The 144,179-nt window shown below is 40.6% G+C and overlaps 2 protein-coding genes across 2 annotated transcripts; both read right to left on the minus strand.

Moving 5' to 3' along the window:
• Positions 1-14,278: 14,278 nt before the first annotated feature.
• On the minus strand, positions 14,279-19,862 carry LOC148026127 (uncharacterized). The gene is made up of 5 exons (XM_087693397.1): positions 19,240-19,862; positions 18,956-19,073; positions 18,365-18,879; positions 18,044-18,266; positions 14,279-17,957 (listed from the first exon to the last, which is right to left on the minus strand). The coding sequence occupies exons 1-5, from the start codon at positions 19,323-19,325 to the stop codon at positions 16,116-16,118; spliced, it is 2,784 nt and encodes a 927-aa protein (XP_087549523.1). The 5' UTR covers positions 19,326-19,862; the 3' UTR covers positions 14,279-16,115.
• A 19,455-nt stretch (positions 19,863-39,317) lies between these two features.
• LOC148026128 (chromatin modification-like protein) lies at positions 39,318-95,403 on the minus strand. The gene is made up of 6 exons (XM_087693398.1): positions 95,275-95,403; positions 95,073-95,191; positions 81,034-81,094; positions 40,090-40,141; positions 39,932-40,001; positions 39,318-39,840 (listed from the first exon to the last, which is right to left on the minus strand). The coding sequence occupies exons 2-6, from the start codon at positions 95,151-95,153 to the stop codon at positions 39,742-39,744; spliced, it is 363 nt and encodes a 120-aa protein (XP_087549524.1). The 5' UTR covers positions 95,154-95,191; positions 95,275-95,403; the 3' UTR covers positions 39,318-39,741.
• Between the last annotated feature and the right edge of the window lie 48,776 nt (positions 95,404-144,179).

Here is a 144,179-nt window from a genome sequence, read left to right on the forward strand (position 1 = left end):
GTCGATAATCCATGAGGACCGCGTTACCCTCGTCATCGTGTGAGACGTAAGGGTATATGTAGGTCTCTTCATCATTCGACTCCTCCACATAGTGTACTGGAGCGTCGCTCGGTGGGTGGGTCACGTAAGGACCAGGCGGTCTAGGAATGCCTGTAGGATTTATGTCCATTCTAGGGATGGCTGGTTTCATATCGTTAGGCACGGGAAGAGCCAATAGGGCTCCCCTTCCGAAGAATGGTTGCGGCCTGTTCGCTAGATAAGGCTGGCCGGAGGGTTGCGAGTATGGAAGTCTTCTTGGTAATCTACAATGCACGACATCATGACCGAACCTACCCTAATTAGCGCAAGGTCTTGACCTAGGGTCTTGACACTCGACCGGCAAGTGGTTTCTGCCACAGTACACACAATGGACGTGCGGGCGCGTTGGTCGTCTCAACATGTCTTGTAACTTGCCTAATTCCATCTTGACCTCAGCCAAGCCTTGGTCTGTCTCGGTGGCCTTCCCCTTATCTTGGGATGATGGGATTGACCGCTCACTAGAGGCTGACGTTCTCTCTGAGCTTTGCGAGTTGGGTTCTTCTAGATTTGAGCTCCTAGAGCTCCGCTCTTTCAGCTAGTCATCGACTCTGATGGCTTCCTCAAACACTCTAGCTACCAGTCCCGCTGCAAGCTTGAATTGCCTGCCAAAGCCTTATATAACTCCTCGTCTCGAATTTCGCTGATGAATACATTCAAAACTGCTCTGTCAATCGGTTGCTTGCCTAGAGGGATTCTCTTAAAGAGACTCCTCACATGGGTCATGTAGTCGCGGATGTCCTCCTTCTCTTTCTGCTTGACGTCCATCAAGCATACTAGCAAGTTATCGGAGTATCCGGGCTCGACGAATCTCTTGACAAAGAGATCCTTGAGATTATTGAAGTTGGGTCGCTCTGCAGCATCTAGGCTCGTATACCACGTCCTACCCTTGTCGCCTAGGCAAAGCCCGAATGCTTGCGAGCGTTGAGTTTGGTTGTTGAGGCCGTTGGATTCGCAGACTTTCTCAAACTGCTCAACGAAGCTATATGGGTCGTCCTGAGGTTGGTACTTATCGAGTTGCTTGGTAACAATGGGTATTTTGGCCTGGCTCTTTGAGCCTTGGTTCGCCCCTAATCCTACGAGCAGTGATGTCGCTAGTGCGGTGGCACTCTGATCTACTGCTATATTATCGAGCAATCGTTTCATGAGGAGCTCACTCAACGTCAAGTCTCCCTCCAGTGCTCTCTCGTGCTCCGTTCAGTTTCGGCCAGCCAAGTTCAGCACTCGTTGCACCTCATGCAGCTCCATGCTTTTCCTTTGGCTCCTAGCCTGATGATCCCTACTGTACTCCGTCATTCCCTACAATGCCTTGCGGGCTAGCCTTCTCTCCTTCTCTAGATCTACAATGATTGCGTCCATTGTCCTGTCGCGGTGCTCGTACCAGGCATGTGTGTCATAACTGCTCACTAGTATTGAATAGCATCTGGGAATACGTTCAAATCGAGGTCCTCATTAGACCAATGGTCTGAGCTCTCTTCCGTCATGGTCGAGTTCTCGCACTCCACTACGCTGTCGATCAGGTTGGATGGACTTGACAGATCCTCGTCATTGGCGCTCCGTGCTTGGTCCTATTCTGCGCTTTGATGGTTTGTCTATATCTTGGGTCCTCTCCTATTGGTGGGTTCCTTGAGTGGTTTATCTGAGTGAGTTCCTTTGGTTATTGAATACAAACCTCAATTTATGGTCACTCGGCGAGTGTGTCGTTTCTCATGCACTTGTGCCCAATCAGGCTTTCAGCTTTCTTATGCGTACTTCAAATGTGGAATTCACTATGAGTGCAGCAGCAATCTCTATATGCTTATGCCCTCTTGTCTCGTCTCGGGCCTGATAAGCTTTGTCGCTCAAGTCCTGGCCGTTCTAGCGGGTTCTAGGGTTTGCGCTGCTTCTTGCTGTTCACCAGAGGTTGATCATAGGTCCTCCGATTGGATTTCCATTCTCAACGTGTTAGGTCGCTGGGGAGTGCTCCAGCACTGTCCCCCTGTCGCTTGGTCTTGACTCCTACGTCGGGAACTGCCTACAAGGCGTTCGCCATGTTGTCTTGGAGCAGGTTGCGCTTCGAGTCGATCGTGGGGGTCAATTTTTGATGTTTTTTATTTTCTTTTTTTTTAACCTAAGGGTGTGTCCGATTCTGAGAATCGGACGTCTGATTTACCAATGATCCGATTCTAGGAATCGGACTAGGTGGGTCCGAGTTTGAGCCGTCCGAGTCTCAGAATCGGACGGGGGTTAAGTGTCCGAGTTTTGAAAATCGGACAAGTGGTCCAATCGGACCAGGCGTGTGGTTCGATTGCTGACGTGTCCTAATTCATGAGTCCGATTTCCTCGATCGGACGATTGGGCTAAGCATCCGATCGGACGGGGTTGGTCCGAGTGTCCGAGTGGTCCGAGTCCCTAAATCGGACAAGTTGGTCCGATCGGACAGTTGTCTGAACGTCCGATTCTCAGAATCGGACATTGAATCGGGTGTCCGATTCCACCAACCGAAACTCACTTTCAGGCATAAATTCGTCCATCTTAAGATATCGATTATTATAGACTGCAAGATTCAACAGGAGTGATGTTGGAGTGATGGGGAAGAGATCTATATACCTAGGGATTGCCGATAGCAACGTCACTCCTTGCATGATCGATTGAACGGGTCGCCCAAGCTCTCTCTCTCTCTCTCTCTCTCTCTCTCTCTCTCTCTCTCTCTCTCTCTCTCTCTCTCTCTCTCTCTCTCTCTCTCTCTCTCTCAGCTGGTTGCAAATGAGGGTTCCCTTGCCCTTCAAGAACTTATAACCCTACTAGACCTTACCCGGATATTACCGATCACTCTCCTTGTGATTTCTACACATTCAAATGAGCATTTCCTCCATTTTCCACCTGTTTTCCCCGATTATCTCTCTGTTTTCCCCGATTATCTCTCTGTTTTACAGCAGCAAATCCTATGCCTCTCGGGTGCGATTTCCTACTGTTAACCTACTCTAAATGCAACAAAAATCGAAAGCAAAACACTAAACTAGTTTCTCCATATTTTCCAATCATCAAACAACCAAAATATCCCAAAATACTCACCTATTTTGAAGATCAAAAACACCCAAACTTCCTACCTATCTCAAGCTCCGTTTCGGGGATAAATACCCTACTTCGATGCTCGATGTGAGGCGTGCAAGTGCTCAAGCTTGAATCCGTTGGTCCCGGCAATGGAACCAAAATGTGGGAGCTTTCGCTCAACTGCCAAGACCCACGGACCGCTTATTGCTTCAAGCGTTCCAAGCGAGCGCTAATGGCTATCTCTCACCTAGCCGACACGCCGTCGATCCTACGAGTGTAGTAAGCTTACCTTGATGCTTGATCGAATACCCTCCTCTCTCTTGCACTTCGGTTGCTCCACAATTCTTGATGCTAGCTCAAGCCTCCTCCATCTCCAAGCTCCATCCTCCATAACTGTGCACGCAAGAGAAGAGAAGAGAAGAGAAGAGAAGAGGAGAAGAGGAGATGGTGAAGAACTTCACCCTCTTGATCCCTCACCCCCACACACACTCACTCCCTCACACTCTCACACTCCCTCTCTCAAGAGCACACACAAGCAAGAAGGAGAGAAGAAGAGAGGAAGAAGAAGACTCTTTTTGCCACACACCAAAAGAATGAGCTTCTCATTCACTTTTCAACTTTATATACAAAGCCCTAAATCCTTTTTAGGCGGTCATCCCCTTTTCCCTTTTTTACATGGCCGGCCATAGCCTAGGCCTTTTTTCCCATTTCCCACCATTCTAATTTATCCTATTCCCAACTAATGCGTACACTTTGCACAGGAGCGAGCGTAGCGCTCTTTTACAAGGATTCGGGGGCGCTTCCACATTTTAATAGTGCGCCTTTTACTCTTTTGTTGTCTCGGGGTGACACTGAGACTTTCTGAGGGTCGTGCCCGAACATTTAAATTTGCAGGACCTGGTTACCGATCAAGGCGCCTTTTTCTGCTTTCATCCTGCGCCTTTTTTGCTATTTCCTTTTTTTCCATTTTCCGCTCCTCTCTACTGCAGGAAACACGGTAACAAGCCTCATGGTCATATTGTATCCCACGAAGAGAAGCTTCTGCAACTTCGATTCAAGCTTCGTCTCTCACTTCTTCTTGTCCACAAGGACATATGCCTCACACCCGAAGATGCGAAAATGGGATGCATAAGGCTTCTTCCCAAAGAAAGCCTCGTAGGTTGTCATTTCTACCAAAGCAAAAATCGGAGAGTAATTGTGGATGTGAACCTCTATAGCCACAACCTCAACCCAAAGGGAATGTAGAAGCCCCCTATGATCCAACATGGATCGCCAGCATGGTCCGATTCTCCCACTCTACCACACCATTCTCAAATGGTGTGTTTGGATGTGAGTAATCCACTAGAATCTCATGATCCCTACAAAACTCAAAAAAGAGCCTAGAAGTAAACTCGCAGTCATGATCTCCTCATACAACTCGGACCTTGGAAGTTGTTTGTGTCTCCACAAACACCTTTCACTCATAGAAGCCACACAATCTTGTACTCCAAAAAATAAGGCCACACATAACAACTAAAGTCATCAACAATCAACATCAAATAATTGGCCTTCCTAAGGGAGGCCATGCCCATAAGGCCATAAAGGTTGATATAAACCAAATCAAATAGAGAATAAGCCCACCATGTGGAAACCTAGGAATGTTGCTACCAATGTTGCTTGCCCCTCAAGTAGCTAGGGAAAAGGGTGTAAATGGGTGGGAAATCAAGAAGGCATGCCACCATCTTTCTCCTATAAGCCCATCAGATTGCATCCATATTTAGATGACCATAACGAGCATGCCTAAGCAGCTCAAGCTCATGGGAAGACCTCGCGGCAAAGGCTGTGAGCGTGTAAAGACCACCTTAATGTGTACAAGTCCAAAGAGCCACTCTTGTAGACTCATCCTCCATAATCACTACATCTCTAATGAAGACCACCCAAGTACCTAGCTAGGTAAGACCATAAACAAATAAGAGGTTGAAGTTGAGCTTTGAAACAAAAAGAACTTTGGCAGAAGAAGATTGTATGTCTGGTAATAGAGGAATGGTCCCCACTCCACAAACTGGAACTGTAGAGTTGTCACTAATGGTGACAATGCCCACTCTAGATCGCAAATCCTAAAGCCAATCTTGTTTGTAGGTCATATGAGAAGAAGCGCCACTATCCACAGGCCAAGTCTTCTTCTGGGAAGAAGAAGTAAGAGCCATATCCTCCTCAACAAGTATATGCACAAAGACAAACTCTATCATAGCGGGCATCACCTTTGAATCCTTCTTCTTTGGCTTCAAATAGGGGTACTTCTACTCAAGATGAGTGCCCTTCCCACAGTGTGGGCACTTGGGCTTCTCCTTCAAATCCTTTTTGTCCTCTTCCTTCTTCTCCTTGGACTTCTTCTTCTTCCCTTCTCCTGCATCTATTGTAAATGCCTTGGTGGAGCCAGAATCACTCAATGCCACCTCTCTGAGTCGCTTTTTATGCTCCAAGACAAGCCATAAAAGCTCCTCCCATAAAAGTCTCTCGTGGGTCCTCAAGGTGACAAGGCTGGTGCAGAAGACATTGAATCAGGGAGAGAGCAACTAAGTCAAAAGAATCATAGCCATATCCTTAGAAGAGATCTTCCATCTGAGAGAGCCAAGCTCACATCTCATATCCTCCATTTTTGTGATGTACTCCTCCATAGAAGAAGACTCATCAAGTTTGAGCATCCACAACTCCTTCTCAAGGGAGATCTTGTGGGCAAATAGCTTGTGCTAATACAAAGATGCAAGCTTGCTCCACACTTTCGCCGCAGTCTTCATCCTGCGAACATGCATAAGAATAGAGTCCTGCAAACTCATAAAGAGAAGAGATCTGGCTCAAGAATTGAGTCGATCCTATAAGGTAGCATGGTCCATAGAACGCCCATCAACTAGATCCTCTCTCTTCCATTAGGGCTATGTTTGATGTCGCCTCCTCCTGCAGGGTTGTTGCCTCCTCTTGTACAATTGTGTTTGCAGCAAAACGCAAATTTTGGCACCCAAAAATTGATGCCTTCTCCAATGAATGCTACAATTGTAGTAAACGCAAAGGTTAAAAAATTGTCCTTGATGGGTTAGGGTCCTCTCTTCAAAGGAGTTTGCCTCAATGCTCTTGGTTAGGCTCTGATACCATGTGAGAGTGTGCAACAAAAGAAGAAACACAAGCAGAGAGACAGAGAGAGACAGAGAAGGAAACAAAAGATGAAAGAAGAAATACTGCACTGAATGAAGAGGAATGCTAAACACAATGATGAGGACTGATCAATCCTTGCACAAACCTAGAGCATCAGTGAAGTACAAGATCAAGCTAAGATGATGAAGGCAACACCAATGACAAAGAGTGTTGGAGAGGAGTGTGCTAAAGATAACCTACATAAGAAGTGAGAGAGTGATCAATGAGGTGGCTATAAATAGCCAACACCCTCCAAATCTAGCGACTGTTGTGCCGCAAGAGGCCCTAAATCTAGCCGACTACAATAAATGCCCAAAAATAACTGCATTTAATGCAATTTGACTACTATAAAAAATGGGAAAAATAATGACAAAAATAACTAGCAATCGTTGAGTAGTCTAACACTAACCAGAGGTAGAAACCTCCTGATAAACTAGGGAAATGCACAAGAAATGTGCCTAAAATGGGAGAGATGCACACTAAACTGTCAGAGCTCCCATGTCTCCATCAAAATCTGACAAGAGCTCACAATCAGGAGATGATAGACGACATGACTAAAGCAAGCCTGCTAACAGAACCATCATCAAGCCTTCATGCTTTAAGTCTACAATGTGGAAAAATAAGTTGGTGAGTTCACTACATCTCAAAGCTAGTCATGTGTTCTTTCTTCCATGGGTTGTAAAGAAGAATATATTTAACAAAGCAAAACTTCATGTGCATTCACTTCCTAGTGGAAATTGCTAATTTTCTACCTTGTGTACCAAACATATGATGTTTTTGATTTGGGAGATGGGTCAAACTCTAGTCAAAAGCCTAAAGTGTTGTTTTATATTTGAGGACTCGAAACCATGAATAGATTATGTTGCAAATATTATGTAAGTGTGCATGCTTACATATGCTTATATTTAATTAGAAGACTACTTCATGGATGATGAATATTGAAATAACACAACTTGAACTTGATGAAGATGGAAATTTTTATTGTTGATTAGGGAAAAGGGAGTTGTTGAAGAAGATCATAGGGAGAAATGGAAAGGTAGGGTGGACTAAAACTAGAATCCAATCTAATAAGCTCATGAAGTGCATGGTTCTCATTGGAATCAACCACATGTGGCACTTGATGTAAGTGATCCCTTTCTATAGAAGCACCTTCTATGATTTTCTTCAAAGTGTATTTTCTCACACTGAGATGAATGAAGTGGAAAGTAAAAAAGTGGAAGTGACTTAGGGAGAAAAATCTAACCAATGCAAGCTGAGACTCCCTAAGTATGTCCTAACCTTGGTATGCCTTAAGTGAATGTGAGGGAAAATGCAAAAAGGGATAGGGGATTAGAGATAGAGCCAATCACCTAGGGTCACCAGATGCTTCTAGCTTGAGGATCCCTAGGTGCCATGTAGTGCATGTGAGTGAATTTTTTTTCTCTCTTTCTTTATTTTATTGTTTCTTTTTTTCTTTCTTTTTCTTTTTCACTCTCCTTCTTGGAATAAGAATAGTGCCATACAACTTGTCTTGTAGCCTTACAAAGGTGAGATGGGAAGTGTGAGAGATCATAAGGTTGACTATTGTTAGTAATCGTAGCTTAAATAATGGAACTATGCATTAGGGTGCGCACAATGAAGATTGAATACTAACTCTAGATATTAAAAGCACAATGCATGATTGATACTAATGTTATTGTTGAAAAAGAACCAAACTATTGATGAAGACTTGGGTACTCCTAGATGGAGTAGTTTGCAACTCCTCCATAGTGATTCATCTTAGTGATGGGTTCCAAAATAGCAAGATTGAGATATTTGTGAGCTAGCAATGGTGGGAGAAAAAGGCTTGATGAATCGAATGATGGTCTAGACTTTCATATGGCAACTTTGTGGCATGAGCTTGAGAATGCATCAAATGATGCATTGATGCAAAATACTTATTTAAATCTACAATTTGATGGTGGGCAAGGTGGTGTATGAAGCCATTAAGCCATCTTTCAACACTCTCTTTCTCTTTCTCTCCATTGTTGTCATCCATAGGACATTCTCTTCAAAACACACCACCAACCACTTGACATACCTTAAACCTTTGATTAAAATCAACTATAAAGGCTTTTTCATATGGTGCATTGGTCTCCCACTCACCCTTTCTTCTTCTTACCTTTCAAACCATAAATGTAACCTCCATGATGAGATTCCTCTTAAAGGCCCATCACACTAATAAGCAAGCTTTGATTCAAGTATACTTGGAAATGGAGAATCACATAAGGCATAAAGGCTAGAGTCCATATGTTTTTCTTGGTGTTATGTTATGCGGACTTTGGTTTCTCACTTACTTTTTTATTGAAGATCAAGAATATCAAAAGGGGAAAAGGCCGATTACACCATCATAAGATATTAAAACTTGATCCCAAGGCTCATTCTAGCCCTATAAAAGGAGGAACTTTATGTTTTATATCATGTATTTGGAACTATGGATAAAAAGTGTCCATGTACTTGATAGTCCTTTTGATTGTTGTATGAAATAAGTATACCCTTTGAGAGATTCATTGTATTAGAACTTTCATCCATATTCAAATTCCTCCCAATCTTCCCAAGGGTGTTGTTGATATCCACTCTTAACCAAAGCCTACCTAAAATTTCATCCCTTGTATCATTGTATCTATTATGTTTGCAACACTATTCCTAGTCTTGTCTCTTTCATCCATGGTTTCAACCATGATCATGTGAGGCTATTCATGAATGGAAGTGATCTCTTGACCATTGTCGAATGTGTGCACACATTCTAGAATTTCCTCCTTGTGTGGAAAGTATAAGAATCTTGGAGGACTTTTTGGATGTTGTATATGGAGTGGATGTTGTGTCTAAAGATGAACTTACTCTTTTAGTTTCGTATAAGGTCATCTTGATGTAAAAAGGCTTTTCTATCCAATTTTCTTGTATCTATCTACAATGAAATAAGGAGTTTGTAAAACATGACTTTTCTCCCTTATATAATACAACTGAAATTCTAGTATATTACAAGCTTGGATTTTTGTATATGTTTCCTCCCCCTATATGGGTGTATAGCAATAGGGTTTTGAGATATTCTATATTGGTGTTACATTTTATGCTATTCAAAATATACATTTTACACAAGCAATGGCTGAGATTTACATTAGCCCCAAAATTTTGGTTGTATTATTCAGTGGCATCTCAATATTTCAAGAAACATTTGAATAACTTTTACATTTCAATGGAAAGCTTTTCAATCAAAAATCTTTTTGATGAAAAATACTTCTTTTAATAAAAAAGAATTTGATCAAAACACAAAAGCTTATAATAACTAGAATTCCCCTCTTGTGTTATATTAGGCTTTTAGATCTAAAGCTTTTAGATTGAAAAGCTTTCGATCAAAAGAGTTTTAGATTTAAAAATTTTCAATCTCAAGACTATGTATTCATATTTATGTGCATTATTCAAAAAAACCCAAGTAATATCATATTATCAACTGAGAAACAATTATTTAAACCAAATAATACTACTTAGACTTGTGTGTCTATCAATTCCCATCCTCTGATCTTACTTCAGACAAGGTTGCAACTTGCACCTTCAATTTATGTGCCTTGTCTTCCGGTTTGCTTTTGGTAGCATATTCTATTGTGGCTATTGGAATGGAGAGGAGTGTGGCCATGGTTGGTGACAATGCAGCTTTCAATGGTGTCTTATCCTCACAAATTATCAAGGACCCAAGGATTTTGCCATGTGTAACTTATGGAATCACATAAGTGCAAGGGAGAGGTAGGAGTGGGTCCCCATTTATTTTCCCCTCCAACCATAAGAGTAAGAAGGGGTGGGGTGGGGGGAGGAGGCAAGAGAAATATAATTTATTTGTTACATTTTTTAAATACTATCTTTTTTATATTCAAGATAATACATCATAGTCTAATAAGTGCTAGTTGTTTGTTCCATAGATCTCTTATTAGGAAAGCATGGTTTGTGCAAAATTGCCTGTGGTATGTGGTTTTAAGAGCTATAGTGCATCCTCTAATTCCTACTCTTCCAAATGATTAGGACCACACAACTATGGGGAAGAAGTTCTCATTTGGGATACAGATGATGCCCGTGTGTATTTAGCTCTTCTCAAGTGCATTTCTAAAGAGGCCATTCCAATGGTTACCTCCTATAAGATAGCTTCAAAGGTGTGGGAGAAGCTATAGATGTTGTACGATGCTCCATAGACCATGCAAGTTGTGACCCCCTATGGTCAACTCTAGCAAATGAAGTCCAAAAGCTAACCATGCAAGTTGTGACCCTTTATGGTCAACTCTAGCTAATGAAGTTTGAGCCAAAGGACATCATCTAGTCATTCCTACTTCATGTTAGATAGACAAGTGCTTTAGCACATGCAGTCTGCTCTTCCAAAGGCTCATCTAGTGGGGACTATACTTTATAAGCTCCCTTGGGAGCTTGATGCAATAGCCAATGCTCTTCGGGCCCAAATCTCATTGACACTAGTAAACTTTATACATATTTCATCCATGCTTCTTAAGCATGAGGCATCCTTGAGGTTATAAAGGAGGCTTTTATCTCGGTATGGTGGCCATGATGAGCATTTTCAGCTTCACAAAGGGGCAATAGGAAAAAGAAGATGAAATCCCAATGCTATCACACTTGGAAGAAGGGCAACCTATGCAAGGATTGTGAGGAGCTAGCATTATCATAGAAGAAGAAGAAGAAGAAGCAATAGCATCAGGATAGAGACACATCCCATAAGTCATCACCCTCCTTCAACTCCAACTCGATTCAGATCCTTAGACGAAGGCACGGAAGGGCTTATCCTCGGCCAAGAAGGGAAGGGCATGGTTGCACCTCCTTCTACTACTTTATAATGCTACTAATGCAATCATCTCTCATGACTCTCTAGTGCCAAAAAGAGAGTGCGAGAGGGTGGTGAGGTGGGGCAGATACACCTCATCTATACAAGTATACAAATGCACATGATGCAGAGAGAAGGGCATGGTCGCACCTCCTTCTACTACTTTATAATGCTACTGATGCAATCATCTCTCATGAATCTCTAGTGCCAAAAAGAGAGTGTGAGAGGGTGGTGAGGTGGGGCAGATACACCTCATCTATACAAGTATACAAATGCACATGATGCAGAGAGAAGGGCATGGTCACACCTCCTTCTACTACTTTATAATGCTACTGATGCAATCATCTCTCATGACTCTCTAGTGCCAAAAAGAGAGTGTGAGAGGGTGGTGAGGTGGGGCAGATACATCTCATCTATACAAGTATACAAATGCACATGATGCAGAGAGGGGTATCCCCTAGCATATTGACCGGCATTTGGCAATTCAAAATCCTAAATCGAGGACTGACATCCAAGTTCATGATGGGATATTTTTTTACAAGGAGTGGGATTGGATCCTAATCCAAGCCTATATGATGGGACAATTTGGTGATCTAGCCAAAGGCAGAAAAACAAGCCCATGGTCATTTATGTACTGCAGTAGCATTGGTGATAGGATGGTCACATGTGCTACTTTAGAGGCATTGTTCATAAACATAGAGAGTTGCTTGAATTCCTTTCTATTTTCAAAAGCTGGTATGATTGACATCAACATTACATTCTCTCTAGGTCACCTTGGTGATGGGCTGGCCACCCATTGCTTGGGTATCCATGGTACATTCTAATTGACATTGTTATACATACTATGATGAATTGTTATCATTGTATATTGTATTGTACCGAATCACCCATGATCTGAGGGGGGTTGTTAGTAGATTAGTCAATTCATGTGTGAGTTTGTGCATGAGTAGTCGGTTACATTTTATGTTAGTCATGTTTTTGGGCTGCATTATTTTTGCTAGATTTAGTGGCATTTATGGTTGGCCAACCAACTTGATTATTTCATGATTATTTGGGCCAATCAACTTTTTCTTAATTATTGGTTATTTATAGCCCGGGGTCCCTCATCAAACACATAATCATCATCAACATACTCTCGCATCTTCAGGTCCTATTGAAGAGAGGGAGCTAGTGCTAATTCCCACTCAATTCTCTTTGTAGTGTTCTTCTCTTCTTTGCAATCTCCCTTTTCTTTCGTGTTGTGTCATAAATTACTGCAGATTCTCATGCTTCCATTATTGCACCCACTTCTAACATTAAGATCACGCATGGCTTCTCATCATACTATGGGCCTTACATCTTTGAGCACCATGGATCATTGGTGGCGCCTTACACTCACTTTTGGGCCCTTAGAGGTCAATAGCTAATGCTAGTAAAGTACCAAAGAGATGCCAAGTAGGGTGTTTTATATGGGTGTACTACAAAAGTTACTATAGCTCTGTATAATTTCATCTGCTTATATAGTTAAGGAAAACCTTTTTCAAAAGGTTATTAATACCACATTTAGAGATAAAGAAAGCAAAGGGTGTGTGGTAAGTGGGTTTATAAACTACAAACTTTCTTTTGATGGCACAAGAGGGCTTCTACACATTGATGAGTTTCATGAGTACGCCCTAAATGTTTGCATCTATGTGGCATCATAGTAATGGAAACTTACATTTTTTCTATTTGAACAAATTTGTAGAAACACCACAGTTATATACTTGGTCATGATCAAGGAGGAAGTAGGCCTTTCTTGGATGGAAACCAACATTTTGGATTTTGGCTCCTCTAGTATTTCACTATTTAGTGCCTACAGATCTTTGTGAGCCTATGTAGACTCTATCAATTTATTCTCTCTTAAAAATAGTTTGGGGATTTTTTAGGACATAAAGTGGCCTCTTAAGGTTTGGGAGAAACTTATGTCATCTTTTGAAATGAATTAGTGCAAACATTTGAGTTGTAATTGATACTACATTCTTGTATTTGAGCCTCAAAATAAGGCCATTGGCATGTTATATGAATTAAACGATATCATATCTTCAAAAGTATCAGAAAGATGTTGCAAGTAGGGATTCTAGTCATTATGCTTCTATTTTGGGAAAGTAGCTTGAATATTTGGTGAGATTTTGACCTTAAAACTATTGCTAAAAATCAAAATTAAATGTGTGACACGTATCCAAAACTTGCAAGTATTCTTCTCCATGATAGAAGCATATGACAACCATCAAATTTTGTATTCCACAACCAAATCATGATGTGATAAAAGGATTCTATGGAGTTGGTGGGGTAATAGGATAAAAGAGTGTATGAGGATTGAAAAGTTTCATGAAAGAGTAAGCCTAGCCTCACATCCTACAATGATTAAATGAGCTTAGCCTTGTAGTCTACAATGATTAAATACCATAATTAAAGCTATAATTTGTACTGTCCTTGAATATGGGTATCATAGTAAGGCAATTGGCCATAATCAAAGTTACAGGTGTGGCCTATGTATCAAAAACTTCCATGTTATGTTCTAGGACATTGGTGGGTTAACAAAATGTCCAAGGATAGATTTATGTCCCATTGCCAAACTAGGGTTAGTTTTGATTATGTCTAGAAGTTGTGGGTTTTTTAGTGAAGCACAAGGCAACCAAGCTTGCTTTGGTTGAGACTATGGTAGTAGACATGGCACATAAGAAATAATAATGGTGCGAATTAGTTTGGTTGAGACAAAGATGCAAACATCTTAGGAGGTCAAATTTACTAATGGTGAGGAGCTTGTCGATTGTAGGTTTGAGTCACTTTGCATAAACAAAGGGATTTGACACACATTTGCATTTTTTATAGCCCCTACAAATTGCAAATGTTGAGGAAACAATGAGAAAATACCTAGAAGGCTTGGGCTATGTTGTGTGGCAAACTAATGGACCAAAAATGCCAAGCAAAACATGATGCTATACTAATGGACCAAAGACACCTAGCACAAGATGATACTATTACCATATACATCATCCACGAAGATCCTACTTGAGCATTGATTTGCCACATAGCTATTCAAGTATTCAAGTATATGGCCTTCCATTTCTTTCATTATTTTTGGTTGTGATATATATCCAAGCATGATAAATTCATCTAGTATAGCACGGCTTTCTTAATGGCTTTTCTAATAACAATAATATGATGCGAATCAAGGTCCCAATGTTCACAAGTAGCTCACCAACACTCTTTATCTTTCACCCTTCCTTTGGAAGAGATGGTGCCCCTCCCTTGCATGACATCCAATCTCACTAGGCATGGCCATCTTCCCAACACCGACACCACTTCATAAGGTTTCCCTACGCATCAACTACCACTCACTAGCACTCTTTAACTTTTCATTCTTGCTTTGGAAGAGATGGTACCCTTCCCTTTCATGACATCCAATCTTGCCTAAGCATGGCCATCTTCCCAACCCTTAGCATTTGCATACATCTTTTCATATAGTTTTCTAGGGTTTATAAGCATCAGCAACCAATGTCCTTGTCGTAACATTGCCAATTAGAGCTACTTTCATCTTAAACATGCTTTGAGTGTTCCCATTGCGTAGACATATAGATGCCACATATAGATGCCAATAGAATGTTGCTTCTTGGTGAAATTTCTGTGCTGACGGACACACCAGTACTCCCTTCATCCATCATCTCCCCAATCTTCTTCATAATTGGGAAGGTGTATTGGTCATTACAAAGGCCAAGTATCTTTATTTCTTAGAACTGAAAAATTAGGTCCCCAAGGAGAGGCAATAATGAGGTCATGCTGTTTCCCTTTTTTAGCCATCGTTTTCATAAATCGAAGCATCCACACAACAAGCAATGTAAGGAACCACAAGAGGCGCACTCTTTACCCTCGGCTAGATAATGTTATTTTTTCCTTCTTTTGCAATTGCATAGATATGTTTGCCTTATTGCAGAAATGCTCTAAGCCACATCTTTGACAAAGAATTTGCTAGAGTAAGAGCAGCTAACATACCAAATACACTCTAGTTGAACTCATGGCTTTCTGACCAATCAGCAGCTTGATCTGAGCAGCACACATCCTGTGTTTTGCCACCAACCTGCGCACAAATCATCCCCTCATCTGTTGAGCAAGAGAAACTTTGAAACAACATTTCCACTCATGGTCTGAAGATGGAGCCTAGGAAGGGGAATGCCTTCAGAGAGACCTGGACACCTCTTGGTTCTACCCACAGGCCTAAACCTCTATGCTACCATCTTGGAGGCTTCTGTTCTATTCTTCACAGAAAACTAAAGAGTCTTAGGTTGCAACTTCTTCAGGAGTACAGTTGGCATGACAACAACATTTTACCACAAAATAAATACAGGCAGCCAAGTCCACCCATTGGACACCCATTTTCTTGAACTGCAAAACAAAAACATTTGCAAGCATACCCTTACAAAATACCAAAATGAAAAGTGAATATCTGCTGGGAGCATGGAAACATCTCCTTAGGTTTCAGAAGGGCCTCTTGCTGCACAACTCCATAAAGATATGGCTCATCAACCCATCAAATGTCCTGCTAACAATTTCAATTACAGCTCATGGCCAACACACTGATAAAATGAATATTAGCATGCCTCCTTACAATCGGTTTAGCATTCACATTAGAGAAGCATTAATCATGCAGTAGATAAATTCTTGCCCAAAATTGGAATATAGCTCAAGTATGATCTCAGTGAGTTACTGGATTTTATTCTTACAGTTGATTTAGAGATTTATTTAACCAACATGCCTTTGCTTCCTAATGGTACTTCTCAATGTCATAAAAGAATGTGTAATGTTGTGAATACTGCTACATACAACAATACAGAACCAATACTCTTACAAGTGCTGCCTCACAATCGTGCAAAGAGAAGCTATTAGAAGATATCCTTACTCTTCTGTCATGGTAGACTGCATCATGATAATTAAAGTCCACATAGCCAGTGGTAACATGCCTGATTCAAACTGTCAAAGAGAAAAATTATCTTCTCTCTCTTGGAGGCTGAAGATAGCCATCAGGTGCACCTTGCGATGGCCAAAAATTTTGAGGTGCAGCTATCCTTGAAGTATGGGCACCATAAGCCACTGTTGAGGGGGCCTGCCTTGGCAAGCCCCTTGCATAACTTGCTCCTCCACTTCGTGCTCCAACATCTGGCACAAAAGGCCTTAACCCTCTGGAGGAAAAGGGTGCTGTATGACCCAAGGGAGGTGGGTTTAGATACCCAATTGAAAAAGGAGGCTCCATGTAGTATGCATCCCTACCATCATGGCCACTCCTGAAGGTCACATTCGCACCTGCCACTTCGTCAGTAGAGTTCTGAACTTGATGCTTTGCAATCTCTAAAACCCTCAAGACCTCTGCTACTCGCTCAAAGCTCCCATCTAGAGACTTGCCAGGTTGCACAAAGGATGCACCTTCATAAGGGCTTGGATGCAGAGGATTTGCAAAGTAATCTGGCCTGCTGGCCAGAGGAGGCATATTGTCCCTGTTTACTGGACCATAGTGTGTGTGTCGCATGTAAGGATCTGAGTGCAGTGCGTGAGGTGGCAGGTCAAACATTTGTCTGGGTCTGCCAAAGCTCTGTGGCTGACCCATATCTTCAGACTTTGATCTTCTTCTGAGCATCTCTTCTTCAGAAACATCCCTGGAGAGGTGCTCTGAGGACCCGTGGCTAGAATCTCTATCCGGAGGGCAGCTTTCACCTCCCCATGATGATCGTGACCTAGATCTTTGGGTTGAACCTTGCTGTACATCCAACATCGGATTTTGTTCTACACCATTTGATGAGATGCCAATACCAGAAGAATTAGAGCTAATGCCTACAGCCTGCTCTTCTACTGGTGTCTTCAAAGCGCTTTCTTCTTTGAAATGCTCATAGGTTGTCATTTTGTCTGTAGCTTGAGTATCTGATTCTCTGACCACATATGCATTCAGAACATCTTTGGAAGTAATGGCACTAACTTCAATTTCAAACATCTCTTTTCTGCAAGCTGCTTCAGACTGTACCAAACTGCCTAAGGAGTTCTGATTCTCAACTTGTTCACTTCCATTATTGGTCACCCGTTCTGGAGGATGACTCTCAATCTGTCTTGATTCTGAGAGAGCCTTGTGATTTGAATCTACTCCGACCACCACGAGAGAGTGATCTGTCCAAACTTCTTGTTCTTTCGAAGTCTCTACAGGCTGCAGGATATTCTTTACATCATCAGCATGAACCTGAAGAGAAGATCCAATTTCAGTGTCAGCATTAACCTCAAGTTGGAGACGTGAGAGCACATGCTTATCATCAAGTCTCAGATTGTCACCACTGACAGAGTCAGTGGCACAGGATTCATCTCTAATGATGCTTCCTGTTGAGGCACAGCCCTCTTTTACTTTTCCAGGTGCACCTTGCACCCATCCCTGACTTGCAGATCCATCCCCAGCGAGTGTTTGATCCATGTGACCACATTCAGAGTTGACTCTTCCATCCACATCAACCATCTTCTTGTTCTCACAAATGTCGTTTGGTATTGATGATTCTTGATAAACATTTATTTCACTCCTTAGTTGACCATCATTTTCACCATCTTCTTTGGCCTTTATTCCTGAGACATGAATGCAAGAGTCAATTTGATGAACATGTGACTTTAAATCATCCTGGGGCAGTGCATTGAGAGTTGATTCATCCTGCTCCTGTAGCTCTTGGGCATCATTTTGATGGAAGCTTGACATTAAGTCATCCTGTGGCAGTGCATTGACAGTAGATTCATCCTGCTTCTGCTGCTCTTCCACACTCTTCATCATAACAGAACCTTCTTTCAAGCCTTCGAGTAAAGAAGCCTGCCATGACCAATAAATCATAAAAACTCAAAAGGGAGCAAATAAAGGAGAAGCTGTCCAGACAGCCAAAAAAAAGAAAGAATTACCTTGCCTTCATTAGATGCAGCGTTCTGCTCCCTGAATTTTTCCTCCCATGCCCTTTGTGCATTCTCTTCTGCTTCAAACTGCTCTATAAGCTCCGCTTGGCGTTCAAGAACCCTCTGCACCTCTGCATCTCTCTCATCCTCCATACCTTTTGATAGGCTCTCCATGACTTGAAGGTCCTGTGCTCGTCCAAAATCCTCTTCAGAATATGTGTCTGCTGGTACTCTGCAAATATTATGACGGAGGATTGCTAGTAACATAAACTAAGAAACCATTCTCCTAAAACAAGCAACAATAAAACTAACATTCTCCACACAGTTTACCTGTTTTCCTTTTTCCTTGGCTGCCGAACAGATTTTCCAGCCCATCGTTTCTGGGGGGATTCTCCATCAGTTGATACAGGCGACCTTAATGCAGAACTTCTGACAAGCAACTCTGGCCCATATCCCCACTCCCTCTCTGGTTGCTTCTTTGCTCCTTTTCGTCTTCCCCATGCTAAACCTCCTTTTTCTCTCCCATTTTCATCATCGCCAATCGTGTCCATACCTTCAAAAAGGCTGCTCTTCCTTGAATCCCTTCTTTCTATGCCATCAACCATCATGTCCTCATCTTCTTCAGCTTGAATTGCTTGTGAGAAGCCCTCATCAAAAGTTTTCTTATGCTCCATGAATGTAGAAGAAGCTTCCTCATCAGCATCCCCTTCAGTTTCTGCAACAAAAAGGTTACCATACTGTGTAAGAAGTTCTGCCGGGTACTTGGACAAGAGCTCCATTCTGGAGGCTTCCAGCCATATCCGGAGCTGGACCTCAGATTCTAATTGACGTTCAAGCTCCATAACCTGAAATAGCCATCCAGCTTGAGTTTAAGTTACAGATTCACCATCAAAACAGCAATCAGGATTTCAACGCACAAACCTTCTGTGCCAGAAGTTGAGCTTGCTCGCGTGCAGCTTTTGACACAGCACGTTCAGATAGCAAGCGTGCGCGAAGAAATTCAATAGTCATTGCTGCCGCATCCTCAGCCAAGGCAGGCCTGCAAAGCATATTTAGTTAGCAACTTATTTACAGCAAACTGCATCTCTGTGAATCGCAGTAGCCCAGCACAAATAACTACTCGCAAAGAAGGGCTACACTAGCATTGAAATGACCTGAGGATGGCAATTGAGTATGAAAGCAGCACAGAGGCATTTTAGATGTACCGGTCAAGGGAGGACGTGCTGAGGCTGCGGTCCATAGTTGCATTCTGTGATTCAGTACCATTCAATGCTTCGGGACGCTCATCCATGGCTCGGATCAAGTGTATTTATTACGAAGCATCTAGCAGGTGAGTGATACTATGGCAGTCGTATGGAGAATCTTCCAGAAGGGGCATTGAACGGATAGGAGCGATTTGACATGGCACTTCTTCCCCCCTCCTCCTCGTCTTCTTCTTCTTCTTTCATGAACGCCACTAATCGAGATCCAGGACAGCGATACAGAGAGAGCGGGTAACGCTCATTCAATAAACCATTAATAAAGCCTTCAGATCAAATTGACCTTTAACAGCCAAACAGAGAAGCATTTCCTGTTCTGAAGGGGCGTCTTCCGAGCCGAGTCTTCGTTTGCTGTACAGCCGGCGGTCCCGTCTCTCGGATGATAGAGAGCTCTCTCGCTCAGCCTCTCTCTCTCTCGCGTATGCTGCGTTCTTTTCCTTGGAAGCCCTTCGAGCTGGACCCAGCCTCTAGCTCCGCTATTCTTTCACTGCTTCTGTTCTCCGTTCCCTTGTGGCCCTGTGCGTGCGTGTGTGTGTTTTTGTGTGTGAAAGTGGACGAGAGAGAGAGAGACTAGTGGCTAGAGTAGTTCTCTTGTGTAGAGAGAGTGGCCCTTCATGACTTATACTTGCGAGAACGTGCCCTTCCTCGCACATCTCAATCCACATGCCAATGAGAGAGGGGGTGTTCTCGTGCGACCTCCATCCCGCCACTACGATTCGCAAACCAAGTTATGGCCTGTTCACACCAGTCGATGCTGGGTACTGAGACCCTACCGACTTTCCCGATCACATGGTTTTGTTGATTCTTACAGTTTTTTTTCTTTTACATATTTCAAAATAAAACATGACTCTATAAAGAAAGTCAATTCCATGATTTCCAATGCAACCAGACTCACCATGTGACCATCTCCATGCATGCCAACCATTGATTTGTGTTGTTGGTGAGATTGGCTAAGCCCTCAAAGGTGAGTCTATCTCACCACTTACATTCACCTACCTGCATGTGCATCTAATCGCCCACCAAAATTGGCAAAGATTATAAATTGGATGAGATAATGACGTAATCGTTTGCTGTAACCATCTCGACCATGTTATTATTAAGTTTTTGATTATTAAAGAGAACTTTCCTAATGACAAAGTGTATTTCTATCTAGAATGTTTCCAAGAACTTAGTGCATTAAAAGGGATTAATTCAAGAGGGACAAAGCATTACACTACCTTATTATCGATCAACAAAAATTGGTCTTCTTATCTAAATGTGTGCATACATGGGTGCAAAAGAAGTCTATGTATATGTGCACATGTGTATATGTGCGTGGCTAGGTGCATGCATGCTTTTGTGTGTGTGTGTGTGTGTGTGTGTGTGTTACCAAAAGAAATGAACAAATCGAAAGTAAAAGGCATATTAACATTATATATCCATATCATGATTAGTAATAGTTAAGACCGTTTATTTTTAACCATCCAGCAAAAGAGAACAAAAGGGGGTGACATGAATTTCATAACAATATTCTTTGCAAATTATACTGTTTTATCAATCATAGACAACAAAGAGCCAAGATCCACAAAACGCACGCGAAGATACGGATAAGGGAGCGAATCAATACCTTTATTGAGAACTAACAAGTGCCTCAGGTGTCATAGTCCACCCTCGGTTGCTATCCCCTTTAATCCTTATACAAGTTTACCTTTGTAGATTCCATGTTTTAGGTTTGCTATGGTAGATTGAGAGCTCATCCTCATGTGGATGCTAGCCATCATGCAAGAGTTGGATGGTGCTAGTATTAGGATGGTTACAAAGAGGGAAGTCAGTTACAAGAGTAGGAATGTGTTGGTGATTGAGAGGCTATACAAAAACAAGCTAGTTGTAGATAAAGATGAGTGAGGTTGGTAAAAGGGTCCCTTTCTTAATATACAAGAGGAGGGTTCTACACATCATGGTACATAGTAACATAGTGGATGCATTAAACCACCTAAGGTTTTTATAAGACATATAAGCCATGTGTAATGAGCCAAGACATGGGTTTCTGGAATCCAAGAGTATTCTATGAGAATACCCTATAGGAATTAGTATGCAATGCTTATCAATTGTTTTGGTTACATTTGTCAAACTCCATGTTGACTGCATATGATGCATTATCAAGAAGTCATCCTTTTTTCAAGATATGTTCGTGGGTTATTAGGAGAGTGATTCTCGTGCATAGAAATGGAACATAAGCAATAGGTATATGTTACGATATACAATTCATTCATAGAGAGTCAATTACATAAAGACATGCATATGTATCTCATATGATGAATATCAATAGCACCTCTGTACTCGATAAAGCAACCATTGGTTGCTTTTTGCTGCTCCAAGTAACCACTACACTACTAAGAGAAAACATGAATTTGCTAGTAGATCTTCTATCAGACATCTACTAGCCCAATTTGCATCTGTGTACCCAAATACCTATAGATCCTTACTACTAAAGCAATTAAACATCTAACAATTGTCATCCTAGCAACTAGACTAAATGTCTCTTCATAGTCTTTGCCATATGTTTGTGCATAGTTTTTTGCAACCAACCTTGCCTTATACCTGCTAATAGAACCATTTGCATTATGTTTCATTCATAAACCTACTTATAATTGATAGCTTTCTTGCTCTTGGGCAATATATCCATCTCCTCATACATTGTTGTATCTTAATGAGCATGACCAATAGCCTCCTCAAAATAAGTGGGCTCAACATTCTCAACAATTGACTTTAGTATGTAAGCATAAGGGTGAGCTACATAACCCTCAAAATCAAATATTCTAACAAGGTATCTCTACTAGACCTACATACCACTAGATTAACCAATGGAACCTTTACATTAGCATGTGCTCTTTGTACACTTGATGTCTTGACTATAAAGGAATACCAAGCTTATTATCCAAACTACGTAACCCATTAGAGTCTCCATCAATAATTGAATGGCTACTAGATGTATCATTACCATTATCTAACACTTTCTTATTCCCTTTGTTATCACTTGTGCAACACTAATAGATACACTTGAAGGTATGGGGTAGCTCCTTAGTCTCATGGACCAAGGATTGATTGTAGATCTACTACTAGATTTTGTATTTGTTCCACTAAGGATCTGTGATTCTTGCTTTTCTATTTGTACATGACTATCATGATCATCGATATCATATAATGCATCTCCACTAGATGTATACCAACTACTCATCTCATTAAAAATAACATCCCTACTCACTCCAAACTCACCACCAAAAAGGTTATAACAATGATATCATTTTCGCTCAATAGAGTATCCAATAAAGATACATTTTTTAGACTTTGGATCCAATTGCTTCCTCAATTCATGAGGCATATGAGCATATAGAATATAACCAAACACTTTAAAGTGTGACATGTTTTCTTATGTGTAAAACATTTTCCAAGGGATGAAAATCTATTCATAATCTAGATAGTAATATGAACATCCTTAGACAAGAAATAATTGGGCATATTTTTTTTAGCCATCAATGCCCATGCAACCTTTGTAATATGTTGTTTTTCCTGTTTGTAACCCCTTTTGTTGTGGGGTATACTTGCATGTAAAATGTTGCTTTATCCCACAAGATGTCAAAAAATCATTAAACTCATTAGAGAGGTCCTCTCCCCCTCCATCTAACCTCAAGCACTTAACTTTCAAGCATGTTTCTATTTCAACAATAGCCTTGAAAGTTTTGAAGTGCTCAAACACTTTACTCTTATCCTTCATGAAATATACCCACAACTTTCTAAAATATTCGTCAACAAACGTAGCAAAATGCTTGATGCCATTAAGAGATACATACACTCTACATGGGCCCCTAAACATCTATCTATAGAATATCAAGTATATTTCTACTTATATCTTTGACATACCAAAAAGATTGTCTTGTTGCCTGCTTCCCAAACTGGCATGCTTCACATACCGTATGTAACTGTGCAACTCTAGATGTTGGCAAACTTGTAGCCACCCCTTTGTGCCATATTTCAATGTCTGCAACAACTGCACCTTTGCCTTTAGCATACATAGCAACATTTATAGTAGGAATTCCACTATCCAAAGTAAACAATGGTCAACTTTGCTTCCATTTGCAATTAGCCTATACTTATTATTAAAATCTTCAATAGAACAACCCTTTGCATTAAATCTCCCTATTTCAAAACAAAAAAATGTATTTTTAGAGAACTAAAATTCCAGAGATACTCTTTTGTAAATTGTAAAAGAGGAAGCTGGGTCAATTTTTAGGAAGAGTATAGGATTGGACACATTGATAATTAGTAGGTCATCATAATATTTTTGAACTGTCATGCATTTTCATACTAACTAACAACCCTTAGTACCACATCTATTAGGTAAGATTTTGTATGCTTGGTTGTTTGTGTGACTGTTTGTTTTGTTGCTTTCCAGCTAAAATTTTTGTATTTTCTTAGACTAGGAATATTTTTGTCATCATTTTGGATTTGTGGTACTTGAGTACTTGATTCTCTTGGTGAAGAATGGTGTTTGCTTGGACATATTAATTCTAGACTTTGACTGTAGTTGCTGGACATCTTGAATTAGGTATACCTTCTTACAAATATCTTTTCATATTACTAGGACTATGGATTCATGAGCATCTCATATTGCACTTATCAAAAACATTGCACTCGAGGGTCATCTACTGCTATGTTTCATCTACAGCCATGCCATAGTATGGGTTAATGCACTTATTGGACCAGTATTGAGCACTTGCATGGTATGAGGCCCGCTGTAATTATATGCTATAAATTCTAGTTGCAAGTGCACTCGAGAGATCACCTGTCATTGAGCACACATTGTTCCTTATACGCACAAGATTGTGATATTTTATCACCAAGTTAGGAACCTTGGAATGAGAGGAAAAGGTGGTTGGGTGAGTTTGAGGATAGTGTAGGACTCAATCAGTTGTGACATGGGTTATTTTTCTTTGTCAACATCAAAAGGACTATCTTTTTCTTGGGTAATTACAAGTTTGGGTTGGTGGAGTAGAGTGCAACTATATTGTTTTTTTCAGTGTGAGTGATGAGGGGTGAGGTTAAGGATCCTAACATACTTAAGAAATTGTCTTTGCATATTGCATGATACACATGCAATCTAGTCAAACTTGGCACATACTTTTTTTAATGCATCCATTCTTTTTGTGTGTAGTATCAAATGGTTGATTGCACAAGATTGTTTGGTCTTGCATTTTTTGTGAAAGCATAATTGTTTGAGAACATTGTCCATCAACATAGCATTCTTCTAGTAGGAAACACCACATAGATAGATACAAAAAAAACTAAGATGTTAATGAAGCCACAAATGAAAGCTAGAACACACTTGTGCCCTTCTTGGTATTCATTTTCTTGAGATCGACATTGATAATATGTTAGGCATGGTATGAGACTTCATTGTCTTTGATTTCAACTTCTTCATGCAGAGAGTGAAGCCTTTAAAAAATTGAATGAGGTTTGGTAGTGAAACTTGGAAGACTCAAATTTAACAACATCATGCCTCCTCAAGGATTCTTTAATTGAACGATGTGAAAATACACCTATGTTCTTGCATGTGAAAAAGAGGATTAAAAACATTGGCTTAAAGTGACTATTGTATATGTATCTATAAAAAAAAGAAGTCAAGCGGGTTTGTTATGTGGAAAGAAAGGTTTGAGAAAAGGTTAAGGCTGAGCCTTTTAAAGCTCACGTTTTATAAAAAGAAGGGGGTTGACACTACTTTTGGGGTGGTGCCATTTTTGAAGGGGGACGGAACTGTGTTGAGGGAGGCTGCAGCATGTGTTTTGGGGGAGGTTGTCATCATGAATGCTTGAGGGGCAAGCTTTTTTGCAAAGGTGGTTGTCCTATTTACTAGAGGTTGTCTGTGCATTCAATGGAAGGCCGAATGTTTTATGGAAGAGCTCTTGGCAAGTTTTAGGAGCCCATTGATTGAGGGTGGAATACTAGTATCTTTCCAACATGGTATTAGGGAGGTGTGTTTTTGGCATGTAGGAGTATTGGAGCTAGCCGTGATCATGATTGTTGATAATGCTTTGTGTGTTTATCGATGGAAGCTACCTTATGCCTAGCCCTTGCATATCTTAGACATACCTATGTCTCGCCACTCTATAGCCTCTATTAGTTTATCTGTATGAGTAGCCTATGCATATACCTTGCCTATATCACTAATCCAATCTAAGTGGAAGCCTAAGCTTAAGCTCTACCTTAGTATGAGCCTAGCCGTAACACTAACCTTTAATGTAGTCTAAGCCTAGTATATATTGAATCTAATTCTAATCTTTAATGTAGTTTAAGCCTAGTATATATTGAATCTAATTCTAATCTAAGGTAAAGAATATAGAGAGTAAGATAGGCATACACATCATGTGTTACTTCTATAAAAATAAGTTGTATTTAGTTATTTTGTGGATTCTCATTAATTTTGGCCTATTTGTAGTACAATTCTAACTTTTAATATGTATGATGATGATCATATTGTGCTAGACAAATGATAGTAGGCAATTAATTTGTTTTGTACTTCTAGTGAGCAAATAACTAGACAAGTATGGAGATGTAATGATTTTAATATTGATCACTAGTGGAGTGCAATGTGAAATTATTATTATTTTGGAGACTATTATCACATGAAGCTATTTATATGCTTTAGCTTTAAAGCGATTGTACTCATCTATTTAGAGTACATTGTTGTCTCTATTTTCTCTTATGTTATTCATATTCATTAAATTTTTCATTAATTAATTATAATTATAATATTAAAAATAAAATATATAAGCTAGGTTGAGGCTTATGTTAGAACTAATCATTTCGAGTGCAATCAAGTCATCCTCATTTACATTGTTTGCTAGTTGTATGCTTTTGTAATTAATTGCCATTACAATGATCACTCCGATACCATCCAGTTGATTCTTACACATGGTCTATGATTAGAGTAGCAAAGTAGTGGTTGAATTATTGGTAGTGAACCACTAAAATATTACACCACATACTCTAGAGATTCTTAGGGGATTAAGCATTAGCAAGATTAGTTGAAGAAGTTGATCTCTCACGTGCACAAGTAACTAGCTTATTGGTGAGTGGCATGTTGTTCCCATTGCATCAAGTAGCATTTTTCTCCCTTGGCTATAGGTTGAGGTGTAATGTCATCTCCCCTATATCATAAGTACCTACATGAGTCTCCCCTTGTAGCATGTCTACAAGCTATCAATAGTGTATGGGCATATGTTTGCATCAACCATGGCTATGCATGAGCATTCCCTACATTGGTTAGTACCCCTAAACCACACTGTCTTTTACCTCTTCATCATGTGGACCACACATTGCCTTTTTCACCCAACCACTTAAGTACCTTAGTCCTCTCAATGACTATGCAGATAGGCCACATGATTGTTTAGCTGGATGGAGCACTCGATCACTTGGAGCACTTTGGCCACATGTTTAATTAGGCAAAAATTCAAGCATACTCTTCCACGTGCACATACTCAATCACATAGTCATGTAGTTGCACAATCATGCACTTTATTTCAACTCACTTGACCATCTCCACTCTCTTACCCTTGATCATGAGGCACCCTCTAACCACATCGAGAACTTTGTTTTTCTGATCACAATAGCCTCAATCAACAATTTAGGTCACATTAGGCACTCATGAATCACTCTAGGTAACATTAGCACATGATTATACAATACTTAGACACTATACCACCATCACACTCTACTACTTACTGTTCATAGCATAGTGATGTGGATGGTTTTGGGAATGGGAATGGGAATGGGGATGTGGACTAGAATTGCCCTCCTATGTCACCATCAGAGAGGGCTCTAATAAGTGGATGGGATTGGGATGTGGGTTGGTTTGAGGATAAGCTAGGACTTGGTTGTCAAGCTAGAAAATGGCCATCCCATGTCATTATGGCTCATAGCATTTTAACTAAAAGAACACCTTAGTCACTTGATTACTTAGACATATTCAAGCACATGATTACCTTATGCACATAGGTAATATATAAAGCCAAATTTGCACGATTCTTAGACAAGAGTGTAAACACTTTCACACATTGTAGATGCATTTGTACACACACTTTCAAGTACCGTAGGATAAGAACTAGGGTACAAGGCCTCTGGGGAACTTTGTACATGTGTGAGAGTAAGACGCAATACATTAGTCCATTCATACATATCGTGTCTAGAGAAATTTTGTGCGAGTTTGGGCACACAAGTACATTTGTGTAGAACATCTGGTTTATTTTATTTGAACTCTTCTTCAAGCTTCTATGTGGTTCTTTGAATATGATATAGCTCTCTTATAGATTAGGAACCCTTTACATTAGCAAATGTTATAGAAAAAAAGATAGCATGCAATCTATTGATTTTAGTGGGGATTAGAAGAATAAGGGTATATAGCACATGAAAGACAGTGTGGAAGAAGAGGTTTTACTAATGGCTAGTGGGGTTTTGCATGTTTTCTACCTAATTAGCTATCAAGCCAAAGAAGCTTTGTAGGACCTCCATTGAGGCAACATGATGCATATAGATATCATCAAGATAAAGTTTCTTAAAAAGGACATCTATGTTGGTATTGCTCATCTCTATGTATTCCAAGTGTGTTGCACTCGCAAAAGGAAAAGAAGTGTTTGACAAGCTCCCAATACCAAGCAGAGTCTCTTGGAGTGCCTTGATCGCTAGAGATAGGCAAAGCATGGACATGGTGCTAAAGCTTTGAGATGTTTTGGCAACATTTCAAAGGTGAGTGTCTACAAATTTGGTCACCCATACTTGCATTATGAAAGCTTGCATCAAAGAAGGGAAAAAAGATACATACCAAGGTACACAAGTTGGGGCTTGTTTAGTCACTTTTGGTTGCATCTTCAAGGCATATGGATGCATAGAAGTGGCATAGAAGGGCTGAGAAATACACATGATATAGTAGTTGCAGCATTGTACTGGTAGATATGTGCGTTGAACTTAGCTTACTTGCAAAAGCATAAGAAATGTTTGATAAGCTGCCAACTTGAAATTTAGTTAGCTTAGTAACCAGGCTAATGAAAGCCAAAGTTGGAGGCTTTGATCATATATTACATGACTCTTTACAACTCATATTTCTCTTTGTTTAGAAGATTTGGCCCATAAAAGAGGTTGTGAAATAAACTAGTTTTTCAAGTTGAAAAGTGCTAGAATTGTAGGGATTGGCCACTAGTATTAGTTATTTTACCTTGAAGATGCAATTGCACATATGCATGAATTGAGGCTTGCTATTTTAGGTATGAACAATAGTATTGAGGACTAGCTATAGAGGATATGCATGATCTCGCACGAAGCAAAAAGTCATAGAAGTTTGCAAGCGTAAAGTGGAGCTCACCATAGTAGAGCCACCTTCACTGATTTATGAGTACGATGTCCTATGAACCATGGCAATGCATATGCCCCTTATTAATGATGTCCTATTAAATTGTGCTCCTAATGTTTTCTTGTGTTTTTGTAAAGAAACCGTGGCAATATTTATGCCCCCTATGAACCCTAGAAAGGCTGATGTTGAAGGATTACATGTCTGTGCAAAAGGGGGATGATAGGAGAAAGAACTCTTGTTGTTGGCCATGCACTAAATATTGGAGGGATTTTGGAGCACTAATTAATGGTGCTAGGTTACCATCACCGATCTAAACAAGGTGGATCAAAAAGATCGTTGATATGGAGGTGGGGGCCTTCATCCTCATGTGAGGGATCACTTGGAAAAGGGTGTGACTTGAAGAGGCTACTACTAGTCATAATGGGAGGTGGAGTTGTTGGAATGTTAATGGGTAGCTAGTCGAGGACATGAGTTTTTGGATCTTTTCTTTTCATGGATAATGGATGCAGTTGAAGCTAGAGTGGTAATGGATAATGGATAATGGCTTGAGGTGAAATGTCGAGGCTAGAACAATATCATGGTCGTGAGTGCATGCAGGTTATCTCCATCTCTTTGAACCATGGTAATGAGTAGCTATGTGAAACAACCCTTAAAGAAAACAAGCCCTACCCCTTAATTCCAGCCAATGGATACTTCCCTCTCTTTTAGATAATCTCCCTTCTTTCCTTCAACATCGTGTGAACATCGTATTGTTTGCTTTATACTTCTCGTTTTGTACTATCCTGCACTTTGCTCCTCGATATGGAGATGGTGGAGTAGGAGACTGGAAGGCATGTGCTAGAATGGAGGAGGGAATGCCAGAGTCCAAGAGGATGCTAGGGAGGGACTTGGTGCCCGTTTGGGAATTACTCCATGAAGGTGGTGAAGATGCCCAGCCCCATCCACTGCCGTGAACTGGTCCTAGAAGGCCCTCACCGTCTTGTTAAGTATGCATGCCGATATATGCATTGGCCTCTAGTACATCGGTTTTCTTTTATCAGTAGTAGTAGTAGTAGTAGTAGGCCAGGAGCACATTGTAATCAAGCAGGCTGCTCCATCTCCAGAATTGGCGCAGCGCGATTTAGGAGAATACTATGGTGGCATATAAAATTATAGGTCTAAATCGAAAAAGCAAATGAACCCCACAGGTGATAAGTAATTTATCTTTCTTTTTTTCTCTACAATTTGTATTAAGTATTATCTTTGGTTGACTAAATTCTTTTTTAATCTTTTAGTGAAGCAAAAATATGAAAGATAACATGAAGGAAAAGAAGAGAAAAACTTCAAAGGATAGATATAATTATAATAAATCCAAGGTATTTTGAGTGTCTCTTGAGATAAATACACTCAAATATAATAGAAGTATTTATTTTTGATAACTTAACTCTTTTGTGATATTTTACAGGGGGTTGAAAACTCCAATGCACTTGTAAGGAGTGATGCCACGACACTTGATAAAAGCCAATCCTCTCAGGTATTTACTTAGTTTTGTGTGTATTGCTATTTATGTGAATACAAAAAAATTTACTAAAATAATTCTTTGGAAATTGCAGAGTATGTTGAGTGGGGTGGATGAAGAAACAATATTGTTAAAAATATTTGGATATTGCTACAATGGATGAGCTATATGCATCATTAAAATCCACTTTTAACATGATCAAGAGAGATCCCACTTTCACTACAAATCGTATGGAGCATAATGTGGATGCAAATTCTCTTTTTTTTCCTATATAGTAAGTGGTCTAGAGTTTGTTGTGATAGACATTGACAGTGTGGAACACTAAAGCTACTAAGGAAGAGCTAGTCAAGTCTGAGTAGGATGGGACATGGGACGATATAATTGGAGTAGACCTCATGAAGATCGTGTGATGACTCTATCGTGAGCTAATTACAACATTGATTTTCAAGAAGGTGATGGCAATTGTGCTATAGTAGCAATCAACATAGAGTAGCTTTACTAGTAGTGCCAATGTGTTTGGAAGAAGATGCCATCTTGCGTGTTTCAGCCCCCGTGTTTGTAGCCGATTGCTTGTCATGCTGTGCATTTGGGTTGCTAGGTTTGATAGTGTGTAGAGGGCAGCAAGTTGTCTCTTCCTATGCTAATGTATGGAGTGGCCATGGACTAAAGCGATGATTACAAAGGCACATGGAAAAGGTGGAGCGTCTCTTCGAAAGGCATGTTTGTTGTGTTTGAGCATGATTTCTAGTTGAAGCCTAGTTTGCAAGTTCTTTGGAGAGGCCAACTATGTTTTTATGACTACCAACATGTCACGTAGATACTAAGCCTTGTGTTGAGAGGAAGGCTTGAATGCTTGATTGCAATAGCATGTTACGAGGCTGGAGGTTGCACGTATTGTAAAGACTCTTGAAGGTTGTGAAGACAATGATCAAATCAAAACAACTTGACACAATATTTTAGGACATCATGGAAAACCATATAAGCTAGAGCTAGAGAGCATGAAGATTGACATGATAACTCTTTTTCATGGAATATTACTCCATTTTTTGTGATAAACGTATGGAAAAGAGATTGTTTCAAAACTTTAACTTTGTTATTGATGCTTTTTCTTGAGTTGCATGAGGCATTGCTAATGTTGTTCTTCCTTAGGTTGTTGCATGTGTTGTGGATTAGAAACCAAAATCAAGACCTTTTATTCATTGTTTTATGGCTCTCATGCTCAATTTTCTATGTGTTTTGAGGCTACAAGATGGATGGTTCTTTTGCTAGTGCTTGCCAGTGTGTTGCTAGAGTTTCTAGTTGAGTTTAGCATGTAGGCAAAGTCATACATCCCTACAAACACTCCTTCTCATCTTGTCTTCAGGTAGTGAGGTTTTTTTATATTTCACCGCTCGTCAAACATCTTTATTGGTGCCCCCACTAAGGAGTATTGATTTGACTTTGTCTTGGTTGTTTTGACTTGATTGCGACCTTGTTTTGATTCTTTGATTGTGATTGTTGATTGATTGAGATGGCTGATGATTTTCCTGAGTTTCATGGCAATTAGAGTGAAGTTCCCTAAAAATTTCTAGAGAAAATACAATTGAGTTGTTTGATCCAAAGAGTAACAAACCCTGAGGATAAGCTTTAGATACTAAAGTATCAATTGCAAGGAGTAGAAGTCACTAGATACATCTAAATTGAGGGCCCCTATGTGTAATAAAGATATGTGTGCCTATATAACATGAATCATTTGCTCTATTTTTCTCCTTTTGTTTGCTTCTTTTTAGATACAAATGTAAGGTGCTCGTGCTTTAGGGGGTGGTTGCAAAGTATGTGACAAACATCATTTGTTAGAGTAAATACTTCTCCATTGATTCATGTAGATTGATTGAAGTCTCAAGGTAAAGGTAAAGTGACTATTGACCATGTCTTCTAGTAGAGCTATACATCAGGATGGAAGAAGTAATACATGAACATGGAGTCATGCCATGGTAACATGATTAATCCCAATATAAACATCAAAGAATAAGGGTGGTAGGCCATCCTCATATGGAGTGTGTGCTTGTTGCAAGAACTTAACCAAAAGTCAAGGGTGGTTACAAGTTGTGTGATGAATGAAGGGTCAAGATAATTTGTTGAACTTCTTGATAAAACTATTGATGGTTTTAGATCCGTTAACTAGAACAAGTAAATATTCTCAGGCATTAATGCATTCACATTAGGGATATTGGAAAAATTATACAGCACATGAAGTTGCATATTGTAGTCTGGGCCTTGCCATTGGGGATACGAATAATAAACCACATAAGCTCATTCACATGATAGTGAGAGTAGCAAAAATCAAACTAGGTGTGCTTATTTACCTTTAGGACTTTGTATTTCCATTATGATTGTAGCCTCTATGTGTCTTGGGGTTTCATTGCAAGGCATACTCTTCTATTGTTGTTATCTTGGAGTCCAAAAGCTTCAGTGAAAGCATCTCTATCCTATTAGTCTAATCGTTTTCTTGCTATGCTTTCCCCTACCTTGAGAACTGTTTGTACAATATTCCAAATTGTTTTTAGAATATTCTAGGGTAAAGGATCTTTAAATCTTGGTTCTTGGTAGAAATTAAAATTACAAGCTAGGTCCATCTTAGCCTTCTATTTCTCTTGATAATATTGCAAGGTCTCTTCTAGATCTTCCCCTTATTCCTCTAGTGCTTGATGATTTTCCTCTTATTTCCATATGAGTGATTAATTTTTCTCTTTCTTTCTTTTTATGGAATGTGAGCTCTACAACTTGTTCTCTAGCTACAACATTTTGGTCATGCATTGTCTCTATATCTTGCAATTTTATCCTCATTTCCCATACTTCCTTATTTTTCTCCTCAAGCTAGAATTGAAGATTATGGAGCTACTAAGTGATTCCTATAATAACTCTCAATATGCATCCTAAGTTAGTGGTGGATGTTGTCTTGCCCAATTCTTGGATTGTGCTAGGCTAATGTGGTGACTTAGTCCCTTGGTGTTTAGTGGTTTTCTTAAAGTAGTTAGGCTAATGTGGTGACAAGGTCCCTTGGTGTTTAATGGTTTCCTTAAAGTATAATTGTGCCTACATTGGTATGCTAATTGATGTGCACATGTAGTTATATGTAGGTTTCTTCCAATGTTATGTGTGGCCCTTCTTCCTAGATGTAAGAACATGCGCTACATGTACCTACCTTATGTTGCGAGGATGCCATTCCTTGAGTCCCTTTGTGTTTAGTGGTTTTCTTAAAGTAGTTAGGCTAATGTGGTGACCTAGTCCCTTGGTGTTTAATGGTTTCCTTAAAGTATAGTTGTGCCTGCATTGGTATGCTAATTGATGTGCACATGTAGCTATATGTAGGTTTCTTCCAATGTTATGCATGGCCCTTCTTCCTAGATATAAGAGTGTGCGCTACATGTACCTAACTTATGTTGTGAGCATGCCATTCCTTATGGCCTAAGGAGTCGTAATTCTTTTTTGTGGATGGTTTCTTGTGCTCGATTGCATTTCTCTTTTTGCATAGGTGTTGATTCATGTGTATTGTACCGAAGTTCCAAGTTTCATATGTGCTCTTTTAGGCCTTGTGCATAGGTGTGCACTCCATTATAACTATGTGTCAAGTTTTTAGTATGCTCAAATACATAAGTATCTTCTATATTTGATGTTGTGCGCATAGATTTGTGCATTCAAAGGGGCATACTAAGGCATGTGTGTTGGGAGCTTAGGAGTGTGTGCGAGAGTACCTAGGCTATGCATGCATTATAAATAGATCAAATACTCCCATATTTAATGAATATACTGCACTCGAGGGACAATCACGAAGTGAGATCTTAATCTAAGGTCTTGCACAAGCATTTGCAAAGTAACAAAAGCATGGTTAGAAGAGCATGGTTAGAAGGAGCTGGCATAGGAGACATGGTATTATCCTTGTGGAGGAAATCACTTAGCCAAAGACTATAAATTCCTTTGCTGAATAGCATACACTTTGACATTTTGCTATTGATTTGCATGCATCAAACTATGTCTATAGGTACAGATATCCAACTACAACCTTATTATGCTGGTTGCGCAAAGTTGTTCTATGTCAAAAGGATCATAGCAATGTGGTATGGAATGGGGATTATAATATGACTCGAGACAGACATTTGGAAGCAACTCAATGTATTGTAGATTCATGTATACATGAAAAAGCTCCAAAGTCCACATGATGATGCAAATGTTGTTGATGGAGTGACTTGCCATAAAGAAACATTGTATTAGGTTTGTACAATGTCAAGCTGAGAATTCACTATTGAACTTATGATGCTTAAAAGCACTAACTGGCAACCTTTGTTGAGCGTATTCAAACTACTTTCAGGCACCAAGCTAGTTGTCAAAGCTGTAGGCAAATTTGAATAGGCCAATTCAGGTTGAAATTTCAACACTCTAGTTTCCATTTTTAACAATCATTTCTCTACAATTATCATGTTATTATTCTCTCCAAACTTGCACTTCATTGCCTCATGATCTTCCGATGGAAAATTTGCATTGACTGTAGGAACAAATTTAGTGGGATAATCAACGTGATTCTTGGCAGTTGAGTCAGTGTTTTGCAGATGCATTTGGACTTGATGTCTCTAAGTTGGATGATTTAGTACCACACGTAGCACATGCCATCTGTAGCATAGCTATTGTTTGCTTTTCCTTTACACTTCACTATCTACATTACCTACAATGTCTTACAAGCAACTCATTTCCTATAGGTATCTAGCACTATTGTGAGAAATTTCAGTCCTATTATTGGTTCTTGCAAGTGATTACCTCTTTTCCACATGTGCCTACAATACTCGCACAGGTCCTACAACTTTGCTAGGGTTTAACAAGTGTTAGAATGGGATTACATGCCAAAATTTGATTGAGATAGGTCATCAACAAGGAGTTGTTCTACTGTGGACAGATTTGGAAAAACTGCTACATAAATTTGCAAGTGTATTCTAATGCAAATCTGAAGCATCTACTTGTGAAAAACATCATGTACTTCATCAATATCCAAGAATCATGTCATTTGGACACATACTTCTCAACATATTGTGGAAACGGTGATTGTGGATTGTCGAGATAACATGGTTGATAGGGATGTAAGGTGATCAGTTTTGACATATCATGGAATCCAAGATTAACAAATTAATTACTTCATTATATGACCAATTTACTCATGTATCATGACCTTACCTATGTGACAATCATGGTTTTGGAAAACATGTATGCTATGCACCTTATTATGATGGTGGTCAATGATCCACTATACATGAACAACAGCATGGTTACTATTTACATGATGTCCATGATTATGTTTATGCAGATATATTTACTCAGCAGCATGGTTCCTATGGACATCATGCTAGTGGTTATGTGTATGGAGATTTATTTAGTTTTGATCAACATCCAATTGACAAACATGATTCCTTCTATGGGCAATCTTCTCTGAATGCAAATCATGCCACTTCCTTTGAACCACACTTCAATGAGCTTCAACAACATGCTCACAAGGAAAACATTTATGCAATGATGAAAACCTTGCTTGTTGATGTGGACATGATGATGATGATGATGATGATGATGATGAGGAAGAACAAGAAGCTGAGTAAGAGGATAGTGAAGAGAAAGCTAAGAACACAAGAGTGACATAGTGAACCATAAAGCACAAGATACATAGCACCATGAAGAACTCCATGAGTGTCTTGATATTATAGATGGTTATGCTAATCATGCATGTTTTGAATACTTTTGAGAACCTCATTATAAGCCTATGAATGGACATTGTGATTGGATGCATATGATGTGAATGCATATAAAGATGATGATGGCATTATGCTTCCTTTTGATCCAAGGATTATGGGGTATGGGGATCATTCCTTATACCCATTTGATCCGAGTGGTTGGAAGTATATGATTGGTGACAATTTTCCCATCTTTGATGGCTATCATGTTGGGATACCTTTCAATCAGGGTGAAGATAATCATCATTGGCTGAGCGATGACTCTTATGATGGGATTCCTTTCAATCCAGGTGAATCTTTTGGATGATTCATGATGTCACAGAACAAGGTATAGCTTGTTGTATACTAATTTTTTGTCATAAAAATGATTGGCATATCTTCATCAAAGTTCCAACTTTTATGACATAGATGAATAGATGTCTATTTTATTTCTATACCTCATATGCCTCTATCGGACATCTCCATCCAAAGTTATGGCTGATTTCCTATAGCTACCCTATTCAAGGTAGCATGTTGATCACTCACAATTTTCAAATTCAAATTGCATTCCCTACATGGAGTTTTTTTTTAAAATGCCTTCTAGAGGAGCTTCAACATTGTTGATTCACCCTTGTATTCTTTGTCATTTTCAATTTTGAGGACAAGGAGGGATGGATTGTAATAGAGGAAAATTCAAACCTTAAGCTTTGTAAATAACCCATGTTACCTAGTCTTAAGGAAGAACTATAAATAGTACACAAGGTGCTATTTTAGGGGCAATTTGTTATTTGAATGAAACAAACTTGGTGAGTTGGTTCCATTTTCTGGTTTCTTGTCCATTTACTAGGTTAATGCAATTTAGACTATAGCTTCCAACCATTTTCTTGTAGTTAAGAGTAACTCACTTTTAGTTCTCTAGTTAGATTAGGCTAGGCTAGGTTCCCTTCTTTACACTAAGCAAACATTGTCATAGAAAGTTTGCAAATACTTTCACCACAGTTGATATTTCCAAGAATTGTAAGGCCTTGAGTAAGGGAATGTTAGTAGCATTGGTGAGACGTGGGTTAGAGGTACAAGATTGTTAAACCTTTCTATGAGGTGACTTGAGAAGGGTTACCTACTTTAGTGGTGCCTTCAAGAATTCTTATTATCAACAATGTCAAAGGCATGGATTATGCGCTTAACTTGTACATTGTCATTATTATCAACACACATGATTTTGGAAAAATAGGTTGGAAGATGGTCTAAAGTTGTATTAGAGAATGTCTTTTAGACCCTTATTATCCACTTAACAATCCCAAAAAGGTGAGAGCTAGGGTTGAACCTAGAAAGGATGCCTATCATTATAGTCTTTGCATTGATTAGCTTGATGATGAACTATGGTGTCGATGAAGTACAAATTGCAAATCAAATTGTAAGAAGGTCTATGTTAATTATTTTAGGATGTTATAGATGTTCAAGTCCATTCAAGTAGAAGATGTTCAATAACATCGAAGGGTGCAAATGAGGTTATTTCAAGGTACTTGGGTTAAAGTCCAAAAATCGTATGTAGAATGTAGCCGTTAGAGTAAAGGCTTTGTGCCAAAACTCTTTGACAATACTTGTGAATTAAGAAGCTCAATGGTAGACAATTGTCTAAATAGTCCATAATAGAGTCATCCAAGCAAGGGCACATTCGATATAGTGGATAATGATTACAATATGGAGAACTTGGTATGTGAGGCAATGGTGAAGATATAATAAAGAGGTCAAAATTGAAGATGGAGTTCTACTAACATAAAGATAAATTGCAAGCCATGGGAAGCACAAAACCACGATTGACTTTTCAATAGTAATTGAGCTCCAAAACTTGTAGATTGAACTTAGGTAGATGCAAGATGTGTCAAGATACTATTAGTCCAAGATGATGAATCGACAACATGGATTTCTTGAGTGACCAAATATAAGAATTATGGAATCCAAGTAGCTAAATTATTTGAGCTTCAACAAAGGGAATCATCAATCTTACAGAGATGCAATCTATATATATATATATATATATATAATTGAGACATTACATCAGACGAAATATGTTCAATTTTTGTGTCAATGCCCTCTTATGAACCTAGGAGTCCAACATAATGTGCTAAAATATTTATGCAAGTATTATGATCTTCCTTCTCTATACTTTGAGAAGTGTCATTTAGTCTTTCAAACGGCAAAAGATGCCTAATCATTACCCCACCCCAAAACCAAAAAAAGAAAAAAGAAAAAAAGGAAAGATAATGCTCACATGCGCTATTCTTACAATAAGTATACTACTTTTGACTTTTCTAAGTTTGATCCCTGGTGCTCCCTTTATGTCTTGTGTTACAAGTAGCAATTGTTATATTTTTAATTCGCAACCTTTTGACTTTAGTATTAGAACAATTTGACATATGTAAGGTTTTTGTGTGCACACACGTGTTATAAAACACAAATCACTTCTAAAAAGGTTACCTTTTCCCTTCTTACTTCCATGTAATTACCCCGCCTAGGGATTCCCACATAGGCATTAATGTATTGCAAAGGAGTTATAAAAGTATTGCCAAAACTTGTGTGTGACACAGAGAGAGAGAGAGAGAGAGAGAGAGAGAGAGAGATGACGTGGACTCGTATGACGTAGTAGATTCTGGAAACGCCTATTCACACGATCAATAATAGTCACTGAATGTTAGGTTCGATTTTTGGCGTTTTCAAAATCACCAGAAACAGAAAATATTGCAGATATTGGTGATCTATTGAGCTTCGTAGCGAGTCGCGAGGCATAGTGTTGAATGCATATGCTGATTTTTTGCTCCATGACTCGTAGTCGAGATGTAAATTTGAAACGAGTCTTGCCACTTGGAGAGGGGCTTGCATCGTGCCGGATCAAGAGCGCCCACCGCCATTATATCAGCACCCCTTTACAAATTACAGAACATCTTAGCGTTGGATAGCATGCACCTTCAAAGGCTTGAAAAGTTACTTGGGGTTTTCTTTGATCAAACCATTTCGCAGCCAAAATGTTGAGAGAGAAAACCATGGTAAGGATGGATAAAACCGTGATAAGGATTATGCAATGTGGTGCATGCACTAAATACAGGCATGCGACAACCCCTATATTTGTGGTCCCTGTGTGCATCGGCAATCATAGAGTTGTACATGAGCAGGAAGAGGGCCCTTCAGTGAGACTAGCAATGTGATGAACCAACTCGTTTCAACCAGAGAGCAGTTCCCTCTTCGCAGAATCAACCTGTATACTGTTTTCAAAAGAGCCTAGCAGCTACTTAGAAGTTAAGTGAGTAAGAAAACTGTCTCGTTGGACAGTGGCAGGTACCAGGGAGATCTGTCTCCCATTCACTTTCAAGCTTAGATTATTGAAACGCCAGCATTGCTGGCTTTTATGAGTTAGCTCGGATGAAAGCTTCAAAAGCTCTTGACATTTTGCACTATATCTCAAAATAGAACACAGAGCAAAATGTCATAAGACTGCATTCTGTTCTGCAATACAACTATAATTTACAAGATGATATAACAATCTTTCTGCAGAATGGTACCTAGGGATTGGTTGTAGAAATCTGATGATTTCTTTAACATTCTTGCCAATGAGTTCGACTAGGGAAGTCTTGTTCGTCACAGTACAAGGTTTGAAAAAGTTAATATTTGGAGGGGAGAGATCTATTTCAGACTTGATTGATGGATAAGAATAGTTTACAAGTGCACAAGAAAAGCACCGTAAGGTCCCCAGAACTGGTCAGCCATGAGCAGGGGCTGCCAAAATTTTGAAGTTTGTTTAGCTCAAATTCCAGGCACATGAAAAGCTGGAGGCTTGTACATGCAGCTTAAATTTCTTTTGCATCATCCTTCTGGCTAAAAAAACTAGAGGGTAGAGTAAAGTCTTCCTCCTGACTTAGTAATTCAACCTCTTCCTCATCCGGTTTCTACAAAAACAGTTGGAAAAATGTGCATTATTGCTTTCCCTTCAAAAAGAAGCATGTTGAGAGGTAGCTTAAATATTAGATAGAAACAGACAAGCATTTCAAGATTATAAAACCGATCTAGCTGTTGCAAAATCTCATCTGCAGTAAAGTGCTGGTGCAGCCTGTCAAAATAACCCACCAGAGTTCAGAAAACAAATATGATAGGGACTGGCATATGCATTTGAAGACAAGACAAGCAGCAGAAAATACCTTTTCTCCAAGTATTCCATTAGGCCAAATAAGATAAAATGTCTATGCATGCCTGCAAAATGAAAAACAGACACCTTAAAAAAGCTAGACAACAAAGTAGTTAAAAGTGAAGTGAGGGAGTACGAATGTGCAACAGTGTACTGAAGCCAAGAAGTTACACAAGGCAGGTCGAACATAATAAATGTCCCTAGCAGACAAACTTATTTCAGTTCCTAACTTTCATCCTCAATTCCAAGCATGCATGCATTTTGTGTGATCAACAGTTCTCGGACCCAAGATAACTCCACGATATAGTTGTGTGAACTCGGTGTCTAAAGAAACTCATCTTGCTCTAGGAAAGTGAATGTTCTATTATGAAGAAGTGCGATCCTGAACCAAACTGCCACATGGCTGTGACAGAGAGCAATGCCATATGCCACAGCATGTGCTTTCAAATGACTTATCTCAGGTGATTCACCATCTGGTATTTTCCAAATTTGCAACTCTAGAAGGATGAAAAAGATTGAAAGAAAAGAATCTATCAGCTGTAAGTCAGCTGTTGGGCTATAATCATTAACAACTTTTAAGAGAGAAAACAGAGCTGATCTTCTTTTAGCTCTGCCCATAAACTGATGCTTTAAAATAGTGATATTTTGATGTGTGAAACCAGCCTAAGGGCAGTTATCATAAACTCAATCTGCAACACTTTACCTTAATCATGAAATCAGCAATAAAACGATTAAGACACTTAATGCAAAGGAGCTAGAATGCTCCTACTCAAAGGCACAAAACACAGATTGGCCCCAAAGCTTGGCAGCGTTTGCAGTAGTTCCTTATGGTCATCAATTCTGCTCTGAAACCCTCAGTTTCAGCCACTAGCAATGTCTAACCAACATCTTGTTCTCAACCTACCCATCACATATCAATTCAGCCTTGCCTGCTCACTAAGCCACAAGCTGCTCCCACCAACTTGACTAACTAACTCATGAATTGACCAGATCTGCCTCCAATTTCTACATAAACTCCCCAAAAAGCACATCCACGCAGATCGAGCCCGTTACCAACAGCATATCAGGTGCCCTCAAAGAAGAGAAAGTACTGTACACAGCTTGCACACAATCCTAGACAGCCATACTAAATAGAGAAGCTTCAGGCTATCACTAGTGCCAAAATTCTCCATTCAGCCCTCCAAGATGCTGTCCAGCCTGGATCTAGGCACACAGGGGAGAGACCTCTCTCTTTCTTGCGCAGCAAACTGCACAAAACTGGGAAAAGCACCTGTATGCAGTCAAAGAGAGAGTCTGACAGCAACATTGGTACCCAATGCCCACTGTGAGAGAAAGATATACACAAGCCTAGGCAACAAGTCTATGCTGTCCAACGCAGCCCACGGTGGTTACTAATATAACACAACCTCTTCTAGCCTTGCACATTGCTGTTCCACCTTGACCACACCTAGATGAGATAAGAAAACAGCCCATCTTTGCATGCACGCTCATGGGGTATAGAGAGAGAACTACCATGATGTCAAAAAAACAGCCACGACCCCTCCCCTCCCTTGCATGCCATCGTTACATAAAAAACGTTAGTTATTATCTACCTCTGTGTTTGAATACACAATATTATGTGTTAAAGTGTGTGCTTGGGTGTGAACACCTTTTACACCACTTATCGTTAACTAAGGGTCAAGGGTTAGGTACATAGCTTAGCCTATATATCGAAACCCTATCAATTGTACTATTATCTCACCTATCATTATCAATCTATCTCTTTAGTTTGTGTGTACGTGCAAGTGTTCTGTCTCTCACTCTCACCTCAATGGAGTTTGTCATGGGGAAGCATAGTTTTTATGCTTAGCTTTGCCATTATTAAGTTGTACACATGTGAGTTACACATTTGAACTCCAAGTCAATTACATCATAGTGATAGCGTAAGTATGTAGTGGGTGACATTGGCAAAAGTTGTATTAAGTTATGTTGGAGAAGTACTTGTGGGTGCTCGGTGTCAGCTGGGCCTAGGGCATCTCTAAAATGTCCTATGATGACATTAGAACTAGGCATTAATCAATAAATTAATGCTAGTCTAAGGCCAATTAATGTTGGAAACAACTTAAAGTTCCAAAGAGCTTAGCACATTAAATGTGGAGGAGCACTAAGGGAAGGTCAAGTAATCCTGAAAACTGATTAATTAATGCTGAAAATCGCTTTTAGAAGGCTGCCACTTGGCAAACTTGCCCATGCAAGCTGAGAGAAGGTTGTTTGGGGCTGGTAGAGGGTGGTAGCAACCATTCAAGTAGAGGGAGGTGAAAAGCTGCTAGAGAGGAACAAATCAGCAAAATGAGAAGGCAGCCAGCAAGCAGGCAACAGGATTCTGGGGCTGTTGGATTAGCTCTGAGTCACACAATAGTTAATTGTGCAATGCAACAAGACTAGGGGAGCAAGTTTCTTCTTCGCCACAAAGAGACGCGGCAACAAAAGAGGAGAGCTCGCTAGTCGTAATAGGGTTTAACCTCCCTTTCGAAGGTGTTGGTGTGAGCTACCATTCAAAAGATTCTCTCTCCAACTAATTTTTTTCTCTCATTCACTAACAATCCCTTAGCAGTTCTCTGCAGATTCCAACCATTGGTGAAGAGTAGTAATGATTTTTGCCACTAAAACCCTAATTTACAGCAGCAATTGGGGCCGAAGATCCATGCCCAGTAATTGAAGACTCCGTACTCAAAATAGCAATTCAATTGGGGCTTCTTAGCCACCCAAGGATCCATGCCCAATAATTGAAGACCCTGTACTTATAGTAGCAACTATGAATTAAGAATTTACAACTGAATTTGAGGGGTGAGCCCATTCCCATTTGATTTAACCTACATGCAAGAGCCCAAGGATTGGTTTGTGCCTAATCTCCAATGAAATAAAGGGGCAAATTGATTATAGTTGTTGCTGATCATCTATGATAGCTATTTGTATTGGAGATTGCAAGAGATCTGTCACCAAGTGATGATACTTTTTGCAGTTGCTTTCCTTATTTACTTATATAAATATTTTTTTTTAAATTTTCTTTAGTTGTTGCTTTTTACCCCCAAAGTTCTCTTGGATTAAGCCAGGATCTTTGCATGGCCAGAAGAGGCAGCCATTGGGACAAATTGGACTAATGGTTTGTCTCAGCCTTGGGACCGGTTCCATATTGAATGGGCACTAGAGAATAGAATGCCAGTGGTTTGGGATTGTGTACTTAGCCACTGGAGATGGTGCAAGACAATGAGCATGGCCAACAAGACAGAAGATGCACATATGAGAATGCTCATGGAATAAAAGTCACCGTAACTGAGCCACATTACACTTTTTGATATGGTTGCAATGATAAAAGTTGCTCAAAACAACTTGAGGAATGTAGGGGTCACCATCCCTGAAGTTTAGGGAGTTACTATTTTTGGACCCTAGAATCTGTTCACGTCATTATCTTCGTTCTTGCACGAGGATTAATTCTCTGGTCTGTGCCGAGGTCAAATTTTGCACTGATCATGGAGAATTTTAGACCGGAGGTTTAAATGGAAAATTTTTTACATGTATGCCATGTGTCACAATTTGGACACAAATTCCCAAAAGAGAGAGAGAGAGAGAGAGAGAGTTAAAAAAAACATAATAGGCAAGAGGGGCAAATCTGAGCATGAAGTTTTCAGGGGCTGAGGGAAAATTGCTGCAAGTACATCAGCTATGGAGAGTACTTCTTCGTCTCTAACTCATGTACGGAGGTAGAGCTTGCTCCCTCTGGTCAACTCTCTCTCTATTCTCAACGGAAATACTCTGAATGATGGGCTAATTCAATCGAATGTACACTTCTATGTTTTCTTTGCTCTTCTGCTGAGGCAAGAGCCTCACTATTCAGGTTCAGGAGCAGCTGATTGCTCCTCTAATGCAAGAACTAAAGAAAGTATTGACCACGCCACACAAGAACAAGGTTTTCAGCTCTGATTTGGTGCTGTTTGTGGAACTATTTTACTGTTGGAATGATGCTAGGGTTAAAGGGTTTGCAGTCCAACTGGTATGGAACAGATCTGGAATGAAATAAGGCTGAGAACAGGTCAAGAAACAGGTGAACAACAGTAAATACAGAGTTCTGTAGATTGCAATTCTACACTTGAATTATTGAGTTATGGTCACAGAAAGTGTTTTCCCACTTGAGATGTTATTCTGGATATCCTGTATTGTCCTTATGCAACTGAAATTTACTCAGAAAAGATGAAAGCCAATTGTTCACAGGCTTTGAACTTTGGAACGTTTCCTTTTTTTATAACCTTTCATCTTTTAATTGATAAAGAAATACCGAAAGGGGTGCCGGACTTTGGGGTCAATCTGGTGTTGAGCGAGGGAGTGAGGTCTCTGTTTTTGTGTGTATGCGAAAAGACCAGGTATTAATTGAAGGGACTACTGCTTTATGGGAGTCATAGATTGGTTCCAAGATCCGTCCATATCTCAGTGTACTTCGATTTGAAGCCATACAAAACAAAGAAATACTACAAGGGGCACAACTTATTGGGGCCCATCACCTACCAGCTGTCCAAGATTGATTATTTCAGATTTGTGAATTTTATTCCTTGCTGTAATTAGTGTTAGATCAAGTTATCTACCACCCTTTTCAAGAAGGAAGGATAGTTTCATGGTTCCATTGCCAAGATCATATCAACTCTCTTGAGTAGGAGGGCATGTGGTACATGATTGCAAGCCAAAGTTGTTGCACATTGTTGAATTTGTGATCAGTTGTGTGCAATTCAGCAAGCATGTTCACACACACTAGTGAAATGGGTTCAAGTCGTGATGATGCTTCATGGTAGGAAGGTTCACAAAGCATTGGGAGAAATGCAATGCTTAAACTTGGAATGCGCACGCCACATGGGCAACATGCTGAGAATGTGGGGTTTGACCAAGAAGCAAGTCCCTCAAGGCCTCAAAATGTTGATGACCAGCAAGAAGAAGAATAGTGCGCGGTTCAAGAGAGCTTCTATAAAACCCTAATTTGGGAGGGCCCATCCTCGTCTATAAATAGACAGGATACCCCCATTCAGTCCTCATCTCTTTGTGCATGTTTCTGACCCTTGCGTGCAGATTTCAGCCATCACTCTCCCTCCACGTGGCTGTCCAACCTTCACAACTTCTGCCACTCCCCTACAAGTGGCTGTCCAGTCTCATTGTAGAGGAGTTTGAAGAGTACTTGTGCATCATGTATAGTCGAGCTTACACCCTTTCTACCAGCTTTGCTACTCCATCCGGACTGGTTGGTGATCATGGAGGACATACGACATTTGGGACGACTGGTGACACATCTTCTTCATCTCAACCAAGCCCAATGTCAAGTTCATACAACCCCATTAAGTTTTATGAATCAAAACCCTCTCCTATTTCTCCTTTCGATGTGCAAGATCCATATGATTTTCTATAAGTAAACTTCAATACAAGGGGCTCTCGAAGGAGACATCCTTCATCAAGTATATCTACATCTTCTCTTTTATTTGAGCATGTAAGCCACTCTTCTCAAATCTCTTCCATCCCAACCTCTTGTAGCCCACACCTCGTTTTCCTCTCTTTTTCATTCCAAACCCTTGGATTACACTCCACATCCGCATCCCCCAAACTAAGACTTGGAACCTCCATTTCCGCTCCTAGCACATTCTCATTCTCCATTCCATACTCACACTTTCCTACCACTTCACATCATAGTGCATTTTACCCTAAAGCCACTTTACACCATGGGGCTTCCTTACAGGGTATGCCACCCCTTTAATGAAGTTTCCTCCACCTTTTCGTATGTGAGCACATCCTTTCCTACTAGGACACTTGTGATGGGCACCCCCCTCACTACCCCCTGTCACACACATCCTTTGACCTCTAAAACACACGGATTTCCATCCTTTCCTTATGGTGCGTCATCATACTTTCCATGGGTCACTCATATGCAAGATTTCCCATCCTCTACTCCACATGTCCCTATCCCTCCACCATGGGCTCCTCATGGGGCATGGTAAGTTAGTCCACAGTAGACACTCTCGAATTAATTCCCAAGTGTACTCCACTCCCCCAACCAATCTACCCTACCCTCTTTACACACCTTATCCATCTCCTAGCACTACCACTCTTGTTGCAATGGCTAAGAATGTCTTCACAGATAAGACTCATTTTCATGAGTTAAATTTCACCATTTAGTTGAACTTCGTGCAACAAGTGTTTGAATCTCACGGACTTTGGGACCTTGTCGTTAGTCTAGAGCCTATGCTGCGGACCCTCAATTAGCTCACCCTGATCACATCCTTTAATGGAGAACCCACAATGCCATAGCTAATGTTAAGTTAATGCAAGGGTTACTTCTTGAGGTCCACTCTCAGTTATAGCATTTTATCCCACATCTAAGTGTTGGAGTCATCTCATTGACTGCTATGCAGCACAAGGTCACACTTGGCATATCAATCTCCATTTTGAGCTTCACGAGTTTTTCATTAAGGAAGGGAATGATCTAAAAGTCAGGTTAACCAAATATTGGCAATTACTCGCAGAGTTTACCACTACTAGCTCCCTGAAGTCAGGCAACGATCAAGTCACATTTTTCTTGAACAAGTTACCTAACAAATACTTACATTTTATCGAGCACATTATCTCACTACCTAGATTGCCGACTTTCTATGAGTTTAAGTGCCAATTCTTGCACTACGCAAGACTGCACCATCAAGTCCAGAAGAAAGCACGAGGTCACACTTGGCATATCAATCTCCATTTTGAGCTTCACGAGTTTTTCATTAAGGAAGGGAATGATCTAAAAGTCATGTTAACCAAATATTGGCAATTACTCTCACAGAGTTTGCCACTACTAGCTCCCTGAAGTCAAACAACGATCAAGTCACGTTCTTCTTGAACAAGTTACCTAACAAATACTTACATTTTATCGAGCACATTATCTCACTACCTAGATTGCCGACCTTCTATGAGTTTGAGTGTCAATTCTTGCATTACGCAAGACTGCACCATCAAGTCCATAAGAAAGTGTAACCAACCTTTCTTCTCAGATAGGGTGGTAAATAACCTGATTAAGTACTCATTACACCAAGCATAAAATTCATATAAACTGAAAATGCACATTTTACCACTTTAATCTTGGACATTGGACATTTGGTTGGCCCCAAAATTAGGGCCCCTTGCAGTATTTCTTTATCTTATATTGCAAACGGAAGAACTACAACTAAGATCCTCTAATCTCCTCTACTAATCCAAGTGCCTCTTGCTATCAAAACTGACTAGAAAGCCTCCAAACCAATTTGCCCTTTGGTTTGCTTGGGGATTGGCCTTCACCCTACTCCTTGAAAGACAAATTCGGCCCCAAATCTAATATTGGCTCGCTGGCCTCTTAAATCTCCCTAAATTTTATTATTTAGCTTCTAGAATTCAAGTCCTAGACTCTCAATTTTGAGTACACATGCCAAGGTGGCTGTCAAAACCCTAATTTTTTCTGTAAATTAGGGTTTACAACAAAGATTAACTGAAATCTCTTTCTCTAATGGCTCAAACTGCTGAAAAATGCTGAGATAACTTGAGAGATGGTCGGGGGATGAGAGAGAATGCTATAGAGAGAGATATTTCAGAGTTTGAATGCTGAAAAACTATTGTTGCTCTACTCAAACAGTCATGGAAGCTATCACCTACACCTTAGGATCACCAGAGAGGCTATTGCTCCCTCCTATATGCTATTACTTGTACCAAAAGGACAGGCTGTTGCCCCATCCTGTATGCTATCACCTACACCAAAAGGACCTTGGGCTGCTGTTACCTGCTCCTAGAGGGCTCTAAACTGCTGTCACATGCTATAAAATTGATCCCTGGTGGCTGCAAATCACATCAGCAGCCTCTCATCACTCTCTAAGAGCCTTTGTCTCTCTCATAATGGCTGGAATAGACTTTTACCAATCCCTAGAAACGTTTTTACCACTCCATCTAGCTTATTAAATTAATTTTTAAAATATTGAATTTGAAAATTAATTTAATAATTTTTCTAGTGCTCAAAATTTTAATTTTACCAACCCATAATTAAATTGGCTAGGCCAATTTGGTTTCCAAGTATCCCTGAGTAGTTAATGACCCCTAGATTGGCATTAATTAACTAATTAATGCCTAGCCACTAATGTCACCATTAGCATTAGTAGCCAATAAATTAATCTAGGCCCAAATCTGACATTGGATACCACCTAGTACTTGTCAAACATAACTTATTGCAACTTTTGTATTTGGCATCCACTGCATCCTCGAGGTCCTTGGCCTATTACTATGAAATAGCTACCATGTGCATCACGTACTAAACAACCTTGCACGTTTGATTAGTAACTTAATAAATGTTATCGGCGAGATTAAACCATCTCAAAATTTCACATCCCCATGACAGATCTCCCCCTTGAAATCCCTGGAATCGTCCTCAATTGCACTGCATTGTGTCAAAAGAAAAGCATATTGCACTAAAATTTCCATGAGGCGACATAGTCACAATATTAGCCACTGTTGTCCAACCATGCCACATGGCCCAAATCTTGCTGAAAATATCCAACCTACACACACATCATATAAATCTGAAATACAGTCCAAAAATATTGCTAGAAACCCATGGGATACATCCATAACTCATGTTTCTCAAATTAACTGACTTCACAACCATAGTAAAGCATATTCTCAGCATAAACCACGGTTGAAATTGTTAATGGTATTTACTAGCATGCTGCTCTCTATGAAACCAATTGTAAACCATTGAAAACTATACACAGTCTAACCATAAACTGATCACTTGCTGATTTGAGAACTGATCACAAACTTAATACAATAATTGATTAACAATCAATGCAAAAACTGATGCAAAACAGATCCCAAAAGTGACCATAAACAGTTCTCAAACTAATCAAAAACTAAGCTAGAACTAATTAGAATTTAATCTTAAAACTAAGGCAAAAACTCTTGCCCAACTAATCATGAACTAATCCCAAACAGATGCAAAAGTATAGTCTTAAAGCCGCAATAACAACCATACTGTCATGAGGACATGTATTTTTGAAACCTCACTTAACATGTGGATTAATTTTTAATCATGTGATTAAGTAAATGTTGCACATATGAGGTGTAATTGGGGTGAGAGTAAATTTACGAGCCTAGGACCCAAAGAAATCACGGGATGTCAAAGGCAAAAGTTGCTATAAGTTTTGCCGCACAAGTACTTGGTGGTATTTGGTGTCAGTTGTTGGTCTAGGTCATTCATTCGGCCATAAGTGTCAGTTGGCGATACTAGAGAAGTAACGTTTAATGGTACCTAACGCCAATCTGATGGTCCAAGATGACGCAGAGACACTCGGAAATGAAAGTTGCCTAACCAATTTAATTATTGGCCAATCAGATTATTTTTCAAGGCACCGAACTAATTATTAGATTAATTTTTAGTATTTAAAGGCTGAAAATTAATATTTAATTATGAAAAATACTGAAAAAACCATTTGGGACGGCTACAACTTAGCAAAAATGCCCATGCAAGACTGAAAAACGTCGTTAGAGGTTGGAGAGATGCATTTTAATAAATTCAGCCTATAAGAGAGAAAGAGAGGAGAGACTGCTGGTTTGATTTGTAGCCATTGGAGGACCTTCTGAGGCTGCCAAGGATAAGAGAAGACCAATCAATAGCACCAGACAGCATCTACAGGCTGTAGAGATAGGGCAGCAACAGTAAATGACTGATTTTCTTCAGTTCTTCGCATCTACAAGCTGTTGTGGCAGGGCAGCAGCTGCATTTGACTGATTTTCAATCATTCTTCACGACAAAACTCTGAATTTTCTCTCTCTATAGCTTTCCCTCTTATCTCCCAGTCATTTCAAAGCTTTGCTCCGAAGATCTTAGCATTTAGATCCTTGGAGGCCAAGAAATTTCAGATTTCTCTGTTGTAAATCCTAATCTGCAACAAAAATTAGGATTTAGCAGCAGCCTCAGGAAGCGTCTAGAAATTGAAAGCTCCAAGACTTGGATTCAACAGAGCTGAAGCTGTTTTTAGCCTATTCAAGTGGAGGGACCAGTAAATAATTGAATTTGGGGCATTTTTCCATCTTCATCAAAGCGAGTGAAGGCCGATTGATTGCCCGAATCAAAGGGCAAATCAGATTAAAGACTTGTTGGTGATTCATCACAGCAAGGGGAGTTGAAATACCAAAAGGGATTGGGAGAATTCCATTGTAAATCAACTTCTTCTTCAATAAAGCTAAAGAAATACCGAAAGGGGCGCCAATTTTGGGGCCAATCAGGTGTGTATTGTCCAAGATTAGTAGGTAAATTTGTATTTTCAAATTTGCTCTAATTGTTTGCTACTGTAATTAAGTTATAATTAGAGATTTACCGCCCATCCACCGAAGGAAGGCTGGTTTCATGGTTCCATGCCGGGATACCACTCAATCCCTTAATTGGTGGGCCCGAGGCACTTGATTGCAAGCCAAAGCTTTGCGCTAGTGCTGATTTTTACTGTCAACTAAGAAATTACAGCAATATGACTTCATACAGTGAGATGGATTCAAGAAATGATGATGCCTCTCAGTATGAACGTTCACACGGGAATGAAGAAAATGCAATGCTTGACCTTGGACAAGGCTCAAACCATGGACAGCAAGTTGAAAATGTTGCTGTTGGGCAAGATGCACGGTCTTCAAAGGCATAAGGAGGCTGATGACCAGCAAAGTGAATAGGAATTTGATGACTAGTTAAAGAATCGGATGAGGACAGTAGCAAATCTCTTTGCTGAATTGGTAAAGGATCCTCAATTTACCCGATTTTTGAATGCTCCAAAGAATGACAACAAAGGCAAGAAGAAGAAGACGTCTTCTACACCTTTGGGACAGCAAGATGTACCGAAGATAATGCCAAACCCTTCATTTGAAGCTCCCAAAGATGCTAATGAAATAAAACAATTGGTACCTATGGGGCAAGAAATGCAAATGCAAGGCCATCACGTAAGTGCCAATCCAATGGATTTTGGACAGCCAGGCATGCGTACTATGTATGATGAGGCAGTCAAGATATTTTGGTGGAAGCACGATTTTTCATGCTATGGTTGAACAAGGACCGCATACAAGAATGTATGCGCACAAATCCCTATGGTATGCAACAACCAATCATGGAGTGCAAGGCCCAATGTATTCATATATGGCTGGAAATATGCAAAACCCTATGTATGCCAGCATTGGCTTGATACCTATGGCACAAAGTAGCATGTTTGGTACTACATTTGCACCCCCAAATGCTTATGGAGCTCAAGGAATGAATATTGGTCATGCAAATGGTCCGATTGGCGTTGGTTTTGATGTAAATTCAAGAAATGCACCCTATTTGCTGCAACCAATGTATGATAACTTAATACCCAAAGGGGCAACAAAAGACTATGATGAGGGTGGAAAAGGAGTGAAGTTTTGAGTCCTTCAACGGTGTACAAGATAGGCTGAAAGCTTTGACTTTCATTCAGCAGTTTGATGTAGCCTATTCAGGCGGAAACTTCACGGGGTCCTCAAAGATTCAAAAGGCAACCACTTTCTTGAAAGGGAATGCATTACAATGGTGGTCCACTCTTTTGATACAAGGTAGAGCACCGTCAACGTGGGTACAATTCAAGCAAATATTTGCATCGAATCGGTTGACAAGTACCTTTGAGGTGGACATCATGACAGCTTGGAATAAGCTGGATACTCAGGAGTGTAAGAATTTGGAGCAATATAATAAGAAGTTTTGGGATGCATTGTTGCCTATTACTTCTTATCGCCCTATACCCCTTCATGAGCAAGTGGAAAAATATGTTTGTGGGCTGCCTAAAGAAATCAAGGATTTTTGCATTAAATCCACCGTGTCTAGCATGTCTCAGCTTATAGAGACTGCTGATACAGTCGATACTTTGCTACGTGGGAAGGATTCGGGCTTCCTAGAGAGTAAGGAGAAGCCAAATAAAAAGTTGTTTAAGCCTAAGAAAAGGGGCAGATCTGAATATCACCCTGAAAGAGGCCAAAACAACAAAGAAAGGGCTGGAAAACATTGGCACAACGCAGGGAATTAACGGCTGCAAATAAATGTTTTATTTGTTAACAGGAGGGTCACATTGCAAGGGACTGTCCCAATAGGCAACAAGCTGGAAAATCAGAAAATCAGGGAGATTCTAAAGGAAAGAAGCCTAAAATATCAATGGGATTGGTGCCGATGTTGTTAGTGATTAGCCCAATGATGATGCTACTGAGTTGTGCATGCAAAATTAGGGATCAACATGCATTGATTTTCTTTGATAATGGTGCACGAGCCAACTTCATCTCTATTGACATGGCCGCTTGTCTAGACATCAGAAAGGATGAGATGGGACCCATGGGGGAAGTTGGAATGGCATGTAAAAGCTATGTAGAGCCTATCACACCGCTCATTGGAAAGCTTCGGTTACACATACAAGGATATGTAGACAGCGAAGAGTTCTTCATTGCTCCACTTGTTAATGTATTGCTTGGTATGCCATGGTGTCACCGTATGCATGCAATGATTGATTCTCGTGCAAAAAAAAAAACTATTCAGCGTAAGGGAAAGGTACTCACACTTGATATAAAGTTGAAAGGTGAATCTTACCTGTTGTATCTGTAGCTGTCATTTCTAAAGTAATGAAAAATTATCTTTCAGCCTACTTGGTTTTACTAAGGATAAAGATGATAGTGAGAATGTTGGGAACATGTCTAAGTTAGAGAAGGATCACATGTCATTTCTGAAAATGTATACTAATAGCTTCTCTCAGTCACTTCCAGGAGGGAAACTATTGCTTGAAAGGCCAGAAAATCATGGCATAGATCTTATCCCTGGAAGTAGCCCACCTAATAAGCCACCTTACAGAGTCAGTGCAGCCCAATAAGAGGCAATTATGAGTCAAGCAAATGAGCTGTTAGAAAAAGGATTGATTCATCCCAGCTCATCTCCTTTTTATTCTCCAGTGCTTTTGGTGCAGAAAAAGAATGGTTCATGACGTATGTGCATTGATTATCGTACTCTGGACAAGATCAAAATAAAGAATCACTTTCCGATTCCTCGGAACGATGATGCTATGGATAGATTGCAAAGGACAGTCATATTTAGCCGTATAGATTTGAAAAGTGGGTATCATCAGATACGCATTAGACCAAAAGATGTACCTAAGACAACTTTTAGGACATCTTTTTGATTGTATGAGTTTCTTGTTATGCCTTTTGGACTTACGAATGCTCCTGCCACTTTTAATCGGATGATGGATCGTATCTTCAGGCCACATAAAGGATTTGTGGACACTTTCTTTGATGACATCATTGTCTATTCAAGGAACGAGGCAGAGCATAGAAGACACTTGGATATTGTATTCGATGAACTGCGTGACCATAGACTCATTATCAATGACAAGGAAAGTGAATTCTTCTTGCATGAAATCCACTTTTGGGGGCAAATTGTATCGGCTAATGGTATTCGCATGGATCCTACAAAGATTGAAACAATACAATCATGGCCACCTTTGAGGAATGTGCATGAGATCTGCAGCTTCATGAGTTTATGTTCTTACTACAGGAAGTATATACGCGGGTTTGCTAAAATTGCATCTCCATTGCATACCTTGCAGAAGAAGGATATGCCATTTAGACGGATAGCAGTGGAAATTTCAGCATTTGAAAAGTTGAAGGAAAAGATAACTTCAGATCCTGTGCTTGTGTTGCCTGATCTAAGAAAGTCATTCATAGTTCAATGTGATATATGCGGTAACAGCATTGGGGCTGTTCTTACGCAGAATGGGCGAGTTGCGGCTTATGAGAGCCGAATTCTCCACAGTGCAGAAAAGAATTTGCAAGTCTATGAGAAAGAGCTCTTGGTTGTAATTCATGCATTGTCTACGTGGAAACATTATTTGTTGGGGGCTGATTTTACAGTACACACAGACCATCAAACTTTGAGGTACTTTCTTACGCAGACAAAGTTGTTAGAGAAGCATATGAGATGGGCAAATTTTCTCTCTATGTTTCATTTTCAGATTGTATATATTGATGGTAAAAAGAATGTTGTGGCTAATACACTGTCATATAAGCCACTGTAGGGACCAATTAGGCACGGAGATCAAGGCAGACAGTCGTTACGCACAGTGAGAGACAGAGAGTGCAAGAGAGCAGAGTAGAGAGTGAGCACGTTTTCACGTACAATGACGAGTCGGTACCTTTAGGTTTTTAGATAGATATATATGTGTAAGTACAAGTGCTAAGGATGTGTTCAGACCCGAGCACATTTAAAAGGCACGAGGCCTTTATTCCCAACAACCTCCCACCTAAAGGCAATGTGCCTTAAGAGGACAAAAGAATCGGCTAAGTTTAGATATATACAAAGCTAAAATACATATATCTATCCAACTCCCATCATCTGTCGGCAATGAGCAAACCGCTCTGCTGTAAGACTCTTCGTAAGAAGGTCTGCAAGGTTATCATCTGTATGCACTTTAACAAGCTCAATGCTTTTGCTGTCAAATACATCTCTAATGAAGTGGTACTTCACCTGTATGTGCTTTGTCTTTGCATGAAAGACAGGATTCCGTGCTAGTATGATAGCACTCTGACTATCACAATGGAGAACAGGTAACTCTGAGATGCCAAGCTCTCCCACCAGACGTGAAAGCCATAAAGCGTCCTTACATGCCTCAGTGGCAACCACATACTCTGCCTCTATAGTAGACAATGCAACACACTTTTGTAGCCTGGAGATCCAAGAGACTGCTCCTGTGAAACTAAACACATACCCAGAAGTGGACTTCCTGCAGTCCGTATGACTAGCATAATCTACATCCGTAAAGCCAACAACATATGCCTTCTGCTTTCCAAAGCAGATGCACAACTCCTTTGTGCCTTTGAAGTATCTTATAATACATTTCACTGCATCCCAATGCTTCTTGCCAGGGGTTGCCATGTATCTGCTAACCACTCCCACTGCAAAGGCAATGTCAGGACATGTAGCAATCATAGCATACATCAAACTGCCAATAGCTGAAGCATATGGTATCTTGGCCATTTCAGCCTTCTCATCATCAGATGTAGGGTTGTCCTCCGCACTAAGTTTCACATATGGAGGCAATGGAACCCTAATTTTTTTCCCTCCCTCCATATTGAAACGCTGCAAAACTTTGGAGATATACTCCTGCTGAGATAGATAAAGTAATCATTTCGATCTATCTCTGAGTATTCGCATGCCAAGAATGTGATTTGCATCACCAAGATCCTTCATGTCAAAGTTGCCATGAAGACTTTGCTTCAATGAATCCAAGGCATGAGTATCCCTGCCAGCAATCACCATGTCATCAACATACAAAACCAAGATAATCAAATTGCCGTCTGCTGCCTTCTTGGTGTACAAGTAGTGATCCACTTGACTTCTATGAAAGCCTTGGGACTGCATGAATGTATCAAACTTATGATACCATTCTCTTGGTGCTTGTTTCAACCCATACAAACTCCTTTTGAGTTTACATACCATTTTTTCTTTCCCTTGTTCAACAAACCCTTCAGGCTGCTGCATATATATGTCTTCATGCAGATCACCGTGTAAAAACGCAGTCTTTACATCCATCTGTATAAGCTCCATATCCTCAACTACAACCAAGCCCAAAATGGTTCTCAATGTAGTCATCTTCACTACAGGAGGGAAAATCTCATCAAAGTCAATTCCATGCTCTTGCTTGTACCCCTTTGCAACCAATCTTGCTATGTACTTTGGTGAGGCACTAGAAGTGATCATCTTGTAAACCCATTTGCATGGAAGAGTTTTCTACCCTTCAAGCAACTGCACCAAGTCCCAAGTCCCATTTTTTTCAAGAGATTCCGTCTCTGACATGGCTTTATATCATTTCTCGTTGTCATGTCTATCCATTGCTGCCTTGAAGCAAGACGGTTCGACACAATCTGTCAACATGACATAATCAGCCACATTAATTCCACCAGGAACAAATCTGTTAGGTGGTCTAGTAGCCCTTGACGATCTCCTAACCCAGTGGTCATTATTTGCTGGTTGTTCCTACAAATTTCCATTTTCAGCATGCTGTCCTGGCATTTCAGCCTACAAATCAACATTAACAGCTTGTTGTCCTGGCTATTCCTGCACATGTAATGGCTCATTTTATGGGCAATACCTGGCTGATCATTTCCAGCATTATTTCTTGCATTTACAGGTTCATTTATAGCAGGTATTTGCTGCTGTACAGCAGGTACATTTTGCTGTCCAAAAGGTATTTCTTCCCGAAATACAACCCTACGGATCTCCTCAATCTTTTCGGGCTGTTTGTGCATGCGATCTTCTCGAAAGATAACATCATTGCTGCATACTACTTTCCTTTTCTTGGGATCCCACAATCTATACCCCATTTCACTCTCGTCACCATATCCTAGGAAAATACATTTACAGGACTTTGGCTCAAGTTTGCTGTGTTTTTCTATACGAATGTGCACAAAAGCCTCGCAACCAAACACTTTCAAATGAGCATATGAAGGTGGCTTGCCCGACTTGTTTGGTGACGGAGTAATTAAGTGAATAGCTGTCATAATAGCCTCTGCCCAAAAACCATGGGATAATGCAGCATGAGACAGCATCATACGGACCTTATCCTGTATGGTCTGATTCATACACTCTGCAACTCCATTTTGGGGCAGATTATGAGGAGCAATGAGCTCCTTCTTTATCCCTTTGCTGTCACAAAATGCCTGAAAGGCCTTGGACACATATTCCCCACCATTGTCAAAGCGAAGACACTTAAGTGTCTTATCTATCTGATTTTCAGCCAATGCCAAGAATTTTTTTAACTTATCAAGCACTTCATCCTTGCTACGAATAGGGTAAACCCATACTTTCCGTATAGCATCATCGACAAAGGTGACAAAATATTTCTTTCCCCCTAAAGATAATCCTGGCATTTGACATACATCCGAATGTACTAACTCTAGAGGAGAAGATTTCAAAGAAAGAAACTTTTTGTGAGATGTTTGTGCATGTTTGCCATAAATGCAATGATCACAATGCTCAAAATCAGCACAACAAAGACAAGGCAAGTAAACCAAACGAGAAAGCACTTTCATTCCTGTTTGACTCATGTGTCCCAACTGGCCATGCCACAAAGAAACGCTTGGTTGCTCGGTCACGGCAACAACATGTCACGCACACTAGATACATGAAGTGGATACAAAGTATCACTCTTGCAACCTCTGGCAATAACCCTAGATCCCTTACAGATCTTCCATTTTCCATCACCAAAGGTAGTATGAAAACCATCATCATCTAGTTGCCCTGTGCTAATCAAGCTCTTTTTGAGCTGAGGTACATGCCATACATACTAAAGTGTAAAGACAAAGCCATGCTGAAACTGTAACTGCACACTGCCAATACCTACAATCACACATGCATAGTTGTCCCCAAGATGGACAACACCATGTCGACCCCCTGTATAGGCGGAAAACCACTCACGATGAGGAGTGACATGAAAGGAAGCACATGAATCAAGAATCCAGGTATGCATGTCATCATCTGTATCTGCAAGTAAAGCATGTGCACCAAAGTGTGAAGAGACAAAGAGTACATCACTCCCACTGTCACTGTCATGAGTAACTACATTCACCTCTTCAATTTTTACACCGCTCTTCTTAGGCTAACTGTCCTTCTTCTCTTCCTTGCTATCATCTGTCTTCTTGCCTTTTCCTTTCTCTTTCTTCCATTTGTAGCAGTCATATTTAAAGTGACCCTTCTTACCACAATGATGGCATTCAACATCTTTGCCACGTGATTTACTACGCTCCTTGCCATCATATTTGCCCTTTTGCTGTGATCTGCCCCTAGTATGTAAAGCACTAGAAGACTTATTGGATGCATTATTCTGCCGATTCATCTCTTCCATAAGGAGAGCACTCTCTACATCAGCATACAAAAGGATCACATTAGAATTGCTCATAGCAGTCCTGAATGTATCCCAACTCTCAGGTAGAGTGCAAAGCAAGAAAGTAGCCTTAAATTCCTCATCAATCGTGAACTTCAAGGCAACCAGCTGGCTGAAAATGGAGTTAAACTCACTCAAGTGAGTAGACATTGTTGTACCCTCTTTCATACATAAATCCATAAGCTTTTTCAACCAATACACTTTGCTTGCAGCACTCTTTTGTGCATACAGTTCTTCCAGTCTAGTCCATATAGCATATACACAATCCAAACCTTCAATGTTGAACAGCAAGGCATCATTTATCAATAGCTCTATGGTTGAGCGTACAAGCTCATTTAACTCATTCCAATCGTCCTAATCCATGTCCGCGGGCTTTGCCCCTTTGGTTTTGATTGGCTTTGCCTGCTTCTTTTGTAACAGGATATTATAGCACTGCTTTTGCCAAACTGCAAAATTATGTGCGCCTTCAAGCTTCTTTATGAGCATCAGATTACTACTGTCATTGCTGCCAGCCATGATTTTCAGCCCAAATGTGACCAAAAAACCAGCAAATGCAGGCCCAAACTATCACCCAAGTGACCAAGGTACAAACAAGTACCAATCAGCAATAAATGACCATGCAGAAGCATAGATTTCAGATCTGTAATTAAATTTTCAGAAGCACCAAACCATGTGTACAGCATTATCCAACTGATTACAGCTGTTCCAAGGGCATGTGCATCACATTACATGAGGAATCCCAAAATTTCAGCTGCAATTTCTGTTGTACATGTACCCATGGGCATAAAATTTGACATGAATGGTCAAAGGCCCCAAAATTTTGTGCTCAAAGCATCAAATCCACATCTGCATTTCCTCTATCATATGCATAGGACAGGCCAGTTTTGCCAAAATAGAGCAATTTCAGCAAGATCCCCAAATTTTACCAAGTGTTGATGTCCAAATTGCATGGAATTCAACCTGCATGTACATAAAATGACCAAATGCTGCACAAATTTTGCCCAAATTGCAAAAGCCCCAAATTGCACGGGGTCCAATGTGCATCAATGTCGAGAAATTGGAAAAATTTCAGCCCAATTTGTGCATGTACATTAAAAGCCCCAAATCTCGGGGACAAAATGTCACAAATTCCTGCAATTTCCAAGACAGATATCACTGTTGCATCTTGCTCGCATCAAATTTGGACAAATCCCCAAATTTTCCAAGTCCTGCATGCACTAATTTCAGTGAAATTGAAAGAATTTCACCAAAATGTGAAAAAGCCCCAAATTTCCCGGGCAAATGTGCACCGACTTTGCAATTTCTGAGTCAGATTGTCCAATTCTATGTTGAGATCCCCAAATTCGGGAAATGCCCCAAATTCCTGGCTCAATTTTGCACAGATCTACACACTGTGCTTGCGCGGGCGAACGCCCGAAGGAGGAGAGGCAAATTCAAAGGAGAATTAGAAGAAAAGATTTTCCCCCTTTTTTTTGTGTAAAGATGTGACGGGGTCCCTTGACCCCGTTCGACCGTCCCACCACGCACGGGACCTGTCCCGCCGTGCAGTGCACTTGTCGACTGCTGCCCACCATGTGCCGGCTACTGCACGCTACTTTGCCCAATCCTATCGACTGCTGCTCGCTACCCACATGTCGTCAGCCGTCGCTTGGTCGTCGTGCAACGCGTCGACTGCAACCCCTGTCGCTCGTTACATGGCAGTCGACTATAACATGCCTGTCGACTACCCACTCGTCTGAGCCTTATCGCACAACTATCATCTGTCACAAACCATCGCACGCCCTGCGACACTTTCTACTCACCTGCGACTTGCCGCCTAATTCAGGCTACAGCTCCTGTCAGTCGTCTGTTGACTGGCAACACGACTGCTTCTCCTACACACAAGTCTGCCTTCGACTTGTCTCACCTACTCGCTCGCGAACTCAAAGAGGCACAAAACGCCTCAACCGCAGCTCTGATACCAGTTTATAGGGTCCGATTAGGCACGGAGATCGAGACAAACAGTCGTTACATGCAGTGAGAGACAGAGAGAGTGCGAGAGAGCAGAGTAGAGTGAGCACGTTTTCAGGTACAATGACGAGTCAGTACCTTTAGGTTTTTAGATAGATATATATGTGTAAATACAAGTGCTAAGGGTGTGTTCACACCTGAGCACATTTAAAAGGCTGGAGGCCTTTACTCCCAACAGCCACAAATTTCAACTGTCAGCATTGTTTATCACACTGAGTTGGATGTCATGAAAGAGCAATATGTTGTTGATTCGAACTTTGCTAATGTTTATGATCAGCTTTGCAATGGCCAAAGGCATGAACACTTTGTGCTAAGAGATGGATTTGATGATGCGTGAACGACTATGTGTCACAAAGCAGTTAAGGCCTAGAGTTATCACTGAAAATCATGTTCCTCTATATGCAAGACACAGAGGTATTGATGCCACGGTCAAGGCAATGAAGCATTTCTTTTATTGGCCAGCGTCGAGGCATGATGTAGAACAGTTTGCTAAGACATGCATCGTATGCCAGAAGGTGAAGCATGATAGGCAAAAGATGCCGGGTCTATTGCAGCCCTTTCCTATTCCAGATAGGCCTTGGCAAAGCATTGCAATGGACTTTATTTTTGAGCTTCCTAAGACACCTACGAGGAATGATGGGATATGGACTATCATTTGCAAGTTTAGCAAACAAGCCCATTTCGTTCCAGTGAGGAAGAAAATAAAGGTTGATCATATGGCACGATTGTTTTTGTAGCACATCTTTAAGTATCATGGTATGCCAGAGTCAATCATTAGTGATCGAGACCCCCGGATGACTAGTTTACTTTGGAAGGGCTAGTTTGAGAATATGGGTATCAGGCTGAAATGTCAGAGTGCAGCGATGCGGAAGCGTAGGACAAAGACTGAGAGAGAGTGAACACAGAGAGGAGAGAGAGAGAGAGAGAGAGAAAGAGAGAAGGAGATAGTGTAAACACAGAAAATCTACGGTATAGTATGCTGTATAAGAGTGCAAAAATACACAAGGGGGGCAAAGGAAATATCTGCGTATGTCTCCGACTTGATGACCTCGATCTCCATCAGCCCAAGCACAGTCTGTCTCAGCCAACAGATCTCAAGGTCAAAATCTGAAAAGATGAATGCTGGAGTGTCCACAAAGCCGACTATAAATAGTCGAAAAAATAGGAATTCCCAGCACCAAATCGGCTGCATTTAATGCAGTCGACTGCAGGAAAACTGGCCGACTACACAACCCTGCTGACGTGGCATCCTGCCTGCTGCAATACACTGGCCGACTGTCCAGGAAATGACACTGGCTAACACCCCCTCTCAAATCCTGGCCGGGTCAAAAAACTGAGGGATCTGGAATGCTGCCAAAGAAGAGCCTAGAGAAGCACCTTCATGAACAAATCTGCAAGATTATCCTCCGTCTTGCAATACTCCACATCAATGGTCCCATCCAAAAGCTTCTCTCGAATGAAGTGATACTGGATCTCAATGTGCTTCGTCCGGGCATGGAATACAAGATTCTGTACCAAGGCAATGCAACTCTCATTGTTGCACTGCAAAAGAGTAGGACGAGTCTGGGGATAGCCAAGCTCCTCCAACAATCTCAGAAGCCACACAACCTCACATGTGGTGGAAGAGCGGCTCAATACTCCGCCTCAGTAGAAGAAAGGGCTACCGTGGGCTGCTTCTTGCTACTCCAAGAGATAACACATGTACCCAAGGTAAAACAGTAGCCTGTAGTAGACCATCGGTGGTCCACATCACCAGCCCAATCCGAGTCACTCCAACCTGCAAGAACCAGATTTGAAGCATCTGTACCTGCGGGATAAGAAATCCCTAAGTCAGAAGTCCCCCTCAAATACTGAGGGCAGCCTACCAATGCACCTGTTTGGGTTTCGTCATAAACCCTGCCAAAAGACCCACAGCAAAACAAAGATCAACACGAGTGTTGAGAAGCCAAATCAAGGATCCAATCAACTGACGGTAGTGTGAAGCATCCATCATGGGAGAATCGGAGTGTGAAGTGGCCTTCCAATTCGAATCCATAGGAGTAGTAATGGGCCGACAAGTCTCCATCTCAAAAGTCACTAAGAGCTCTTGAATGTACCTCTACTGAGAGATGAAAATCCCCCTCTAAGACTAATACATCTCGTGACCCAAGAAGAAATGAAGAAGCCCCAAATCTGTCATCTCGAATGCCTGATGTAAAGCTGTCTTGGTCTCTCGGACCTTCTATGCATGATTCCCTGTCAAAATCAAATCATCAACATATAACACAAACAACATACAACCAACCTTGGAAGTGTGCACATAAAGCTGCGGATCGGCCTTGGAGCGCCGATATCCCAACTTCGACTGAAGAAACGAGTCAATCTTCTCGTTCCATGCACACGGAGCCTGCTTGAGGCCATTCAAGGCCTTCTTCAACCTGTAAACTTTCCCATCCGAGGATCCAAAGCCAGGAGGCTGCTCAACATAGATCTCCTCCTGCAAGTCACCATTCAGAAAGGTTGACTTCACATCCAACTGATAAACAAGCCATCTCCTATGGCCAACCAAGGCAAGAACAGCACAAATAGTCACCATACGAGCAGTGGGGGCAAAAGTATCATGGAAATCAATGCCTGGGTGCTGAGCAAAACCTTTAGCAACAAGGTGAGCCTTATGCTTGTCCAAAGAACCATCGATAAGGTACTTGGTCTTGAAGACCCACTTCACACCAATCACCTTCTTGTGAGAGGAACGAGGCACAAGAGACCAAGTGTCATTCCTCTCAATAGCCTCTAACTCAGCTTCCATAGCCTTCCGCAGACTGCAAAGCCTCCTTAACTGAAGTGGGCTCTCGATCGTGCATAACAAGGGTCAGCAAACAAAAGTTGGAGCAAACAAGCTCCGAAGAATGTGCATGGTTCCTACGTGACCTCTACGGTCCATCCTGCGGTTCCCACTCCTCAGAGACCCCCTCGATCCCTGAATCTCGGAGTGTGTTAGGGGCCCAACGAGGAGGAGGGCGAACCTCTCCCTGTCACTCTCCATCTGCTAAAGACTCAGGAACGTCCACCGGAGGAAGCTCCTCGAGGGTGACCGATGGAAGAGAAGACGCTCAATCAGAAGAAGAATCTCCATCAAGAGGCTCTCGCTCCAAAGGAACTGTCTCGGGAGCCCAACTCTCCCCTGGATCTCCAAGGACAAGGTGTTTCTCACCCCCCTCTGTGGCCAGAACTTCCACGAACCGCACATCTCGGCTCGTGTAGACATCCTGCTTAACAGGATCAAACAAACAATAACCTTGGGACTGGGAGTTATAGCCAGCAAAAACCTGTTGTCAGGAAGCCACCTCGAACTTATCACGTTGCGTCTTCGGAATGTGCACATAAGCATCACCCAAAGATCCTGAAATAAGAGACAGCATGCTTAGTCCCGAAATAAGCCTCAAATGGTGTCATCCTGTCAACGGCCAAAGTGGGAGATCGATTAAGGATGTGAATTGCGGTAGCCACTGCCTTGGCCCATAGAAACTGAGGTGTCTGTCAGTGCTCCATCATGGTGCGTGCCATCTCGATCACACTTTGGTTCTTCCGCTCCAAAATGTCACTCTTGGGGAGTGTTGGTGTTAGCAAACTCCTGGTGAATGCCCCTATCTGCACAAAAATGAGCAAACTCATTAGACATAAATTCACCTCCCTTGACTGAATGCAAGGTCTTCAGTCACCGGCCAGAATGGTTCTCCTCAAAGAGAAGCCAATCCTTGAAATGAGAGAAAGCCTCTGACTTCAAAGTCAAGAAATAGGCCCAAGTCATCCTGCTATAGTCATCTACGATCAACATGAAGTACAAGCTCCCCTTCAGGGACTCGGTCCTCATCGGGCCACAAAGATCCGTAGATACAAGCTCCATGGGTGAAGTAGACCCCCTAGAAGCTTTGTTGGGAATCGCATCCCGATGCAGTTTTCCACGAATGCAGGAAACACATGGCTGATGGCTCACCACTATGTCCGGCAAGCCTCGAACAAACAACCCTCGCGACGCCTTTCAAAGGTACTCGTAGTTCATGTGGCCAAACCGAGCATGCCATAGCTCGGACTGTGTCTAAGAAGTAAGAAGAAGAGAAGTAAGAGCTGAAGAAGACTTCAATTTGTAGACTCCATTCTCGAACCTTCCTCAATCCACAATCAAGGACTCGAACAGTATCACTGTCAAACTTCACCAAAAGACCAAGAGCACAAATCTTATGAACCGAAAGTAAATGATACCCCAATCCTGGCACATGCAACACCTCAAAGATGTGGGTACCACCACATCCATCTGGAATAAGTTGCATCTCACCCCGCGCAGCAATAGACACAGAAGAGTTGTCTCCAATGAGAATTTGCCCATGTGCGAAGGTCGCAAATGGATAACACCAACGGAAGGAGGAGTCATGTGCCATGAGGCACCACTGTCCACAATCCACTCTCGAGCCTGGGAAGCTGTCATCGCAGCATCAGAAGTCGTCAGTGTAGAGTCCTCAATGACTACTAAGTGTAGAAAAGCAGTTGATGAGGGTGCAGCCACTGCTCCAAAGTCCTTCGTGTCCTTCTTCTTGGTATCCTTCTTGTCTTTGCCGGGGCAATCCTTCTTCCAGTGACCGGTCTTTCCACAAATATAGCAAGTTGATTCCTTCTCCTTGTCTTTCTTGGATTTGTTGTCCTCCTTCTTCTTCTTTTGGTCCTTCCTCTTCTTCTGAGAGGCTTGACCAACCAATGCCTTCGATTTGGAAGCATTCTGTCCCTTCAATTGTTCCTCTTGGTCCAATACCATAGGAACCAATTGTTCCCACCAAAGAGTCGACTCCCGCCCTGATACAATAAGAGCGGAATAAAAAGTACTGAATCGTTACGGCAACTAGGATAATAAAGTAATCACCATGTCTTCGAAGGAAATAGGCTTCCCCGCATTTTGAACCTACATCTGAAGTTGTCGAAGCTTGTTGATGTGTTCCCGAAGCAAAGAAGACTTATTCATGGACAAAGTCTGCATCTGTACCTCCAAAGAAACCCTCTTCATCAGGGTCATTCGGTTGTACATTTGGTCAAGCTCCAGTCATATCTCACAAGCCACTGTCAAGTGCTCGATGTAAGGTATCACAACTGTGGTGCAAGACAGAAACAAAAAAGATCGAATCATGGCATTCAGTTTGTCCCAATGAGACTGGGCCTTGGTCAACTCCTGTTGAGATAAAATATGCATTACTTGCTGATTAGCCTCTTAAACAGCCCCAAAACACACTAAAAATGCTCTTTTAGAGTAAAACCCTAAAACAGGGAGCAGTTTGAGAGAGTTCAATGGAAACCCTAAAACAGGGAGTTGTTCGAGAAAGTTTAGTGGAAACCCTAATTTTTGGGGCACCCTTTCACATCTATAAATAGACAGGCTACCCCCATTCAGCAATCATCCTTGTTTTGCAGGTTACACCAGCCCACACACCCTCTGCTGATGTTGGCACCCAATTTCCAGCCTACAGCCCGCCTCCATCTGCTGTCCAGCCATCATCGACTGCAGCCACATCATCTTCAGCCTCTCCATTGCTGTAGGCGACAGCTCTCAGCTGCTGGCAACTACTCCAAACTGTCCCAGACTACTATTCAGCCTGCTGTCCATCATCTCCAGGGTCAGCCAGTCTCCATTGCTGTAGGCGACAGCTCTCAGCTGCTGGCAACTGCTCCAAACTGTCCCAGACTACTATTCAGCCTGCTGTCCATCATCTCCAGGGTCAGCCAGTCTGCGTTTTCAGCATTGCAGGCCCTAACACTGTCAAACACTATTTCAGCCTGCTGTTTACAGCAACCTGTGCACAGTTTCCAGTCCCCCGATCGGTGGTACACTGCTGCGTTTACCAGTTTCCAACCTCCAAACTGCTGTGTTTTGGTGACCAGCCTGCTGCCATTCACTATTCAGCACTCCTACACTCCGACTGGTGGTCATAGACTTGGGATCCATCTTCGGTGGACATCACACTCCGACATTGCTCTGCCCTTGAGCACACTGTACATTCTTACATTCATTTACAGCATTCATTCACTTCAGAGTTGTGTTCTCTCTCTCCCTTCTTCTATTTGTGTTTGAGTTTTTGTGTTTGAGTTTTGAGTTTTGCGTTTAGGGTTTGAGTTTTGCCCTCTGTGTCTGTGTCTGTGTCTGTCTTTGTGTTTCTGTCATGGTTGTACACTCTGTGTGTCCTCAGTGCAAACCCTAGCACACTTCTTAACATGGTATCAAAGCCGGTGCTCTTGTAAAGAGTATCCTGCAGATATTGTTAAGAGCTAGTCTTTGTGCAAGGCACACAATACGACTCGTAACCGAATCACAATGTCCCAAACACCTTCTTCTCCAGTTCCTATGATGTCTTATCAAGCTTCTCCATCATTGGAGGCCCTGAGACGGCATTATGGGCTCGGTGAAAAGGACGACACTCCACCTTCACCAGATTTCACTAACATGACAGAGGAGGACTTCGAGGAGTACTATCGCAACAAGTACGGTGATGTTTACACCCCTCCTACCAATTTTGCTACCACATTCGGACCGGTTGGTGAGGCTGGCCACCTCTCCGATCATGGAGAACATACAGCATTCGAAACGTCTAGCAATCCATCTTCATCATCTGTGCCAGGTCCAATGTCAGTTTTGTACAATTCTTTTGTGTTGCATAAATCAAAACCCTCGTCTATTTCTTCTTTTGAGGTACACGATCCTGATGGCTTCGCGTATGTGAATTTCAATAGAGGGGGCTCACAAAGCAAACGAAATTCAGGTACATCTACAGCTTCTGTTTCATTTGAGCATATTACACACACTTCTTACTTCCCTCCCATCCCACCCTCTTCTATATCACACCTTGATCATCTCTCATCATCTTTCCAAAATCTTGGATTATACTCCACATCTGCATCACACACCCTAGGGGTTGGATCTACCATCTCCGCTCCTAGCACCTTTTCCTTCTCCACCCCATTCTCTACCTCTTTGCACCATGATATTTCGTTAGGGGGAACGCCACCCTTTAACACAGTGCCTCTCACCTTTCAGCAAATGAGCACACCCATCACTCCTAGGTCGACTGTGATGGGCATCCCCCTCACTATCCCCAGCTTCACATCTCCCATGACCACTCATATGCAAGGGTTTCCATCCTCTTATGGTGCGTCTTCACACTCTCCTTGGGTTACACCTACGCAAGGATTCCCATCTTCTACTCCCCATGTTCCCATCCCACCTCCTTGGGTTCTTCATGTGGCTACCATGCCCATGCCTAGTCAACCCATCCCTACCTATAGATCCACCTTGCACACTACCCGCATGCCTGGTGGGCACTCTGAGGCCCATTCCCAAGTATACTCCACTCCCCCATCCTACCCCCACTACACTTTCACACTATCCATCTTCGAGCACTACCACTCCTGTTGCAACGCCCAAGAATGCCTTCACGGATAAGACACGTTTTATCGGGTCAAATTTCACTACTTGGTCGAATTTCATGCAACAAGTGCTTGAGTCTCAAGGTCTTTGGGACCTTGTCATTGGTCTAGAGCCTATGCCGGACCCTCGACTAGCTCACCCTGACTACATCCGTCAATGGAGAGTCCGCAATGCTACAACCAATGTTGAGCTGATACAGGGATTACTTCCTGAGTTTCACTCTCAGTTGCAGTACTTCCCGCTCGCGTCAGAGCGTTGGAGTCACCTTCTCAACCGCTATGCGGCTCGTGATCGTACTCAACGCATCAATCTCGACTTTGAGCTTCAAGAGTTCTCTCTTAAGGAAGGGAATGATCTGAAAGTCAAGCTGGCTAACTATAGGCGGTTACTTGTCGAGTTCACCACTACTGGCTCTCCAAAGTCAGATGACGATCAGGTTACATTCTTCTTGAATAAGTTGCCCGCAAAATACTTCAATTTCATTCAACACATCATCTCCCAACCTCAATTGCCAACCTTCTACAAGTTTAAGTGCCACTTCTTGCGCTATGCAAGGCTGCATGATCAAGTCCACAAGAAATCCTCATCACAGCCTTATTCAGAGCAGAGGGGGTTGGTTGCTTCTTCTTCGGGAGAGAAAACCACCAGTGGCAAGAACTCGCTAGATGCGAAGGCAAACCAATCAAAGGGTGACTCCTCTTCCTCCGATGGAACCAAAGAATCAAGACCTATCTGGCAGCAACTCCCTAAGAAAAACCAGTTTTGCACACATTGCCAGAGAGCAGGCCATGTGGACGAGGAGTGTCGCTCCAAGGCCCAAGGTCTTCCACCTAAAAAGCCTTAGCAGACCGCTGCAACTTCACAGTCCAGTGGAGCTACGCCTTCCACTGCTACCCCATCTGCTCCTCCAGCCCCCACATCGACTGCTAGACATTTGGCACCCGGACACCCTCAGCGGCTATCCTTCTCTACTCCTGAAGGATTGGTTGATTGGTCTGCACGTTCCGATCCCGTTGCACTTCATACATCTATCTCACCTTCCTCCCCACCTCGTCAGGCGTTCCCTTGGCAGAGCCCTGCTACTGGATGTACGCAAAAGTGGCCACCTTCTTAGACTAGCATGTCTCTAGGTCCTTTCAGATACCCTAGGTCAGTCTAGCATTCATTTTTCGCAGCATGTCTCTAGGTCCTTTCAAATACCCTAGGTCAGTCTAGCATTCATTTTTCGCACTCTTAGAGTCGGGCCCATAGGATTTTTGTCTCTACATTTTAAGTCTTTCGTTGCATTTACTCACACACACATACGCATTTGCATCTTTGCACTTGCTCCTTCAGTTAGTTTTTCATTTTTGTTTTGTTTTGTTTTTGGAGCATCTTGCTACTGACCTCTATGATTGCAGACTTTGATCTCCTTTGCAGGTTTTGTTTTCAGTGTAGGGCTAACATGCAGGTTTGCCTAGTCCCACCTGGGCTGGAGACTTGGGATGTGTGCCGTTCCTTCATGGTTTCATCATCCTTGGAGTTTTGCTCTTCTACCAGCATGGAGGCTTCCCCTCCCGAGGTGGATCGTGCAGCATCTCTCTTGATGCTATCATGGCGGTGACTTCTACCTAGCTCTTCCAGCTGGGATACTTCCTCCTCCTCTTCATTTCTTATGGTTCTCGGTACCACACGAAGACCGACATCAGGCTCCTCTTTCTTCTTCAGCATCTACATCCAGGTTGAGAGGGGGTTCTTACCCTTCTTGGTATTCTACAGGCTTCAGCACTTTGTCTTCGACATCGGCTTCTCCCCCTGTTGTACCTTACCCTTTGCATTGCATGATTTCATCATCTTTGTACTAGGGCGCTTGGGCAAGTGAACAATTTCTCCATGAGGGACACTATCCAAGTGGCACCTGCTACATGAGCATTCTTCAGCATGTAGCATACTTTGCATCTCATTGTGCAAAGCACCACTTGAGCGGATCCTAAGCTGTTTCCACCGGCGGTTGTTATTACCACACCACTATCCTTCTTCATCACATGGATACCTCATCACCTACTTTTCCTCGTCATCGACACCCCAAGTAGATGGGTTAGCTTGTACTATTTTGTGATGTGTTGGGTGTATCGTCCCTACTCCCGCCTTCTGGGTCACTATTCCTCAATCGGCCGCATCCCATAAAATTTACCACAGTTATTCAAAAAGGGGAAAAAAAAAACAACACACAAAAGTTCCATGTAGTTCCATCCGCCTTTGTAGGGCTTGGTAGGCCACTGGGCAACCGACGTGCACCCTTTATCTGATGCCCTGTCCTCTCTAGGGTGACTACTTGGATTCCCTTAGTAAGATAACCATCGCCTCTGTAGTCTTGATAGGCCAGTGGGCAGTCGTCGTGTACCCTTTGTCCGATGCCTTGGATGCTTTGGGGTGGGACACCTTGGGATACATCAACATCACAATGGCTGGCCTAACCTTTCGGCTCAATTTTGGGCTGAGAGAGGTGTTTGAGCAAAAATATGCATTACTTGCTGATTAGCCTCTTAAACAGCCCCAAAATACACTAAAAATGCTCTTTTAAAGTAAAACCCTAAAACGGGGAGCGGTTCAAGAAAGTTTTGTGGAAACCCTAATTTTTGGGGCACCCTTCCACATCTATAAATAGACAAGCTGCCCCCATTCAGCAATCATCCTTGTTTTGCAGGTTACACCAGTCCACACACCCTCTGCTGCTGTTGGCGCCCAGTTTCCAACCTACAGTCCGCCTCCATCTACTGTCCAGCCATCATCGACTACGGCCACATCATCTTCAGCCTCTCCATTGCTGTAGGCGACAGCTCTCAGCTGCTGGCAACTGCTCCAAACTGTCCCAAACTGCTGTTCAACCTGCTGTCCATCATCTCCAGGGTCAGTCAGCCTGTGTTTTCAGCATTGCAGGCCCTGACACTCTCAGACACTGTTTCAGCTTGCTGTTTACAACAGACTATGCACAGTTTCCAGCCCCTGATCGGTGGTACACTGCTGCGTTTACCAGTTTCCAGCCTCCAAACTGCTGCGTTTTGGTGACCAGCCTGTTGCCATTCACTATTCAGCACTCCTACACTCCGACTGATGGTCACAAACTTGGGATCCGTCTTCGGTGGACGTCACACTCCAACATTGCTCTGCCCTTGAGCACACTATACACTCTTACATTCATTTACAGCATTCATTCACTTCAGAGTTGTGTTCTCTCTCTCCCTTCTTCTGTTTGTGTTTGAGTTCTGAGTTTTGCGTTTAGGGTTTGAGTTTTGCCCTCTCTCCAACATTGCTCTGCCCTTGAGCACACTATACACTCTTACATTCATTTACAGCATTCATTCACTTCAGAGTTGTGTTCTCTCTCTCCCTTCTTCTGTTTGTGTTTGAGTTCTGAGTTTTGCGTTTAGGGTTTGAGTTTTGCCCTCTGTGTTTGTGTCTTTGTGTTTCTGTCGTGGTCATACACTCTAGCAGACTTCTTAACACTCCGCACGAGCATTGGAAGAGAGTTTAGACTCATCCCTCACCGAGGGCCTGTTAATCTCCTCCATCACCAATTCCGCCAAATCATAAGACTTTAAAATGGCCAACATCATCACCCGCCAGATGTGGTAATTGTCACTATCAAGCTTTTGATCCAATGGAAGAGCCGGTAGGACAAGCACCTTCCTATCCATGATCGCCTGAAACTCCAAATTAGTCTCTGTAGACATGTTAACCTGCAATACCTGCACAAACGCAAAAGCAACCCCCTCTGACTGTGAAAACGCAACCTTTTAGGGCTGATTCCTCCGCTGCCCAAACCTTCTTTACCCGTCGGAGGCGATGAAAAGGTAAAATCTGCAATGGAAGGTCTCAAACGCAGCCTTCCTCCCCTTCGAACAACAATAACCTGCAGCAAATTTACCAATTAGACTCCTTTCCTGCATGCCCACGCTCACTTCAGCCTTGATCCGATGTGCAGCCCTCCCGCTCACCCTCGAATCCTGGAAACGCAGCCTTGTGTCGCGCTGAAATCTCCTCTTCAGATAGGTTCAGCCCTCAGTCAGTCCATCTTCACCGCTCTGATACCATGTGAAAGTGCAGCAATGTGGAAGTGTAGGACAAAGACTGGAGAGATTGAAGATAGAGAGAGGAGAGAGAGAGAGAGAGAGAGAGAGGAGACAGTGTAAATGCAGAAAATCTACGGTGTAGTATGCTGTATAAGAGTGCAAAAATACACAAGGGGGGCAAAGGAAATATCTACGTATGTCTCCGACTTGATGACCTCGATCTCCATCACCCTGAGCACAGTCTGTCTCAGCCAACAAATCTCAAGATCAAAATCTGAAAAGATGAATGCTGGAGTGTCCACAAAGCTGACTATAAATAACCGAAAAAATAGGAATTCCCAGCACCAGGTCGGCTGCATTTAATGCAACCGACTGGCTGACTGCACAGCCCTGTTGACGTGGCATCTTGCCTGCTACCGTACGCTGGCCGACTGTCCAAGAAATGGCACTGGCTAACATGAAATTCTTATCATCCTTCCATCCGCAGACAGATTGTCAGTCTGAGGAAGCAAGTTCCACAGTGTTAGATCTTTTGAGGTGCTATGTTTTAGACCACAAGACACAGTGGAAATAATATTTGCCCTTGGTTGAGTTTGCTTACAATAACATAGTGCATAGTTCTACAAGCAAAGCTCCATTTGAAGTGGATGAGGGTGGCAAGAATGTACCACCTATTCTGCAAACTAAGGATAAGATCTTTGAGGCTAATCGTTATGTGGAAAACTTGGATGTAGTCTATGCAAAGATAAAATATGCACTTCAGAGATCGCAAGAAAAGCAAAAGAGGGCAGTTGATCGCCACAGACGTGCTTTGCAATTTGCAAAGGGTGATTATGTATTGCTGCGTTTTGAAAAGGCAAGGCTGAAAAAGATGAAAGAAAAATAAAGATTGTATCCGAAGTTGAGTATGAGATACTATGGGCCTTTCCATGTGTTGGAGAAGATTAACGATGTGGCATATCGACTGAAATTACCTCCACCTTGGCAGATACACAATGCCTTTCGTGTCAATTTGTTGAGGCCTTTTCATGGTGATATGCCAGAGGATATGTTTGCTGAAATTCAACCTGAGGTTGAGGAGCTAGATGAGATTTTGGTACCTGAGCAGATTTTAACACATAAGGAAAGAAAGGTCAAAGGTAAAGTTTCCGAGAGATACTTGGTGAAATTTCAGAATTATTCACCAATGAATGCCAAGTGGATGGAAGAGGATGACTTGACAGACCATCCTTAGTTGTTGCAGCTTTACCTAGATGCCTTTCAGTTAGAGCAAACTTTAGTTCGGGCTCCGTCAAGTTCAGCAGAGCAAGGGTCCGGAGTATTGCCTCATGCTCAAGAGGGAGGTAGCACTTCCCCTCCTCCGGTTATGGACAGCTCTCATATGTAGTGGATCTCGGATGTATTCAACATGTTTGGTTTTGCTAGATGAGTTGAGCTCATGAGAAATGAACATGTCACATGATAATCTGGTAATGTTTTTGAGATTCTTTGTGAGTCTTATGCTATGTTATGTTGGCTGGTAATTTACAACATATGTTGGGCATAGGAATGGTTGAACAGCAATGCGCAACGTTGTGTTGACTATGATGCCCTATGGAAATTCTAGTGTAGTACTTTGCTTTTGATGCATTTGGAAGTGCAATCGAGGACGATTGCAAGGATTTCAAGGGGGAGAGCTGTCATGAGGACATGTGTTTTTGAAATCTCACTTAACATATAGATTAATTTTTAATCACATGATTAAGTCAGTATGGCACATGTGAGGTGCAACTAGGGTTAAAGTAAATTTACGAGCCCAGGACCCAAAGAAATCATGAGATGTCAAAGGCAAAAGTTGCTACAAGTTTTGCCACACAGATACTTGGTGGTATATGTGTCAGTTGTTGGCCTAGGTCATTCATTTGGCCATAAGTGTTAGGTGACACTAGAGAAGTGGCGTTTAATGGTACCTAACGCCAATCTGATGGTCAAAGATGGCACAGAGACACTCGAGAATAGAAGTTGCCTAGCCAATTTAATTATTGGCCAGTCAAATTATTTTTCAAGGCACTGAAATAATTATTAAATTAATTTTTAGTATTTAAAGGCTGAAAATTAATATATAATTATGAAAAATGCTAGAAAAACCATTTGGGAAGGCTGCCACTTGTCAAAAATGCCCATGCAAGTCTGAAAAACGTCTTTATAGGTTGGAGAGAGGCATTTTTATAAATTCAGCGTATAAGAGAGAGAAAGAAGAGGCTGCTAGTCTGATTTGCAGCCATTGGAGGACCTTCTGAGGCTGCCAAGGGCAGAAGAAGACCAATCAACAGTACCAGACAGCATCTACAGGCTGTTGAGATAGAATAGCAGCAATAAATGACTGATTTTCTTCAGTTATTTGCATCTACAAGCTGTTGTGGTAAGGGAGCAGCTGCATGACTGATTTTCAGTCATTCTTCGCAACAAAACTCTGAATTTTCTCTCTCTACAGCTTTCCCTCTCATCTCCCGGCCATTTCAAAGCTTTGCTCCAAAGATCTCAGCATTTGGACCCTTGAAGGCTGAGAAATTTCAGATTTCTCTACTGTAAACCCTAATCTGCAACAAAAATTAGGGTTTAACAGCAGCCTTGGGAAGCGTGCCAGAAATTGAAAGCTCCAGGACTTGGATTCAACAGGGCTGAAGCTATTTTAGCCTATTCAAGTGAAGAAACCAGCAAATAATTGAATTTGGGGCATTTTTCAATCTCCATCAAAGCCGGTGAAGGCCAATTGATTGCCCGAATCAAGAGGCAAATCAAATTAAAGACTTGCTGGTGATTCATCACAGCAAGGGGAGTTGGAATACCTAAAGGGATTGGGAGAATTACATTGTAAATCAACTTCTTCTTCAATAAAGCTAAAGAAATACCGAAAGAGGCGCCAATTTTGGGACCAATCATGTGTGCATTGTCCAAGATCAGTAGGTAAATTTGTATTTTCAGATTTGCACTAATTATTTGCTGTGGTAATTAAGTTGTAATCAGGGATTTACCACCCATCCACGGAAGGAAGGCTGGTTTCACATACTCATTTACATATATCTCACAATGACTAGTACATTCAATAGTGATCTCATGGTAGACATAATATCAACGGAGTACCTTGGATGCATGCTGAATACATCCGAGATCCACTACATACGAGAGCTATCCACAATTGGCAAAGTGGAAGTGCTACCTCCCCCTTGAGTATTCGACAATACTCCGGATCCCTACTCTAGTGAACTTGACTAAGCCCGAACTAAAGTCGGCTCTAATTGAAAGACATCTAGGTAAAGTTGCAACAACTAAGGATGGTCTGCCAAGGTATCCTCTTCCATCCACTTTGCATCTATCGGTGACACAATGTTGAAGCTTCACCAAGAAGCATAAGGAAACTTTACCTCTAACTCTACTTGCCTCGAAACCTCAAGTAGGTTGTAAGCCTTTCTTCCCCTTAAGCATTGCAACGCTTTATACTTTCACATTGTTGCAATTTCAACTCAACTAATATGCAACATTGCATCCAGTTGACTAGCCCCTCATGTGTACCTGACATGCTAGGAGCACCAAATGCATAAGGAAAACATTCATGTTTGCATACTTTGGACCATTGCAATGTGACTATACATGGGAATTTGCAAACTATCAACCATACCAAGACACATATTCCCATATAGTGTATATATTTTCAATCTCAAGCTGAATTTCAGCAGATACATCCTTTGGCACATCACCACGAAAAGGCCTCAACAAACTGACATGAAACACATTGTGTATCTTCCACTATGGAGGTAATTTTAAGTGATATGCCACATTGTTGATCTTTTCCAACGCTTGAAAGGGTCCATAATATCTCATACTCAACTTTAGATACAATCTCTCTCTCCCTTTCATCTTTTTTAGCCTTGCCTTTTCAAAACACAGCAATACATAATCGCCCTCTAGAAACTACAAAGGACGTCTATGGCGATCAACTGTCTTCTTTTGCTTTTCTTGTGATCTCTAAAGTTCATACTTAATCTTTGCATAGGCTACATCCAGGTTTTCCATGTAACAATCAGTCTCAAAGATCTTATCCTTATTGTGCAAGATAGGTGGTACCTTCTTGCCACCCTCAACTACCTCAAATGGAGCTTTGTCAGTGGAGCTATACACCGTGTTGTTGTATGTGAACTCAACCAATGCCAAATACTACTCCACCTGTGTCTTAGGGTCTGAAACATAGCACCTCAAAAGATCCAACACTCTGGAATTAGCCTCTTTGGACTAACCATCTATCTACGAATAGAAGGATGATGAGAATTTCAGCCTGATACCCATATTCTCAAACAACCCCTTCCAAAATAAACTAGTCATCCAAGGATCTCAATCATTAACGATCAACTCCGGTATACCATGATACTTAAAGATGTGCTACAAGAACAAATGTGCCATATTATTAGCCTTTATTTTTTTTCTTACCAAAATGAAATGGGCTTGTTTGCTAAACCTGCAAATAATAGTCCATATCCCATCATTTCCAGTAGGTATCCTAGCAAGCTCAAAAATAAAATCCATTGCAATGCTCTACCAAGGCTTGTCCGAAATAGACAAGAACTACAATAAACCCAACATCTTTTGCCTATCATACTTAATTTTCTAACACATGATACATGTCCTAACAAACTGCTCTATATTGTACCTCAAAGCTAGCCAATAAAAGAAATGCTCCACTACTTTGATTATGGCATCAATACCTCTATGTTCTACATACACAGAAACACGACTTTCAATGATCACTCTAGGCCTCAACTCCTTTATAACACACAGTCATATTCATGCATCATCAAAAATCCATCTTTAAGCACAAAGTGCTTATGCCACTGACCGTTGCAAAGCTAATCATAAACATTAACAAAGTCCGAATCAGCAGCATATTGCTATTTCATGGCATCCACCTCACTATGATAAACTGTGTTGACAACTAAAATATGTGGCTTCTGTGACACTGCATCAGCCACAACATTCTTTTTACCATCAATATGTATAATCTCAAAATGAAACATAGAGAGAAAATCTACCCATTCATATGCTTCCTTGACAACTTTTGTTTGCGTCACAAAGTATCTTAAAGCCTGATGGTTTGTCTGCATTGTAAAATCAACCCCTAACAAATAATATCTCCACATAGATAGTGCATGAATTACAACCAAGAGCTCTTTCTCATAGTCCTGCAAATTCCTCTCTGCATCGTGGAGAGAACGGCTCTCATAAGTCACAGCTCGACCATCCTACATTAAAACAACCCTAATGTTGTTTCGACATGCATCACACTAAAATCACAAATGACTTTCTTAGATCAAGTGCAACACAAGCACGCGACCTAAAGTCATCTTTTCTTTTAAATTCTCAAGTACTGAAATTTCCATTGTTATCCATCAAAAATGCACATTTTTCTTCTACAAAGCATGCAATGGAGATGCAATTTCAGCAAACCCGCGTATATACTATTAGTGGCCATGAATGTCATGCCTTGTCATCTCCTACCTATGAGCCTCAGTCTAAGTCAAATGAGGACTTTACGAGCTCTAATCTATCTATTACTTGTTTTGACGGAGGAGGTAGCTCTTTCTAGAGCACTCAATTTATTGCCTTTCAGTACATTTTCTCCTCCCGTAAGGATTTTGTGTGCATTTCCTAGGCAATTTCTGCATTTAGTAGTCTACCTCACTTACCAGACATTGTCCACCTTTTCCACGATTTTTTCTAAGATTTTCTGACATTTGAACATATTGAATGCTGACGGTCATATTTTCATACCAAGTTTCGCGTCAGCCAGATTTGGGAGTATTTGGCTATTTATAGCCTCCCCACTCAATTGGCACACCATTCATTCATCTTCCTCCTTCCTTGACAAGTGCACACTTTAATTCCATCATCTTCCTCCATCTCCAATGCTATCGTCAACATCATCTTGATTTGGTGCCTTCACTGACGCTGTGGACTGCGCGCAGGGACTGATCAATCCTCCTCCTGTATTCAACATTCTTTCCTTATTTAGAGCAGATTTTTTTCTTTTCTTACCACTTCTCTCTATTCCTCTTCCTTTGTGTTCGTGTTCCTTCTTCCGTTGCACACTTTCACATATACTTCCTATAGTAAGAGCATAAACCCAAGAAGCTATAGATCTCATGTACATTCTTCAAAGGTGGCCATGAGTGTATCGCCTCAACCTTTGTAGGGTCCATACGAATACCATCAACCAATATAGTATGCCCCAAAAAGTGAATTTCATACAAAAAGAATTCACTTTTCTTATCATTAATAACCAACCTATGCATACGCAACTCATTGAACATTATATCGACGTGCTCTTTATGCTCTGCCTCATTCTTTGAATAGACAATCATGTCATCAAAGAAAGTGCTCACAAATCCCCTATGTGGCCTGAAGATGTGATCCATCATTTGATTAAAAGTGACATGAGCATTTGTAAGTCCAAAAGGCATGACAAGAAACTCACACAGCCCAAAAGATGTTCTAAAAACTGTCTTAGGCACATCCGGTCTAATGTGTGTCTCGTGATATCTGCTTTTCAAATCTATACGGCTGAATATGGCTGCCCACTACAATCTATCCATAACATCATCAATCCAAGAAATCGAAAATTAGTTCGAGTTCGAGTTTTGCTTGTCACTATCTGAGTCTTTGTGTTTCAGTCTTGGTCATACATGTTGTGTTTCCAAAACCTAGCATATCTTCACGCCTCTCTCCTCCAACTGTTGCCATCAACATCTACACTGTCGCCATTAGTTTCCACCCGTCGCCCAACACAATCAACTTGTGTTTAACTATTCTGCACAGTTGCCAGTTCTCTCTCTCCTCATGTACCTATATTTTTAGTCTTTTTCCCTCCTACACTGCCGTTCATATCAAATCCAACCTTCCCTGGCTGCGTTTACTAGTATTCAACACATGGAGGCTTCCTTGTTGCATCTTGAGACCTATTCACAGTACGACACACTCTCCAGCTCATAACCTTTGCCTTGATCCCAAAAATACGAGAGTTCGAGGTTCAATATTCACTGCATAGTGTGTTTGTTGCATAAGCGTTGTATATTCAATATTCATTCGCTTCATTATTCATTGTGTTTATTGTCTCCGAGTTACCCTAACCCTAACTGTGTTCTGTGTTTATTAGTCTGTACTTTGTCATACAATTGGTTTTGTGTTTTCTGCATTCAGAGCATTTCTTCACTACCTAGACTCAAGACCCGCGTTGTCTTCACTGAGACGGCTGTCATTGTTGAGGATTCTTCTATATGAGCCACTTTTGTGACAAGTTGGTCAGAGAGGGGGCTATCTATGCTCCATTCCCCTCCCTTTGTGTAGGGTCCTCTGAGGCATCTTTCTACAGCCGCATCCATTCCTAATCGTGCACCATTTATCCCACACATTTTCTAAGCCAAAAGAAGTGGATCAAAATAACCTCATTAAAACACCTAGAGCCTCTACTATGCTAGCAAAAAATATCCCATCCTTAATAGTGGAACGCCCAATATAAGATGCTTCACAACATGTCTAAGCTTGCAAGCCACCTTCAGTAATCATAGGCATGCCCACATACTGATGTTGCCCATTTTCAAAACGTTTGTAGAAGTAGGTTTAGAAAAAACTTTAAAGCATGAAAAAACAATGCCAAAACAAGTGGGCTATTACACACTGTTCTAAAGAATATGAGGAAGGCATAAAAATTGACAAGTATATTGCCATTTCGTAGAATGGTCAAATCCACTAAAACACTCATCTGGCCTCTTTCCACTTTTCTTCAAATAAATGGACTCCTCTAGTGTCTATTTCCTTGTCATTATCTCTAATAACCGCAACCTTGACAATGAATCGCCATCCCATCTCCACCATCTTCTCTAGTGGTTCTTCCCTCATACCTCTCATTTCTTTCACACAACGGGACGATATTGGTAATGTGGCTATGGATTTCCTGGCCCTTTATGTTTGAGAAGGGGGTTTCCCAAGATCGTGAGGAGTTGCTTCAAGGTTCCCAAACATAAAGGGGGTTTCCCAAGATCGTGAGGAGTTGCTTCAAGGTTCCCAGTTTACTTTGACCTTTCTTTTATGGAACTAGCCCTTTTCTTCATCCCTAAGAGCCACCATTTCCTGCAGCTTAGCCCTTGCTCCCTGTTGTTTCTATGCAGCTTATGGCGCCTTCAATAGTTCCTCACTATCGTCTCATAGTTAGGTTCAAGCTTGGCTCACCCATTCCCGATTGGAGTTTTCTAAAGTGATCTATTTGAGGCCTCTCCATTTAATCTTATGTTTATATAGAGAGGGGATCTTGCTCCTTGGCTAGCTTTCTTCATCGACGGACTACATCAGCATTAGCACTCTTTCTACCACCCTTGGATCCACATCTCCTTTGGCCTTCTATCACATCCAATATCTGAGAGGGGATGTTAGCAGTCGTATGTGTCTTGTGTGGTTATCTCTTGCTTGTGAGTCTTAGTTTGAGTCAGACCTACCTATCCTCGGTTCCCTTGAGCTTTTGCTACCAACATTTGACTTCCTCCCTAGCTTGGCTTTGTGATATGCATGCTCTTCCTTTCATTGCTAAAGCTCTTGGCTTCACTATGACTTTGCTGAGTCTCTCGTCTTGGATGCTCAAGCCTCAAAATTTGCCATTCTAAATCCAATGGTAGGATGATAAATTGTTCTATAGGTTCTTTTTGGCAAGTTAATCATTTGTACTGAAGTAGACACATTACAAAGCTCCCCCTTCCGAAGCACAACCACCAAGGCCAAAAGAAGTTGCTTCCATCTCCTTCTAGGACTACTCATTAGGAATCCCTCCCTTGGGAAGCAAAACTACCAATGCAAAAGAAATTTCATCCATCCCCTTTTCAAACTTACTCACCACTATACCTTTCTCATGCTTCCTCATGAAAAGAGGGTAATTCACAAAGAGATATGCTTGCTCTTCAACTATTTAACGTTTACCACAAAATTGAAGAAGCTTATTGCCTGTTTATTGTGATGATGCATATCTATGTTCAATAGTTTGGTCCAAATAATCACCCCCATATCATTGTATATATTTGTAGAGCTGATTCAGCACTTGAAGGCTTGTATCATCCGGCATATATAGGGGTAGATTGCAACAGATTCAACATATATCAACACAAATATACTTCTGCAAAAGGCTGTGATATATGGTGGTTGTTTGCACTTCCCCTACAATGATTCTGATTGAAACAAATTGGACATTTGTAATATGTGGAATGACTGACACCAATATCCTAAGGTTTGGATTGAACCACCGAAGTGACTGTAACACCATTTTCTTCCTCCCCTGATGACAAGTGTTTGATTTGATATCCAATTGAATGAATGAAGCAGCAAATTTACACTTCCTTTACAAAAAAGATTTTGGAAATGAACGAAATGCATCAACAAACAAAGGGCAACGATAAGAGCTGGACCTTGGAGTTTGGCAGGATGGTAGTGCTCGAGAGCCTCTAGCAGTCTAAGCTCCAGCTCCACCTGTTGAAGGCCCTGCCAACAAACGCATGCAATTATCTGGATGGAAAAGAGAACAGCAAAACAGAGAATCTGAATTGAAGCAGACGTGTCTTTAGTAAGCTAACTTCATTCAGAGGTCTGATGAAACCTTGGGAAGAGAAGAAGCGGAGGAGAGAGGCGCAGGGGCGTGTGTGTGGATGGAGAGGGAGGGCGTGCCATCTTGCTCGGACACGCTGGGCTGTGCGGGCCCGCTCTCTGCCATAAACTCCCCTCCTTACCTCTCGCCGTTTGTGTACATTGCTGCGCGCATGGGAACGGGGGCCTTTATGAGGTCATTAGAAGCATGGATCTCCGCATGCATAGGAACGGCCTTTATGAGGTCCAGGTAACACCTTAAGGATAGAATTCTTGCGCCACTACAGTCTAACACCTCGTCTCTTCCCGTGCACGCGCACGTGGCCTACAGTGGGCCCCATCACAGAATACGTTGGACAATGGACAAGGAGATGGTAAAGTTCGGTGCAACGAAACAAGGAACTGACACCAAGTAGTTGTTCCCGCAAGGGTTTTGGAAGTGGTTTCTAGGTTAGAAAGCGGTTTTCAAATCTACTATTGGGTCACATGAAAGTTTTCAAAAACCCATTTTCCACTTTAAAATTTAAAACAAAAAGAAACATGGATGCTTCCTTCTCGACCCACAACCATCCAAAAATAGGGAGAGAGGGGCTAGGGCCAAGTATTTCAGGGCATCCATAGATAGGGAGAGGGCGTAACTATTTTGGGGAAACATTTGAAAAGACCTCCTGCCAAAATCCAAATACGGGTGAACTTTTTTGTTGAGAACACCTAACAGGGAGTGTTTCTAGAAAAAAAGGGTGGTTTTGGGTTAAAAATAGGAACCCCCCATGTGACCTAGAAGGGTTTCTAATTTTGGGGAAACTTCATCCCCCCCCCCCCCCCCCCCCCACCCCCACAAACCCCTGAAAACAAACTAAGGAGGGAATAGCTCCCAAGACAATGTTCATTATGTTGTGCTCTTCATCTTATAGTGAATATACTCCAAGGAGTTAACTCATCAAGTGATTATACCAAGCTGACAACATGGAAACTAACCCCACACATCCTTGCCCTCATAACAATGACTAAGGACTCCAATTAGTTTTTTTTAATGTATGCATGCATGATTCTTATAAAGATCCAAAAATTCTCCACGATGCTATTTTTTCTAATCAAATTAGTTTTGCATGTAACTATACTTTTTGGCCTACTAAAAGCTAGCCTTGGAGGTTATTTCTTAGCTACATGATCTTTTATCTTTTTGAGATAAGACACACAAACCTAAACATCCACAATGAATGTGCCTCCCTTAGACAAGAGAATGAGAAAGAGACACCTTTGCATTTTTTCTATACACGAATAAAATAGCTCACAAGCCAAGTGAAAAGCAAATTTTGAAACACACATGTGAACATAGGGTGCCCAACCAAGTGATGCACCTAACAAGACTTGAACCACACAAATGAACTGCTAGCCCATCAATTTCACTATATCTTTTCTATTTGGGGGAAAAACATAAACTATGCTTTTTATAGAAATTAAACATTTTTTCCCTATGATAATAGCATATAACCTTGAACACCCCAAAAGGAGAGCACTTCCCATCTAAATTTTCACAAAAAGAGCAAGGCCCCATCCATGCTAGCATTGCTCTTAGGTGCACCCATAGGATAGCTCATAGGCCACATGAACAATGCAGCTTTATAGCATTTGGGATCTTCTACAAACTAAGTGTTCAAGTGGACAAAGCTCAAACTTGCACAAATTCACCATGTGAATATAGGGGTCTAGCCTATGATGCACCCCAACAAAACTTGAACCCATGACCTCAAGATTATGAGCCAAGGTTTGACCATTAGGGTAGCACCTTTACGACATAAGTAAGAATTTTCAGTCCTAGCAATGGACATGTCACTCTCCTTATTTAACTAAAGTCATTAAGGCTAATAGAGATAAGTCTTTATCATTTGCATGATAGTATCTAGGGCTCTTTGCTTTGTCTTAAGCTACGGGAAAAGACGGGTTCGCTTCAACCTAGAACTTGTTCACCTTAACAAAAATCCTTCTCAATTCTTTGGAAGAAGGAAATCAATCCTCTTCAAATTTCTAAAAATATAGTTATATTTGTTAAATATATATAAAAGATACTGTCTCAATGGGGATACTTCTTTCTCAGATGATGATGAAAAGGATTTACTTCCTCTTCCTCAAATTTTTTTTCCTAAACCCTACTTTGTCTCCTCAATCACCATCATTTTCATTCAATGACCTATAATGGTTTTTCTTCCTTTCTTTGCTTTATGTTGTGCTTCCTAATTTCACACTTTGGAAGGATCATGACTTTTGTTGACAGGATTTGTAATCTCTTTATTACTCTATCTACATGTAATTAAGAACATAGCCAATCTCGCACTCTAGCTAAGAAGAACCAAATGTGTGTGTGTGTGTGTGTGTGTGTGTGTGTGTGTGTGTGTGTGTGTGTGTGTGTGTGTGTGTGTGTGTGTGTGTGTGTGTGTGTGTGTGTGTGTGTGTGTGTGTGTGTGTGTGTGTGTGTGTGTGTGTGTGTGTGTGTGTGTGTGTGTGTGTGTGTGTGTGTGTGTGTGTGTGTGTGTGTGTGTGTGTGTGTGTGTGTGTGGAGAGAGAGAGAGAGAGAACTTGCTACATTTATTTCAACCAAAGCTACAAACATTCTAAAATCTAAACAAGAGAAGCAATGTGTGAAACATGATAAATAATTGAAGAGGAACCAAGTTTTAAAAAGTATGCTTTGGTGGAGGAAACAATTGAACCTCTTCAAGTGCTTCTTAATTATCTCCTTCTTCAACTAGTCCAACATGAAGGCTATACATGGCATCATAAAAGATGTCCACTTCATCTTCCGAGTACACATCCTCTTCTTCTATCTCATCGAATGAAGCTTCTTCATCTTTTTGCATGCATTTTCACGTGAAGCAACTCTTCCATTGGATGCTTTGATGAAAATAGAAAGAGCAAAGAAAGTATTGACTAGCAAACTAGTTGAATACATAAAATTTGGAAAGATATATAGTTTCTATACACAAAGTAATTGACACATTACACAAAATAAGGCAATGTGATTGCAAGGGCTTACCAAAAGTAAGACTAGTCCAAATTAATTCAATTTTAATTATCACCACTCAAGAAGATGAAGGTGACAAAGACCATGAGGGAGTTACTAACAATACAATTAGATCCCTATGTGTAAATAGCATTCACCAAATATATATGAGAGAGAGAGAAAAAGGGTAGAGAACTCATGTGAACAAGTGCTCTATTCATTTTCAAAATGTGGAAGTAATAGATAATATGTGAGTATCGATAGCAAAGAAGTTTAGTAAAAGCATTAAATGAAAAAGGAGGAGACTAACAAAACAAAATAAGATCCCTACATGTAAGAGTATATAGTGTCAAACATTATGTGCAAGAAATATTATTGTAATTATTCTATTGGAAATCCAAACAAATAAGTAAAATGTTCAAGCCAATACTCACAAATTTAGAAAGTATTTGGATATGTTAATATTTACCTCCCAATCAATGGGTATCACCATGTAAGCATTTAAAGTCTAATCTTTATTAGCATTAATGAGTTTGGCTCAATAAGAGGCATGTTGTGCTTATGTTTTGCCAAATGGTAGAACCAAATAAAAGCTTTCTTGTTAGTGAAATTTTGTGGTGGAAAGTGGACAAGAGAACTACAAAAATAGGGAATGGTGGAAAAAGGAACATAGGGAGTTACTTTTAAGTTGCACTTTAGGAAATTTTGGAAACTCAAACACTATGCCTTCCCTATTTCTTTTATTGCACGATAATAAAATTAGCCTCCTTTTACAATAAGCATTCAAAATCATTATAATTTATACTATATTATAATTTAAGAGTGAAGCAAAGTTACTTCCAAGCATGTAGTGAAGGAAGACCCCAAACCTTTTCTAATTTTAAGCTCTCTCTCTCTCTCTCTCTCTCTCTCTCTCTCTCTCTCTCTCTCTCTCTCTCTCTCTCTCTCTCTCTCTCTCTCTCTCTCTCTCTCTCTCTCTCTCTCTCTGTCCCTATTGCCATAATATATCATCTATAGAAATTATGAAATTGTCCTTCCACACACACACACACACACACACACACATGTATGTATGTATATATATATTATCAAGCACCTACAGAGTGGTGAATAGAGGCAACACTTTCTTCCTCACCTCCTTTAAGCAAAAATGTAGGAACATCTTCCCTTGTCCCTCCAAAACTTCACAATGCCCTCTTGTGCAACATGCAACATCCTTTGATAAGACTAGCATGCTCTGCTAAGATCTCCTCTTTAAGATGTTGTTGTGTTCCCTAGTCAATGCGAGCTTAGCATTGCTGATTGTCATCAAATAAGGAATGCATTGCCAATAGACAAATGTTTCAAGCCATGTATTTACTATCATCTCAAACATATATATATCCATCCACATGTGTGCGTGTGTGTGTGCGCGCGCACGCGTACGTGCTCACGTAGAGAGAGAGCTACCCTCTCTCCATGACATGATGCACTACAATATGAGGCTGGGTTCAAATGAGTGATAACAGAGATATATCAAAGGGGTGTGCCTTTGATGTGGCATCTCTCAAATGATTGAGACTTCCCTTCTCTTTCTTTTGGACCTACCCTCTTTCTACTGGTCCCTCCCCCTCAAAAGAGCCTTGGCACTAAGAAAAACCCTCTCTTTACCTTCTTGTAGCACATTGTACCTTCGGCTTTATTGTTCACACAAACAAGGCGGAAGGTTGGGTTGGTCATGGTTTACAGTGCTGTCGCCTCCATTCGAGCCCAGCCTCCTGAGTTGGTGAGTCTTTCCACTCTCTATCTTTACGGCCTATCTCTAACTCATGGTATTATTATTGATGGCATCTATTGGGGAACTCACAACTTGGACCATATCATTCACATTGTTGTGACATAGAGAGAGGCTTTGCACCTAACCCCACAAATATAACTTGATAGTACATGTCAAGGCTTTATTACTAAATTTACATGTTTGACGAAGAGAGAGTCATGATGGAAGGGTAGCAACATCTCTATAATGTAGAATTTTATTTCTTTTATTCATCTTATAGGTGAGCTCCTTGATAGGCACATTGAGTTATCACGTTTGGGGTTCAATTCCAATTGACTTATCTTACTCTCTCCTTTGTGGATGCACATGCGGTATAAAAGTTATTTGGCAATGCTTTCTTAAGCCTATTTAAGCACACAATTGCAACATAGATTATAAAGGGCTATATATGGCCTCTATATGGTTCAACAAACAAGAGTAGGTTTTTGTTGCTTTATTCAAGCAAGGACAACACATACTTGTAAAACATAAACTTGCATGTCTGCTCTCCTTCTACAACACTCATTTCTGATGTCACCAACCTGATCCTCCACCATGAGGTAGCCATCTAGAGAATAAGGCAATCACCCATGTAAGTTGGGTGGAGAGCTATAAGCATGAGAGTACACATGAATGAAGCAAGGAACTTGACAACAAAAGATGGTAGATGCCTACATGGGTGGGTGGGGTAGAGACAAGTGTGTGGCTAGAAGAGGGGATATCCAAGGTGGTGGAACGGATCTTTGGGTCAGATAGTCTATCCACAATCCCAGTGCAACCTTGCTATTAAACATTCAGCATTGGGAAATGTCTTCTATGGCTAGTTTTGTCCCAAGACACAATGTAGCTTCCATAGCACTTCTAGGGTCTCTCTCTCTCTCTCTCTCTCTCTCTCTCTCTCTCTCTCTCTCTCGTTGAAAGATACCATGGCGAGCTTCTAGAGTACACTTCTTTCACAAATACATCATGAATCCCTTGGGATGCATGATCTTTTAACATTCAAAACAATTTTGTAAAAAAAGAATCAATTGGCCATTCTAAGAGTATAACTTATTATTTCTTGAGATTGGTGGGATTTACACAATATTGCACTCAAATCACAAGTTTATTGCATGCAAAGCACACAGTTTGTGACTCTTTCATGAGCACAAAAATGTGAATTGAGCGAGATGCAACCTCATGAGTTTCGAAAGCTCACAAACTATGCAACATGTGTCAAGTAGAGTTCAACTAGCATTTCTAGTCTATAATAAAGATGAACTAAAGAAAGGATATCTTATGTTTATATCCCTAATGTTTCACAAAATAAAAACAAAACCCATGTTCAAAAGTGGGAGCAACTAGATAGGAAAAGAGACACCAAAGCTACAACATACTATGAAACAAGCTTATTTTCATGTGGCTACTCCAACTAGAGGTACTCAGGTCTACTGTAGACATGTAGACCAAGTTTTGGCACAAAAAAATATAGAAACTTTTTGGAAGCAAAGATTTTCAATATTGTCAAGAACTCGATTAAGGGGGTCTTCTGACTGGTTCTATTACAAATGAAACAAGTCGCACTTTTACCACTAAACCATAACTACAACATGATTATTCTATCATATAAAAGTGGTTTTTGTCCAATATTGATTCTTGGTAAAAATTAACTCTTTATAAGGGAAAAAACTGCTCTCAAATTAGTGAATACTTTTTCCTACCAGCTCATAAAGGTTCTTTGCAAATTTCCTTTTGGAACAATGACATGCTTGGCAATGTGTAGGTCCCAACCAATAAAATTGTACACATCATTTACAAGATAGAATCTAATGCACATTGAGTTGTAAATATGTGTAAAATTTCACAATCCATTTAGTGGTCCCTCTATCTTGCATGGCACCAAAATATGAATACCTCTTTTACTATATTTGACAATAACACATGTGCGTGCACATATGCACGTGCAAACACACACACACATGCATATATTAGCTATCAAGATTATATCTAGACTTTATATATATACAAGGTAAGCTGAACCAAGCAAATGTTCATTTATGAATTTTGTGCATCTTATACTAGCATGTTAAGGCAATGCCTATGTCATGATCTCTACTTTTAGATATCACTCTAGGTGTCATATATAATAGACAGATCGTAGGGCCCATAAAAGGGTGCTATCTAATAAATTTTATGCATCTTATACTAGGATCTCAAGGCAATACCTATGTCATGATCATTGCTTTTAGATATCACTGTAGGTGTCATATACAATAAATAGATCATAGGGCCCATAAATGGGTGTACTAGATAGCACTTATGGTTTTACTAATTATTAAACAAGTGTATCCAATCGTATCTCTTACATCTAGTTCTTTGTCTTTTCTATCCATACTTCCTTGTCCATTGGCTTTCCCATTTTTAGTTCTATATTCATATCTCATGTATGCCATTTCACACCAAGAAGTAGACTATCCGTTCCTAAAATGTTTAATTTGGAACTCACACAACATCATGCAACATCATGGATGTAACATGTTTAACAACTCGTTCATTGCTTTGAAATCTCATAGCTATTTTGCCGTCTTACCAACAAAATGTGCTCAAACGTGGATGTGTTCATGTTTATCGTACCATTGAACATAATATGCATACCTTAGCAACACACAATGATTATGTCTCTCATGGATAAAAATAAAAACCATGAACACATCATGCTATTCATGCTATTTGTGAATACTATCATGCTATTCATGTCTCTCAAAAGGCAATGATAGTATTCATAAATAAAACTTGGAATATGGCATAAAAACCTTTGACCTCAAATATAGTAATTATTGATCAATGTGTAATTGAAGTGCCTTGATTTTTCAAAGATCTCAAATCTCCTAGCCTTGAATTTTGAAAGTAAACCCATCATACACAATGTGCTTGCTGTTGTATTCCCACATGTATCCCTTAAAATCCACTTGACATTTTGAAGCCACCTTTTTCACCTCATCGACAATCATCATAGCCACATGCCATCTCCTTTTATGAGACAACAACAACCTATCCCTTGTATTGGTTGAAAATTCAAATCAACTAACTTTCAATATAACCATGTTTTTCCTAGAGGCCCCCTACCTATGGGTATTTCTCGTTTGCCATCAAATTGAAACCTTATAGCAAGTCTTAAAAGCATGGAAATATGAGGCAAAAATAACACCTCCATCTACATTGAGGTCTTACTACTATATTATTTTGGTTGTAGGTTCGAAAAGCCCCAAACCTCTATAGGGCTTCCTGAACCTACAACCTTTTCCAAACCTCCCTTTTTTAATCCCCCTCCCTTCCCCTTTCTCTCATGAGTAATCTCTCCTTTTCTCTTCCCCCTCCCCTTTTTAATTAAAAGCCCCTCTCTCCCCCCCTCTCTCTCTCTCACTGTAGGGCCTAGGCTCACACACACACACACACACACACAGAGTTAGGTTAAACTTTTTAATGTAAATTTTTCTTTTAATTAAATATTTTTAAAGGTAAAGAAGGGGAGAGAGAGAGATAGAGAAGAAGAAGAAGAAGAAGAAGAAGAGGAAGAGGAAGAAAGACAAAAAGACAGAGAGGGGGGAAAGAGGAAAGAGAAAAGTCTTTTTTTAATTAAACATTTTTCTTCCTTCCCTCTCCCCCTATCTCTCTCATGTGTAAGGCCTAGGCTCTCTCTCTCTCTCTCTCTGTTAGATTAAACTTTATGATTTAAATTTTTCTTTTAATTAAATATCTTTTGGACATTTTTTCACACACTTTGAGAGGGAGATAGAAGAAGGTGAAGAAGAAGATGGATTAAAAAAAGAAGAAGAAAGAGAAAAAGATAGAGAGAGGAAAGGAAAGAGAAAAGAAAATAGCCATTTTTAAATTAAACATTTTTTGATATAGTTTTTGACTTAGAGAGAGAGACAAATAGAAAATATATAATTTGAAAGAGAGAGAAAATAGGGGGAGAGAAAAGGAAAGAGAAATATATAAATATAGAGAAAAAAGAGTAAGAGAAAAAAACTTGAAAGAGAAAAAGAGAGGAAAAGAAAAATAAGGAGAGAGAGAGAGAGAGAGAGAGAGAGAAGAAAAGAAAAAAGGAAAAGAGGGGGGAGAAGAAAAGGGAGAGAGAGACAAAGAGAAGAAAAGGAGAGAGAAAATTTAAACAGAGAGAGAATTATAGAGAGATGAAATATAAAATTTAAAAGAAATAGAAAATGAAAAATTTTGAGAGAATGAAGAGAGAGAAAAGAAAAAAGGAAAAAAGAGGAGAGGGAGAGAGAAGGAAAAGAGAGGAGAGGGGAAAGAGAGAGAAAAAGAAGAAGAAAGAGGAGAAGAGGAAGAGAGATGGGGGAAAAGAGGAAAAAGATTTTTTTAATTTAAATATTTTTTGAGAGAGAGGGGAAGGGAGAGAAGGAGAGAGACAGGAAGAGAGAGAATATAAAATTTGAGAGAGAGAGAGAGGGACACTACAAGGGAATGGGGCAATAGCGACGGCCATTTGCGACACAAAAAAGCGGTGTCGCTAATAGTGTCATTATATGCGTCACTATTTGTGTCGGCTATAGTGACACAAATAACGACGCCAGTCTGAGGAAAAAGTTTCGAAAACCCGAGCTTGACATTTGCCGAGAAAATGTTTGCGAGAAAGAATGAAAGAGAGAGTGAGAGAGCTTAAAGCTTTGAGAGGGAGAGGGAGAGAGGGGGAGCTCATCACCGCCATCACCGCCACCACCGCTATACACGAAGAAGAAAGAGAAGTGTGCAAGGGAGAAGGGAGGGAAGGTGTGAAGAGAAAGTACAAAATGTTTCATCTTCAGGCCTTTGAGGTAGGTACATTGCCTCTTCTTGCTTTATTTTTGTGTTCTCTTCTTTTCTTTTTTTATTTTTCTCTGCAAAGAGATGCATGGAAAGGGAGGGAGGAAGGAAGGGAGGGAGAAGAAGGAAGGGAGAGAAAGAGAGAAAGACGGAGAGAAACGAGAGAAAGGAAACAAAGAGAAAGAGGAAGAGAGAAACAAGAGATGAAGGGAGGGAGAGAGGAGGATGTGAGAGAAACAACGAGAGAGAGAGGGGAGAAGCAAAGAGAGAGGAAACAAGAAAGGGAAATAGAGAGAGAAAGAGAGAGGGAGAGAAATAGAGAGAGGGAGAGGAAAGGAAGAGAGGAGGTAGAAAAGAAGGGTGAGGTAAAGAGAGGAAGGAGAGTGAAAAGAAAAGAGAGAGAGAGGAAGAAAGAGAGATAGAGAAAAAAAAATAGAGAGTGAGAGAGAGGGAGAGAGAAATAGGAAAACAATGAGAGAATAAGAGAGAAGGTTAAGAAAGAAAAGTAAAGGGGAGAGAGAGAGAGAGAGAGAGAGAGAGAGAGAGAGAGAGAGAGAGAGAGAGAGAGCCATTGCCACCGCATCCACTAAAAGAGAGGGGACAACTACAAAGGAGAAGGAGAGAACCCGTGAAGGAGAAGAAGAAGGAGGAGAGAAGTGAAAAAGGATTCTTTAGATGCCAAACTTCGGACCACGGGTCTACACGCATTTTTTTTCCTTTACAAAGAAAATTAGGCTCTTGGCCACCTAACTATGTACAGACACAGCCTGATTTACCTTACTATTACTAGTCCTGACTTAAGTTATATAGTGGGGCTGATTAGCTAGTTTATGCAAAAACCTTATAAGCCACACTTAGATGCAATTGAGAGGATTATGCGATATGTAAAGGGTATTGCTGATTATGGGATGTTTTATGAGCATGGGAAATCATTTGACTTGATAGGTTATACGGATGTTGATTGGGCTAGTTGTGTCTATGATAAGAGGTCAACCAGTGGTTATGCTTTCAATTTGGGAAGCAATATGATCAACTAGAGTAGTAAGAAGCATCCCACCATTGCTTTATCTAGTATGCAGAGGCAGAATACAGGGGTGTAGCCTTAACGGCATGCAAAGCAGTTTGGCTTGTGAAACTACTACATGATTTGGGTATTTAGTTGGACAGCAACATCACATTGCATTGTGAGAAACTCAGTAATGTGATGCTGGCTGGTAACCTCGTCTATCATGCTAAATCCAAACACATACAAGTTCATTACAATTTCTTCAGGGAAATGGTACTTGTAGGACAGATTGATCTACTTAATGTGAAAACAAAAGACCATGTAGCAAATATCTTTACCAAATCACTTGGTAAAGAGAAATTCGTTTGTTTCAGGGAGCTACTTCGAGTACAGCAACTAGTTTGAGCTCAAGAAATGGAGTTTGAGAAGGGGGAGGATGAGCTTGATTCTTTTGATCTTGAAACACCTCCATTCATCGAGATTGAGGGTGAAGACAAGAAAGAAGAGATAGAAGATGACTTAGACATAGGTAAAAACAAGAAGGAAGAAGTAGAGCTTAGAGACACTACCACTCCCTATATAAGTGTTTTTGGCTGCAACGCCATGGTATAACTCTTACAAATGTCCAAATGCTCTCCCAAAAAGACTTGACCAAGTTTGGAATAAGCTGGAGTGAGCAAAAGATCCTCAAGGTCCTGATTACAATGAAAGCTTGAAGTGAAGCTCTTCTTCTTGGGCCTAACAAGTGATAAAAAAGCTCCTTGAGTAATACTTTTTTGAATTGATTATATCTAGCTTTTGCAATCATAAGTTTTTTTTTTTCTCGGGCCTAAGCAAGTGATGAAAAAGCTCCTTGTGTAATACCTTTTCGAATTGATTATATCTAGCTTTTGCAATCAGAGGATTCCTTTTTTTTGAAAATTTTGATACACAATTTTTAGACATTAGGTGTAGGTGACATTGGTAAATGAATTATACAAGAATATTTAGTGCATATAGCTAGAAGGATGCAGCTTGCCACGTAAGTTTTTTCCCCTCTATAATTGTCGCTATCTGTGTTGGAAATTTACTCTGCAACCATCGCTATTAGTGTCACTATTAATTCGGTTAGCGATGCTAATAAAGACGCTAATAGCGATGAATCGATTGCGTCACTAACAACGACACGAATAGCGATGACAGGGTAATTTTTTCAATGAATAATTATGTCGCTTTAAAACGCTATTGAAAAATTAGGAGAGAGAGAGAGAGAGAGAGAGAGAGAGAGAGAGAGAGAGAGAGAGAGAGAGAGAGAGAGAGAGAGAGAGAGAGAGAGAGAGAGAGAGAGAGAGAGAGAACTAGGAGAGGAGAAAAAATAAACTAAAATAGAAGGCACAGAGAGAGAGAGAGAGAGAGAGAGAGAGAGAGAGAGAGAGAGAGAGAGAGAGAGAGAGAGAGAGAGAGAAGAAAAAAATTAGAAACAGAGAGGGAAAAGAGGAGAGAGAAAGATGAGAAATGGATTGTTGAGCGAAGTTCCACTTACCACTTCGGGGCAATGAAGCTATTGCGAAGCGGCCTAGTGTTCTGCGTGCGCGAAGTGAGCACAAAAACTCTAGTATAAGTTATGTAAAGAGCACTCATTCTTGGGTCCTATAATAAGATGGGCATAAGCATGCATCACCTTGCACTACACTTCTAGCTTTGTAGTTCCAATTGATCCATGTGAGTTTGCTTGACTTTACAAACCCAATCACCATCAATAGCCTTAGCCTTTTTGCTCTTATGCAAGGGTAGCAACTCTAATATCTTGTTAGCATTTAATGTAGCCATTTCCTCATCCACCAAAGTTACCTCACAATCTTTATTTCTAGTAGATGCTATACATTAAGAGACACCTTTGAGTCCTTTTTAGGAATAGTCACTAAGTTCCACATGTTTTTATGCAATACAAATAATATATTGACATATATTATTATCTTGACAAATGGGGATGATTGAACAAATTTAGCATGGTAAATTGTAAATATAATTAGGGTTTACATGCAACATCAAAGAAATTTTGCTCTAATCATTTGTAGGATGTAAATTTCTTAAAGAAAATCTATGGTTTTAAAAAACTTATTAGCCATATGGGATGAATATCTTATTATGAAACATTGCAAAATTCCTACAACTCACCAATATTAAGAAACTTTGAGGAATATCGAAGTAGCATTAGTATGAATGATGAAAGCAAATTGATTGTCTTAAGTTCAAGTATTGATTAAGGGCATTAGAATTCTCAAAAGATAGGATATAAATGTATAAGCTAAAGAAGGAAAATGAGTGGGAAGCATTAAATCCAAAAAAGGATGTAAATAAGAAGATAAAAGACCTAATGTATGAGCCTATATGAGATACTATGGAAGGATGTAACTTGCTTTTGCCTTATGGAAATTAGTCAACCAGCATAGCAAAATTTAGTGTGACTATTGGGAAGGAAAGGAAAGAAATAGATGAACTCCCAATCTAGCCATAATTTTGTCTCTACGTGATTGCAATGTGCACACCCTATTTTGCTTGTCCAATGAACTTTATTATAAAAGACTTCTAATGAGATATGTTAAATAAAATACTAAAATCAAGTAGTGGTGTGTAAAAAAACCCTTTTCAATCATTATCATTGTAAAGGTGAGGAACTATTAAAGGACTGGTAAGCACAAAAAGAAGAAGATTCAATGCTCTAAGTAGTGCTCGCATTCTTTTTTCTTTTTTAAGAATTGATATAAAAACCATCAACTTTAAATTGTTGTTGTTTTTAAAATTAGTAAGCTCAACATTGATTTCGAGAAACTTAGAACTCTTAGTGAGCCATGTGGAAGCAAACCATTGGCTATCTATAAGACAAATAAGTCTTTAAGCCTACGCATTCTAATCGAAGGTTACTAAAGACAATTCAGCAAAACATACCTAATCTTGAAGGATTATTTATGGAACCTCCTTTAGGAAGAAATGAGAGCTTTAAGATGACCTCATATGTGACAATTTAAAACCTCCCTCTATGTCTTTTTTTAGAGGCAAATAGATATTTTAGTATGTCTTGGGGGATGCTATGCATAGGGTTTGGATTCACGTACCCCCCAACTCAATTCACATCCAAACCATTACAACACGACCCCATTGGCATCCCTTCTTTTTTCTTTTTTTTTTCTTTTTTTTTTTTTTGGTAAGGAGGCAATTCAGTGGATGAGGAAGGTAATAAGAAAGGATGAGAACGAAAGGATAAGGAAGAGAGGACCTTTTTGGCGTCGTTGGAGTCGAGGTGGGTCGAGACAGGCGCCTTGTTTTTGGAGAGAGCTTCTCTTAAGAGAGCACTCATGGCAGCTCTCTCTAGACTCTCTCTCTCTTTTATCAGACCTGACGAATCATTTGTCATCTGCGAGTGATCATTCTAGACATTGAATGAGGGATTGCTTTAATGGAAACGCGAATCCACAGACCTGGACGGAGAATTGTCGAGCCTGAAGTAGCAGAATTATTTATAAGCAGGTGGCGAGAGTTCTTTGAGCTTTTGTCATACGTAGCTCGCTGATAATCGTTAGAGAGAGACTCGGGAGTTCTAAATAGAGAGAGAGAGAGAGAGAGAGAGAGAGCAAGCGAGGGAGAATAACATAAGCCTACATATATATATATATATATATATATATATACTATGGTAGTTGGAGAGGCGCTCAAGTTTTGTATATTGGTAGTTAGAGAGCCGCTCACGTTTTGATATTCTATATAACTATGTGCTTGAAATATATAGTACTCCCAAGAACCAAAGTGTCCTCATCCAACATCCTTCATCATTAAAAGGGCAAGCTTCTTCCACAAACAAACACACTAACCCCTAAGGGACAACCTTGTTGTGCATCTTGTGTAGTGGATGTGAAGAAATGAGGGCCCGCCTCCTTCGAAAGTGTGTGGAAGTTCAATGGTTGTGAAGAAAGCTTCAAGGTATTTTTTGTACATGCATGCATTCCCAAAAATGAGGGGAATACAATTACTACATGTAGCATAAAGTTGTGTAGATTAGAAGATATAAATAAGAAATAAGATAGACATCAGACATAAGAAACAAGCATGTTGAATTTGGAAAGGGGGAAGATGCTTCTATGCAAAAGAGAGTAATATAAGTGAGGAGTAAGAATGGTACGTCTACTTATTACAATGTGTAATCCTGTCACATCGATATAGTCTATCGTCTATGGTGGGGGAGGAAGGACAAATAAATGAATACCTACACTATGCAAATGATAGAAAATGGATGCTAAAATGGACAGATCATAATATCTCTATGCAAAGGGCGAAGATTCATGCAACACAATCTTGCTAGCATGGCACTTCCTATTCAACTACTAGAGAAGAAGCCCTTCTTGCTAGCCTAAACATGATGAACTTGCTCAATAGAAAGCAACAAGGTTTGTTACACAAAATTAGGCAATTTTCAACAGCCTAGGTCATGCTACCATGTAGGCGAATCTCATCCGCTAACTAGTCAAGGAAGCCACATGTGCCTAAGAGGTGGGTGGGGGTGTGTGTATGAGAAAGAGAAAGAGAGATTAAACATTGTCTTCATTGTAGCTTTCCCATCTTCCCAATAATATTTGTGTGTGTGTGTGTGTGTGTGTGTGTGTGTGTGTGTGTGTGTGTGTGTGTGTGTGTGTGTGTGTGTGTGAGAGAGAGAGAGAGAGAGAGAGAGAGAGAGAGAGAGAGAGAGAGAGAGAGAGAGAGAGAGAGAGAGAGAGAGAGATGTGCCAATATGTTAGGCCAAAATAAATAGACTAAGAGAGAGACTTTCCAAAAGAGAGGTGATTTTGAAAATCCAAATATCAAGTTTGGGGCTAGCTATAAGCTAAGGAGGCCCTTTGGAGGTTTGGGACCTCCTTAGCTATAACTAAAAGAATAAATTAGAAATGGTACTAATATAGAGCTATAGTAAGGAGGAGAGGGCAATGAAGAATGTTTGTTTCTTAAATGTGAATATCAAATATCAAATATGTATATTATTTAGCAAAAGGGAGTACAACTCAAGAAAGGCATCACCTAAAAGCTAGAAGACAATGGTTACATTGCTCTAATAAGCATCTTAGTGGCAATTTTAGACCAAGAAGTTACGAGACTTTTGACTTTGCAAAGTAGATATGGCCTCCCTCGGTGAAGGGCTAAGCCTCTACATGACTAGGCTCGAGCATTTTCTAACCCATCAAAATAACACATCATTCTCATTTTCCATATTAGCCTTAGTTAGACTGACCTCAAGACCTTCTAGATCTTGAGTCCATTGCTAATATAATATTAGATTGATTTGCATGTACAATATTGTTTATATTACCTACTTCTACATGCAAATATAATATTTTTGTATTTTTGGATTGGTTTTTAGATTAGGAGACTCCATCATTCGATTGCAATATGGACTCTCTTTTCCTTTTTTAAAATGGTAGTAATTTATATCACTTCATTTCTTGGATGTTTTACAAATAAGAAAAGAGAACTCCTTTAGTCCATTGCTTTAGTACATAACTCACCATGCTATTTTTGCATGCAATTCAAAAATTCTAGGTTTCTATTTCAATTTTAACATTCTTTTTGGTTCAATTTGAGCAATCTTTATAACAAGGTGTTAATGTCTATGTTTCTGAGTGTATTAATGTGTTTTTTTGCTACATTGGTGTGTTATCTTGCTATATTAGTGTAAATGTCTTGCTATTTTCTAGCTATATTGGTCTAGTCTATGTTTACATCATATTAGTGTAAGCATCCCACAATGGATGCACATTCAATTCAAGTGTTTTAATGCTATATTAGTATACATGTTTATCTTGTGATGTAATGTCCATGCACATTTTTACCTTGTAATTTGTATTTCAATGTTAGTGTTAGTTGGTATTCTTGCTTTGATGCAATGTCCATGTGCATGTTTATCTTATAACATGATGTTTACCTTATGTGTGTGAGTTGATGCCTATTTGCATTTCAATGTAGGTGTTAGTTAGTATACTTGCCTTGTTAGTAAGTGTGTTATCTTGCTATATTAGTGTAAATGTATTGCTATTTTCCTGCTACATTGGTCTATGTCTATGCATGTGTTAATGTCAGCATCCCACAATGGATGCACTTTTAATTTAAGTGATTCAATGCTATATTAATGTGTATGTTTATCTTGTGATATGATGTTCATGCACATGTTTGTCTTGTGGTGTAATGTCTATGCGCATGTTTACCTTGTAATCTATATTTCAATGTTAGCGTTAGTTGCTATGCTTGCCTTGATGCAATGTGCATATGCATGTTTATCTTGTAATGTAATGTTTGCATTGCATATGTGAGTTAATGCATGTTTGCATTTCAATGTTACATTAGTTAGTATGCTTGCCTTGTTAGTTAGTGTGTTATCTTGCTATATTAGTGTAAATATCTTACTATTTTCTTACTACATTGGTCTATCTCTATGTGCATACTCATGTAATCATCTCACAATGGATGCACATTCAATTCAAGTGACTCAATACTATATTAATGTGCATGTTTATCTTGTAATGTAATGTCCATGCACATGTTTATCTTGTGATATAATGTCTATGTATATTTTTACCTTGTAATTCATATTTCAATGGCCATGTTAGAAAACTAACATAGGTACCAAACGTTCTATCGCATGTCCTATGAAAATTTTAATCAATTGAAATCCCAAATAAAGCCCTTTTTACCATCTACTAAGACTATCCGTTATTTGTACGAACTCTCTTTCTAGTGATTTGGCACTTGCATGTGTCTTGCAGCACTTAGCTCATGGGCACTTTGCAAGAGTCATTGAAAAAAATTTTGTTTTGGGATATAACACTATTAGAAAATACACAGAGGCTATTGTAGACATACTTTGTTCTAAAAGAATGTTGATGAAATATGGCCTTACAACTCCATCAGGAGATTGTTTGTGTAGGATCATCACACAGTTTGAATTAGTGACATCCCTGCCAAATATGTGTGGTGCAATAGATGGGTTCAACATTTGACTTCAGCAACTTCTTGATGAGCATCAAGCCCCTTTGCATTATGTTCGCAAACATGATTTTCCAAGTGTCTAGTTGAAAGGCATAGTTGATGCCAAAAATACATTTTTGGAGTGATGTATGTAATGCACTTGGAGGTGTGCACGACTCAACAGATTTCAAGGGGTCTATCTTTATACAATAACCTAGTTAGGAAGAAGGTATTGCAAGTGCTAGTGATCAAAGTTTAGGGCGAGAATGTTTGATCTTACATAGTTGCAAACTCAACCTATAAGGCTAAGTCATTTTTATAAAGAAACATTCAAAAGCAAAAGAAGGGTTGTATGCAAGTGAGAAAATTGTTTTGTTGCAAGGGGAAGGGTTGTCATAGAAAATGCAATTGGTATATTAAAAAATAGGTGGTGTATTCTTAGGGAAGTCACTGCTCACTCCTCCCTGTCACCTCGTATTGCCATTGCATGTTGAGTGATGCATAATTTTGTAGCAAAGTGTGGAGAGGTAGAACCAACTGATTGTATAGACCCACATCCAAATGATAGGGAGCTGGTGCATGGACATAGAGATCGAAGGGACGTTGGAACTCGTTTGTGAGGAGCATTATTTAGGGACTTTAGTATTATATCCTTTAGAGTCATAATGAACGATGAGGTTGTGGTGGAAAGTGAAGAGAAAGACAAAGAGGAGGTCAATGTTGATAGTGAGGAAGATGGAGTGGATGAAGAGTGAAATATTCAATGCTATTTGAGATGTGTTTTTTTGTAATATAGATGCATGGCAACTTAGCATGCACAACGTCCTTTGAGGTGCATTTAAAAAAAGAGTTGATTGCTTGTGTGGTTTGCATGCACTTTTTACAGTATGCAATGTGTGTTTTTCTTTTTCTTTTTTACCACTTGGTCATGTGTGCGGTCGTTTGTCATGCATGTGGCCTACTTAGCTTGTGTGCTTGCATGTTTGCTTGTGTATGTGTATGAGCATTTGCTTGTTTTGTGTATTAGTTAGCATACATGTAGTTTGTGTAGGCAAGGCCTTATTAGTAGACCTTGTGTCGAGGTTAGGGTTCGAATCCCCAAAGGTCATAAAAGATGTATTTTAGTTTGCCTAATGGATTTGGAGATGAACATGTGCCTCTAATTATGGCATGTTCCAGTGGGATCATGATAGACATGTGCCCTTGTTTTTAGTTTCAATTTTGATAGGTGGATTTTTAGTCACTTTCCTAACGAGAACTTATTGGTACATGTGCTTGTGAATCTAATAGCATTCAATAAATTTTCGGTAAACATGTGCCCATAAATCCGATAAGGTCCGATAGGTAGGCTGCCTATCAATTATTATCAGATGGAGAGCCTTATGTGACGAGGGGTGTGTGTGCCCATGTCTCTCTCTCTTTGTCATGTTACTAGAAAGGCAAGAAGGCACAATCTAAGATAGGCAATAAGTGGAAAGGAGGATTCTAGCTGCATGTGGCTAGTAGAAAGCATGGAGCTAGGGTGACAGTTCCATATGGCAGACATTTGGTGGTGTCCAATGAGGAGCTACAAAAGTAGGCAATGCTAGATCAGCAAGGTGAGGTGAGGCAACCCAGTGGAATCGAGTGAGGTGAGGGGGAAACAACTATGAGATAACACAAAACAGTGTGCAATAAGCATGTGAAGTACGCATGGCCGATAGGTGATAGGGGTAGTAGTAATGTTGACACGAGAGAGAGAGAGAGAGAGAGAGAGAGAGAGAGAGAGAGAGAGAGAGAGAGAGAGAGAGAGAGAGAGAAGAAAAAAGATACAAGGGGAAAAAGAGAGCGGGGAGGGGGGAAGGAGAGGAAAAAAAGAGTGAGGAAAGAGAATGAAAAAAAGGGGAGAGAGAGATAAAGGAGCAAAAAAAGAGGAGAGAGAAAAGAAAAAAGAGGCAAGTAGAGAGATAAAGAGAAGGAGAGACAAGAGATTGAGAGAAAACATAAAAAAGAGAGGAGAGAGAAAGAGAGAGGAAAAAGAGGAGAGAGAAATGAAAATAAAAAGAGGGGAGAGATTAAAAAAGAGGAGAGAGAAGAAAGAAGAGGAGAGAGAGGATAAGGAAAGAAGTAAGGGAAGTGAAGTTGCTATGTGATAGGATAGCAAATTCGCTTCCCTCGCAAGGTTGCTTTATGGTAGCTTTACGTAAATGTGCCACAAAATGACCTAGCACTAGTATTTATTATCATTTTAAATGTGAAAATAAGTTATATCAAAACCCTTCCTGGCACTTAGCAATGTGCTTAAAGGCAACCTTACACACATAATTATGCTTATCAAGTACTTTAAACATGGCTAGCAAAGGCAATTTCTAAATAAATTTACATGTAGTTCTCTCTTGAATTTTGTGTCAAGACCTTACCTTATAGCCTCATATGTGTTTGCAAATTGTGATTCTTGTGATATTCCAAAGTGTAAGACTCTCTTCATCTAATGGACCTTTACCCTCAAAGGCATTGTTCTCATTCCAATTGAAGCATTGAGCCTAGCTTGGTGAAATAACTCTTTTTCTAATCTTGGTTAGTCTATTTTTAGTGGAGAGTTCTTTTGTTGTTGTCTTCTAATGCAATAAACTAAGTTGTCGATTGGCGGTGGTTGTCCCTATTCTTCTAAGTGTACCACGTGGTGAGGGAAGGAGCCCTTCTAGTCCTCTTTGAGTTTGAAAAAAGATATCTTTATAGGTTTTGTGAAAATCACCTATGTTCTTCATCTTGCAACTCACTAAGAATTTCCCAACATCGTTAATCCTACAAACAACTCTATGTTATATAATTGACAATTGTTACATCTCAATATTCGAGATGTTTATCCACTTGGCTAGGCCCTTACCAAACAAGCTTTAGAGAGTTTCAACTCTTGAAAAACTTGTAGGAGTTGATCTTTGAATGCTCTTAGTAAAGGTCATATTACTTGTAGCAAAGCTATATCACCTTTGTGGTTAGCTTCTTACCTCCAATCCAACTCCTTGATCATAGTTGCCAATGCTTAATGATAGCTTGAGCTATCAGTGATGTAGACATCCCTAGCTTGTAGCTCATGGATGCAACACATGCTATAGAACTTTGAATGCCAAGTGCTAGGATTTGGCACATAATTGTTTGAGTCCCAAGCCATGATAATGATTAGGATCTATGAGAGCTCAATAATGGGATATGGTGGAGATTCTTATCATCCTTTCAAGAGCTTTTTGACTCACCTTAACTATCTCTAACCACTTCAAACCATCTAAGCTTCCTTTTGCATTCCTCATGAAAGGTAGAAATAAAGAGATCCAAAAAGTGTAATAGTCTCACCTACTTACCTTGTCCATGCTATAGTCCAAGACGTGTGAGCAGCTCATTGTTGATCCCATGATCCATGTGTAGCTCATCAAGCCATTATCTCACCTTCTTCGAATCCATGTTATTGCGCCGCCAATGTAGAGAGATCAAGATGATGGATAAGAGCTTCTCTTGATAAATCCCTCACTCTCACACACACACACTCTCTCTCTCTCTCACTCTTTGCCCTACAAATTGATCCCTCTAACTCAAACTCTTACCCCTTAAGCTATGGAAGAAAGAGGAGAAGAAGAGAAGGAAACAAGGATTGAAGATCTAGCTTCATCCTCACTAGTCTCTCATTTACTTCACACTCTCTCCCCCTCTCTCATGCAGTGAAGGCAACGATGAGTAGAGAAGAAGATGGAAGAATGGAAAGTCAAAAGTTCCAAACAAACGAACAAGATTTCTATTCACTTTTACACATTACATTTGTGAGGGTTAGGGTTTCTACTTTAGGTTGGGTACCCTCTTATATTTTTCTATTTATGATCAGTCCTCCTTTTTACATATACTTTGGCCATTTTATAGACATGGTTTAGGTAAAAGTGCATAAATGTCCCCTACAACCTTCATATTTTTTTGTGGATCTTCTAATGTAGCCTCTAGTAACATTACAATGTGCACCGGAATCTACTTCTCACTTAATTGTACAAAATAAAATGTGCTTTCACTTGTAATGGAGAACCACGTGGATGATTGGTGCCTAAAATAATATACAAAGCTCTTCATATTTTACATGACTTGAAAAAATAAATTTTAGCCGATTTGATCAATCTTTGTATCCTTCAAAACCAACTTATAGATTGCATTTAATAGCTTGTATTATCTAAGGGTTGATGAAACTCAATAGTTGGAAGGGTAAGGTGTAGGATAATTACTTTGATGAGGGATGTAATTGCTAAGGTTGATGGTTGCCATGCTCTGTATTAGGAAAAACTTGGACTCAAGTTTGGACCTTGTAAGAACTTAGAGAGAGGTAGTTTAAAATAATTAAAAATAACATAAAATTTGAAATTTGAAATTGCACATGCATGCACGCGCGCGCGCACACACATGCACGCACACGCACACGTGCGCGCGCGCACACACACACACACACACACACACACACACACACACACACACACACACACACACACACACACACACACACACACACACACACACACACACACACACACACACACACACACACACACACACACACACACACACACACACGAAGCTTTTAAGTTGTCAATCACACTTAATTAAGAGTCTTAAAGGCTAGTATTTGTAATAATCTTACTAGTATTCAATATTTAATGGCTCATATCTAGACCAATCTAGATTAATGTTGCACTCTCTTTCTATTAAAAGTTGAGTCAAAATATTGAATAAAAGCTCAAGCTGTGTTTTAACTCATTATCCATTTGATGTATCATTTTTTGGAAGAAAGTTCATAAACCACACAAACCCTATGGAGATGGCTAGGGCCAAATCAACATCATAGGGGGAGATTGCGGGGGCCAAATCATCATCAAAGAGGTATTGAAGAGATGCATATCACCTCTACATCAAGTTTGATCATAAGCATAAGCCTTTACATAATCTTATATATTTTGGATTAATGGAATGTATAGATCAGATGGACAAAGGAGCATAGATTTGTGGATTGAGGGAAAATTGGATCCAAAAGATCCTCTAAATAGCTCTAAGCCTTTGTTTAGGGTTGCAACATCCTTGATTAGCTTTCTTGGAGGATAGGCCTACTATCTTACCTCCTAATGCATTGCTCTCCTTGTCCTTCTTCCCTTGGAGGATTGTGATCTACACTCCTCCTAGGTGGATTTGGATCTCCTTGTGTTAATGTTGTAATGTTTTGCTTGTGTATCTAGTAGGTTTTGTAGCAAGATGTGCACCCCTTGCTAGTTGAAGACTTAGGTTGTGGGGGTGAGGTTTATTGGTTTTCTTGTGTCCTCTAATTTAGTTCCCACAATTTTGTAATGTTTTGCTTGTGTATCTAGTAGGTTTTGTAGCAAGATGTCAACCCCTTGCTAGTTGAAGGCGTAGGTTGTAGGGGTGAGGCTTATTGGTTTTATTGTGTCCTCCAATTTAGTTCCCACCATTTAAAAGTAGAGTTCACTAAGATGTTGAAGTTAGAGCCTTTGTTAATAAGGTCATTGACATTGAGTTTGTGAGTTGTGATCAATTGGACTTGAAGGTCTGCGGGTAGGATGAGAGGTTCATCCTCGGTGTCCAAACTAGTGATGATGATGGCCCTAACATGATATTTTAAGTTTGTAGTTTGGGACTTGTTTGTGACTTCATTTTAAGACAAACACTTACGACTTAAAAATACTCAAAGGGACTCAAATTTAGACACTAGAGCTCCAAAAAAATACCATACAATTGCCATGAGCACTTCATGAAATTCAAAAGGAGGGATCTCATCATATGGTGCCCGGCGTGAAGAGACAAAGTAAATCTAACAAATCCATTGAGGACCTTGTAAAAGTGAAGGAGCTAAACCTTGCAAAGTATGGTGAAACACGAAATCCTACGTTCATTGTAGAGAGCCTCAATGCCTAGGATGAGAACAAGCTCATAAGCTTGCTTAAGGAGTTCAAATATATGTTTGTCTAGAACTCCATACGTCTCAAGGGAATTTCACATACTATTCCAATATACCCCTAGGGAATGCAACTTATAGAACGTGTAAGATACCACACGAGTTCAAAAGAAAGGGTATTCTATTTAGAAAAATTTATAGTATTGTATTTATAAAAGGAGTTTTTAAATTATAGATTGTTAAAAATGTGTAAGTTTGGTAAAGTAAAATGAGTCATTTTATAGCCATATAGTATACAAAGAAAGGGTATTAATACCCTTTGAATGCACATTATAGATGATTTATTATTGGTGCACTATCCAAGAATGAACCTTGACGCCAAGATGAGCCTTAGTTGATGTATTTCCACTATACATACCATGTATGTGAAGAACTCAACAAAATTATCAAAGCACGATTCATTTATGAGATTGATCATATGGATTTGGTATTACCATTGTTGTGGTACTAAAAAAAGATGGGAAGATAGGAGTATTGAAGTGTTGCTCTCAGTGGATGGGTCACAAAGGGTCTAGGTGGTCTAGGTATGCCTGTGGGGTTAATGTCCATCATTGGGAATAGCTGGCTTGGCATCATTAGGTGGTGGGAGAGCTAATGGATCTCCCCTTCTGAAGTGAAATGGTCTATTCCCCAAGTTATACAGTTGGTTGTATGGTTGTGGGTATGGTAATCTCCTTGATAAATGGTAATGCATAGCATCATGGCCAAATCTACTGCAGTTGGCACAAGGTCTGGATCTAGGATCCATGCACTCGATTGAGAGGTGGTTCCCTCTACAATGCATGCATTACATGTGAGGTTGAGTAGGTATTCTTATTATATCTTAGAGCTTGACCAGCTCTAGCTTTACATCCGCCAATTCCAGGTTCGAGTCAACACTCTTTCCTTTCTCTCGATTATTCTAGCTAGATCTCTCGTTAACGGTTGTAACTCTTTTTGAGGTTCTGGAGGTTGCACTATCTCGGCTTGTGGTCCTCGAGTCTCTCTTTTTGAGTAGTTCATCCACACATGGCTTCTTTGAAGACCCTAGCTAGCACGTCCCTTTTTGCAGGTTTGAGTTACTCACCAAGGCCTTATAAAGCTCTTCACTCCTAAATCCTCTAATGAATACAGTAGAGACCGCTTGCTCACTAGGTTGCTCTGCAATTGGGATTCTCTTAAAGAGACTCTGCATATGGGTAACATAATCTCAAATATCCTCCTTGTCTTTTTGACTGACATTCATTTGTCAAACAATAAGGTTATCCGAATACCCTGTCTTAGAGAATCTCTTGATAAAGAGACTCTTGAGATTGTTGAAGTTGTTACATTCAGCATTATCTAGACTTTGGAAATCTAGAGAGTATGACCATAAGGGAGATACCATGAGGTGTATTATATGATCCCGATCCTTGTCTTTGTGTTATAACATTGCACAACAAACTCTTGCTTTGGGCTTTGATTATAGGATATACAAACTTAAACTAGACATTTAGATTCCCTTGGATTTTGAAATAGATTGCATATAGCACATGAAGAAGAAAAGGAGGTAAATGTCTTACGGATGTAAGGGATATGTTGAAGTTGCTAGACATTACATCCCCTCGATATAAGTTCAAAGTCAATGGTAAAAAAATTGGGAAAAGAGCCGAATGCTCTTTCTCTTGTATGAGCTGATTGCCTCCCATAGTTGTAAGTTTTGAGCCATAAATATGAAAATGGTTATTACATTTACATAGGATAGAAAGCTTTTCATTGAATCAAGAGTTACAAAATTGAAGTGAAAATATATATGGATGCAAAATAACAATAGAGATTCCTCGTAGTTTTTGTTTGCATCTATTTATTTTCTTTTGGCATTGTAACTTCTTGGCTTTTTGCAAAGATCTCTAGTATCCTTATAGTGGATTTTTTCTTTGGTTCTTGAAAGAATCTGACTTTCATAGGGGCCCTCTTCTCTTCATGCTAAAGAGGAGATGAATGAGAATCCATAGGAGAAAGTGTTGGCATTCCTTTCTTTTTGGAGTTCACCTTACTAGTCTTTCTAGATGACTCACCCTTGCCCTTACTCGTAGTTGAATATTTTTGTGGAGGGGAGTCAGGATCGACTGGTGTGATTGTCCTATCAAAAATCAACTCAATACATCACTCCCTTATCCACCACATATATGAATCGAGGTAATCTTGGCACTATGAGAAAAAATGTAACAAGTTGGAAAAATAAAAAAAGGGTTCCTAAAAAAACAAACAATATGAAAAAGACTTACATTCACACCATCTATCTTGAGTATCTTTGAATCTATTGTTATGTAGACATCTGAAATCACTCTCCATCCACAAGTATTTCTATGTTTGAACCAAGTCTCAATAACAAGTCCACTGATAACAGTGGATCAACAATAAATATCCTTTTAGAGATTTCTTGGTTGAGAGAAGCAATCAATGTCCTAAAACCAATAGCAAAAACAAAGGAGCATTATTTGCAATGCACAACATCATCATTCCATATACTAAAATTTTTGAGAGTCAAAATGTCTTACCTTATGCAACAATAGACTAAAAAATAATATGACAATTGAATATCCTTTTTAACAACAATTGAATTGTCCTCAAGCGATATACTAAGATAGTCCTCTTCCTCTCATAAGTACAAGAAACATTAGCAACCATTTGTCCATACACCACACCTATTATCTTATAATTGATAGGGCCAAGCATAGTGATTTTCCTCTTATAAACATCAACCTCAAATTCTGTGATCTCTTGGTTTTTTCTTGTTGGACAAATTCTTGTTGGTTGGGATGCGGTCTTTGTTGGGTATAGATATGTCACCTCCTCAACTTTGGCCCTTTTTCTCTCCTGGACAATTTAGTCAGAACGTTAAGGATCTCAAAGGCTTTTTTATTAGTACTGGGCAAGGGCCTCAATACATTGTCAAACCTATATATGATTATGCCAACCATACTAAAATCTTTGTTCATCAAGGTTACCCTATGAGCATGAGTAGCAGCAATGTAAGCATCATTCATAAAGTCAATAATAAATTCTTCAACTGCCTCCTGAAGACAAATAATGGCTGCAAGCTACCATTTCTTTTGCATGCCAGTTCCTGTGGGGACACCCTTGATCATCTATCAGAAATGTCCTTAACGACTTTGATAAAAGCTGTCTTTGGAATGACATACTGTGTAGCTCTCTAGGCCTTTCTTATCTCACTAAAACACTTCTGAATATAGTAAAACCTAGACCTTCTCTTTCTCCTAGACTTTGAAGGCTCTCTTCCATGAGTAGAAGAGGGTCCATGTTGCTCTCTTTATTGAATAGGTTCTCTAGGGGAGGTTGGAAACCTGGCAGTTGTAGGAGAGGAGTGTCCAGTAAGATCACAAGGTTGGACCACACAGATCTTGCCATGGACAGAAGGAGAACATATAGTCTATGCACTTGATTTCTTTGATTGTATGGTAGGAGACTGAGGAAAACTAGGGGTAGGAGGAATCTTAGGAGGGAAAACTTGTGGAACCTCTGATGGCCTTGCCTCTTCCTCACTATCCCTATTGTCTATATAGACCTTCCTTGTTGTCTACTTTGTTCTTGCCATCACCTACTAAAAAATGATAGGAAGACCAATTAAAAAAATACAAACCACACAGGGTAAGATACGGTGTGGGAGGAGGGAAGTGTGATATCATGAAGGGTCTATTCATGTCGTATCATGGAGCTACAGATACATCACGAGAGGGAAAAGTTGTGATCTCCTAAAGGATCCATTCATGCCATATTATGGAGCTACAAATACGACACGAGAGGAATGAACTATGATCTTGAAAAAGACCTTTTTGCCCTATATCGTTGAGTTGCATATATGGTGTGAGACTTGATGGGAGTGATGTTATCTAGGACGTATTCGTATTGTATCGTGGATGTGAAGGTGAAAACCAAATGCAATAAAGAGGCGAGGGTGAATTAGCTGATACGACACGATTGAAGCTATTCTTATCTTTGGAAGAGTTTCTCTCACTCGGTATCGTGGAGAAGACGCCTTGACATGATCTCTACAATGTATTAGCTTTGTAGGAGGTGCTCTTGCTCTTTATCGTGAAGAAGACCATACGATGTGATAGAGCAGAGTGTCAGCACTGCAAGAGATCTCCTCGCTCCATATCACGGACCAGCAAATAAGCACACGCAAAGAAGAGTAGATACGACACGATAGGCAAGAGATGCAATTTGCAAGAGGTTGTTTTTCACATCGTATGATGGTGGATGACTAAAATGAGCCACATAAGCCACGATTGGTCTTATATACTTGTGTGGCACATGACACATGGGATTGTATTATTAGCTAGGGTTTTCCATGGGCATCCATGTGGATGTCCATGTGGTTTTCCATGTGGCAAATCCTTCTAGTTGTCTATAAATATGTGTTATAAGGCTCGTTTTTTTCTTTTTGAAAAAAATTTACACTCGATTTTTTAAAGTTATCTAAAGCTATTTCTGAGTTCCTAATGCTATTTTGGGTCCTATTTCCTTTTAGTTGTTGTAAGAATCATGATATGAAGCAAGAAGTGCTGTTCATCAGGTGATCAAGTTTGTTTTCACACCATATTGGCATTTTACAATACAAAGCAAGCATGCATTCTTTGTGTGGTTCACTTCATCTATTCGTGCCATATCGTGTATCCTTTGATGTCTAAACCAAAGGATTTTGTAGACTCCCAAGATGTGGTCACTCCGAAGAGGAAAAGAAAAAGGTTGTCTTCAAGGTTAAGGGATTCTGGTTGTCTTGCCTTTTCTCTTGAAATTCCCATTGCTTCTTCTCCTTGCTCAACAACAAGTGTGGGAATGCCTAATAAGTCTCTAGTCAAAGGTAAGTCACCATTGAGGGTTCCTGGATTGTCTCAAATCATAGATTTTTCTCCCTTAGAAAGGCTCCTAGACTTTCTTATTTAGAATGGCATGGAGTTATCTTATTGTGGAACTGCAAAGGATATTTTCAACCCTGATTGAGAAATTGACTATGTCTTGAATTCTTGATTTTTTTTTTTGTTTTTGTTTTTTTTTGTGGAGGAGTTTTCTGAGTTTAAAAGTCTTGCTTTGCTTGTGGTTGAAAAGGATGAAAATGAATATGTTCATATACCTATTGGGAGCTCACCTTCAGAGAAGGCACTATTCACAAGGAAGTGTGGATCTCATTCTCTTGATAGGTTTTGTGCAACACATGTGTTTTGTTCTGCTCATTCTAGGAAATGTAGGCTAATGTCAAAAGTAGCTACATTCAATGTGTATACTCTTGTTAAATATCATGTCAAATATGATGAACAACAATTGGAGGAACCAAAATGTTCTACCTTCTACCTTTTGGATGAGGTGGCAAATGAGAAGGATGTAGAAGAATGTTTGGACCCCTAGCAAGATGCATATATTGTTGACAAAATAGATGTTACCCAATTCAAAGCTGAGACTATATTTGAAGAAAGCCATGTAAATGTAGATATTGTATGTGATTCCTCTTCTTTCTATATTGTTCCTTCTCTTCCAACTTTCCCTATTAAGGACAAGGAATACATACTGCTATTAGACACCCAAAGGCTCTTCAATCTCAAGGAGGATTAATATTTAGCGATAATTGTAGAGGCTTCTAATAGTGCAAATGGCATTGTTGATGTAAAAAATGAATCGAAATAAGAGTTACTTAAACTCGACACTGAAATTACAGATGACAAGTTTATCGATGCAAGGGATGATCTTTCTCTTTGTTTCAACAAGGTAAAGGATGTTGAGAAAGAGTTGGGGATTACTGATGAGGAGTTCAACCGACTTCAACATCCGACTTGGTATTTTCAATTTTGGAAGAGAGGAGTTGGAGTATGTTAAAGAATTGCAAGATACCAATGAGGCGCAATCATCAATTAATATATGGAATCCAACTAAGCTAGAGAATGATGAAAATCAATTGGTACTATTATCTCCAATTTTGTAAGATGCATTAATATGTTTGATTTCAACTTTTATTTGAAATTCATCTTTTTTGCAGTTGGAGATTGAAGATTTTGAAAACTTCTTGGGATGGGAGAAAGGGTCAAGATTTAGTGCTAGTTCATTCAAAGATGTTGCACTTGGCCATTAATTGGCAAGGATTGATCCCCATGTTTTCTTGGTATTCCATAACATCTTCTTAGAGGAAGCAACATGGCCTATACTATGTATTAAGGCATTTAGAAGGCTACTTGGTTTCTTTGGGTTACAATATAATGTGCGCAAGGCAATGTTTTTGGAGAAGACAACATCAATTAGGACTTTTGGCTATGGTATTGGTTTCTTTGCTTCTAGAGTAGGATACTTTTTGGCCCTCTCATCTTATGCTTTGGTAGCAAATCAAACTATTAAGAGATCTTGCACAATGCCCCCTTGGGAACTTACTATAGCAGGTGTAGTACCCTCTAAGTGAAAGGGAAATGGAACACAGGAGGATGAAGCTTGGCAGTGAGAGCTATGGTGGATGGAGAGCAAGAGCCAAGAGAGAGAGAGACTCAAAAGTGGGAACTCCAACAACCACGATGTGTGGCCGGGCCTTCCTTTATTCAAACTATCACTAAAAGAATAAAGAATAAGTGACTGTGATGGGCGACCACCACCTGCAGTGTGTAGTGGCGGGTATTGTCGTACATGTACAACAGGATGAGAAAAAAGGCGTCATCTCATCCAATGCCCATCAACCTCCTGAGGAAGGCAAAGCGCTCAGTAGTGAGGCTCTTCATGAGCAAGTCTGCAGGGTTCTTCTCAGTCGAAATCTTGACAAGGTCAATAGATCTGTCCTCAACGACCTCGCGAATGAAATGATACCTCACCTCAATATGTTTCGTCTTCGCATGGAAGACGGATTCTTTGCCAACTCAATGGCACTCATAGAATTCGAATGCAGTGTAGGCATAGCATCTGTCATACTAAGGTCTGCAATCAAATGACCTAACCAGATAGCCTCCTTGTAAGCCTTTGTGGCTGCAATATACTCAACCTTTGTAGTAGAAAGGGCCGTACAAGAGATAGCCCCTCTAGCATAAGGGAACACATAGCCAAAAATGGACTTCCTACTATCTACATGTCCTGCATAATCAGAGTCAGTGTACCCCACGACTCATGTATCATGGCTGCCATAACAAAGACACATATCTGCTATGCCCTTTAGGTACCTCATGATACCCTTCACGGCATCCCAATGCTTCTTGCTAGCTGTAGCCATATAACGTACCACAACCCCAATTGCAAAAGCAATATCTGGATAGGTAGCTATCATGGCATACATAAGACTACCCATGGCTAATGCATAGGGAATCTTGGCCATCTTGGCCTTCTGATCATCTGTCTCTGAGGACAATCAGCCTATGAAACCTTGACATGAGAAGGTAATGGACAGCCAATAGGCTTAACATCCTGCATGCGAAAGTGCTCAAGGGCTTTATGAATGTACTCCCTCTGTGAGTGACAACTGAGATTGATCGCGTGTAATACCAAGTATATGAGAGGCCTGCCCTTGATCTTTCATCTCAAAGCTCTTCTTGAGGTGAGCCTTAAGAGCATCTAGCTCCTCATGAGCTGTTCCTGCTAAAAGCATGTCATCCACATAGAGTACCAAAATCAGTAAAGAACCATCACAGGCTTTCTTCGTGTACAAGCACGGATCCATAGCATTGCGGTTGTAGCCCTGTGATTGCATGAATGCATCAAAATTATGGTACCATTCCCTAGGTGCGTGCTTCAAGACATATAGAATCTTCTTTAGCTTACACTAAGGTCTACAAAGCCCTTAGGCTACTCCATGTAAATCTCATCATGCAAGTCCCCATGTAAAAAATCCGTCTTGACCTCCATCTGGTACAAGTCCAGGTCAAGCTCTACAACCAAGACCAAGACTAAGTGTAGGGTGGTCATCTTGACCATAGGAGAAAAGACTTCATCAAAGTCAACGCCATGCTCCTGCTTAAAACCCTTAGCAACCAATCGAGCCTTATATGCCGACTTGGGGTGGCCAGGGGTACTTTTCAACTTGTACACCCACTTGCATGGCAAAGCCTTCTTACCTTGAGGCAAGGAAACCAAATCCCAAGTCTGATTCTTATGCAATGAGTCAAGCTCAAACTGCATAGCCGTCTCCCAAGAGTGACAATCACCCCTGTGCATAGCCTCATCATAAGTGAGAGGCTCTCTTGCATATGTAACCAGTACATAGTCCATAGAGGGCGCAAAATGGTCAAGAGGTTGTCTATCTCTAGTAGAATGCCTCAATCCACGCTCTGCTGCCTAACCAACATCTTGTCTAACATCAACATGTCTAGCATCTGGGCCATGAGCATCACATGATGTGCACGCTGTCTAGCTGGTCGTTGAGCAGGCTGAATGGGAGCACGTGGCTCCTCCTGAAAGATAACTCTATGTACCTCAACCACTTTATCAGGCTGCATATGCATTGTGTCCTCATGGAAGATGACATCATGGCTGCAGATCACTTTCCGCGCCTGCGGATCCCATAGATGATAACCCATCTCTCCTGCATCTCCATAGCCAACGAAAATGCATTTGACACTTTTAGGATCTAGCTTATTGCGTTTTTCCTTGGGCACATGGCAGAATGCTTCACATCCAAAGACACACAAATGATCATAAGAGGGGGGTTGCCTGCCCATACCTCCTCTGCAACTTAAAAGTCAATGCCATTGCTAGGCGAGCTATTAATGAGATGGACTACAGTAGTAATTGCCTCAGCCCAAAAGTGTTGCGGTAAGCTAGCTTGGATAAGCATGCTACAGACCCTTTCCTGAATGGTCCTATTCATGCGTTCAAGCATACCATTCTGGGGTGGGGTGTAAGGGGCGATCAACTGACAGTTAATACTCGCTCATCACAAAACTGCTCAAAAGCACATGATACATACTCACCCCCATTATTTGACCTTAGGCATTTGAGCCTTTTCCTAGACTGGTTCTTTGCCAATGCAAGCCAACACTGAAATGTGTCTAAGACATCGGATTTTATCTTTATGGGATAAGCCCAAACCTTATGTGAGTAATCATCTATGAAAGTAACAAAGTACTTTGCCCCACCAAGTGACTGACAGGGTATGGGCCTACATACATCTGAGTGCACAAGAGCCAAGGGCTCACCCATGCATTTCTTACCAGACTTTTTATGCATATTTCTAGTCTGCTTGCCATACAAACAATGATCACAAGAATCAAAATGTGAAGAGTCAAAAGGCGGAAGATACTGCAAAGCACGGAGCATTTTCATCCCTTTAAGAGACATATGCCCCAAACAAGCATGCCAAAGGGATACATGGGGAATAGAATCCACAAACAAAATATGATTCAATGTAGCTCCAGATACAAGTAAGGGATAGAGGCTTCTAGACTTAGCACCTCTTGCAAGTACAAGCCTACCATGAGAAATCTTTCATGAACACCATACTGGGAAATATGGGAATTTCCCATAAGTTTGGGACATGTGGTCAAATCTTTGGATTTGTCATAACTTGAACACTATAACTCCAAATCGAGTGCTTTATAGCTCCATAGATTCCACTTTTCAAGTGCTTTCCAATGATAGGTCACATCATATGGTTTTGAGAAACTAATGGGTATGTTATCCAGGTGCCACCTTTTTAGTATTCAAAAAATGGGAATTGGGAGATTCCCAAACTCACTAATATTGTGTTTCATGCAAAGTTTCCAAAAGACACAAAATACCCTGCATCATCAAGCTGTCCAGCTGACATAAGGTTGCGAGTCAATGCAAGTACATGGCGTACATCATGCAAAACAAAAGAACTGCGAGAAGGAAATTGCAACCTAACATCTCCAATGCCCACAATGTCAAGAGACCTGTCATCACTAAGACGCACAGAACTAGACATGGTACGATAGGTATGAAACCAATCTCTACAGGGTGTCACATGAAAGGACGCACTCGAATCCAAGAGCCAGCACTGCGCATACATAGAATGTATCTCAGAAGTCTGTAAGGCATCGCATGCAGAAGCTGTAAGTATGTAATCATCATCTGAATCAGTGGCTTGCATGACATTAACCTCTTCTATCTTCACACTGGACTTTGCAGGTACAATACTGCGCTCATAAGACTTTTCCTGCACTTTTTCTTTTCCCTTTTCCTTGCGCTTATCATCGCGCATTTTATGGCATTGTGGCCTAATATGTCTTGCTTTCCCACAATAATGATAGGTAAGATCAAACTTCCATCCATGGGACTTACTGCGATCACGTGACTTGGACCTGGACTTGTGAGAGTCCCTGCCCTTATGATCATTATCATGCCTGCCATGTCTGCCACCTCTAACGGTCAATGCATGTGAAGAGTGGGAAGCATCATTGTTTCTCTTGTTGATCTTCTTAGTTAGTAAAGCACTCTCAACATATTTGATTTTCAGCCCATCAAGCTTGTTCGTGCATATGGCAGTACGGAATACATCCCATGATTTAGGTAAGGTGCCAAGCAGAAACAATGGGTGCAAGTTGTCTTTGAACTCAATACCCTGTGACAATAGACTCTTCATGATAGCATGAAACTAACTGAAATGAGATGAAAGGGAGGTCCCCTCCTTCATGTGAAGGTCCATTAACTGCTTCAGCCAATACATCTGTGATGCATGACTCTGTTGTGCATAGAGCTCCTGAATCTTCTCCCATAAATCCCATGCACTATGATTTTCATCTTCAACAACATTATGATGGACCTCTTTTGAGAGTGACAAAATAATGGTAGACTTGCAGCTCATCAAATTTCATCAAAACATCATCATCCATATTCTCAGGTTTGACACCCTTGAAATGCAAGGGTTTAATTTGCAACTTCTGCACCAAAACTTGCCATATTTGGGACTTCCAATACCCATAGTTGGTACCATCCAACTTTTAAAGAGAGTTGTATCTTTCAGATGACCAGCCATACCATCCCAAATCAAAATAAAAAAGCAAAATTGTAGGTTGCTATAATTAGTAGAAAATGCACTAAAACCATTGCTAAAATTGGTTGAAAGGGTGGATTTCACCAAGAGAAGCACTTGTCCACCAAATATGACCAAGATAACATCAAATGGTAAGCATTACCCTCATAGAAGTGCTCAAAATCTGTAGATTTTAGCTTGCTGTAATAAATGACAACAATATGTAAAATTGTCCCAAAATGAAGCAATCACTGATACATATGTCATTGCAATTGCCAGGTAGCAAGATACATCCAACAGTGAGTTTCTAGGGGCAAGAAGGTACCAAGAACTGTCAAACCAATAACTTGTCAAGCAAGAGACATCTCGTAGGTCCAGATGTCATGCATGTAATGGGTCTCGGGCTAAGAGAAGAGACCAAGCACAAGCATAACTGATAGAGCAAGAAGCTCAATACATAACCATCCAAGATGCATAAAAAACTAACAAACCTGTGACAAAGATAGGTACCTGCCCCAATAGGTGTATCAAATCAGCCCACTATAGACAAGCTGCAGACATAAAGCTCTCAAGAGAGCAAATGCATGTAGCTATCCCAGAAGCTCAAGCTCATCTGTAAATAAGACTCTGTGTATATCCGAATATACCAAGAGGCTCCCACTAGAAGTGAAGTCAGATGCAAAGAGAGCAAGCAACACTCTAATACATCAAATACATATCATCAGACATGCCAAATCCCAGTAGGGCACATCCGGAGCATAAATCCCAAGCTATCTCAGACTCGTTAAGCATAAGCTTGAAAGCATTCAAAGAGCATGTAACTGACAACCAAATGTAATGCCCAGTAGATCCAAAATGCTCAAATACATCTGAAGATAAAGCTCCAAGCAATTGTCAAGCATGGGAAAACCAAGTGGAATCCATATCTGACCAAGGCATAAATGCAAGAAGCCTAAATGTCAAGCAGTGACAATAGGCATAGACTAGTCCAAAGCATGCCAAACTGAAGCCAAATTCTAGTGAAGAACAACCAAGTCAAAGCTTAATACAAGCTGAAAGCATTTTGGAACCAAGAAGAAGCATTTGACAACCTCCAGTTACATCGATATGATCATTCAAACCTCTAAGAAGCACCCCGTATCCATGAACCAATGCATACACCAAGTAAATGAGCTTCAGTCCACTGTATTACAGCAAGCAATTTACTGTTATATGAAGCTCAAACGGTGTCCAAATCTGCTCCAAACCAGTCCGAAAGCATAGACATAGCATCCCATAACATCCGGGCATCACCACCGGGCATCAATAGGCATCAAACGGGCAATGCCAAGAAGCATTAAACAGTAAATGTCAAGTACTGCCCTGTTTTGACAATCCTGGGACTATGTATACAGCAAAGGGCTGAAGGGGGAAGCACTCGAATCGATCACCGGGAGTCAAGCACCAATGTTGGGGAGTTAAGCATTGCTCAGAAAGGTTGCCAAGAGTGCCAGGAAGCCGAGGAGGAGCAGGGAAATGCCGGGGAGTAGATCAGCCCAGCCCCCTAAAAATGCACCAAAAATTGCGCTAAGTGTTCATGGGTGCTAGGGGATCTACAACAACCCTCGGGGGCACTTGGCAAGGTCAAGGGGGCTCCAATGTAGCCCGGGAAGGACCTGATGAAGGTTCAAAAGCTCGGGGAGGAGGCGGGAGATCAAAACATACCTGCAAATGAAGGTGCCATGGATGCCATTGAAGCTTGGGTTGAAGCTCTTCAAATCCATGCTAAAGAGAATGCCGGGAAAGCTCTAATGCCTTTTCTCTCATACCAGTTGAAAGGGAAGTGGAATCTGGGAGGAGGAAGCTTGGCGGTGAGAGCTATGGTAGATGGAGAGCAAGAGCCAAGAGAGAGAGAGACTCAAAAGTGGGAACTCCAACAACCACAATGTGTGGCCAAGCCTTCCTTTATTCAAACTATCACTAAAATAATAAAGAATAAGTGACTGTGATAGGCGCCCATCACCTGCAATGTGTAGTGGCGGGTACTTTCAGTGTAGTAATACACGGGTGGCTAGGCGGAGGCACCTTTACCCCCAACACTAAGACTCTAGGTGAACCTCCACAAAAGAAGAAGGGAAGATGGAGACCAAGTAGTATAGCCCTACAAGAGATGAGGTAAATACAATGTGGGTATGAGCTCCTAATACCCAAGGCACAATTCCAAAAGGTTGTTTGAGAGATCTTGTAGGATTTGTGGTATGCAAGCTTGGTAAAGTATTTGGGACCGAGTGATTGATGGTACAACACCATGAAAGTGGATTGCTGTAGCAATGCAAGCCTTGTAGGGTGGCAAAGCCATTACCCATTGATCTCTTTGATGACACATAACTGGTAGCCATCCATGCAAAGTGGGTCACTGTGACTTATAAGGATATGAACTTTATTATTTTCCTTTGTTAGGGCAATGGACTACAATTTCATTGTACTTAGATATGAGGTTTTGTTGTGTATCACCATGCTGAGAAAATCTTGAAAGTCTTTGCCTTGTGTACAGTAATCTTTGTGATGAATTATATATTTATATTTATGTCTCACAAATTTTTGTATCCACTACATTTATTTTGAGTAAATTTGGTCGTTGTATTTGTTTACTTGCCATGTGTAGCCATTAACACTTGTATTTTAATGCATGCATCCAACACATGTTGTTGCACTAGTATGATTTACATTCAATCAAATTGGGTGTAAGCATATGTTGTTATACTAACATGAATTACATACGATTGAATTAAGGTAACAATATTACATAGATAAGTAACACATATCTACCTAATTGATTCTCGACTATGATAACTAAATGTACCATGCATTTATATAATGGAGTTACATTACACTATTGTAGAAAAATGTATCGTACGCTATAGCATGTAAATATGTATTATATTTCACATTGTTATTACATGCATGTGCACCACACATTTCTTTCATAGATCTAGACTTTTTCAGATAAAGCAAAGTAGTTTGTATTACCAAATAAGATACAACAAGCTTAGCTAACAATGACTAAAATAAAAAACATTGGCATAGACCCTAAGCACATAAACTCAATGTTTCTTTGATTTCTGTGATGGTGGAGATGAGGGGCCTTTAGATGCAAACAAAAATGGTTTCTTTAACTCAAATATAAGGCACTTTCCCTTCAACTCTTCATGTAGGAGAAGTGGGTTGGGCTTACCTAAAGCAATGACCATGTAGATTGCTCTAACACACACTTCATCAAACAAGTGTAGAAGCTTCTTTGAGCTTAAGGAACCACTTCTCCATGCTAGAGGTTTTAGGTATAGTACAAAATGGTGAAAATTTTGTCAATTCTTAAATCTTCAGTTTTGCCTCATCCTCTCCAAGCAAGCTCTTCCTTGTGGAAAACAACCACATCAGTATAGTAAGGTGGCCAATGTAATCCTTTAGGACTGAGTCCATATGCCAGTCGCATACCTTGATTCTCCTTGATATGATGCAAATTCATCAATGTAAAGTATATCTTAGATCAAATTTTCAAAAAAAAAAGATGAATACTAATTGACCTAGAGCTATTGAAATGCAATGAACTTGATCGAGGGGTACATCGGGTCCTAAGGATGCCATTAATGAAATCATGCCAAAAAATATGAGCTCTATGACTGTGCTTTGAAGTCAAGGGTCTATGGCCATACAACTCACATTTTTGGGCAAGATTTCATCGGTGGCATCAGGAAGATGGCCCTAGACACCAGACTTCAAACCATGGACATATAACTCACATTTATTGGCAAGATTTCATCCATGAACTTGATGCACCCTTGGTCAAGTTTCATCACAATGGAGTATGCCAAAGTTGGAAAACTTACTTTCTCTAGTTCATTCTACACCTTCAATTGATCATTTAGTAAAGTAACTTTTTGAATAGAGAAATTAAAAAAATCCCTTATCATTGAAATCTCAAGCCTTGATTTGAAGAGGTCATGCTACAAAGCTTCAAAATCACCATAAAAAATGTTATAATCTACCTCAATAACAACAATGGTCTCCTAGGTAGATATGATTGTACTCATAGTGTCTACACTTGGGCCATCGTACCTTCTAGTCTACACCATTACTAGATGCTGTGCATCCATGTTGTCATAGTCAATGATGTCATCCTTTGAATCTCTAATGAGCTTTTCAAACAGATCTTCCTCCTTCATCTCGAAATACTCAAGTACATCAGATGATACCAAGTATGGTATGCCCTCTGCCTTTGGAACTAAATGCAATGGTATACATTGAATGAAATAGTGAATACAAAGGCGGATGCAGTGGATGCAAAAATGATTCCAACACTACATAGTGAAGGCACCTACATTATTATACACAACGAAGGAAATTGCATTTGTGGAAGATCACAAGGCTCACAATACTGAAAATTGCAGACATTGAAGCAAGCTATTATGCAATATCTAAGGGGTTAACTAAGCAAGATTTCATGAATCAAAGGTAAGAATAAGAAGCAAGAACATGCAAACATTGAATCAAGCTATTCATGAGGATTTGGGAGGCCCATTGGGTAGTGAGCAACCACTAGATAAACTCAATCATGGCTCCTGGTTCCAACACCTTTTATCAATCTTGGCATCCTAAAATGAGTGCATCAAATGCTACTCTATGGTGACAAGAAGCTATCAGGGCTGAGAGACAAAATAAACTAATTGAGAGCCACAATAAAGTAATGCCCAAGATGCAACAACTCATCTCAATCATAATGCCCAAGATGGAACAACTCATCTCAATCACCAACACTCAAGACAAGGCAACCAATGAAAAACTTGCAGCCCTTACAACTCAAGTTGCTCAAATGGTTGTGAATAAAAGGATAGATCAACATGATTATGAGTAGTAGCATGAAAATTTTGATGGAAATTATGAACACCATGACCATTGCTATGGGTGTGATGAGCAAATGTAGTGAAATTTGTGTACTTATGGCCAATCATGCATATGATGATTATGCATATTATGAGCATGAGCATGCATCTAATGACTATGCACATTCTTATGAGCTGCATTATAGTTATAGGCAACCTTATGTATACGGATAACATCATGCAAATGTATATGAGTATGTACATGGAGAGAAACATCACTATCAACAATGGAGTGATTAATATGATCCATAATAATATGGGCATAAGCAGCTATAGCAATGGAGCGATCAATATCATCAGCCCCTTTTTTCAGTCCAAGGACCTTGAGTTTGAATGCATGGTAGTAGCTTAGAATATGGGGTTCATGGACATGCTCCTAGTGAATGCTACCATGTTGGTAATCAAGGATCTTGTACCATAATTAGTGTTTGAGGATTATCCTTTTGATCTAATGACCCACACATGTATGGATGACCTCTATCCTCATGATGCCTACCATACTGGTTATCCATTTGATCTTGAGGAAAGGACTTGCTTGGAAATTCTCTACCCATATTAGCATTCCCCCAGACTCGTAATAAGTCTTGATTTTTGTGTGACCTTCTTGCTCAACCACCAAGTCCCGTGGAGCACTTGTTGCTTCAAGCATTTCAAGCTGAGTGCAATGACTACCTCTCACATAGCCATACATGCTCTTGCATCTACAAGTGTAGCGAGCTTATCTTTATGCTCGATCGAGTTACCTCCTCCTTTAAGCACTCCGGTAGCTCCATGATCCATGATGCAACCTCAAGCATGCTTGATCCTCAAGCTCAAAGCTCCATGCTTCATTGCCATGTGCAAGAGAAGAGAAGAGAGGAGAAGAGAAGAGAAGAAGAAGAAGAAGAGAGGAGAAGATGGAGAGCTTCTCCACCATGGTCCCTCACCCTCACTCCCTCACTCCCTCACTCAAACACAAGCTCAAGAATATTGAGATGGCAAGCTCAACACGTGTTGATGTTGATGATGGACCGCCTGGTTAGATGGGTCCGCACATCTATACTTAGTAGGTTGGTGGTCATTATAATACTCACATGGCCACTGACTTATCACTTATTATATTTAGTTTGTTATACCTACCTACAGTCGACAAAGATATAGCACCAGTCGATTAGTGTAGTTTGTTATGCACTGTTTGACTTATTAGGCCACTTTCCTTTATGTTATATCTTCTCTATACTTTGTGTACATTGTATAGTGTGTGGAAGAATAAGAAAAAATTATCAAGAAAACATTTTGGTCTCCATCTCTCTTCTTGTGTTCTTGAGTGAGATTCCTCTTGTGTATACAGTGTGTGTTTAGCGCATCAGCTTAAGCAAGTCCCCCCACCATGTGATTCTTGACATGGTATCAGAGCCATGCCACTGAGAGAGAGTGATTTTGAAGGTTGAAGTGAAGGAAAAGAAGCAAGGTTTGAGCAAGCAAGCAATGGGTAAGAAGCTCTTCCATTCTTCCACTCTTTCTCTTGGATAGTGCATGTGGAGGCACCAGAAGCACGGTAGAGTGAAAATCTCAGATTGTTGTGAGATTTGGTGTGCGAGCAGAGCACTGCATTTTATTTGGGCTTGCCATAGTTTTTTTGGGCATCTGAGGATGTTTTAGGCTCTGTTTTAGAGCCGCAAGGTTGCGGACATCAATTTCAGGGTACACTGTGATTTCGATTGTATTGACCGAAAGTGGGTGCATAGGTTACAGATTTTGAATCTTAATTTTTGAGGTGTTTGCTAGGAAGAAAATATAAGGTTTATCTACAAATAGGTTGCAAATTGCATGTATTATTGAGTAATCAGTGAAAAAGGTTACTTGGTATATTGTTATGTACTTGTTGTGAAAGGTTGCAGAAGACTAGCTTGCTGTGTTGTATCCTTTTTGTGATAATGGCAGAGATCCCATTATTGAGAAGCTCAATAAGAATAACTACCCTTCATAGAAGTTCTATGTGACAAACTTCCTCATTGGAAAGGGCCTTTATGAGTTTGTTTCAGGTGAAGAAAAGGAGCTAGAGCTGGACCATAGATGAATTGAAGACATGGAAAGAATAGAATGCAAAAGACAAAAAGGTGATGTACTAGCTATTTGCAGTCATTGATAATGCAATGATGGGACATATCAGGAATGCAGAAACTTCACATGCAACTTGGACAATTTTTGAGAACATGTTTTCAGTAAAGACAAAGGCATAGAAGATTCAACTCAAGCAAGAGTTGAATACCTTGAAGAAAGTGAAAATGTTTGCTAATGAGTAGGTTTTGAAGGTGAGGAGCATTGCAGATGCAATGCTTGATGATGATGATTTGGTTTCATCCACCTTGAGTGTCCTTAATAATGTAAAGACATGGAAATCATTTGTTACTTCAGTATACGCAATGGAAGCCATTTCTAGATTTTGATGAGCTGGTCTCTCTCATGATTATCGAAGAGATCAATATGCAGGATGACTCATCTAAAAGAAATGGTGAACATGTCCAAGAATTTTACTCAAGTTCAGGAAGGGGATGTGGTAGATCCTCTTTGAGAGGTTGTGGTATGGGATATGCTGGCGATAACCAGCAAAATAGGTTCAATCAACGATTTGGTGAAATGTGGTATTCAGGAGGCCAAGGAAACTTTAGAGATAGGGGGAGCTCTAGAGGAAGAGGTGGATGGCAGAATAGAGGTTCTTGAAATTCTGCTATTGTTTGCCATTATTGTGGCAAAATAGGTCATATTGCAGCCCATTGTTATGCTAAGAAGGATGATATTTGCAGTGGTAAATTGTAGCAAGAAAACTATGCATTGTCTTCATGACAGATTGAAGATTAAAATAAGTGTTTGTTTGTTATGTAGCATATGATGAATGCAATAACAGGAAAGGAGACACATGACGATGTATGATATGTTGATTTAGGTGTATCTAATCATATGACCAATCATATTGAATAATTTGGAGAGATGCAGGACTTACAAAATCCAAGTTATGTGCAAATGGGTGATGATTCATGCCACCCAATTTCACACATTGGAAAGGTTCCCTTATCCTTGCATGATGGCCAGACAAAGAGTCTGATAGATGTATTGCATGTGCCTTCAATCACAAAGAATCTAGCGTTTGTTGACCAAATGGTAGAGCAAGGATTGTAGGTTCAATTCAATGCAAAAGGTTGTTGTGTAGAAGACTTTAATGATAAGTGTAGGTTGGTCACAAAAGGAAGTAGAGTTGGCTGCATGTTCACTTTAGATGCTGGAATTCCTGCAATGGATGCTGCTATGTATGCTAAAGGAAAAGGAATGGTTGCAGACATTGTAATATGTCATAAATGTATTGGACATGCAAATGTGCAAAGGCTGAAATTAATGCAGTCTAGAGGATTGGTTACAGGGCTACCTTGCTTTAGAGTTGCATAATTTCATAAAGTCTGTGAAGCATGCCAGTTTGGTAAGTAGGCAAGACAACCCTTCTCACATGATAGAGAAGTGAGAAGAAATATACTTGATGTAGTGCATATGGATGTTTGGGGGCTACACAGAATGTATCTCTTGGTGGCAGTAAATACTTTGTCACATTTATTGATGACTATTCATGGAAGCTATGGGTATATTTCATGAAGGAAAAGAGTGATGCATTTCAAATCTTTCAAGATAGCTATTGAAATAGAAATAGACTTGAAAGTGAGGTGCCTGAGATTAGATGGAGGGGGAGAGTACCTCTCTAATGAGTTTACTGGCTTCTTGCGGACTCATGGGATAAAGAGGAAATTTACTTGTAGGTATACCCCACAGCAAAATGGGGTTGCAGAAAGAAAAAATAGGCATATTGCAGAAGTTGCATGGGCATTAATGGTTGAAGAGAATATACCAAATTTTTTTAGTCTGAGAGGCTGTCCATACTGCTGCCTATATTATGAAAAGAACTCCAACAGCTACAGTTCATGGGATGACTCCTAAAGAATGCTTTACTAGCAAGAAGCCCAATGCATCACACTTGAAGGTATTTGGTTGTGTTGCATATGTTCATGTGCCAGATGAGCTATGGAAGAAGCTTGATCCAAAGGCTAAAATTTTTATTTTTATTGGATACTCTTTAGAGCAGAAAGGGTATCATTGTTATAATCCTGTCATAGATGAGTTCAAAGTGAGAAGGGATATTATTTTTGATGAGACGAGCAGTTGGTATGCGCTTGCTGGTGATGTATTAGATGATAATAATGATCATGATAGCTATGTGTAGAAAGAAAATAAATAATCACGAAGTCTTAGTGGACTAGAAACATCATTGGTACTACACCTACAGTGAGCCCTTGGTCTAGGAGACTAAGGAGTAGCCCCACATCTTCAGGTGGATCTATAAGTGTTGCAAGCAAAGACAAAGGAAAGAAGAAAGTGCTGGATGGTAATGATGCATCTACTAGTCATTTGAGATTCGATGGAGATTCTAGTGGTTTAGAGAGTTTGGATGATGAGCTTGGTATTCCTTCAGTCAGGACACCAGGTGTATAGAGAGCTCATAGTAATGTAAAGGCTCCATTGAGTGATCCAATGGTACAGAGGTCTAGCAAGGTCAGATATCCTATTAAAATATTTGGTTTTGAAGGTTATACAAATCACCATTATGCTTATATGGTGAAGGTAGTTGAGGATGTTGAGCCCACTTGTTTTGAGGATGTTATTGGTCATGCTCATTGGGATGCAGTAATGGATGAGGAGATGGCTGCATTAGAAGCCAATAAGACTTGGGATCTGGTACCCCTACCTAAGGGTAAGAAAGCTATTAGCTGTAAGTGGATTCATAAAGTCAAGAATAATGCAGATGGTTCCATTAGTAGGTATAAGGCTAGGTTGGTTGCAAAAGTCTATGCTCAAACATATGGCATAGATTATGAAGAGACATTCAATTTAGTTGCTAGGATGGCAATTGTTAGATGTGTGATTGCCTTAGTAGTAGCCAAAGATTGGAGTTTGCAGCAAATGGATGTTAAGAATGCCTTCTTACATGGTGAATTGTAAGAAGAAGTGTATATGGAGCAGCTAATGGTTATGAGAATTTAGAGCATCCCACATATGTGTGTAGGTTAAAGAAGGCACTCTATGGGCTGAAGCAAGCACCTAGAGCATGGTCTCACAAGATTGGAGAGTATCTTGTCAATATTGGATTTTGTATTTCTAATGTTGATCACTCACTTTATGTGAGAAGGGGAGATGCAGGTTTGGTCACCATAGTCATTTATGTGGATGACTTGATTATTACAGGTGATAGTGACAATGGGTGCTAAAGTTAAGGAAGAAGTTTGAGATGAAGGATCTCGGTGAGCTGAGATACTTTCTTGGTATTGAGGTGATCAAATGTGATGATGGTATATGGCTATCCCAAATGTAGTATAGCTTGGATATGTTATCCAAGTATGGTATGACAGCATGTAAACCTCTTTTAGTACCATTGGAGAAAAATGTAAAGTTGAGTGCTGACATTGGGGATGTGATAGAAGACCCTATTATGTTCAAGAGGATAGTAGGGAGTTTGATTTACATGACTATCACAAGGCCAGACTTGAGCTATGCTGTTGGCCTTGTTAGTCAATTTATGCAGATGCCTAGAAAGCCTCATTTGGATGCAGTTAGATGTATATTGAGATATATGAAGTCCACTTTACATTATGGAAGTTTTTATAAGGCAAGTAAGAATGTACATGTCTTTGGATACACAGATACAGATTGGGCTGGTAGTATGTCAGAAAAAAGATCTACTAGTGGATTCATGTTTTCCCTTGGTAGTGTAGCAGTTACATGGAGCAACAAAAAGCAACCTCCTACAGTTGCATTATCAAGTACAGAGACTGAGTATAGAGGTGTTGTTATGGTAGCATGTGAGGTGGTATGGCTACAAAAGTTATTAGGTGATTTGGATATGCAAGGAGATGGTCCAGTTGTCATTCATTGTGACAACATTAGCAGCATATAGCTAGCTAAGAATCCAGTGTTCCATGCTAGGACAAAACACATTGAGGTGCGCTACCACTTTGTGAGAGAGAAGGTACTTGCAGGAGAGATTGACTTGGTATATGTCAGCACACAGGATTATATAGCTGACATTTTCACAAAGGCATTGGGTGCAGAGAAGCTTCGAAAGTTCTGAAGCTTACTTGGAGTTGTAGAGATAGAGTTGAGATTGAGGGGGAGTGTTGAGATGGCAAGCTCAACACGTGTGGATGTTGATGATGGACTGCTTGGCTAGATGGGTCTGCATGTCTATACTTAGCACATTGGTGGTCATTATGATACTCACATGGCCATTGACTTATCACTTATTATATTTAGTTTGTTACACCTACCTACAGCTGGCAAAGATATAGCGACAGTCAATTAGTGTAGTCTGTTATGCACTGTTTAACTTAGTAGGCAACTTTCCTTTATATTGTATCTTATCTATACTTTGTGTACATTGTATAGTGTGTGGAAGAAGAATAAGAAATAATCAAGAAAACATTTTGGCCTCCATCTCTCTTCTTGTGTTCTTGAGTGAGCTTCCTCTTGTGTATACAGTGTGTGTTTGGTGCAGCAGCTCAAGAAAGTCCCCCCCACCATGCGATTCTTGACAAAGAAAGCAAGTAAGAAGAAGAAAAAGAAGAAGGAGAGAGGAGAGCTAGTTTTGGCCACATAGAAGAATGATATTCTCCATTCCCATTTTACCTTTTTATACATGTCCTCCTCCTCTTTTGAGCGCCCATTTCTTTTTACATGGCCAACCATTTTAGCCAAGGCCTTCTTTCGTTATTTCTTTCCTCTTTTCACGGTTCTTTTTCCCGTGCATGTCTACATTTACAAATTGCACAGGAGGAAGCTTGGTGCTCTTTTACAAAATGAATTACAATGCGCCCAACACTTTCCTTGCTAGAATATTTGGTGCACTCATTATTGTGCACTTTCTTTTGCATTAGGGATTTTCCTAAAATTTTTTGAGCATGTCTTTCTTTTTCACTTTTCTCACCTTGGGTTATCTTTCATTTCCAACTTTTTGGGTCTTCCATTTTTGACTTTTTGGGCCTTTTTGTTTTGGGCTTTCTTGGGCTGTAACATTACCTCCTCCTAGTTGAGTGCAAGTCCCATGGCACTTGTTGATAAGGGCTCGTGTGGTTGAAGGTTTGCCATGTGGGTTGCTAATGGGGTTTTGGGAGGTTGACTATGGAGAAGAGATACATCAAAATGGAAGGAGAGTTGTGGATATCGAGGATGGATTGAGTGGATGATAGGGGACCTTCGATGTCAGTGGTTGATTGTCGATTGTTGTCGAATGTACCTGAAAAGAAAAGGAAGTGCACTATCTTGGGGTGTCCTATCTCATAGTACAATGCATGGTGTGTGTCAGTGGAACTAGGAGTTGGGTCAAACCTTACACACAAGCCCGAGGTGTTATCTCACACTTGAGGACCCAGTTCTTGTACAAAGGGAAGTGTTGTGGGTGCGACATAGGGAGACAGGTCTAATCTTAGGCGAGTGGGAGCTCCCTAGGTGTGTCCTACACTTAAGGTTCCCTAAGTGTGTGAAGTGGGGAATGGGCTAGGTTGGTCCCTAGGTGCACTACTTGTGAAGCTCATAGGGTACATACGGTTGATTCCCTTGCTGTGATTCTTTGCTTTCTACTTCCTTCCTTCTTGTCCTCGTCCTTTTTTCTTACCCTTTCTTCTCTTTTTACTTTTTTTTTGAATGAACAAATTTAATAAGGGAGCATGCTAAGAGGCATCCCGTTGTGGAGTAGCAATGGCCAAATTGCGTCGTGGCGTGAGGGCTTTATTGAGGAATGCCCTACTTTGTAGATACCTCTTTAAGCTGGTTCTTGCATTGAGTGGAGTGGATGACAAAAACATGTGGTTACAATCCATGAATTTACTATCACTCATGTCCTCTAAGAGGTTCATGCAAAATGTTGGTAGGAGAGTGGCTCTCATCATAAGGTGCACCATCGCACAACTATCAATCCTAGAATTGAGGTAAAAAAAGAGAGGCAGTAGCCGCCTTCCTTTGTGGTAAGTTTTTGTTTTAATAATACTCATAGTAGGCGGAGGTAATTACATGTGGTGATGAAAGTAGGGTTAGAGCATGAGGAGAAATCATTCAAGAAGCTTCCTATAGATGGGTGGAGGTCCCTTTCGGTAAGAAACAAGCTCTCTTTAGGGATTGAGGCATTTACATTATAGATCAAGGGGAAGTCATATCTACCATATACACCTTTGGGTTGAAGTCAATTCCAATTCTTCTTGGGTAGGGCATGTAGATGGGATCATCCCACTCATAAGGTAGGGTGCTGTAGAAAAAGCAATCTAGGCCTCCAAGTTAGAGTCCCAGATGTTTTGGCACCACCTTGGCTCTGTTTCATATCCCTCTACCCTCCAAGTTACCTCCGTTGCCTTATCTTCCCAATATTTTGCAGGTTCTTGCCCCCACCTTGTGGGGGTGTCTCCTTCATTCCTCTAGCCATATCCTTTTCAAAATAGATGAGAGTTTGATGACATCCTCCACCACCCTAGGAGATAGTACTCTATCCAATGAGCGAGGGAAGGTGAAAGAGAACTTGAAGGAGCTATGATTCTCCAATTGCTCCCACACTGCAAGCTCTTGGCCCTAGTTGATGGGATCACACTCCATGTGGAGAACTGATTGTAGCTAGTTGTGTAGCTCCATTAGTTTCCTCTTGTTGTCCTCATCATATTGGTTCCTTGCCTCTTGCAACTCCTTTGTAGCATGTTCTTTTTGCCTCTTCAGCTCTTTTATTTCTAACTCTAGGCATCTATATTTGCAAGATTTGAGGCACATATATTTTCCAAGGAGATGCGGGTCTCCCTCTCTTCATCATACAACTCCTTTAGACCCTCCTCTCCCTCTCTTGCCTTCAAGGCCTCTTTTAATGGAATCATTTCCCTATTAATGATCATCACTCTTGCTTGATCCATCCTATAGTTTGAGAATGCAGCCTTTTCTTTTTCGAGCTTTGCAAGTACAACCTTTTTGTCTTCAGTTGCCTTATGGAGTTGGCTTTGAAGTTCCTTTACTAGTTCATCTTGATCTTCATTATGGTGCATGGTTGAAGGTATTGAAGTGGTTGATACTTCTAAGCAGGGCATGTTTGGCCTTTGGCATCACTCTGTGTCAGCTAGCTGTTGGTATCTTGGTTCCTGCAAGAGGGGCTCCTTTGCTGGGTATAAGCACAATTTCATACACTTTGCTAACTAGATACTGCACCCAAGCCATAATATTTCTTTCATTGACCACTCCTTCTAAAATACCTTGTGTTGGGGTGATTGCTGGTTGGTCAAGATTGGTGGGATGTGTGTAATGGGGCTTTACCCTTGCCTTCCACCATCGATCTTTGTCCAGCTTCCTCCAATGCTATGCTTCTACTTGGCACATCGTCATTGCCAATTCTTGAGATCGGAAGGGTTAATCCACTAAGCTCCAAATGGCAAGGGAAATCCCCTCTTCTTGTTGTCTTCTTAGCCTTTCTTCCTCCTCTTCTTGCCTCTTTCTGCACTCTGCTTCTAGCCTCTTTGACTCCTCCTCCACCCTTTGCAGGTCTCTGTTTTCCTCAATGGTGGAGCATGACTTGCAAATGGGGATCTTGAGAGTAATCTTCCTTCTTCCCCCTTGGATCGAGAGTTCTAAGCCTTGATCCTTACTAACTGTCCTCTTGCTCAAAGCTTCATGTAGTTGAGGTGGTTTTTCATTCTTCTTTTCATTTATTATTTTTGCCATATTGTCTTGCTACTCTTTACGGGATTCTTCTCCCTCATCTTCTCATCCTAAGATCAAGATGGTCGGGCTTGCTGGGGTGGGAGAGTGACGGTCCTCATGGATTGGTGACGGCTCTAGGTGAATTGGTGATGGTTCTGAGGTTTCCTCTTCCACTTCTCTCTCCTCCTCCTCTAGAGCTTCTTGGATAATGGTTGTCACAATACTCCCCCAGAAACTATGGTTGAGGCCTTAGAGGTAGGTTTTTTCCCTTTTTGGACTCTACATTCGTAGTCAAGGACTCTTCTCCTACCACCCTTGGTGTTGTGGCTAGCACCTTTGTTGAGGTCTGTATTGTTTTTCAAATGTAGGCATTCCAATTCACCTCGTCCAAGGCGTTGGTTGCAAGGCTTTCTAGCAAGGGTACACTAATTCTACTCATAAGGGCATTGTATCTTTGGCTTGAAAACAATGTACAGATCATTTTAGCCTTCAACCAAATGGTGGGATTTGGGATATCGACTAGGCTAATTCCATCATTGGTGTAGAATTTTCTTTTGTCCATCCCTAGCATTCCATACACATCCCTCTTGGGTCTCCTTTCTAGCTTCTCTACTAGCCCGAGTGCCTTCTCTACAATTTCTAGACTAAGGGAAACTGTTTGCTTTCATGGATGCAGATAGAGAGAAAAACACAGAGTGAAGCAACATGCTTCCTCTCTCATTCTTCTCTTTTTTACTGAAAGAACATAAGTCAAGTATTTACAAGTCACGAAGGACCATTCACACCAACCATAAAGACTAGAGTACCGACTTATTTAATATACATGACTAATATAGCTAGACTAGCTGTGTTCAAGTCAAACACACATGAAAGAGCTTGATTTTCTAACACTCCCTCTCAAGCTCAAGACAGCATCTGTACACCAAGCATCTGCCTAAAACCAAAGAATTTATCTTTACCCAAGGACTTGGTAAAGATATCCACAACCTGTTCATCTATCTTTACATGCATAAGATCAACTCGTCCTGCAAGAACAATCTCTCTGATGAAATGGTAGTGTACCTCTATTTGTTTTGTCCTAGCATGATAGACTGGATTCCTAGCCAGGAGTACACTACTTAGATTATCACATAGTAACTTCACTGGAGCATCTACCTGTATGTCCAAATCAGCCACCATAAGCTGAGCAGCCATGAAATCTCGCATGCTGCCAATGCAGCACCCCTGTACTCTGCCTCAGTACACGACAAAGCAACCGTAGGTTGCTTCTTGCTGCTCCAGCTAATCATACCGCTACCAAATCCAAATGCATATCCACTCGTAGATCTACTGTCATATGAGCAACCTGCCCAATCTGCATCCGTGTATCCAGTCAATGTCAAGGGCTTATCTCTGACATAGAACAGCCCATACTCTATGGTGGACTTAACATATCTCATAATGCGTCTAACTGCATCCAAGTGTGGCTTTCTAGGCTTCTGCATAAACTGGCTTATGAGCCCTACAACATAGCTCAAGTCAGGCCTAGTGATGGGTCAAGTAAATCAAGCTGCCAACCATCTGCCTGTACATAGTCACATCCTCTACTTCAACCCCAGTGTTCATGTCTAACTTGACATTCTGATCAAGAGGTGTATCCAATGGTTTGCATTCAGCCATGCCATACTTCTTCAGCATCTCCATGGCATAGTGCTTCTGCATCAGCCATAAAACATTTTCAGCTGGAACTACCTCAATGCCCAAGAAATACTTCAGTTCTCCTAGGTCTTTCATGTCAAATTCAGATTTCAGCATCTTCATTACATGTTGTATGCCCAAGTCATCATCACCAGTTATCAAATCATCAACGTATATGACGAGCACTACGAAGCCACTGCCAGTCTTCTTTGTAAATAGGCTGTGATCAACCCTGCCAACAGCAAAACCCAATCTCTGCAAGTAGTTACTGATCTTAGCATGCCAAGCTCTCGGAGCCTGCTTCTGCCCGTACAATGCGTTTTTCAGCCTGCATACATAATGCTGAAAATCAGGGTGAACATACCCTTCCGGCTGAGCCATATAGACATCCTTTGCTAGGTCACCGTTAAGAAATGCATTCTTAACATCCATCTGCTGCAATTTCCAGCCTTTACCAGTAGCCAAGGCAATCACAGTGCGTACGGTTGCCATCTTGGCAACATGGCTGAATGTTTCCTCATAATCAAGTCCATACTGTTGGGCATACCCCTTTGCGACCAGCCTGGCTTTGTATCTCTCCACACTGCCATCTGACTTGCATTTGATTTTGTAGACCCATTTGCAGCCAATGGTCTTTTTCCCTTCAGGCAGTGGCACTAAATCCCATGTCTTATTTTCAGCCAAGGCATTCATTTCTTCGTCCATGGCTACACACCAGTTCTCATCTTTCACTGCTTCACCATATGTACCTGGTTCTTTGACCTCCATCACTTTTGTCATGTAAGCATAATGCTTTGCGGAGTAGCCACTATATGTCAACCTGTCAACTGGGTATCTGACCCTCTGCGAGCGTCTAAGTTGTGGTGCACTACTCGATTCCCCCCTCTCATGAGGTGGAATATACCTGGTCTGCCTTGTGCCAGGTGTATAGACAGTCGGAATACCAAGTTCGCTGTCTAAAGTATCAACAGACTCATAGACAGAAGTCATTCTGCCAGGTGTCATCATACCAGATGCATCCTCAGTAGCTTTCCCTTTTCCTTTGCTATCCAAGACATCATATCTCCCCCTCACTGACATAGTGGTGTCAGTGGACAGTGAGCTCCTCAATATCCCTGTCCATGGGGATACTGTCTGACTACTAGGTCCTGTCATAGCAGTGCTTTGCTATAAATCAACTGTAGAGACATGAGTGGAAGGCATATCCGATGGCATTGCAACTAGTGATACATACCAAGAGCCCATCTCATCAAAGATAACATCCTTGCTCACCAAAGTCTCCGTGGTAGAGGGATCATAACATTTGTATGTCTTCTTCTCCTGCGAATATCCAATGAAAACACACTTATGCGCTTTGGGATCTAGCTTCTTCCTTTTCTCATCTGGAATATGCACATAAGTAAGACAACCAAAGACTTTCATGTGACTTACATCTGGCTTATAGCCATATAGCTTCTCAAACGATGTCATCTCATGAATACCTGCAGTGGGAGTCCTGTTCAGAATGTATACGGCTGTCATAACAGCCTCTGCCCAATAGTGAAGTGGCATATGCTTTTCATTCATCATGGCCCTAGTAGCTTCCATCAGAACCCTGTTCTTTCTTTCAGCTACTCTGTTCTGCTGCGGAGTGTAGCTGCAGGTTAGCTGCCTACGAATGCCATTTTCAGCCAAGAAATCATCAAATTCATTTGATACATACTCCCCACCACTGTCAGATGTCAAGCAAGAGATGTAGCATTGAAACTCCTTCTCAACCTGTGCTTTAAATTGCTAAAAAATAGCAAAGACCTCATCTTTTGTTTTCAATATGTAAAGCCAGGTATAGCGACTGTAGTCGTCAATGAAAGATACATAATATCTAGAACCTCCCATAGATGCATTATGAGCTGGCCCCCAAACATCAAAGTGCACTAACTGCAATGGACGTGTATTCTACCTTACATGCCTGACAAACGACAATCTAGACTGCTTACCGAACTGGCAAGCATCGCATACATGACCAATATCTGAATATTGGAACTTGGGTAAACCTGTAACCATCTGTTTTTTCTGCATAATTTGCATCCTTTGCAAATTGACATGCCCCACTCTCTTGTGCCATATTTCCAAATCCCTAACAGTGCCAGAACCATGGGCAAAAATAGCTGAATTCAGCTCTAGCAAAGAAGCATCAAGAGTAAACATTCTGCCATTCCTGTGACCACGAGCTATCAACTTGCAGCCATTGCCAAACTCTTCAATAAAGCAACCATGCTTATTGAATCTAACCTGCAAGTTCTGCTCCGTCATCTGACCGACAGACAATAAGTTCTTCGTAATTGAAGGGACATGCAAGACATCACGCAAATTTTTCTTCCTATCATGAACCATAAGAGGCACTTTGCCTTTATGCTCAATGCTATGCTGCGTGTCATCACCTGTGCATACATAGCCATGCTTTTCAGCCACCATATCAGTGAACTAGTCACACCGTGAGGGGTCATGTGATTCGACGCCCCTGAGTCAATGTACCACACTGCATCATCTTATGATTTTTCAGCAGCCTTATCTTTGACATATTGCATGGAAAACAGTCTATCACCAGAGTCATCTGTCTGACTGGACGTAGCATAGTGTCCATGCTGTTTGCCCTTTTGGTTTCCCTACTTCTTCTAGCAGTCCTTTGCAATATGCCCATACTTTCCTCAGTAATGACAATCCTTATCCTTGTTTGGATTGTCAGACGAATGTTGCTGCTGCCATGAGCCTCTGCCACGGGAGTTAGATCTCCCCCTGCCTCGAAAATTTCCACCACCTCTTGCATTTGATGACGGCTGTTTGCTATTACCATAGGATGCATTCTGCTGGCCTCCTCTGCCAAATCCATAGCCCCTACTATGGCTGCCACGGCCATGCTGATTCGAGTAAAAAACTGCATCCTTATTCTTTGAACTGCTTGACCCTGTAGTTAAGCCAAGCTTCACCTCTTCATGAATCAATAATGCAACCAGCTCATTAAAGTCAGGCATTTCAACCCACACACACACTGAAGTATCAAACGACTTGTATTCAGGACCCAAGCCATTCAAAGTCACTGTAACCATATCTTCATCTTCAACCTGTGAAGCAACAGATGCCAGCTGATATGCTATGGTCTTAACCTCTATGACATAATCCTGTATGAATCTGCTCTTTCTCTCCATGTTATTGAATTTCTGCTTCAATTGTATCTTCCTGGCACTTGTGGTTGCGCCATAATATTTGACCAATATGTTCCATGCATTTGCTGGGGACTTACAGTTCATGACCTGCATCACCATAGCATCAGAGATGCATAATGACAGCCAATGTAAAACCCTGCGAGCTCTTTCCGTCCAAGCTCGATGCGCTCGTCTTTGATCAGCTGTAGGATTCCTTTCTGGAACTTCAGGTTCAGCCTCAACACCTGTCACTAAGTCCCAGTATCCCTTGCCTATCAGAAATTTCTCCATGCAGAACTTCCATATTGCATAATTGTTGCCATCAAGCTTTTCCCCCACAATCTGGGTTATGTTGTCAGTTCTATCTGCATTTGCCATTTTGTAGACACTGCCTGACTACCTGCAAACCAAGGTCTTCTTAACAGTTCAGTTTCAGCCCGCAACTGTTTATGACAGTTTTCTGCAATTAATTGCAGTAAAAAACCAGGGTATTGCAGCCCATTGACAACCCAAAACAGTCCATAAACAAGTGGCCTAACCTGTAGGTAAAACAGTCAATACATATGCTATGTATTTGCTTCAGTTTAAACTCCTGCAACCTCACTGCCAGGGTACATACATGCAGTCTAGAAACTGTAATCTGTGAGTGACCAGCAGTGGTTTCAAGCCCAAAACTGAGTGGTATATGATCCAAAATACACCTACAGTAGTTCAGATGTTAACCTCTGCATACGAGGTTCCAAACAAGTCAATCTGACACTTTATACATGTACTGCAAGTACAAAAGCATAGTAATCTGGCTGCAGGTTTCAATCAACCAAAGACATTCAATCACAATGCTTGTATTTCAGCCCAAGAACTCCAAATACATTCCACACATTCAATACTTGATGACCAATTCAATATATGAGCATTCGGGTAACCACAGACAACCCGTCTTCAAGGAGTCAAACCCGTCTTGAAGGAACCAAGTCAGGAGATGCATCAACTATTTGTAACCAGCCCATACATTGTTATTACATTTATTCTCTGCTCCAGATTTTAGCCTTTCAAGAGCATTCAATGCTCATATCAAGTTGCATAGTAACTACCAGACATATTTCAAGTCATACATTCGATTGACACCAACTAACGTAATGCAATGCTTCAGATGAAGACAATGCTTGTTGCCCACAGATTTTGACAATTTTCCAGGCTATTTACACTTCTAGATTTAGGTATTTTCTTCAAGGAATTTCAGCTCAAAGGCATGAAGACAGATACATATGTCTTCCAGAGTGCATCTAGGCTTCAATGAAGTCCACAAAGCATGTCAGAGAGCTTCAAGCTCCAACCAAGATCAAATACAAGCTGCCCTATCACTGTTTATAGCTGGACTGCTCCTATTTCAAATCTATAGATCAGATCTGTAGCTCATATCTAAGCACACATCCAAGTATTAGTATGCCAAGACCTTCAACCACCTTCCAAGGTGTATATGCAAGATGTAGATTGCTTGATGAGCTCCCAATGCCTTGTTTTGCAGCCAGATATGTCTTCAGCCACAATAGGTGCAAACACGCAGACCTGTATGGAGTATGCAGCAGCAGCATTCGATGACAATGATGATCATAGAGCACACTCTAGTGCTCAATGAGGCCCTGAGAGACTACCCAACAAGCTATAGCAAGCTCTTGTATAGATAGAATGCTAAACCCTGACACATACCTTGATAGAGTAACAATGGCAACCTTTCTTCTTCATAGAGACACTCTGTCTTCAAGCTTCAAGTCTTCTTTTCCAGTGCATTCCACCAATGAGCCCATTCATGGCTTTGATACCATGTTTGCTTTCATGGATGTAGATAGAGAGCAACACACAGAGTGAAGCAACATGCTTCCTCTCTCATTCTTCTCTTTTTTACTGAAAAAACATAAGTCAAGTATTTACAAATCACAAAGGACCATTCACACCAACCATAAAGACTAGAGTACCGAATTATTTAATATACCTGACTAATATAGCTAGAATAGCTGTGTCCAGTCGGTCAAACACACATGAAAGAGCTTGATTTTCTAATAGAAACCACCACACTTCTAGAGGTCTTGCATTGCTTGACAGTCACCATGCCAATGTTCCTTTCAACATCGAAGGTCCTTAGGAATTCAGTGCATTTATTGTGGTCTATGTCTTGTCCTAGATTTTCCAGGTACTTGGTAAGGTTGCATCGTTCCAACATTTGTGCCACCACCTCTTCGGCTATCACCACTCCTTCTAGATTGTGGATCCTGGAATATTTCAATTGGTTGAATGCCCAAATTTCCATGGCTAGTCCGTATCTTCTATTCTCCTCCTCTCAAAATGGAAGCTTGTCGGCTTTATCCTACTGTCCTACCATTTAGGTTCCTGTCACCACACAACATTCCACAATTAGTTCTCTTTAAAGGGTGTCTCTTACACGGAAAGTAAGATGGCTAGAAAGATTAGTGTTCGAAAATAAGAACTCTCACACAATAAGTAACCCACAAAAACCTAGAATTTAAAAATTTGTATATCAATCAATCCATACCTTCATTCTTTTCTTTTAGAATTCAATTCCCATTTTGAGTTTTCATCCATTCCTCCCCTCCCCCCTAGAAAGGATGAATATCCTTCCTAGGATTGTGGAAATCAAAGTGTATGGGCATTCAACATGTCCACGATGTGCCTTACTTTCTCAAGAACTAGTCGTAAAACTTGGGGTTATATTAAAGTGTCACATAACAATCCAAATCCCGTGGGGCTGAATGCTTACTTGCATGATGTAAGTCAATACATCACTCAAGAGGTCACCTAAGTTGAGTTGACTTGCAATGCGGAGTTCCTCCTCCCTTAAAATCTTATCCAAGCATGCGTGAAGCATGACATTGTCTTCTAATGGTGGCTAATTCTTGGTTATGGCCAACACTCTAAATGAGGTGGGGGCCACATAGGTTGGGTTGTACTGAGAAGCCTTGATGGCACATCTTTTCTCCGCATTGGTCATGATTTGGTGTCCCTCTTGGGCCCATGAAAGGCACAAATTATACCACTTACGTATGAAATTGGACTCAGATTCAACGAGTTGTTGGAGTTCAGAGAGTTCCTAGAGTGGCATGAAAATTTTACTTTTTTGATAAGATGTGATTAAGGATTGACTTTCGGCCTTTTCTCGTGAGATTTGCAATAAAGATGAATTCATATTTATCCCAAGAACATGGTAAGGAATGTACCTCATTTTCTATAGGCTTGTCAAGTAGACCTAGGTCCAAACATTCATAACTTTTAGCAAACAATGTGAAAGTGGAATCCAGTCATCAAATACCTGTAGCCAAATCATCCCCTGTGGATATGGCCATATTGGATGCTACTTCAATAATGGATCGTCATGCTCATGGTGTTCTAGTGGCTTAGGTTTGGTTGAGCATGACAAGTTGACTTGGGCCACTTCCACTTGAAGATTCTTAATGGGTGTGGCAGGCTCATATTACGAGGTTTGTAACTCAATTGATGCGTTGGCATCAAGGTTCTTAATGATTATTTGAGAGTCTTTAGGTAGGGCCTAATAGAACATAGTGTGTGAACTTCTTTATGGCAAACATCATGGCTAACCCTTCTCTCTCCATTGTGGAGTAGTTCATTGCTATCTCCATGAGCTATCTCCTAGCAAAACTCACTGGACAGTTTGCCAAGTTGGTACAACATTGCTCGCACATCAAATCTTGATGCATAAATGTGCATGTGAAACATGATGGACCAATTAGGGGATCTTAAGATAGGACCTAAAGTTAGAGCCTCTTTAAGCCTTTCATAGGCCTATTGACATTCTTGGGTCCACTCGAGTACTATTAGTAGCTTATACAAAGGTCTGGCAATCAATGCATAGTTCAATACAAATTGTTGGTAGTATCCTATGTGGCCTAAGAAACATTGAACTCCCTTAAAGTTGGTTGGAGGGGGAAGATCTATAATCACCTTTACTTTAGAAAATTCCATGGCTATCCCATTCTTTGACATGACATGCCCTAAGATGCAACCATGCTTTACCTAAAACTAGCACTTTAAGGGGTTCAATGAGAGACCATATTGTCTACACCATTCAAAGACTATTTGTAGATTTTCCAAGTGCTCTTCCTAGTGATGTGGATGCATAGGTCATTGACAAAGACTTCCAACCATTTCCTAAGCATGTCTTTGAAAATGGCACACATGAGGCAGTGGAAGGTAGCAGGAGCATTAGTTAGTCCAAATGGCATAACTATGTAGGCAAAAACCCCCCATTTGGTGGTGAATGCCATCTTGTGCCTATCATTTGGATGGACTTGCACTTGGTTATAGCTTGAGAATCCATCCAAAAAGCTGTAAGCTTCTTTTCCTACCACTCTCTCTAGCATTTGTTCCGTGAATGGCAGTGGGTAATTGTCTCACTTGGTGGCTGCGTTGACCTACGTATAGTTTACGCACATCCGAATCTTTCCATTCTTTTTCATGACTATGACTATGAGCGATACACAGTTCGTATGCTCTATCTTGTAAATGAATCTTGCCTTCAATAGCTTATCAATCTCCTCCTTTACAGCATGTGCATGGTTAGGATTCATTGCATATGGTCCTTGCTTGATTGGTGCTATGTTGGGGGCCATGGGAATGTTATGAGTCATGATACTCGGATCTATTCCCTTCAGTTTTTCCAAAGTCCTTGTCTAAAGACCATGAAAACACATTAGTGAACTCCCTTAGGAGATTTATGAGATCATGTTCTTCCTTTTTGATTAGGTCGTCATCCGGTATGTACGCAGTCGAGATTGTCCTCCCCTCTCGCCAAGTTGGCCTCCTTAACCTTGGCTGGATGGGTTCACTTGCTTGCCCCTTTTGTTTGGCTCCTACCAACACCACTATTCTATCACCCTTTTTATGCCTCGTGAAGTGCTTGGGCAAGTCCTAGGGTTTCTTTTGCAGTTCATATTCTGTGGACTGTGATTGTTTTCTTTTTTCCTCCTTTATCTTAATGCGCCTTAGGTGGGCTAGAAGGTTTCCCTTGGTGTGCGGGGATATTTTCCCAGACAAATAACTAAAGTACCTATCGTTTATGTCGGCGAAGATCCCTTGATAACTTGATTAGAATAGAAACAAGGTCTATTCCATTGAAAACACACATTGGTTTTTACGTAAAGCCACATAACGTTTACCTTTGATTGAAATTTATTCCGACTAGTTGCCTTCACAGTCCAAAAAAAATGCCAATCCTTTTATTTTGCTACTATGCTACCTCTGAGACCACACATCATTTTCTAAATGATGCAAAATAGTTACTTCCTGTGATTGCCTCATTTCTCTGTCTTTACTCTGTGGGGATAAGGGAAGTAGACATTATTGTTTTGCCTAGCTTTACTCTCTACGAAATTGCACACTTACAAAACAAACGATTGCCATGCACCAAGGGCCATAAAGAAATCAAGTAGGTGTATATTTTCATGACCTTAGCCCTCATCTTTCTTTTGGTCCTAAAGAGTAATAGAATCAGATCAAATACCCAAAAGCCAGTGGATACTTTTCTTGTCCCATGTGATTGAGGTATCTTGATGTCACTATCAGAGCTTGCGTCTGACTCAGAATTGTACTTGTTCGACTCACTGAAAGAAGTTCTCCCCTGGTGCTAGCAACTCTGAAGATATCTCAACTCCAAATAGTGGTGGGAGGCAAGGATGAGATAGTCCTGCTTGCTCATGATTTGCCACCTCAAGACACTCTAGCCAAGCTTGATCATAGTCTACCATGGCCACTCCTTTGCTCACTCAAAACATGTTCATCTCTCAGGGTTTAGAATCTCCAGTGATCTATTCAATTACCCTTCCTTTAGTATCATATTCTATGGTTTGTACTTCCTCCTTGATTTCCTCACTAGTGGAGCAACAATCCTCGTACTCGTTATCAGAATTTTCAAACCAGGTCTGTAGATTGCTTGCAGGGTTTTTACTTTTGGATGCAATCTCACTTGTCACGAGAGCCCAATTATATGAAAAATTTAGGTTCTCCACCTTGGTCCATTGCCACTCCATGCTTTCCATAAGATCCTTGAGGGGCTTCAAGCTGGTGGCTAGGTTGTGGGACAGCTTTCTTGATGAGTGCTCGAGGATTTTGTGAAGTTCAAGTTTGTTTGTTGGGACATGACTGCTAATTGATTTTGTGAAGTTCAAGTTTGTTTGTTGGGACATGACTGCTAATTGATGTTGGTTGGTGCATGGGACTTTTGACCATCATGCACATAGATACTATGGGAAGCTTAGAAGTGATGGCACTCTTAGGGCTGATAGCGGAGTCTATAGCTTGCCTATATTTGTCCTCTTCCTCTGAGAATGGGAGATCAATGGTTGCCAACATGTGCATCCAATCCTACTCATCCTCAAGGCAAGGAATGCACTTTGCTAGAGGCCCATAATCACTTCTCACTGTTGAGTTCCCCTTCAACAGGTTAGAGATGGCATCTAAATCCACAGGTGAGGTCTTCCAAGTATCCATTTCTACTTGGACTGCTTCAGATCTATTGCTAGAATATTAGGCCATTACCCTAGTCCTCTATTACTCTGGCATTTCTCATCCATGACCTCCCTAGTAGGATATCATAATCCACTCCCTCATGATTATGAAGTTCACTAAGAATTGGATTTCTGCTATCTTTAGTGGGCAATCCTTTAGGACTCCAAAGGGTCTAAAATTCATTCCATTCGCCAGGGTGACATTGAACCTTGTGGTTTCCACTAGTGGATTTTCCCAAGTTTGCAAGACTGCATGACTAAGTACACTAACCCTTGCTCCTGTGTCCACTATCCCCTTTTGTATAGTATCTCCTAAGGCAATGACAAGTAAGACTAGATGCATCTCAATGCTCTCCCAAAAGGCATTTATTTGTGGGGAGTTAGGCATGGGATTCAATGTCAGGAAGCTTGGTATGTGTGCCAAGGCATCATGGTCTGGAAAGTCTTGTGGGTCATGGTCATTACTATGTTCTGCCCATCGTTTCACAATTCTTGCCAAAGTGCAGGGTTTTGTCTAATAAGTTCTCCCAATGAATACTGTCACAAGAGTTGTTATATGAGTATGGCTAGCAGGTTGCCATCCCTCTTTCCTGCCTCAACTTCATGGGTTCCTTGCCAGTTTTCTTAAATTGTTTGTGTATTCCTGGTCATCTCACTCTACCCATGCAACTGCTCACATGGTGGCATTGTCTCTCCTGCCCTCAAATATGTGGATGGGACTAGTGGGCTCATTGTTGAGAGTTCCTCAATCTCTTCCTCAACAATGGGTTTAGCATCTTCAAGGTGAGCTTGCACTTCTTTTATCCACTCCTTGACCTAATTTGCAACCTTCAGCCTAGTTGGGGTTAGGGTACTCTCCAACCTTAGCACTTCCCTTATCTCTCATCTTAGGAGCAGATGTTTCTGCTCTGGCATCCGTAACTTGCTTGCCTTTAGTCAATTTGGTCTCACTCTCAAATTTTAATGTTATTTTACCTCATTTCTCTTTTTCCTTTGTCGTTGATTCTTCTTCCTCCCTATGGAGGATGGATCCAAGTTGCTAGGCATGGGTAGTGATATACCGGTCTGCTTCATTTGAGCTCATGTCATGACTTTTAGGAGTATAGGTGTGGCATCAGTGTCACACAACTCGACACAAAAGAGCCCGAGCAACACATATGGCACAATTGCCAAGCTAGTGGAGGGCTTCTGTCTAGGGCAATCAGCAAATAGATGTGTGACTCCACATTCGGGGCACCTCAAATCAGCCTTCTCTCTATTTGCTTTCTCCTTTTTAGGGAAACGAGACGAGATATGCCCTAGATGGCCACATGTCCAACATGTTATGGGTCCCTACTTCTAAGTTCCTCCTAGGCCTCTACCTCTTCCTCTGCATAAGGCCATGATTGGCATGGGTCTATAGTCCTTCAGTAGTGGATTGAATTCTCCATTGTAAGAAACATAAGGATTCAAATAAGAATCTTCCTCCGGGGGTTCCTCCACAAAGTGCACTACAGCTTTACTTAGTGGATGGGTGACAATAGGTGCAGGAGGTCTAAGGATCCCTATGGGGTTGATATTTGTCATTTGCACGGCTAGCTTTGAATCATTGGGCACAGGGAGTGCCAAAGGGGCTTCCCTTCTGAAATATGGTTGTCTAACCTTTGGGTAGTATGGATGCATGTACTACTCCTACTTCATTAGTTAATATTTGAAGATGCAAGCACTCAAAGCTTGAATCCGTTGTTCTCAATAATGGAATCAAAATGTGTGAGCTTATCGCTCAACCACCACGACCCACGGACCACTTATTGCTTGAAGCGTTTCAAGTCAAGTGCAATGGCTACCTCTCACATAGCTATATGCACTCTCGCACCTACGAGTGTAGCAAGCTTACCTCTATGTTTGATTGACTTTCCTCCTCCTTCAAGCACTCCGGTAGCTCCATGATCCAAGATGCAACCTCAACCATGCTCAATCCTCAAGCTCAAAACTCCATGCTTCATTGCCATGTGCAAGAGAAGAGAAGAGAAGAGAAGAAGAAGAGGAGAGGAGAAGATGGAGAGCTTCTCCACCATGGTCCCTCACCCTCACACACTCACTCCCTCACTCCCTCTCTCAAACACAAGCTCAAGAAAGCAAGCAAGAAGAAGAAAAAGAAGAAGAAGAGAGGAGAGCTAGTTTTAGCCACACACAAGAATGATATTCTCCATTCCCTTTTTGCCTTTTTAGACATGCCCTCCTCCTCTTTTGGGTACCCATTCTTTTTTACATGACCAGCCGTTTTAGCCAAGGTCTTCTTTTCTTATTTCTTTCCTCTTTTCATGGTTCTTTTGCCCATGCCTGTCTACATTTACAAATTGCACAAGAGGGAGCTTGGCGCTCTTTTACAAAATGAATTACAATGCGCCCAGTGCTTTCTTTGCTAGAATATTCGGTGCACT

Source organism: Lygodium microphyllum, chromosome 14 (genome assembly GCF_053477565.2).
Source record: "Lygodium microphyllum isolate KBCC chromosome 14, Lygodium_microphyllum_v1.1.10, whole genome shotgun sequence".
Classification (NCBI taxonomy): domain Eukaryota; kingdom Viridiplantae; phylum Streptophyta; class Polypodiopsida; order Schizaeales; family Lygodiaceae; genus Lygodium; species Lygodium microphyllum.

Bases quoted from the DNA above. Each gene is read 5' to 3' on its own strand.
- LOC148026127 (XM_087693397.1), bottom strand. From the start codon at position 19,325: ATGGATGAGCGTCCCGAAGCATTGAATGGTACTGAATCACAGAATGCA. The intron at 19,074-19,239 runs GTACATCTAAAA...TATGCTTTGCAG, and splicing joins AGCACGTCCTCCCTTGACCG to GCCTGCCTTGGCTGAGGATG. The intron at 18,880-18,955 runs GTTTGTGCGTTG...TGGCTATTTCAG, and splicing joins CTCAACTTCTGGCACAGAAG to GTTATGGAGCTTGAACGTCA.
- LOC148026128 (XM_087693398.1), bottom strand. From the start codon at position 95,153: ATGAGTGCTCTCTTAAGAGAAGCTCTCTCCAAAAACAAGGCGCCTGTC. The intron at 81,095-95,072 runs GTCCTCTCTTCC...GGCCTTCAACAG, and splicing joins ACTCCAACGACGCCAAAAAG to GTGGAGCTGGAGCTTAGACT. The intron at 40,002-40,089 runs GTATTTTCTGCT...TTATTTTGACAG, and splicing joins ATGGAATACTTGGAGAAAAG to GCTGCACCAGCACTTTACTG.